Source organism: Melospiza melodia, chromosome 3 (assembly GCF_035770615.1).
Source record: "Melospiza melodia melodia isolate bMelMel2 chromosome 3, bMelMel2.pri, whole genome shotgun sequence".
Classification (NCBI taxonomy): Eukaryota; Metazoa; Chordata; class Aves; order Passeriformes; family Passerellidae; genus Melospiza; species Melospiza melodia.
Genome location: NC_086196.1, coordinates 100,429,714 through 100,573,892, shown reverse-complemented (window position 1 = coordinate 100,573,892; position 144,179 = coordinate 100,429,714). Strand labels below are relative to the sequence as shown.

The window sequence follows — 144,179 nt, the reverse complement described above, 5'->3', positions numbered from 1 at the left end:
TTGAATTATATTCTGAAATAAACAGGTAGCCAGAACAGAGCCCAAAGCTCAAGATTTATGGGCTAATAGTAGGTGACCTTCAAGAGAAAGGTTGCTGCAGGCTGTGCTCACTGAAGCTCTTTCCAAGAGCAGCCCCAAGCAATCAGTGCTAACCCTGAGGTGATGAAGGTGTGGAGCACATGCATCACTGAAAAGCCACGTCTGCTTCCAGAACAGCCATAAATGAAAGAAATAGTGCCGTGAGGATTGAAACTAGTGAAGTCTGGGGTTTTTTTTTTATTTGGTTCTTGTGGTTGATTGACTTCTGTGTCTAAGAACAGAAGAGTCTGAAGGTTTTCTGGCAGCAGAGTATTATGAGATTCCTTGCTGTGTGGATTCTCTGGTGTTAAACAACTTGTGAACACACGTTGAAGCCATGCCACTGAAACCATACATCCAATAAATGCTCTATTAGTGTGACACTTCCCTATCCAGTTTCTTCTTTTCCCCTACACTGGGGAAACTTAGCTACTTTTGAATTTAAAACTCATTTCACACAGGATTAAGAATGGACAACACTAAACTGTTATATGACATTAGGGGGAGGCACATGCACAGATATACACAGAATGCAGATAACACTGATTTTTCTTCAAAGCTAAAATGACAGCTGGCTATATGGAGCAGTTTTACTCTCAGTGGCAGTGAGGGGATTCAGTGAGGATGTTTTCTGAAGAAAGCAACAAGTTCATCTTATGACCTCTAGTAAGTGATCAAGGGACATCATAGTCTCCAGTGACAGTTTGTGGAAATATCATGAGTCAAAGGCAACACATAAAAGTTTGTTTTGCTAATAAATCTGGGGGTTGGTTGCCCATACAGAACTGACCAGCACCTGTCCAGACCAGTCTCTACAGACCCAGTAAGCAGATGCTGAAATTTTATTACTTCACACATAGCAAGAACCCATCTCAGCAAACAGGTTCAGACAAGGGCCATAAAGCAACTTCCCAACACCTTTAAAACCACAAGCTCCTCCAGATCAGTGCAAGCAGGATGGGCACAACAGAAATGACAGGTCAGAGTAAAGAACTTGGGATTTTCTATTCTGTGACAGAATATACTGCTAATTTCCAGTCCTACCAATATGACAGATTTAATAAATACTCTATACAAAAAGGAAAAAAAGAAAAATATATGGAGAATTACAGAGTAGAAAACCATTTGCCAGACCAATTATCTTTATATAACTGAGTATTATAAATCAGAGGTAGCACCTAGTCCAGCAGTGCTGGTTTTCTGTGCTGAACCACAAACCAGTTACTAACAGATTTTATGCAGAGCTGGAACACACTGCTTAGTCCCACTCTCTCTCCTCACCGAGTTAACTGTAGATATAGTGGTCCCCAAGGCCACTGCTTGAAATTCCTATCAACTTTTCTGAAAATATGAAAAGCTCAGTAACCAGCACCATCTTTTAAGAAACTGTGAGCAAAACCAGGGATTCAGGAACAGAAGTAACAGACATTGGTTAGGCAGGTGGCTGAGTTTTACTTATCCCAAACCTGTACTATGAGGAAATATGAAACCCAGACCACTCTCTGTTGCAATTAATCCCAAAGGTTAATTTTGTTGTCAGCATATTGTAAACAAAGGGGATATTTATTTCAGAGTCCAAGTCACAACAGAGGGAAGGCAAAGGGAAGGCACTTTACACTGTGGATTAAGAGAAGGTTGCAAGACTGGTGAAGCCAGTGCTGACAGATTCCCTTATTAAAAAGTGTAGCTTTGGGGAAGGCCTGCCATTGATGGCTCTGATGCAGCCCAGCTTCAGAAAAGCAGGCACAATTGGCAGACTGTGCTGTGGCAGGGACAGTGGGGCTAAGGGGCACTTCTAATTTGTCAAAGTTGTATCTAATTCCACTGAACAAAGTTCACAAAGAGAGATGAGCAGAATCCACAAATGATTGTTCATTCACCAAGCCCTGATGGAAAGATAGCCCAGCACACAGCTTGGGCTTTATAGAGTAACCTGAGCTTCTCCAATCAACTTTGGATAATTCTGCCTTGTGGGCATAACAGTTTTCCTTGTTTCTTCTTTAATAGGATTATTCCTTACAATATTAAAAAGATAACATCAATGTCTTTCAGTGTCCCCATAAACTGTTTCTAGGTATATGAATGGATGCTTCAGGAGGTTTTGTTACTATTTCTGTTACAGACTTATGAAAAGTGAAGATCTAAGGGAAGAACATTTGTTCTGTGAATAAATTAAAATCTCTAAATTCCTTTTAAAAGGGAGATACTCAAAACTGACACATTTAGAGCAAAAAATAAGAATCTTAATTATGCTGAGCATGACTGTGAACCAGTCTCGGAATTCACTGTATTGATGGGAAAATCTTGTCAAAACCAGGCAAACAATCCAGTATTTACAGTTGGAGAAGGCTTTTCATTTACAGCAATGGATGTTGGATCAGGTCCTCAAGTACCCAGTTCTTAGGCAAGAAAGATAATTAATGCATATTAAAAAAAAATTCTCCAATTTAAAAGAGAAGCTATAATATATCCTATCTTAATGGTAATTTCAGGAGACAAGAAGAAAGAGGGCAAACACCTTCTTCATTCCTTTCCTTTCCAAGGAAAAAGAGAATTTATTATTAAAAAAAGTATCATATTGTCATCTAACAATGAGCTCATTTCTGCTCTCACACATTATTTTAAATGCAGCACCCTGCACTGACACTGTATGAAGATAAGACTGATTAGAGCATGGATATCTTAATACAGCAAATTAGGCAACCAAAATCAGCATCCACTTTGAATCAAAATATGAATAAAATCAAATAAAAACTGAATGGTTTGCACATACACAACACTTTCATAAAATTAAGCACTGTACAGTTAAAGAACTTGCCTTAAAAGTTTCTCTCAGTAGTGTTTTCATTTCCAAGGTACCTTATTTGGAAAAGCTGATGCACTGCTCTTTGCTTCATTTCCAATAAAGCCACAGCAGGATGACCATTTAACATTGAATTTGTCTACACCTGGATCTCATACACAGTGCTCTAACACAAATCTGGTCATTGAAAATTACTGCGTATTGGAAGGCAGAACAATTTTTGCCTAAAATATGTTTCAGATCCCAATGCTATTAATGGGTTTTCCGCAGCCTCAGCAGACCCCGTTCTCTCCACACATCAAACAGACCACAGACTGGATTCCTGGGATGTTATCCCCATAAGGATGACATAAAAGCATTTGCTTGATGCTACAATTTTGCTTAAAGGTGGTGCCCACATTTGTAAGTGTGGCTAGTTAATTCAGGTGCATCTCAGAATTTCACTACATATCACATAACAAATCTCATTTAAGGACCATCTATTAAACAACCTACAGTTTGAAATAGCCAGAATTATCACAAATTCGGTTTTCAGACAGACAGACAGGCAGAGACATATTTACCTAAAATATATATCTTTAACATTTTTTAAAATTATCTGTGTTGTCAATAAGCCATGACTAAAGTTACAGGGATCATTCCATCTCTAAATCAGATACCCTAAAAAACCACTCAGCAATAATCTTTTTGTTAATCAGACCTCTAATAAAGGTTCCTCATTGAGCTGGTTCCCACAGCATCCTGCTCTTTGAGAGGCAAGGACAACTCTGCTCTTTCCTATGCCAAGAGAGAATAAATGTATTGTGGTGCTGAATTGCTTTTCCTCCCGGCAAGTACTTGGGTAAATGAGAATGTGCATCTGCTTCCATTTTGTTTACATTTAATAAATACATGAATTTTCAAGCCCGGCAGGACCATTTATCTCCTAAATAATCATTTGACCTTCCTTCTAATCTAGAGCAAAGAATCCACTTCAGGGATTCCTGCAACTCAGAAAGTCTTCATTTAAATATTGTATCTATCACATCTCTTGTGAAATACTTCCACTGATGATTTATGTTTATTTCTAAACATGTGCATCTCTTCTTTAGCCTAAATTTGTCCATTTTACACATCCAAATAGTGTAAAACAGCATGGATCTTGCCACGCTGTTTTCTCCTAAATCAATGACTTTTGTTTTGGAAAACAAAACCAAGAAGTCTGATAAGTTTTCTCATTAATAGGTGTGTGACAGCACCTTTCACAGGTTTGACTAAAAAAATTATTCTCTTAACTGTAAAAATATTCTAATCTTGTGCTTGACTCTTTGACCCATTACTGTTTGTGCTCTTTGAACTGTCCACACGAGGTGGCATCCTGAAAACACAGTGCAGAATTGTTTGTTATAATTCAGCACAATTTTTATTAAACTGGAGGCACATGCAGGCTCACCTCAGCTGATCATCTACAGCTCTGAGCCCACTTCAGATAGCAAGGGATTTGGGTAGAAAGTATCAAACGCCAGTCTTTTCAACCAAGTACAAAGAAATTAAGAATACCAAAGCACTGAAGATTGTGCCCTCTAACTGCAGCCTGGATATAAAAATCCAGATTTTGCTGCTGTACCCGTGCACTTGGGAACTGCTGGAGTTCTGGTTTCTCTCATAGGGGGCTGCCAGTATCTCTTCACCATTTACAGAGGCAGATAAGAGGCAGATCCATTGGGTGACACATGAAAATCCTTCTGGGAGAACCACAATTTGGAGGCTTCCCATGAAAGGAAGAAACATTTTTAGGTAGTGTCTCGCTCCAGCCAGTTTTCAGGAAAGCTTTTGCAGGCTGCTCAGAGTTTAGCAGCAGGGAGATCTGGGTGCAAACTCTGGAGCACCCCCTTTAATAAAAGGGCGAAATGAGAGGTTAGGAAGTTGAGGTCTTTACTTTGGGTTGAACTGAATATCAAGTTGTACTTAAGAGCTTAGCCAGAACCTGTCCATATATAAATATTATTTCATTTCCTCTGAAGGTCTTTCCACAGCTCCCAAAATCTTGTTAGATAGCCTTTCGTGTCCTGACCTGACACTTCCAGACAAAAGCCAAACCCCCTATGGGAAGGGCTGAATCTTGCAGCCACTCCACATTTTCTGGTGCAGAAAAGCTGCTAAAATAATGGTGTAAATGCTTTCATCTTTCTAACACCTTCCAACATTAAATCCAATAACACTGTAAAATCTGAATAACACTACAAGATGGTTTTGTTATCATTACTCACCTGGCCTTACCCTCATTAAAGCTGTATAATAAAGAAAATTGTCACATGCATTTTCTATTTATACACATGCTTTTGGCAAACTCATTTTCAAGCTTTCAACCTAATTTTTTGCTGCAGCATAACTAAGTTTTACTTCAGTTTTAATTTCTAACACTGCTTGTTGCTTGTTTAAAATGCCAGCTTTTCATTAAACATTATATTGCCTTCACATTTTTTACAGATTCCTTTTTTTTTTTTGCATTACAGCTATTTGAAAACCTGATTGCTCTTTTAATTTTATGTATGTAAACTGCCTTGACAATTAACCATGATCCTGTTTTCAAAGTTGGCAACTGTTTCTGATCATATTCACAATCTGTATAATACCGTTTGAGGAATTTTGCTGTATTATTATAACATATCTAACATGTAGGGCCATGTTAGAGTGATCTCTCAGATACTCCATGGTATGTGGGTAACAGGAGAGAAGTCTTCAATCTGATCCTGGATTCAGTGCATCAGGAAAACAACACAGGAGTAACAGGTAAACTAAACATGTATGTGGGAAAAAACAGGATGCTGTGTTATTGCTGTTAGATGAGGGAGTTAGAACTGGTGTTAGGTTTCTTTTTTTTTAGAATGTAAGTGACTTGATGATGCCCGTCTCTCCACAACTGTTACTCTTCACAAAAGCCACAAAAACTAAAATACTTTCTATATTTTCATTTCAAAATGACCACTCACTAAAATTAATCTCTTCTTGCTCTCTGTTAGAAACTGATTACTAATTTGAAGAAACACTTCACATTTTTATATACTTCAGATAATTTTTAAGCATTTTCCTGGAAGTACACTTTTCCTCCTACAAACAGTAATGCTTAAATGAAGACAAAAACAAACAAGCCTCAACAGCAGTAGGAGCAAGTGAGGGGTTTGTTTCCACTGCAGGAAGGGAGCTGCCTCTTCTGGTCCAAGAAATCTTTGTGTCTGGGCAGAAATACCACCAATGTCAGGATGTCAGCACCTAGGAAGAAGGAAGAGGGCCAGCTGCCCCCATGGCTGCCAAGTGAACGATGGCCATGTAGAGTTACTGGAGCTCCTCACTCATAGCTCAGAAGCAGCAGGGCCATGCTTGTGTGGCACCTGGCCAGGACTTGGCCATATGTCTCAGCAAAATACCACCACAGTCCTTCACAGCAGCACTACTTTTGCCTTGGAGGGGTTTGCTAGCTCAGGAGCCTGAGCTGCTTTCCATTACCCACTATGGATACACCCAGTGAGAAAATAACTCTTCCAGGCAAGGAAGATGCCTTCTACACGCTCCAAAAAGTACCGGGTACCTCCTTGGGCTCCAAAAACCAATCAAGCGTAATAAGGAATGAATCATATAAAAGAGATTGAAAATTTTACTCTGAAACACAAATCTCTGCTCTCCCTCTTTGTACCCATGCAGACTCAATCTGTACTTTAGCTCAAACCATCCACTTTAAAAAGGGGAATGAGAGATTCTGCCACTTCCTGAGGACTCAGCAGTACTAATCAAAAGGGTGAGTGTTACAGAAAGACATTTATGGAAGTCGCTGGGAGAATCACAATTTCATGGAAAACCTTGAAAAGCTCTTTTGGGCAGATGTAAAGAGCCCACTGAGTCCTTTTAAAGGATTTACACAAATAATTTATCAGTTATGTTGCATTGTTGTGAATTAGAGTCCATACTGCTGCTGCTGAAATTTCTTTATAAACAGAAGTTGCCCATTAATTTATTGGATTTTTGTAATTGACTTGGGAAATACAGGAAATACTTGGGAAATAAGAGAGCTCTCAATGAGGAAGAAGTGATACATGGCAAGCATTGTAGTTTTCACATGATGTGCAATATTTTCTTCATTTGAAGAGAATTCTGGCTTTATGAGGACTAGCTTTTCTTTTCCTTATACCAAATAAAGAATTTCAATGTAGAAAATTCTTTTTTATGATTCACCACTACTTAATATGCATTAAACAGCAGCCCTCCATGGTTTCTGATGAAATAGGAGTCAGCTTCATCTTAATATTTCACAACCAATTTCACTGCCATTGGAAAAGAGCCCAATCCTTTCACCTTTACTATCCAGAATAAGCCTCACTTCATATATTAGACACTAGGCAGAAAAGGGGGAAATAAAGCATCCTCAGCATCAACAGGATTACTCAGCAGAAAGAAGATTACTTGAAAAAAAAAACCAACTGTGAAGCATCAATTCCTACCTGACAGTGGAGTCAGTAACCAATAGAACTGGCTTTAAGAGATATTTAATCAATGCACAGTGAATTTCATCAGCTGAAAGGCAGGTGAACACTACAGCATGGTGATGATTCAGTAAGCAGATGTCTTTCTGCACAGTAGCTAAGAAGTGAGACCTAGAAATTCTTAGCTTTCGCTTCAAATAAAACAAATTGGTCCCTCAATTGCAAAAAGAAACACTTAGCTTAAGAACACCCCTGACTGATGTTGCAGCCAGGATGGGCCACCAGGGAAGGGGTGGAGCCCACTGGGAGCTGCAGAAAGGTATGAATTCATTTTGGTGGTGCATTAGCTCTGAAACCTACATCCATTTAAATCTCACCTGTATCACCTCCCCTGGCCCATCGAGTCCTGCAAGGAAGCAAAGACACAAAGATTTGCACAAGTTGCCGTTGCAGGCAGATTGTTATAGCACTGAGAGAGTAAAACTTTGAGGAAAAAACCTGCAGCCCTGGCTTTCAGCAAGTTAGTGCCTTGATCTCAGGTAGGGTGTCAAAAGACCTTGCTAACGCAAATAATAAATGAAAATATAATGTTGTAACCTGCAGTTTGGTTTGTTTTGGTTTTTTTTTTTTAATATGTAAAATGAAGATAAAGAATGAGGCTTACATTTGACAAGATAAATACATATATGAATTTGCCATTTCATCACACATCTCTACCGTAATTATAAACACAGCAGCTGTGAACATTTCCCTACTGCCTTGCAGTATTTTGCAGTAAATCAAAGTAATCTGCAGGTTCCACTGCAGTCTCAATGAATTTTTCAATTGCCTCTCTTGCATTTCAACTGAGATCATTTAGCTGAAATTATGAAACATGCATTAGTGATTAATGCTTCCAAAATTCCACATTACTGTCAAATCACTAATACATTACCTTTCATAATCTAATTTGTTCACACACTAAAGTACACAGAACATGCAGAGCTTAGCAAATCGCCTTCTAAAATGTCACAGGTTTGGTGGTTTTTTTTAATTATTCCTTTAAGGGGAAAAAACACCCTGCAAGCTTTCTTTCTGCCTTTCATGCAACGTGTTCAGGACTCAACAAAGGACACAGTCCTTGTACACACTTTGCTATTGGTGAGACACTGAGCCTTCACCAAGAAACAAAGCTCTTGCTGTGCCACAAGCATGTCCTGTGGTAAAACATGAAAAAATCTTATTGGACAGAACTGATTCACCAGTTAGAAATGACAGATCAAATCAGCCTCTTCTTTAAAATTATTTTCTGGGTTTTGTGGGTTTTTTTTAGGGAGGTGGAATAACAACAAGATTGTTTACTTTTCGCTTATCCACCAGCCAGCATTTCCAGCTAAAGCGGCAATAATTGAAAGTGTACCAAGGTCTGTGTTACTGAGCAGTTGGGGACAAGAAGGGTTGGAGAAGCAAATTTTTTACTTTATAAAAAAGCCTTATAGAATATCTGGCAACTCTTGAGACATTCATAAATACATTTATTTGAAAGTAGACAGCAGCACCACACAGTACAAAGATAAAAGAAATTAGAGGTGAAATTCAATAAGAGGCTAAAGCTTTCAGCAGGATCAGGACCTCTTCTCTGAACCCTCTAAATCAGCTTATATTTCTTCATTGACTGGCCAACGAATAAAATCAGGTTATAAAGTTGGCCCTGAAGAGGAGAGTGGGGAGGAAGGAGTGACTGACCAGTGCCTTTAGACATCCTCCTCCTCTCAGCTTTCCAGCTGTGTAGAGGTAGGCGTGTCCTGGGTACCCCTTGGAGCACAGAGGAGAAACATCTGGTAGACGCATCAGATTTTTCAGGGTAAGTGAGACTCAGAGAAATTAAGAGGGTGCTGAAACCTGTGTAAGGGACATAAGGAATAGGCAGAAGACAGAAACATGGTCACACGAAGACTATACAAGATGGAAAAGTATACACTTAAGTGAAGAATGGAACAGGGACAAAAATAAAAAAGGGGGTTTTTTTGTCCCACAACTAACCCTGGAGGAGGAAAAAGAATGCAGAGGGCCTGGCTATTCAGAAGCAGATTGATATAACAAAATGTTGACAAGAGATTATATGGAAGATGAAATGAAGAAGAGAGCTTGGGGACCAGAGATTAACAGGGTCTCATGGCTAACAAAAAGAAAATAGCATAGACAAAACATTTTCTCTTGTTCACCACAGGTTTTAGCAGACTGTTTTGCTTCCCCAGATAAGATACAATCCACAGTTGCTCTACTTGGTGTTTGAGGAAAAAAAAAAAATTTAAAGGCACATTTGTGTAAAAGCTTTGATGCCACTTGATGAAAAAGCAAACTCTCTGCTTGAAAGGCTCCAAAGGTCTCATGAATCTCAGCCTCCTCAAGATCTGCCCCCCCCCCCATCATTTCCCTGCAGAACAGCTCCCGTAAGCAGTGACTCTTCCTGGTCTCTGCCAGCTCAATCCTGTCAGCCTCTAACACATAAGGACCATCCTTCAGTTCTTCTCAGATGATGGCAGTAGAAGCTGACCACCATGCAGTCATGGTATTTAGCAGTCCAATCTGTTCTGGCTTCAGAAAATCGACAGGGGGTGGGGCATTAGCTGGAAAAATCCAACTTGCTGCCAAACAGGGCCAGCATACCCCAGGAGGGAAGTCTCTGTGCATGATTGCAGTTGACCACTATTTTTTCCAAAGCAGAGGTAAATTTTTGACTCCACAACCCACTAGTTTTTAGAGACTCCTTTCACATCTTGAATGCACCTTGTGTGCAAAGCCTGAAGAGAGCTAAGTGGCATTTCTAAATTAAAATGTGAAAAACAATGTTTGAGACAGGCTAATGCATGCAGTGCCTGCTCTACACAGCACTCAATACAAAATCTCGTGTAGGAAGTTTGTCTTCAGTATAAAATTTCACAACATAACTAAAACCAAACAAAACCAACCAACTAATCTCAAAAACTTTCGCTATGTTCCTGCCTCTGCCGCAGGCCGTTTTCACCCTGTCTTTCCCATCCCACATTTAAAATGAGGTTTGACACTGCTCTATCATTGCTGGGGCAGCCTTTTGACACTTCAGTGCTATGATGCAATGGCGTTTGGTAGGTTTTTACCAACTAGCAAAGCTGTATGTTCACATGCCACCTTTCACCCCAGTGTAAATGCCTCATCTCTGTTTCCTGCTCAGACTGATAAAAGGGATGTCTGACCTCAACCAGTCTCTCAGTCCCGGCGCTCTGAAATGTCCTCTCTCCCTGTGTATCATTCAGAGTTCTCTCACTGACAAGACTTAGCTTGGTTAGTTAAAGTAGCAAATATAAAACAAACACAAAATTAAGTCCACAACACCCCTCATCTTTGTGTCCATTCACCCTCATTCTGTAATCAAATACCAGGACTATAAATAGCTACATAAACAAGGAGAGACAGAGAGCATACACTGTGGAAAGAGACTGGCCTGGGGTTGATACAAACTAGCACACACTGAGCCAAATCTCCGTGCAGGATTGGAACCTCAAGCCTTCCCATAATGACCTCACTGAGTATCTGACCTCAGCAGTACTGAGTACAAACAAAACCTGCATTAAAGAAGGTGAAATATTGTACCAAACTACATCACTGCAGGACAGAGAGGTGCATGACAGCAAGGGATAACACAAGCCAGCCTGTGGGAAATAAGCAACTGTCAGCACTCACATGTGAGTGTTAAAGTTGTATATTTTTAAGCGTGTATTTACACAATCTCAGGTATCAGATGTTGAAGGTAGTCATATCATGCTGGCTTCACAGTCCCCGCATGGGGGAAAAAAGGCAAAATGCTCTTTCCTATGGACAGAAGGCAGCAGTGTAAAAACCCATGCAGCCTTTTATTAGCTGAATCATCCTTGCTGTAGCAGACCTAGGGTCTTTTGTACCTAATGTTTTCAGGGAGACAATTTTCACAGCATACCTCAGCTTCTTAGAATGCTCTCAGAGAGCAAAGTCAATCCTAGGTCACTCTTCCAGTGCCGTTTCCTTTGTACTAAATCCTACTTTCAAGAAAATTCTTGCCATGGTTCAATGGTATTTAACCTATCATATAATATCCAGGTTTACTGTGTTAGAAGAAGCAGAACAGTATTAAGCTTTTCCCACAAGCCTGTGATTGCATTTGACCCAGTAACCTGTATTAGATTAACATTTATTCTACAACTCCACAGCAAGCCTTGGACCTGGCTGAGCAGCAGTTTATGGAGGACACTAACCATTTTTACAAGTGGAGCAGGAAAAGGGAATTGAATCTAAGGGAGTAATTCCAAACAAGTATGTTGCTGCAGCGTTAAATTGTTTATATGAGGAGTTGGGGAATTACATCTGACTGACCTCTCTTTTTATCTGCTTAAAAGACAAAGTGCAGGTCTCCATGGCAAGTGCTAACTCCTGTGGAATGCAGCATAAAAATGCATCATGGCAATAGAACCTCAATCCCCATCAAGGAAGGGGATCTTCAAAGGAATTTAAGCAAGTTAAAATCACCAGGATTAAAAAAGGGTTTCACATGAGCCTACAAACGTGTTCCTAAGCATTCCTGCTCACAAACCAGGCACTCTCCTGCACTTGTCAAACAAGTTGGGGGACAGGAGGAAGAAGGTGGGGGTGGTGTTGCCTTTTATTTATTAATGTAATTTTGCATCAACCTTAATCTCATGTGAGTATTGCCAGAATAGGATTGCTATTATCAGCATTTAGAATAGAAGGGGCCAAATCTTGTGCTCCACTGACTGATTAAATCCTCTGAGGACTTTAGTTCATACAGTTGAAACAGCTTCTAAATACTATTGACAACAGATAAGCTTTAAAATCTGTCAGGAAAACCACTAGAGAAGGCTACTAGGGTTGGGCTTCAACAGGCAATACCTAGGTCTCTTCTATTTAAAAATTTACAGTGTCAAAAGCTAGGCAAGAGGATTATCATAATTCCATTTCATGTGATGTTTCCAACATATCTAAATTTATTCATCATCATTATTATCTTCATCATCATCATCTTATCTGCCTCTTTTCCCACCAGTATCATATAACTAGTAGATCTGTAAAGGATATATTAACAAAAACCCCAAACAAACAAACAAAAATAAACTACATTACGAAAGGAATTAAATGAACTTCTACTTCTCTCCGATTTCTCCAAGTCAAAAAGCCACTCAGCTTCCTGAAAAATGCAAGCATGCTCCCAGAAGCCAATGATGCAGCTGAGGGAATACAAACTTAATCTAGGATTTTCAAAATTCAACACTATAAAGGAGAAAAGGGAGAGAAGAGAAAAAGTCAGTATAATTTTGGATTTATTCAGTCACTCTAAGAGCCTCTTCTGAATGCAACAGGAGGAATTCATAAACTGACCTCCAATCTTCAAAACTCTTGGAGAGCAGGATAAGAGCAGGCCTCTCAAAGACAAATCTACAGTGTTTGCAGCAGATTCCAATTATGTTGCTGCTTTGCAGAGAGCAGAAATTGTGCTGAATAACATCGATAAGATCCCATAAACAGAAGAATCCAGTGGGGAGTTTTTCTGGGGTGGCACATAGAAAGGTATTGGCTTGGTGTAGTTTTGTAGGGATACAGATTGGCACTCTGATGAGGATAATTAGTACAGGGTCTGGTGAATGGAGTCCATTTTTCCCGTAGCAGCCCTCAAAGTGTGGGGTTTTGCTGTGGTGGCTAGAAGGGTGTTGATAACAGATCAGAGCTTTGGCTCCTGATGCATTGCTCTCCACAGCATCAAGGCTGTGTCTCCAACATTCCTCTCCATCATCAGTAGTTTGGGAGGGGACAAAACCTTGAGAGGGCATATGGCCAGGGCAGCTGACCCAAACTGACTAAAGGGATATTCCACACCATATAACAATGAAAAAGAAGGGGAGGGGGCACTCATTAGTAGGACATTTGCCTTTCTGAGAAACCATTGCTTCCCAGGAAATGGATGGACATCACCTGCTGATGGAAAGTAGAGAGTAAATCTGTTTTCCTTTGCTTCCATACCTGGCCCCTGCTTTTGTTTTTTTAAAATGCCTTTATTTTGATCCACAAGGGTTTCTTTCCACCTTATTTTCTCCCTCCTCATCCTGCTGAATGAGGAGGGCTTGGTAAGCACCCAGTCAAATTCAGCCCACCACAACAATCAGAAGTTAAAACAAAAAAAGTCCACATAAAAGCAGGGAAAGGTGCACAGGCTGGAATCATACACCAGTCTTGCGTCTTTTTTGTTTCTCCAACTCAGGCCAAGATTTCCAGAAAGGCCATAAATCCCAAATCACAAGAAATGCAAAAAGGATATAAATTGTGATCTGTTTATGAGACATTTACCTTTACTTGGTAAGGCTGTTTAGACTTAGCAGCACAACCCAGTTTGACTCCATCCTGTTTTGGGTCCAATTACAGGCTGATGAAATGCTCTCTTACACAAAGGCAATTAGATGCAATTCTGCAGCCCTCAGTGCTATGTGATTATGTGGTTCTGGAGGAACTGTCCCTCCTCTGAGGACAGGTGGAACCTGAAGGTTAATCCTGTGAATCTGTTAGTCCTCACCCAAAAGAAATCAAGGATTTGGCCTGAGTTTTTCAAACCATTTTATTCAGAAGAGAAGAGGAAGCGTGGGGGAAGAGGGGATTGGGAAGGAAAACAATGCTTAAGTGCACCTGGGAGATGCTTTAAAGACAGAAACGCAATAGGCCTAGGTCTTAGATGAGAGTGGAATCTGCCCTCTGGATGCCACCTACAAACAGGCTTGAGCACATTGATGAAACCATTCAGCTGAAGCAATTCTTGTCAATACAATGAGCACTGGGTAGAAAGAACAGTGTTTACAAATGCCCTACTTTAAAGCCTCTGTGCCAGGAAAAGAAAACAAAGTATTTTTAAACAACAGAATCAGACAGTAAGAGTAAACTCTACGCAGTCCCTCTCCTTCCTTCAATGTAATCTCATCTTGCTCTTCCTCTTCCCATGCTGGGCACTGAGCACAGTTCGACTTCCAGGAGCAGATATGAATGGAGGGAGCTGGTTACAACTGGCTGTGTGGGTTTTGCATCCTTATGCTTTGCCTGGACACAAGATGACTAATGGTTCACCTCTACCTTCACCTGCTTTTATTTTTTTCACTCTGCTGGCCACTGAGCAGCAATATTTGCCTGGAATTTGTAGAAAAGTAACTTTCCCAAAAAAATAGAATTAAAAAAATTGCAAGAGGAGGATGATAATAGAGAAAACACTCACCAAGAGGGAGCTCTGTCTTTTCCACAGCATTTCCTGCTGTGGAAACACTGCTTAAATGGAAAATGGGATTCTTCTTTCACTATGTGCATTCAAGGACTGATCCTGCCCCTTGTAAAGCTGATGTCAAACTTGCCATTACACCACTGGGCCCTGAATGATAAATGTATCATGGTGGTGGATGCAAATCGCCATCCTGGAAATGAGTGGAAGAAATCGGTTCTAATTTAGCCTGTTCAGCATTAGTGGGAGTCGTAAAGCATCAGGAGAATTCTCTTGTATACAGTGTGGGGGATTTAAAGTTCCTGGTAGAGAAAATGTGCTCAGGTAGAGCCATTTAGCAGTAGTCAGTAGCATTAATTACATGTGTAAGACACAATATGGCATCAATGCAGCCTTTGGATTCTGTACCCCTCATTAACTGTTTCCCCATTAACCTTGACTGGAATCATATTCTAAGCCTAAGTAGTAAGATTTTTCTTTTTATTTGTGAGCATCCCCATTTCATCCTTGAAGCTTCTCAAATTCTTATTTATTGTAAATGGTCCTGCTTGTAATAAAGTGCTAGTGGAAGTATTTACTGTTTGCTGCCTAATTTTGTCCTCATAGAAGTCAATGGATGCCAGCTCCAACAGTAGTTAATATACCTTTGAGCACATACTGTGACCTTTCTCCAACTCATGCCTGACTTCATTTTCAGATCTCATTAAACAGGAGAAATTATCCTCTGAAAGAGCAAAACCAGAAATGTGCAGATTTGCTGCAGAGCTACAGAGGACAGCTTGATTTAAAATGCAGCATGGTGAAGGGGAGGGAAAGCAGTGGGGGGAAGGCAAGATCCTTCTCATAGTCCCACTAACAGCCATATGAAAATAAACCTGAATGAGAAACAAGAAGCTTAGAGAGCCACCGTGTTGGAGCTCTTTTAGTCTTGTTTCTTGGATGTTTTTGGTGTTTGCTCTTGCTAGTGCAAGCAATCTGAATGACGAGTTCAGCTGCCAGGATGCCAGGAATTTTCTACTTGTGCTCTGGCTCAAACACTGCACTGCTTGGAGATTCCTCTTGCATGAGGGCCTAAATTCACATGTGAGCACAATGCACTACTCATATAGTTCCCCTCTTCTCCTATTGTGTACCCTGGAAGCAAACACCCAAGCAATCCTGTTTGTCTAAAACCAGTCAGGCAACTCTCCAACATTTTTCCCATTCAGTGAGTACACAGTGGTAGCAAGATACTATTTATGCATTGTCTCCCTAAAGCCTTCTAAACCAAAATTATGGCTTAGTTGCTAAAAGTCGAATGTGCCTTGGCTGAGAGACAGCTGTGGGCATTCCAACACAAAGCAAAACAAACAAAAAAAAAGCTACTCCACAATATATCAGCCTGAGAGAACCCACAGGAGGGCATCAAGAGCAAACAGAGATCCAGAACACTTGGTCTGGGGTAGGGCGGGAGAAGACCAGGGGAATGGAGGAATCAGAAAAAAAACTTAGAATACATAGGCCACAATAGATAATGGGGAGAGGCAATGGCTGCCCTGCAATATGCCATAGCCTGCTACAAAGAAGGAAATTCTTTTCTGTCTCCTCTGAGGATAAGGCAAGAAATCAATGGGTTAAGTTACAGGAAGTGAGATCCAGGCTTGTCCTTAGCAAAGCCTTTCTAGCACTAGGAAGAGTTTTCCTTTAGCAAAGATGGCCTGAGGATGGGTGTCAAATTTCTGTTGTGGGAGGTTTTTAAGAACAGATTTGCTGCATATCTGTCAAGGAGGGTTAGGTCTACTTGATCCTGCCTTGCGGAAAGAGACCAGGCTGGATAAGCTATTGTCCTTTCCAGCTCCATTGGCTAAGGTTCAGTGATACACCTTGCTGTACTAATATCAGCAAGCTAGATAGAATTAAGAAGTAAAGCTTCAGTGTCTTCACATGCAGTCTTGTAAATTCTTAACAGGTAGACATATCTAGCAGCACAGGAGCAAGAAATTTATTCTACATATCTTGACCTGGAAGTCCAGATGAGCCTTGATCCTGCAGCAGGCAGGGGCCAAGCAGGTTGTGAACCATGCTGGGTTGTGACACTTCTCTCCAAGTTCAGAACTGAGGCTCCAACATTTGCAGTAGAAAAGTAAAAAAAATGGTGCTGCCCTCAGAAAATTTCCTTTGCATGGACAAGAGTATTTGTCACTATCTTCAATTTCAATCAGAGTTATAACAAAGGGCATAAGAACAAATTATGAGAACTGGAGCATTCTAACCTACCTGAAAACATTTACCAGTGTATGGAAACAAAAGTTCTAGCAACTCTGATGAAATCCATAAACCAGCACTACTTCCAAGGTGATATGACTAAATTCAAGTTAAACATATGAGATGTATCCACTATGAGTCAGTGTTCCTGCATATTTACTGAATAAAAGGAGCTGGATCATGCTTGGTTTTCTTTGTCCTGGGTTTTTGGGTTTTTTTAAATCACTTTTGCTTCTCACCAAATAAGTGGAAAGCTCTGAAGTACTTGTAAACTGTCGCAGACATCTTTTCATTAAAATCCTTTCTTAGAATTTTTCTTGCTGAGAAGCTGAGAGGCTTCAGCAACAAAATGTAAACAATGGTTATCTGCTGCTGTGGAATGCAGCAGGTGCACCTGTGATTGGCCCATCTTGGATATTTATAGTTAATGGCCAATCCCAGCCCAGTTAGCTTGGACTCTCTGTCTGAGACACAAACCTTTGTTATTCATTCCTTTCTATTCTTAGCTAGCCTTCTGAGATGAAACTTTTCCTCCTATTCTTTTTGGTATAGTCTTAATGTAATATATATAATAAAATAATAAATCAAGCCTTCTGAACATGGAGTCAACATTCTCATCTCTTCCCTCATCTGAAAACCCCAGTGAACACCATCACAGTAAACAACTAGCACATACAAGTATAGATGTCTGAACACTTCCAGCCTACTACTTTTGACTCATGGTTTTGCAAACAGTAATGGCAAGGGATCAACATAGTAACTTTTATAGCCAACTTTCAGATGGCCCAAAAATACCCAGGTTTTGTATTTTTAAATACAGATGTGAAAATTTCATGGTGTTCCCTTTATAGATCATTCATTTTAACCTTCTATTTAAGTATGCCTCCTTGGTATTGTGGTGATTTTCTCCTTTATGATTCAGTGTGCTTCCAGTTCTCCTACAATTCTTGCCTCTCCAGAAATACCTACAAAATCATAAAATCATAGAATGATCTGGGCTAGAAGGGAACTTAAAGATCACCTGGTTTCACTCCATGTTCCATGAGTAGGGACACCTTCCAATAGACCCACTTCCTCCAAGAAGCCCCATCTAATCCAGCCTTGAACCCTTCCAGGAATGGGGCATCCACAATACCTCTGTGAGCAACCTGTGCCAGTGCTTCACCCAACCCACAGAAAATTTCTACCTAATATCTAATCTAAACCTGCCCTCCTTCAGCTTAAGGCAATTGCTCTTTATCTATGAATATCTGCCCTTCTACAAAGTCTGTTTGTAGGTTAAGTACTCTTCCACATTACCTCTGAAATATGGGACTCATATTCAACCCTGGAGAGCGGAAGGAGCTTCTGAATATATTAAGCTAAATAAAGGCTGTAATATCCAACCTGTCTTGGCATTTTTGTCAGAAAAAAAGAGCCAAGTGCAGATCTTTTGGCCCCTGCCTGCATTTGATAAACTCATTCCTCCATAACACTAGGACTTTACAGATGGAGAGTCTGGACCGTGTCAGTTTTTACTTGAAAGCGCAGGTGTGTGCAGGTACCCATGGTGTTCTTTGTATTCCTGGCACTCTCGTGGCCTCTCCAGGCTGATAAGCAGAAGAACATCCAAAAAAGCAAAACACATGGTAGGCTGGGAAGGAGGGAGGGAAGAAAGGAGGGAAGTTCCAGGAAGAGAAGTTCCGGGAAGGGAAGGGAAGTTCCGGGAAGGGAAGTTTCAGGAAGGGAAGGGAAGTTTCGGGAAGGGAAGTTTCGGGAAGGGAAGGGAAGTTTCGGGAAGGGAAGGGAAGTTTCGGGAAGGGAAGTTTCGGGAAGGGAAGTTTCGGGAAGGGAAGTTTCGGGAAGGGAAGGGAAGGGAAGGGAAGGGAAGGGAAGGGAAGGGAAGTTTCGGGAAGGGAAGTTTCGGGAAGGGAAGTTTCGGGAAGGGAAGGGAAGGGAAGGGAAGGGAAGGGAAGGGAAGGGAAGGGAAGGGAAGGGAAGGGAAGGGAAGGGAAGGGAAGGGAAGGGAAGGGAAGGGAAGGGAAGGGAAGGGAAGGGAAGGGAAGGGAAGGGAAGGGAAGGGAAGGGAAGGGAAGGGAAGGGAAGGGAAGGGAAGGGAAGGGAAGGGAAGGGAAGGGAAGGGAAGGGAAGGGAAGGGAAGGGAAGGGAAGGGAAGGGAAGGGAAGGGAAGGGAAGGGAAGGGCCATCTGTGCTATGAAAGAGGCAAAATGTGTCTGCTTGGCCATATTTCTGTGAAGCGACAGCTACATCCAGTGGTCGCTGAAGCTAATTGACACAAAACCTGAAGAGACACGGAGTCTGGGGGGGAAGGGCCAAGGTAAAGAGTTCTTTGGTTCTCAACATAATAACCACTGCTTCTCTTCTCTGCCATGTCCCCATACTGTTCTGATTTAGCTGCAGAAGACAAGCCTAACTACTAGGAACTATGACAATACTGTATTGTGTTTCTAATCACTCTTGCAAGGGAAAATCAATTCTGATTTTAGTAGTCTTTCTGTATGCCTTAAAAAAAGTTTTTTGCCTTTATTATATTTATCAATTCAGAGAAAATCTCTTGTTGCTCATTGACAATCTATTGTTCTCTTGGGAAGCTTTCTACAACCATTCAACTCTGCAACCAACACAGTCTCAAAAGCAGCATTTCCAATGCTCACAATACCTAAAAAAATCAAAAAAACCCCAGAAAAGGCTCCTTCCAGAGCATCGGGGGCAGCTTCATCTGTGCAGAGACATCGAGGTCAGAGCAGGAGTTCTTATTTCACAGTTTTTCCAGGCATTACACACGTACACGGTTCTTAGATCCAGCCTGCAGTGCCCATCAGAAAAGCATGATGTACTAAGACAGGAGTATTCACTTCTGCTTACCTATTCAAATAGACAGTGCAGGGCACAGGGATTACTCGTTTTGTCCGTTAGCTCCCATTTGGGAAATTCCTATGGCATTTAACTGAGGAGAAGTTCATTTGTACAGAATTAGTTAATCAGCTTTATTCTTCTGCCAAAATTCTTGAGCAGAATTAAAGATTAAGAGAGTAGCCTTCATCTAATCTAATGATTATTAGATTACTTTAATTTCAATTAATTAAAATTTAAGTTTGTAGAAGTTTCATCCTGCTTGCATACTGCAAAACACTCTCAAAAGAAATGGAACAAGTTTAATGGCTGCATAAAACACTGTCCACCACCCTTCCAGATGACAAAGAAAAAACTGTATTCTGTCGCATTTCTTGGACACAGCTTTTCCTCCTCCTTGCTTAGATGCACCAAGAAAGGCAAGTGGGCCTAAGGCTGCAAGATAGTTAATTAACTCTTTGAGTATCAACCTCTTTAGAGATTTGCTGAAAATGCTATGAAGTCCAGAAAGGTAGAAGGATAGGGAGAAGAAGGGAGAACGGAGAAGAAGAGTGCTGTAAGAGAAATGAAATGCATCAACTTGGTTTTAGGCCTTAAATGTGACTCACTGAATTAAAAAGAAGTCATTGGATGATTTTTAGGAGCTACATACAAATTCCTAAAATGGATCAAAAGTATTTTGGGCTATTTCTGCTCAGTCATTCATAGAAGATCACTTTTATACCATAAGGTATTAAAAAAAAGATGTTATGCAAAGATGCTCCCTCTCCTCAGCTCAAGCAGCAGCTCTATGTGATTTTCTAGTACCAAACACGTAGGTGCAGCACACTGAAAACATTTTGCCCAAGACTGCTGCCTCAACATGCTCCCACCACTTCTCCACATACATTTCCCTCCCCATTTCTGCCTCCCCACGAAACCCCAAACCAAACAAAAGAGAAATCAATGTTAAAGCAGCATGTTTCTGTGGAGTACAAATCCAAACAGCCCATAGCACAGTGAGAGAGGGAAGCAGTAAACTTCCTGAAGGTGGCAAGCAGGCTGATCCCTGGGAACTACCTTTCATGCTCAGAACTGATCACCAAAGCACAGGAATCGGCATTTAAACACAGGGTCCAAACTTCACAGCTGCACATCTCTTTTCAGCAGTGCAAACATAGCATCATCTTTGCTACTCCATCCTCCCCTAGTGAGGTGAAGAACGTGGTCCCCATTTACCAGTTGGTATTATTACTCCTTTTTATTCCTGGCCCCCCCTTCTCCCCCCCGCCCAAGGAGCCACTGACAAGCCTGAGGAACAAAGCACAGAAGGCACTGGCTTCCTAGTCCCTGTGTGTGTGTGTGTCTGCCTGCCTGGTGCTGTTAGGAATTGAAAAGGCTTCAAAAATACCCATGATACCATCAAGCCAAAACATTTAAGGAATCTAAATAAACCTCTAAGGTTCCCAAAATCAGCTTTGTAGTTGTGCCAATCACAGGCTGCCAGCAAAGCCAGTCTTCATCAAAATCAGAAGAGCTGGAATCAACATTTACTGTGAGGAGGGAGCAGAATTAAAGCCAGTATTAACTGTTAAAGTATCTGCCTTCAATAAATAAAGTCAAAAGGATGCAGTTGAGTAGTTCTAGAAAAAGAAAAGGAAGGTTGTTGTTTTGCCTATTACAGAGTACTCAAAATTACAACATAAAGAATGTTTTTGAAGAAATGAACAAATGTCAGAGTATCTGGAAAGCACAGGGACTTGAGAGCCAAGATGGCATAACTGGAGAGAGCTGCACTCACAGAACTTGAGAATCTGACTCAAAGTCACCTTTTAGGGCAGCAGGGGATGTGGAACAAAAATTAATCTTGGGGCTTAACCATACTTTGACCACTCAAATGAGACACCTGTTTTCCTTCAAAGGAGAAAAAAAAAGGGGGGAGAGTATTGCTTTAGAAGACATTAGGTGCCAGTACAGTGTCGCTACCCCTGTATGGAGTAGCTGGAGACTGAAGACTATTAAAGCTGACCAAATCAACTTGACAGAGAAGAAAGTGACTATGCCATCCCAGAATACTTATGTCTCTCTTGCTGCGTCCCTTCCCGAGAGAGAACAAAAGTCCTGATGTTACTTTGATCTGGATGCATTTATTTGATAAAAAAAGCAGGTTGTGGTTAGTTGTTTTTTGGGTTTCTTTTTTAATATTTGACTTAGTCAGACATCTGGCTGCAAAGAAAATTCAGTACTTGAAGACTGAAAGTCTCTGTGTTTATGGGGCATCACACAGACTACAAAGGTCACTCAGCTGTCAAGATTTTGACATTCCTGATTTTAGAGGACAGTTTCCCTAGAAACATACTGGTTTTCAGGCAAGTGGAGGCAATGCTACTTCATTCCTCTTAACAGAAGAGGCAATTTTGGGCAAAGAATGATATTTCATCAGGTAAAAACTTCCCTGGACAGGACTGATGGGGAAAAAAAAGAAAATCTGGATTTGTAGGGCTGCCAGTTAACAGTATTCTTATCAGGAAGGAAGTTTTCAATAATTGGCACTTTTCCTGAAGCTTTAGATCGCCAAAATGAGGTGGTTACATTACAACTTCACCTGCAATTTTAGAAGATATATTTCCAGCTGACAGCACCACAGGGACAAGTCTGAACACTGGAAGCAAAAGTGTTCTGTAAGCATAACCCGGTATTCAAAAAGAATATAAACTACCTATTCCTCTTGAATTTTTGAGCAGCCAAACTGTGGGTTTTGATTGTATGAGGCTGAGTAATACCAGCTACATTTGATTGAAAAATGCTGCAGTTTTAACATTTTCAGTTAGTCCCAAGAACAATTAAAAAAAAAAAATCCAATATTATATCTGGGAGCATCTTTGAACCATGATGGTGACATCTAGCTTCCAGCATTAAAATGCGAAATTCATTTAAAATTGAAGTCCCTGTTGAAAATTGCATCACAGTAAAAAGGAAGATGCCAAAAGTAGTTTGCTATGAAAAGCACATTTTATTCTCCCAATTGAAACACAACTGAGATCCAAAGGTGGTGGGTTTGCCTTTTGGGGTTGTTTGGTTGGTTGCTTGGTTAGTTCTGATTGATCCAGTGAGCTCTCTGGACTCTTACCAGGGCTTAGTCACTCAGCTCAGGACTGTTTACCTGCTACCTGTGCACACCTTAGCCTCTCACCTCCCCTTGCAGCAGGACACTGTAATAAGGATGAACTTCACCAGAAGGCATGTCAGGCTTTCAACCACCATCTTTCCCCTGCTTAGTCTTAACAGGATCCATTTTTCCCAGAGCAACAGCTTTCAAAATGAACTATTATTGAGCACTTCCTGAAATGTGGTGGTGCAGAATGGGGGCTGAGGCACCGAGTTCTGACAGGTTTGATCCTTATCCAGAGGTTGAAATCGAGACCTTCAGAAAATTCAAACTCAATAGGAGAGAGCAAACTTCAAATGAGGATATTTGGCACTAAAGACGGACATCTCTTTCCGTAGCATTAAGGGCAGTCACATTCTCTCATCATAGCAGAGTTAAGTGGTTCATTCAGATTCAAGTTTCTGATGATGTTGGAGTATTTAAACTGAAGAATGAAGGTTACAGCATGCAGTCATGTCAGGACAAGAAAACAGGTTGTTTCTTTCTTTCCTTGCTACTGCAGTGGCCAAGAATTTTTTTTATATTTTTTTTTAGAATGGACTCTAGCAAAAGAGAAATAAATATGTAAATTATTTTCGTCCTTAGAGTTCCTTGCAAGTATAAGGTGGATGTGATCCCATCAGTGCAAAGTTCCTTGACCTCTGCACGTATGAGGTGCAGTGATCCCATCACATATACCCCTTTCCTAAATCAGACTGCTGGAAAATCCCTCAACAACTGAGGAAGTACATTCATAGACATTGTAGCAAATATGTTTAAATAGTCATTACCCAGATTACCATGTCTTCCTTTTCACATTTTCCTGATTCTTTTTATTTCTCCAGTCTTATCCTAATCTCAGTCTTTTCATTGTGAAAGACCACAATCTTAGACTGTAGCTAAAAGCGGAAAATACCTCCTTCTTAGCCATCCATATGACTAACCTTCTATCTTTCTGGTTTTCCAGTTTAAACTTCAATAGCTGAACAACATAGGAGATTTTAAGTGACATTTCTGCTCATGAAGGGAAAGAAAAAAACATCAACACAAACACCATCGTCTTTTACCAGAACGAATTCATAAACCTACAATAAACTTGCCAGCAGCTTGGAAAGGAATACCAAGTGGCATAGTGCCACTCTGCCCAAATATACGCACAGTCTTGTCTATCAGTAGACACGATGACAAAAGAGACAAGCAGCTTGCACTGAAGTAGTTGCATGGCTGATTTATAGAGTGATGTTCCCTCTTATTTTCTTATCTAAATGAAGGGTAGATTCTAGACTTTGTCGGATGCTCTTTTTGAATGTGTTTTATCAATTGTATTAATGACTCTACATTTCTGTTTTTCACAGAATCACAAAATCATCAAGGTTAGATGAAATCGTCAAGTTCAACCATCAACTCTGCAACACCATAATCACCTTTAAACTGTATCCCCAAGTACCACATATGGATGTCTCTTCCAGAGAGAGCACTTCCAGAGACAGTGACACCACCAGCTCCCCAGACAACTTATCCCAATGTCAAATCACTCTTTCAGTGAACATTTATCTTCTAATATCTAATTTGACCCTCTCCTGGCACAACTTAAAGTCATTTCCTTTCATCCTCTCACTTGAGACATGGCAGCAGAGATGAACCCCCACCTCACTACAGCCACCTTTCAGGGAGTTGTAGGGAGCAGAGATGTCCCCCCAAGCCTCCTTTTCTCCAGGCTAAACAACCCCAGCTCACTCAGCTGCTCCTCTTAGGACTTGTTTTGCAGATCCTTCACCAGGTCCTTTGCTTTTCTCTAGACTCGTTCTAGCACCTCCATGCTCTTTTTGAAGTGAAAATCCCCAAACCAAACACAGGACTCAAAGTGCAGCCCCACCAGTGCTGAGTATATGGTGGGACAATCCCTGTTTTTAAACTACTGAATTAGTATTTTACCCCTCCAATCTTCAAAGAAAATTCAGCCCTTGCAGATAAAAGCCTTGCCACTGGCTGCAGCACAGGCAGGTGATTGCAAACGTGCAAATCCTCTTTAGGCTTTTGTATCCTGCCTTGGTATTGAGTTGCCAATGTCCAGAGCAGGTATGAATGAGGCATTACTGCTTGCACCAGAGCTTGGAATAAATATATTCTTTGTGAAATTAGTACAAAAAATGGAACATGTATCATATACTTATCATTGGTTTACATGCGTTCTGTGCCCTAAAGTAGCTTGTTTGTGTTTGCAAAGGCTTGGCTGTGTTTCCCCAGACCTGGCTCAGCTATCTGCTGTAATCAGACACCATCCTGCACTGTTAATCCTGGGCTCTGGATTCCCCACGCCTGGTCTGGCCTCTTAACCCCACCAGTTCAGGCAGTGTCAGCTTGATGTCCCTGGCACAAATGCTTATTGTTTAGGATCCTTATTTTGAGATGCTGCATCTACAGTCTCCCTGCTATAATCAAGACACATGCTGTCAATCCCCAACACTGTAAATGTGTTCCAGTGAGCAATATCCCCATCAGAGACCTCAGCTCAGGATTTAACTCTTCATTAACTAGCTGAAAAGAAATATCTTAGAAATAGAATTTGCTCAGAAACAAAGCACTAGAGTCATGAACCTGGGCAAGAAATACCAGATACTGACCTGATCCACTCCAGTGTCCAGAGTGCACACGGTGTTTTGGGCTGCACACCATGTCCTCCAAGTACCTTTGAACACCCCATTTAATTTTCTGAGTCAGGCATGAGCCTCTGGCCAAGCATCTTGGCCTGTCTTGCCCACCAGACATCATCCTAAGCAAGATGTAAAGTATAGATAACAATCAAGTATGGCAAAATCCACTGGAGCTGGCATACTGAAGTAGGCAGTACAGATACATATTAATTTATCACAGCTTGTAACGCAAGTAGTAAAAATCCAGAGACTCAAGATGTGGCCTATGTGCTCCCCTTGCGCATTATGTGGAGTATAAATTCTGAACAGTGAAATGCACCATATGTTTCAAAAAAACACCAAAAATTGATACCAGTTCTCATTCTTCTGGGAAGTGTTACAGGGCAGTGATGGCTAGACACAGGGCCTGAACTCCTTTTTAATACAGTGAGAGCTCCTTCTCACGCAGATAGCTTATATTTCCTGAAAAACTTCCAGGAGTTAATTACAAGTTCAGAGAATGGAAAGGCAGAGAAACCTTTGGTGTTTGACCTTCTTTCTTCCACATTTTTGTCTCCCACTCAAGGACCCCAAATCCTCTTATCAAAACCCAGAAAGTGCTGCATACTATTTTCACTCAGGTAAGAAAAATTTTGAAGTGACAAGCCATGTGAAGTGTAAAGTGTGGAGTTCTACCTCTGCTACTGGCATAACTGTGCTGACAGAAGTAAGAGCTCAGATTTCAGAGCCAGCAGAACCTCTTATTCTAGGTGCTTGCAAAATGAGGAGTTTACAAGAGATAGTGATGATGAACCACTTTCTGGCAGTTTGGGAAGTTTTAAAGCCATTTAAGCTACAGCAGCAGCCCTGAATCAAGGATGCTGAGTCAGCACAAGCCACATGACTTACAGACAGCATCTTGGGCAGAAAGCCTGCTGGGAAAACTTCTGCTGATTACTTCCAAAACCAGAAATCTAAAGTACAAGATGAATCTTTGGCCTTCAAAAAGGTCACTAGATATTTGCAACACACAGCAGCTGTGCCTGCCCCTTCCTGGGCTTTCTGTTTCATTATGGCGTACAGACTCCTATGGAATACAGAACATTCCCATTGTGTTACAGCCTCTTGTACAACATTTCCTGCAATAAATATGACCAAATGGTATCAACTAAATGTGGAAGAAGCTGGAAAGATGTCAGGCACAATGGAGAATCTTAAACCTCATTGCAGAGCTTGGGAAATAATTCTGTCAATTACTACTTAGCCAAACACCAGCTATTAGGCAGCATTTGATTATTATTTTCATGTTTGTAGCTCATACTGCTCAGCACTCAGCTGAGTGGATGAAAAATTACAAGAGTGGTCAACAAGCAACTTCAAGAAAATATTAAGACTTCTCCTTCCTTCAAAATAATAATAAACAAATGGTTTGATCAGGTCTGAGGCCTGCTTCCAACACTGATAAACAGCTTTTTCATCCTCAGCCTGTCAACCAGACATATTGATCTCAAACCAATCTAGAAGGACAATTCATTCAAAACTTAACAACTTTCAGAGCATGTAAAATAAATTTTATCCTGTACAGAGAAATGGGAAGAAACCAGTTTGTATCAATGACCACATGCAGCAAATGAATTTGATATTTTAAGTTTGTTCTACAGAAAGTCTGGAAAGGTTCATATTTCTGTGTGCGCATACATAACATACAGTCCTCTGTACACATTTTGGGTTTGGAATAGACCTCATTTAAAAAGTCAGCCTTTACTGCATTCCCACATTGTTGGTACAGAATAATAGCACAGAGATAGTCTGCAAAGTCCTCTCCTTTTCCCCTCCTCTTAGGCAACCAAGCACATATCCACACAAATCAGTGGCAACAATTCCAGAAGCCAAAGGAAGGGTGTCTGTATAGTGCTTCACGCTTGAATTTATTATAATCAATTCTTTATTTTTAGGAGGTAAAAACAGGTAAGATTCCTGCCCCTGTACCACCTCCTGTTCCATCAACAAGGAGTTTTCCTTACTCTACCCTACAGGCTGGGCTTGTAGTGATTTAACTAGAAGTCAGAAATGACCATGATGATCCTTTGTTGCCCAAATCTTCAATATCCTGGTAGAGTAGCCAGACTGCCAATGTCACTTCTTTGCCTCAACCTGTCGCAGACATCTTTTCATTAAAATCCTTTCTTAGGATTTTTCCTGCTGGAGCTGAGAAGTTTCAGCAACAAATGTAAACAATTGTTATCTGCTGCTGCGGAATGCAACAGTTCCACCTGTGATTGGCCCTCTTGGATGTTTACAATTAATGGCCAATCAAGGACTGAGCTCTCTCAGACAGAGTCTGGGAGAGCTCCTTTGTTATCATTCTTTCTTTCTATTCTATTCTTAGCTTAGCCAGCTTCTGAGAACTTTTCTTTCTATTCCTTTTAGTATAGTTATAATGTAGTATATACATAATAAATTAATAAATCAAGCCTTCTGATCATGGAGTCAACATTCTCGTCTCTCTCTCATCCTGAAAACCCCTGTGACCATGGTCATATCAACCAGGACCCTCTCAGATGCATCCAATTAACCAAAGGAATGGGCCATATCTCCTCCACAGGAGCAGCAGAGTCCTGAGTTGAGCAGGTGGAGTTCTGCAGGTCTAACACAAACATGACCTATTTCAGCAGTTCCTACAGAAGTTCCCAGAGATTATGGGAAGCCTGTGCCATTATAGGCAGGCAAGTCTAACCCACAAACCAAGCTGATAGTTTTTCATTTCATCTCAGCCTTACCATGCTCTGATTTATTACGATCTTTTTTTTCCTTCTTCAGCTACAGCTATAGTTGGTCATGTCAACCACAGTGATCACCTGACCATGAGGTGGGGGACAGATGGGGGGAATGGAACTGAGACAAGTCCACTTATGTCTTGAAAGGAAAAACAGCTCCATAAATTTAAAACAACATCTAGAAGGTAGAAGAAGTATGACAACACTTTTTCCATGTAAATAATGTCATACTTGTGAGGAGGGCCCTTCAGTGATATTTCATGAATAGGCTCATTATGTTGCACCGGACCCACAGACAGTTCAGTTACCTTTTTGCTTAATTATTTTTCTTATTTATTTTTGCTTGATGTGTTGTATTTAATCAAATGCTTTATGATGCAAAGTCCTGTTAAGATATTACACTGTGCAGAGGCATAATGTCAGTAAGGTTAATCAATCTGTATTTTCTGTACAGAAAAATCCTGCTGTGACATTTCATCATCATGTGATGCTCTGGGGAGGAAAGAAGGACTCTATCCACAGATATTTCCAGAGCTCTATATCAAAATCTACAGAATAACTTAAGGTTTGATTTCAGTGTCATCATCATCTTTTTACAAATAGAAAAATAAGAATTGCATTAGCAGGAGTGGGCCTGACTCCAGATGGAGGCCCTGTGGAAGAACTTGCACACAGTCCAGCTTAGCTCAGATTCATATTGGCCTCCAAGAAAAATATTCAGGAGAAACATTAAATCCTCTGAAGGCAAATATTAAGATATTCATGAATGGAAACTGACTATTAGTTATTTTTCTCTCTCTTTCTCTGCATTTCATATTTTTAATGTAAAATGTCATGTAAAGCCTGACTTTGATAAAAATGGCAGGAAATGTTCCTTGCTCTATTAAATTACCATGAAGACCAGCTTAACATCTGCTTGGCAAACCCTGCGTAAATGCATGGCATTAATATTTAATAAAAATATCTATAGCTTTGGCTGGTCCTGGAGACATTTCACACTTTGCTCACACAAATGGTGTTTCATATAATTATTCTCTAAAGGCTGTCACTTTAGTACTTTAGCAAAATAAAAGCTCCTAGTATGTTTAAATATAGTAAGCATATCTTCTGGAACAGAGTCTTCCTCCAGGAGACCATTTCTACTGACTCTTGTGTTATAAGGAAGTGCAGAAAGGAGAAAGATGAAAAAAAATTAGAGGAAAATAGAAGACCTCAGTATTGTTTGAATACAGTCAGAATTGTTATGTTAAAGTAACACTACGGAAAGCAGAGCTCATTCAGAGCAAAACTGAAGAGGGTCCCACAGAGATTCGGCCGAGTAACGACAATCACACCAACGGGGCTACATGTCGTTCTACTTTATTAAGCAACTTTGGCATATTTATCTTTCTCTATACACTGTCTCACACTACTAATGGTTAATGCTCATTGGTTAAGTAGCTAGAGTTACATGTTAATTACTGACTGGTTGTCATGCTATAAGCATTTTAGCTAAGGTGTGCTAAATTAGCAGTTCCCACAACATGCCTGGCATCTGGCCTCGTCCTGGCACAATGCTCATTTTTCCTTGTTGTATCTATTCAAGGAGAGCTCATGGTCTATCTTGTTCCAAGGACAGTACATGATCTTCAAAGTAACTGTAATCTGCAGGTCAGGGTTGTCCAATTCTCGTAGGAGAATAGCATGCCCTTGTTCTGCCAAGAATCCTTCAACACAAAACAGGTAAAAGCAATTCCTTAGCACTGTTTAGTCAAAGCATAACAGCTACTTGCAGAGAGTTACACTGAAAACCTTATCAATAAAGTTTTAATAAATAAATAATCAATAAAGTAAATCTACTCCATTTACTTGATTGATTCCCACAATAATTCTCACAAAAACCCTGCATAGCTGTGTGCAGCACCTCAAAGATACCTAAATCCTTGTTTCTACCACCTGGAGTCTGCTAAATCTCCTAATCCTAGAGACTACCCTATAGGTAGCTCAAGCTGGAGCCAGATGCTCCAAGAAGGTGAGGCTAGAAGGTTACCTGCACATCCCATCCGAGTTGGGACTGAGTGCAGAGACCAAAAAAGGCCTCACTCAGCACTACCAAACAGACCTAAACCCTTCTGAATCACACTCTGAAAAGTATCTTCGTGATTTCCACTCTTTTCCAGATACACTGATATCAGTCTCATGAAAGAAGAATAAAATCTTACTTTGAATGAGACAGACATCAGTATTGTACTGGAAGTTGTTTATATACAGAAAAAAAATTATAATTTTCTTGAGGGGAAAATGAAAAGTGAAGGAAACACAGCCCTCCAGGCTTCCCTCCATCATCTCGGAAATCTGGGACATTCCCTAAAGATCCTACACTAGAATCTAGTACTTAAAATAATCAGTGGAATGATTGTTTGTATGTGTGTGTGTGTGTGAAGCATCTCCCACTATTAACACTTCTCAACTCTTGCTAGACAGAAAGAGACAAGACAGAAATTTTCCTAAACACTGGAAATGGAGAAGCTTCATCTTGAGTCAAGCCTTGGCTTCTTCCTACCAAAGAAAAAAGTTGTTTGTATTTTCTTGTGAATCAGAAAGATTTTGTATCACCTGGCTCATGGAAGTATACCTAACTAGAAGTGATGGGATGAAACTGAGTATGGGGCAGGGGAAGAGATGACTATCTGGAAACATTTAGCAAAATGGCTAAATGTTAGCCATTAGGCTGTGGAATAGTCTCCCAAGGGAAACAGCTGAGCCCTAGTGAGTGAGTCCTTCTGAAGCTGGCTAGACAAAGGATGGGGAAAAAAATTCAGTGTAGTACAGTCCTCCATCTACAAAGAGCGGAAAATTGGTTTTCAGTAAGCCTCTTCCACTGCTAATTTTGATGCCCCCCTATTTTGCTGAGCTCTCTGTTGATGGAAAATGAGTTCTATTTGACAATTTGTGTTTGGGGGAAGGGAGCATGCCATGACCCCATGATGAAGTGCTCTGACAGTGTGGAAGACTTAAACTCTCTCCATCATGTTGCCCAGATGAGGGTACAGACAGCAAAGGAGCAAATGGGTTTCACTGAACTCTTGCTATGAGTAAAGGATCAAGAAGTTGAGGCAAACAACAATATGAAAGAATAATGTATTTAGACTGGTTTTGTTCCCTTAATTGTTTATTGATAAGTATGGACTTCACTGCCTCATGAAAAAGGCTACAGGAGAACACAGAGTTCAAAACCATTAAAAAGGTTTATGAGATGGGAGCTTACCCCAAGGATCTGTGTAATTATGAAAGCATCAACACAAAAATCAACCAAAGAGTAACAGAAAACTTAGATAAGCTTTAAAGACATAAAAGTTACAGGTTACATTCTTGACCCAAACAGATCAACATGGCTTTCTCCAGCCAGGGGAACCACCAGGATTTACATCATTAAAAATCTGACCCCAGCCCTGAAGCTGGCTCTGGCAGTACAACAGCCTTTGTGATCTGAACGTTAGCAGAGCTGCCCTGAGCACAGTACTTAGTATCACACTCTGTCAATAATTTTTTTTTTTTAAGAGATAGCTGGTCAAAATAAAGTTGTGAATTCTGTGAAGTCCAAATTGACTTTTTGTGGGATTGCCAGGTAAAAATTTATCCTTGGCTCTTATATTCCTCCATAGTTACCTGCTAATGTCTGACATTGAATGCGCAATTACATAATCTTTGTGTCTCACGCAGTATAATCATTCTTTTCTTAGTTATGTCACTTTGTGGCACTGAATAGTCCAATCTTTGGTTAGTATTTCATGTAGACTTGCAATGAAGGAAAGATGGTGACAGAGAAGAGTACTGAAAATGCACCTTAAACCCAATGTCCTTCCTCAAAAGAAGTTAAAGCAAGAAAAAAGAAGTCTCTTTTTCATGAAAAGTAGTTATGATCACAGAGTTACATTGGAGTACAGTAATTTTGTGCAAAATTTGTGTAGAGACCCCTCAATATGGAGCCAGCTTACAACAGTTACTGTTCATTAAAACAGCATTTTATAAGAGAGACCGTAGTTCAGGCTTATGGCTATTTTTCACTCATGCTTTCTGCTTCCCCAACTGCATTTCCAATGTTTTGCATATGGCTACATCGAAGCTAAGCCTAAACAAAAAGTTAACATCCAAAGAAAGAGCCATTACATCCTATAAAAGTGTGCTTGTAAAGTGCATGTAAATTAAAAGTGATCTTTTGTTTAAAGCTTATGATTTCAGCTCTGAAGCTTTAAGGATTTTTTTTTTAAATCACAATCAAATTGTGTTAAAATAGAAACTGATAGGAAGATGTTCACAGCCAGAGCTCCAAGTTGTGCTTTAAGTGACCAGTTTTCCTTGAAAGTTGCTTTAAATTTGTTGTATTCCACAAGAATGCTGTACGGAGCTGGTTTTCCAAATATTCCAGTTTGAGCAAAGCAAATGGTGACAGATCCCCCAGTTAAATGTTTTGCTAGTCAGCTTGTTCTTTCAATGCTTACCTATCCACAGCACTCATTCAAACTTTGGTCTCACCTGCTCCAAATTCATCTAAATCACTCAACACTATTTTGAAGTGTTGTCTGGCACCAACTGACAAAGTTACTGGACAGCTTCTCGCAGCTCTAGGGAGTGTAAAAGCCACAGTATTTGTGTTTTAAGCTTTTCTTTGTATTTAGTGTATCTGAAAAATTTGAATTGGTCCTTCCCTATATCACTATCAAAATACTGTATGCCATTAGCAACTTCAACTATGTTCTCACTATTATCAGATATTTAGCAGAGTCCAGGAAAACAATATGCAACATGCTCTATTGGATAATCTCCCCACAAATATGTTTCCTCCCCTCAGAATTTTTCTGCCCTCCTGAAAATACCAGTATTCTATTCAAGTTACCATTTCCCCAACTTCCTCCTCCTGCTGCTTTTTCAGCTGTTTTTCAGTGCCTACTCAGAGAGAGAAGCACACAGTATTCTCATTAAGGCAAAGAATTATCCTCCTCTTCCTGCAAGCAGAACAATAAATATCCCTTTCAAAAACTCAAGTATCACACACTTTGAACAAGTTGCAGTAAAACTGCAGCAGAGCAGCCAGACACTGCTGATGCTCTTGCTGTTTGTCCCATGCCCTTCAGCACAGAATTTGACACAAAGAACAGACTCAAGCAGCAACACAGGATATTTTGGGGGGACAGAAACCAGGGCACTTGAGAGAGGGATTGTATAAAAAAGTACTTATGTGTAATAGCACAGCATATTGAAATGGTGAAGACAGAACCATCTGGGGCATCATGCTTCTGTTTTCTTATGGTAATGGAAAGGATAATGTTTGTGCTATAGGCCCTCTCAGCAATCTTTTGCAGCCTGAAGAACTCTATTTTGATTTGTTTAACTGGTTAATGAGGTTGGGGAGAAGTCCATCTTAGGGATCATTAGTTAAGGCTTTAAGACATGGAGCCTGAAGAAATTACTGTCTGAGGAAGTAGAAAATCTTCCCACTTGTCAGCAAAACACATAATTACACCAATCACATGAACTGAACCAGCATTTTTTGGTCCTGATGTCCAGGCAGGGTGCAGGTACTTAACCTGAGGCAAGTACTTGTGACTTCTTATAGCAATTCCCCGTGCAGCTCAGAACCACAGAGCACGGACAGCACAGAGGAAACCAGCACATCTCAGTAGGCAGATGTGATGAGCATGTTGAATCTTTGAGACCCTCAAGAGAGAAAATCTCCTCACTTTTAACCATTGTGTAGGACATACGTAAGATGCCTGAAAACATGCTTGAGCATGTTTCTAAGCATAGGAAATGTTATTTTGCACTACCAGAGACAAAATTAGGTGAGAAACTTCAGATTAGTTAAGTGTAGAGTTTAGTTTTGCATAATAATACAACTAACAGAAGCAACAAAAAAATATATAATTTTTTTTTAAAGAAAAAGATATTTTCCATGTCTCCTCTCAACTTGGACCAATTTTTTCCTTATGCCAGTATAACAACATGACAGTTTTACAAAGAAGAGTGGAAGTTAGAGACAGGGAGGTAACTCCAAAACACAGGTGTATCCAAGTGTGAGGTGTACCTGAACAAATGGTTACTTATCCCTTGGATCTCAGCATAGAGTCTCTTACAGGCCAGGCTGTTTACACTTTTTACACTTATTTATTACCTTTTTACAATGTATATATGAGTAGAATTTTTATATAAAAAGCAGAACTAAACTCCCTTACAAGTACTGTTCCAGGAGACCCGTTACTGAAAGAGTTGAATATAATGTGAATCTGCAGTTTTTCAAAAGCAGCCAGTTTTAAGTCTGTACTTGACACACATAAACACATGCAACTGCTTTTCTTTTGCTACCATCAGCTAAAACCAACCAGTGTGTGCTGAATTGCCACACTTTGCTTGTAAGAACAGACATGCACAGGTAGGTCCCCTAAGCAGACACAATAGCTCAGATGCTGAAGTACAGACACCATGAGAAGCAGGAGTTAACTAAACTATGCTACTGTGAGGGCTGGGCAGGTAGCAGTGATACTCTGCCAAAAACTCCTGTGAAAAAACAATGAAGTTTAGCTGGAAACAGACTCAAGGGAAAGAAGAAGGTGATTGGGGAAGGAAAGTCCTCGCAGAGCAACTTGAAAAGCAGGTCAGGGTTGTGGCACGGCAGAAGTGCAATGAGATCTCAATACTGGCATTTCATTCAATGCCTTGCTTTCCCAAAACAGAGCTGATTGGAGAATTGGGCTTTTGTCTATGCCAGAATACAAAACTATTGCAGTGAAGGTCAAAGAAGGAACTAACAACTGCCTGTCGCCTCTGTTTTGCTAAAGTCATCTTACAGCATGCTGAAGTTTGTGTAAATGTCTATTCTTTCTTCTGGAAGCCTCATCCTTATTTGGTTACCTAACTAAACTCTAAAAGCCTCACTATGAGCATCTCCTCAAAGATTCAAAAAATCTGGCCTCAGCCCACCATTCTTCCACTCCAGCTAGGATGCACTTCACACAGAATCAAGAAAGCTTTAAACTTCTTGGGGAAAACTATGTTTCTGAAAATGATGTTAATATTAGGCTACTTTTTTGTCTCTTTGTCTCATTTCTACTCTGAGAAGTGAGGAGAATTCAAACTTATCCCAGCTTTAATATCTTCATACCTCCAGGTGTGGCCTCTGGTGTCTCTACTCCAAGTCCTAAATTTCCTTTCTGGTCCATTATGTCATTTCATATGCTACCAGTTCCCAGATACCTGCTTCCTTAATAAAGTGACTAAGGACAACACCTTCACAGTGCTGAAAAAACTCAGGGAATACAGGTGTCCAGTTTTGGTTTTTTTCTCTCTCCAGGTAACCTTTCAGGAAAATACCTCCTTGCACACTGTTAGTAGAGGAAGCAGCTAAGCAGTAAAATGCCAGGTCACTTGTGGGGATAAGGAGGTGTAACAACTGCTATATTGCAAGTAAATTTCTTAACTGTTAATGTAAGAGTAAGAAACAAAGATATTTATGGCATTTTCAACACTGCCAGAAAAATCTCTCGTTGGCATTTTCCTTAAGGTTTGGGGCACTATACCAAAATCAAGTTTACCTGCAGGCTAACTGGAAGCAAGACCCACTAGCCAAACTTCACATTCTACACACTCATAAACTACACATTTATACCAAAGTATACTTTGGTTACAGGCCTACTGAAAAAATAACCACTATCAAAAGGAGTTCTTACTCAAAATTAAAACTGGAAATAAATTCAACCCTGAAAGTGCATTTTCCATATGTGACTTTTTGGGTAGCTGCTTCATGTTCCTGTTTTTGTTCTCTGGGCCAAAATACAATAATCAGGAAGATCAGCTGGCTTAGACACAATTTCACTTTGGTTTTGATGTAACTCTGGCAAGCATCCTCAATCAAAGAGCAGTTTTTTCTGTATTTTGGCTGCTGGACATAGGTCTCTTAGGGTTTTAACTACAATAGTTGTGTTCAATGTTAAGAAATATGGTTTTAAACATACAGAAAACCAAACCAAAACCAAAAGAAGCCTTACTCTCTCCCCATATCTTACTTGTGATAAGTAAATAAATTTGATTTCCTATAACAGAAAAGTGCAGCACCTTATGTACAACTCGGTAGAAACTGAATAAACCATTTAGCTGAAAAGTTTCAGGTAGTTTATAACACAGAACCAGAAAATGCTGTTTACATTCTAACAGCATCATTATACTTTCAATGGCATTTCTGGGAATTTTGATCAGCACAGGGAGCTCATTAGGTAATCTGAGTAGATGTAACTACAGAAGAAATGTTACAGAATTTAGGATAAAACATATTAAATTACTGCAATCCTTCTACAGTTTTCATATGATTCTGAATGAAGCATTTTGTCTTCCACAAAGCAAATCACAGATCTTTTACAAAATATTTTTCAGAAGATCATTTCCCCAAAAATCTGTCAGGCAGCACTGTGGGAATAATTTTTTTTCAATTTGGCAGCTGAATTAAAACCAAGAAAAAAAGAAAAAGCCCTTCCATTCATGCTGAACCAAATTAGAATAAGTTTTGGTTTTGTCTTATTGGGCCAACAAAACCCAAGACTTCCATTTCACTTGACACAGATACTTCTATTAATAAAATTAAATCAGATATAAAGAAGACTGAAATTCATCATTTATTTCTTGGCCCAGAAAAGAACATCCAGAGAGGAAGTAGAAAGTCTCATTTCAGCTTCCCTGGTAGGCTGGGCCACTCCATAGCTCCTCCAGGCCATAGGATCCACCCTTTCACCACTGCCAGAGCCTGCTTCTGGTCCATGTGGGCAACCAGTAGCTGCAGGAGAGCACAGCCCATGAAGAAGGAGAAAATGTTGGTTGACACCATGATAGAAAATGAGGTTATGAAGTTACATAAACTAATGGTAGAATATTGTAAAAAAAAAAATTAACAAAAAACGCTTCCACTCTACAGAGATTATATTCAGCAAGTTGCCTCTCTTCAATTTGATTAGGAAGTTTAAAAGGTCATAACAGACCAGAGAACACTTGCATCCTGGAAATGAGTCAGCCTTCAGAGTACAGATGTGGAACGCCTTGCTGTAGCAGCCTGCTCTTCTTGCAGCTATAGACTGACACATGGAATTTTATGTCTGTGAAACATTTTCTGAGCTAGCATAATTATATTTGAAGCTTTAGCATGATATAAACTGCTTTTAAGCCCCATAAAAAGCTTCTGGTGGTCTGCACAACAAACCTCTCTAGAGCTATAAGCCAGATATTAGTCAAGAAAAATGTTTTGTTTTAATCTTTTCCATCAAAGACTCAGAAATTTACCCAAAATCACTCACTTGTTTCCATATGCATTTTCAGTGTTGTGGAACATCAAAAGTCACAGGAAAAATTCACTGCCACAAATTGCAACTAGCTCTGGTAAAGAGCTATTTCTCTAGGAACAAGGGCCCCAGCATTGCTGAGAAAAAAACACACCTAAATATAGCATGTGCAATAGTGAAATTTGCTCCTATTACTTCAGACTTCTGGGATCAAGACATAAATGTTATTCATGAATGTTCTATGACATTAAGTTTTCCAAAGATACCAAAACTTTGACCAGTAAACCATAAATTTATGAATGCCAGAAAACCTCAGCAGACAAAATTGAATCTTTAGGGTTAGCAGAGGTAATTCCAGAGATACAATTTTATTAGCCCCTTACTATTTCACAGCTCAGAAAGCAGTAAGCATCTAAACTAAAGCAGTATCTCCACATCAGATAGGATTTTGTAAGGAGCTCTGTGAGCAATGCAAAAGAAAGGAACATAGATTATGCAAAGCTCAGTGAAACAAACAGAACAATTCCTATCTTTTTTGCAACTTTTGTACAGTACTGCTACCTTCAAGAGTGCAGAATCTCATGACACATTTCTAAAAAGGAAAGGCTTCTCCCCATCCCAGTCTGCCCAGCCAAGCTTATACTTGCAAAGAGCCCCAGGGTTTGCCTGTGTGAGTCCTTCAACACCCTGCGACAGGTTGCCTGCCTCTTTTTTGGGAAAAACCTTCTCTGGGAAAGCTGTAGTGGGAGCTCACAGCCAGCAGCATGGATTTCACTTGCACAGATAATCACTCTCTGAAGGAACTGGACAACAGATATGGGGAAAAGGGGATTCTCACAAAGGAGATTACCTGTCCAAGGTCACACTCTCTCTCTGCCACTACTCCAATGAAGCACCCCATCCCACAGCTTCCCAGGATCAAATCCATGTCTTTGAAAGAGGGACACTAAATAAAGATACTATCTGACCAGCAGTTAACAACCAGCATGTTAGCTAATAGCCTGAGGGAATCTGAGGGCATTTTATGCTCTAATACTCTGTTCATTAACTGTAGTAACAACCAATTTCAAGGTGATTATTGCCATTATAAGCTATGATCAATTTTTTAAACATGTTTCCATTTTTATCCAGCTTAAATCTGGTGCAATAGAGCAAGGGGAGCAGCTGTGTTGAGAATTAGACTTTTCCCCAGATTAACATCTGATTTTCGATCAAAGAGAATACAGGACACATTCTGTTATGTTTCTAATTGTTTCTACCATAAAACTCCACCACACTGAAATATGATCTCTAATAATTTTTAGCTTTAACTTCCTATACATAATCCATCTGACTAGATGGTCCTCAGCAAAAGCCGTTAAAGCAATTTGTTTCACTTACCTAGAGGAATAAATCAGCACTTAATTAGCTGTGGTTTATTATTAACAGCACTGGTGAGCTGACCATATGCCATGACTTCATCCTCTCACACAGAAAAATGAGAATATACTGATTGTTTTTATTATGTCTTTCGACACTCAGCCAGAGTTCAGATGAAATGAAGATGGAGAGTTTTCAATGTTACTCAATGATAAATAATAATATCCTACAACTCTTTACCCTGTCTTTCAGGATTCACCTTTATATGCTCTTTTACTGGAAGCACTTACTAACATCTCTCACAGCAGAAGATATAAATATACCTTAGATTGTTTCCAGGAAATATATTATACGTAGCATAGTACATTTCTTTGTGGACCTTCAAATATGCTGGCTTCAAAATGTGGCATATGTTCAACTCCCAAATACTTGAGAAACAGTATGCATTTAATGTAAAGACCAGAAAGACACACCTTCCTAATTTTTTAGACTTCATTGAGTCCATCCTGCAAATCGTTATGAAGTCAGTAGAGTACCAAATAACACAGGGTTTGATCCTCTGCCAGGAGAGCCTTAAATTCTTTAGTAGACACAGCAGCAAAATAAAACTTTCTTGAAAACGTTACAGATTGATGAACAAGTTCAGCTGCACAGACTTTCTCCACTCTGGATAGACCCAAAATGATCCAAAGGTCCTTTGAGATGCAGACCTATGAACCATGGTGGCAGACACAGACACAACCTCAATTCAGCAAATAGCAAATAGTGGTTTATATTTGTCAAAACAGGAGTAGAGAGCCTTCAAATCCACAGGCAGCTGTGAAGTTGTTACCTCTTTGGATAAGGAAAAGACTGTCCTTTGAAATGAGCCATGTTCTTTGACCATGAGCCAATGAGTCTATTCCTAAGTATTTTTGACCAAAGATCTATCTGGATGGTCGTACTCAGAAAGTTTTGATCAATGATTTGGTGTCCAGGTAAACAACAGTGACAAAAGCATTCCTCCATGGTTGGTATTTGTTGGAACCTTGGTTACTAAAAATTTTAGACTTTCTGTGCTGACAAACACTGATGCCCAAGAGAACACTGCATTCAACCTGAAGCCATGAAAAGGCTTCCAAAATTGAATAATAGAATAGGGTGTGTAGTTTGAATAGAAGTGTGTAATGTTGCATGGTGGAAAACTTAGAGTTTAAAGTTTTCGAATATTGTAATATATATAAAGCAAGATAGAAGTTTGAGGGCAGAGGCTAGTCCTTCTTCTTCACCTTCTTCTTCATGGATTTGGGTAGAATTGTGTAATTCGATAAAAAAGTCACACTGCAGGCCACAGGTGGTTGGTTATTAAGTTAAAAGTAAAAATAATTTAGGTATCATTTCTTAATTAGACAGTTTATCCTTAAAAGACCTTGTAGAGAGAGATACACCTCCAGTTTTAATTTGTTAGAGTGGAGTGCTGTAGAACTCACAGTTTGTGAGACTGTAATATAGATAAGAACTAATAAACATCTGAGTCCAAGCAAGAAATACCATCTTGCGCATTTAATCCTGACCTTAGCAAAAAAGAAGCAATGAATCCACAGGTATTGTTAGTGACATGGACCCTCAGCAAGCTTGCGTTGACACCACAGTGTGGGGTGTGGTCACTTGCTGGAGGGAAGGGATGGCATCCAGAAGGACCTGGACAGGCCTGAGGGTCAGCCTGTGCAAACCTCAAGAAGGCCAAGCATAACGTCCCACACCTGGGCCACAGCAGTCCCAAGCACAAAGAGAGGCTGGGCATAGAATGGCTTGAGAGCAGCCCTGAGAGGAAGGAAGAGAGGGTGCTGCTGAATGAGAAGCAACATGAGCCCGACATGGGCACCCAAAGCCCAGAAAACCATCTTCATTCTGGGCTGCAGCAGAGCAGAGTGGGCAGCAAGTGAATGAGAGGATTCTCTCTGCTACGTTCTGGTGTGACCCCACCTGCAGTGCTGCATCCAGATTTGTGGTTTTAACCTAAGAAGTACATGGGCTGGCTAAGACAAGTGAAGAGTAGGCGACCAAGGTGATCAGAGGCACTTATTAAGACAGATCTCTCTCTTATTGAGACAGAGTTGGGGCTCTTCTGCCTGGAGAAGTCTCTGGGGAGAGCTTATAGCAGCCATCCATTACTTAAAGGGCTACAAGAGAGCTGCAGAGGGACTTTTTACAAGGGCGTGGATTGACACGACAAGGAGAAATGGCTTTATACTGAAAGAGGTCAGGTTTACCTTAGGTAGAAATTCTTTCCTGTGAGGGTGATGAGGCACTGAAATGGATTGTCCAAAGGAACTGTGGATGCCCCATCCCTGGAAGTGTTCAAGGCTAGGCTAGATGGTGCTCTGAGCAATCTGGTTCTAGTGGAAGGTTCCCTGCCCATGGCAGTGGAATGGGAACAAGATTATATTTAGGGTCCCTTCCAACCCAAACTGTCTCTTAACTCAAAGCCACATGCAGACTTCAAATGGGAATCTCAGACATGCTGAGGAGATGCACTGTGCCCATCAACCAAAAAGGTCAAGGAAATTAGCATACACTAACTCCATTGCAAGAGCCAAAATCCAGAGGAACGGGACCCGTGGTCTTTTCCACTAACAAAGTCAGGCTTCCCATCCCACAGCACAGAGATGTGCTGGCAGAAACTATGGCATCACTACTAGATCATTCCCTCTTGTTCACCCAAAAGTTTCTTAGCCTCTCTTACCTGATGTGTGTTTCATTACTAAATCTCCCTCACATCTGGAACTGTGCTGAGACCATCTGCTCTTTCCTCACAAGTGGAGGTAATGACTTTGGTCAGCCTGACTCAGCGTCCAAAGGAGTTACTCTGCTTTGGAGCATTGTAGAGAGCATGTCTATCTACATCCTGATCAGCATTGTGATCAGGATGTAGATAGACAGTCATGTGCACTGACATCCTTAATCTGCACTACCTTCAGCCTGTTTGCTGTCACAAGTCATTCATTTGAGGCTTCTATGGAGATTAAAGAACCATTTAAAACTTGCTTAATTGACTCTGGAAAAACTCTCTGCTGCCCCAGCAACTCTAGTCTTGTGGCAAGAGGAGGAAAAAGTTACAGATCACAGAAAGCTAGTCTTGTGTCTAGGCATGGCTTTATTTTCAGCAAGAAAGGGGAGAAGCCACACAAACTCACGGCCTGTGTAGCCACAGATCTGAACTTGGAGGAAACTGGGAATACATGAATCCTTTCAGTCTGCTGAAAAGACTTCACTTGAAAGAAGGCCATAATCCAACAATTGTGAAATGTAATCAGAACAGTGCTGTTTCTCCATGGACCACAAAGGACAAAGTGAATGGAAATGACACACAACACACCAAGGCATGGTCCCCTCAGGAAGCATCACAAAACACGGTGAGACTGAACAATAAAATGAAGTTGCACCATCACATGGCTTCCCTCAAGTCACTGGAGCTCCAGGAAAAGCATTGAGTTCCCTGGTCCAGCAAAGCACCTCAACACATGTGCAACTTGAAACTGAAAGCTACAGCACTGTGAGATAAGTGAGATAATATCACTTTTCATAGAATGCCACTGGAAGGAGAATATCCTATTTTTCTAAGCAGTCTGGATGAAGGCCTTAGATGTCTGGCCCTTGGTACCTGTTCTAATTACATTTCCTCTCAGTACAGGCATTATGAACCAGAGCTGGATTTGTTCAGGAAAGGGGAAAAGGATCTCTCTTTGGCACAAAGCCTCGTTAGCCAGTGTCAGGTGCATGGTTTTGGGGTTTTTAATATCAGCTGAATGGTAAGGGTTGTTCCTTCCAAATACTGTCCAACAGCCATTACTGTTAAATACTTGCTGATCTTGTAATCATCACATTCATCAGTTGCTGGATGTCATCTCATATTTTCCATGGTTTTTGGCACCTCTGTGTGATACTAATGATTAATGGCAGCAGTATGTTGATCTTTAGCTGCCAAGTGCTGCTGGCCAGCACCCTAAATTTTCAGTGGTTCTTCTCCCTGGCAGAAAGAACTGCTTCCAGTGTAATCAGGTCATCCATGAGCAAGGGGAAAAGAGACATGGGGATTTTTAACACATACCTCTATAGAAGTGATATATCAGCAGTGAAAAAGTGCCTGTGCCAGTTCGTCAGCTTGATCATCAGAGAAGCCCACAAATGCTATGTAATTCATGGCAGCCCAAGACCTGATCTTAATTTTCCTCAGCCCTGCTTCCATGATTTACATTTGTGCTGATCAATTGACACAGGGTGTCAAAGGCTATCAAGCTGATTGATACGGTAAACAAGGACTAAATGTGCACAAAATACAAAACCAGTAAAGAATCAGGCCCTGCGTGTTTGTTAAGAGCCCCCTATTTCCCATGGGATATACTGCTTGTGTGTGAAATACACTTCCCAAGAGTTGATACACTGCTCTTCACTTCCAAGTAATGGAAATGGCTCTGTGTCAACTCTGCTCCTCCTGACAGCCCCAAGGGAGTTTGAGCTTGTTGCTCCTCTTAGCTCACAAACTTCTTCATTACATCCCTGCTCACAAAACTGTATTTTACAAGGGTATCTTCCAAATCTCCCTGTAAATGAATCAGACTAAGTCCTGTCCTCACTTCAGCCTTTGCCAGTGTTTGTAACCAGATTTCACTTGCCTCTGTACAGAGAGCACACAGGTGTGAAGATGGTCTGTGGCATATCTTAGCAAAGCTGTGATTTGTGAGAGGATCTGCCAGTCCAAAGGGAAACCACATCTGTTTTTTAAAATGCTTTACCCAGTGCAATTCAGCATGCCTACAGTGAAGCCAATGAAGATGGAGACATTTACTCCAGATGTTTATCTGATCCTTGGCAATCGTGTGTCCAATGATTCCTCTCCTGTTTCCTAATTATGTTCTGATCAACTTACTTGGAGCTTTTTTCCTCATAAAGTAAAGCTTGCTGAAAGTGCCTCTGCTTCAGGGACTCTTTTGAAATATATCTTAGCTTCCAAGGGTAATGAACTCTTTTATAATAAATGCCTAGCTATAATATGAACAATACTTGGCTTCCAGGAACTGCCTTATAATTACACGGCTCAGTATTGCATGTCAGAGGTTTGCTTCATCTTTAATATTTTATGAAGAAGTTCAGATTCTGACAGTAAAAGTATTTAACCCAGAGGACCTGGAGCCCTGACTATTATTTTGCACAGTAGCCATCCAACTACACTTTTGTGCACCACCATTATCCCTGGTGCATACTCACACCCTTTGATACTCTCTAAGTAGACACAACCACATGCTGTCCAGATGGAAACCTGGCTGCATCATTACATTATATTGAAATAACCCAATACCACCTGTTTCTGCTGGGGTTTCTGCCAACATTTTCCCATAAAACATTTATTTTGCTAATATTTTAGTTGGTCACCTCTGAAGGACACTTGAAGTTAAAGATTTACCATGTGTGCAGCCATGAGGAACACCCACCCCCAAAAAAAAACAAAAAAGAAAGCAACAAAGCTTGCTTTAGCAACAATAGCTAATGCCTATTGTTTAAAAGGTGGATGTTCACCTAGGCACTAGGCATTAACACTCTGCAGAGACACAAAACAAAACACAGGTTTTTGGCAGTGTTCATCAAATGAATTATCTTAACTGTCTTGGTACTCACCTCTCACATAATTAAGAAAAACTCATGCATGGAGTGGGGCTAATATACAATAACACTAATGAAAACTCATTGGGGTTTTTTCTTGTTGTTTTTTATTAATCTGGATCTGTCATGTTATGAAACCCCCAGTCTCCTTTCTCTCCCCCTCTGCAGATAAAAAAGCTTATCCTAAGTGAGTCTGTATAAATGAGAAAAGCTTTACAATTCCTAGCCTTAAACTTGAGATGTTTAAAGTATTTATTAGATACCTTCTACAACAGCAATAGGATTTTTTAATTTCAGATTTTATATTTTTAGAGACATTTTCCTTAAAAAAAAAAAAAAAAAAAAAAAAAAAAAACTTATCAAAAGCATTTGATAAAAATTTTCCTATCATGTTGTCACTCGGGTATATACCTTATACTCTTCAGTGCTGATCTCTGTTGGTACAAAAGTCCATCTGGTGGCTGGACTTCAAACAAAGACTTTTTTATCCTACATAAATATTTTACTTGAAGGAAAGCAAAGGTTATTAACAATCCACTACCCCCATTTTTCTTGATATCAATTATTACTTTTCAATTTTAAAAGCTGCTCTTCTCCTGAGGGAGAGGTAACAATGCCATGTAAAGTGACCAACAGAACCCCACAAAGAGCCAGCAGTGTTCTTGAAATGAAGTAGATCAAACACACATTAACTCTTTGACAAATATAGACACATCAGTAGAAAAAAAGGATGTGATCCAAAAACAAAATCCAGAAACAGATAAAAATGTTTACAAACTAAAAAGGTAATCCCTAATTACAAATGAGAATATCCTCAGCTGTTAGAAAACTATCTCACAATAGGGGGAAAACAATTGAAAAAATAAAAATGTGATCTTTTTTCTGCATATTTTGTTTGAAGGTATTTAAGATACCTCCAATTCTATTAACCTACAAAATTAACCAGTAAAAATCCACCAGGAAAAAATAACAGTAATTATAAAAAATAAAAAAAAAGAAGAAAAGAATGTATAAAACAGCTTCAAGTTCATTTGCTTGGATTTGTTCTAAATATAGCCCTAGCCATTTTTATCATGTCACAGAATACTTTTATAGCTTGTAAAAAACAGTATGAGAATTGAAAGGAAAGAGAAAGGGACCAGTTGTAAGATTAGCCCTGTTTTGTTCCTGCCTCCTTTTCATCTTCATTCCACATTCCATTCCCAATAAAATCACCCATTTATAACCAAATCCCTGGCTGTTGGCATGAAAGTACTTAAAATTTTTGCCTATTTTTAAAAAGCCAACTTATAACCTGAAACCATTACAGTAATTGATTAACTATCACAAGCAAAGCAAAGTATCTGACAGATTCTATTCACGGTCACATCCCATCCCTGCAGACAGGTAGTTAGATAATTAAGCAATCCATTTCACTGCATATATGCTACACACAAAAGCAACTGACACACAATGAATCTTGCTAAGCTTTTGTTCAACATATGAAATACTGGATAATCACTCTTTTTTATGAAAGCACTTGACCTTTAAATTGATATCCCCCCCAAAAAAAGATGGTAATCGCTACTCAAAGAGATATTGAATGCTCAGCAGCTAATTCAGAAGATCATTGCCCATTAGTCATTATTACATTTTTTTTTAATCTAAAGGTGAGTATTTGATTATAATAAAAAGAAAATAGTATTTAGGTTGCTGTGAATGCCTATATTCTCCTCTTTGTAAATCACAGTGACACTCAGAGTTACAAACTACCTGCAACATGAATATCATTTCCACATTTGATCCCTACTCAGAGAGCATCTTTATAATCTTTGAATGACAGAAAGCGAAATTATCAGTGACAGTGATTTTAAATATTACATATGTTGCACGCATCACAAGTTTTTTTCTTAAGCAGCTAATGAGTATTATTTTCTTTTGTATAAATACATTGGAAATATATTTCTGTTCTTCAGTTTAGGAAAAGTGAATGAAAAATGTTTAAATGCAATGGAGAAACTGCACAGCCTTCTAAAAAAAAAAAAAAAAAAAAAAAACAGAACACAAAAAGGTATTCCTTCCTTTTGTTAAATTTTAACTATTTCCCTGTTCACTTTTCACATGGCATCATTAATCATATGCTTCATCCCAGAAATTGTACTTCAACTACAAGGACAACTATATGGTACAACACTGGCTGGATGACCCTGCTCAGAAGGAAGTGGTTATGGGCTCATACTCTACCCAGAGTCCAGCATGTGCTGGTTCACATCCTTTTCTGTGACCAGGAAGAGAGGATGGAGAGCACTCTCAGCAAGTTTGCAATGACACCAGGCTGAGGCATCTATTGATGCTCCCCCTCCTTAGGGATGCCATTCAAAGGGACACAGACAGGCCAGAGGAAAGGGCACATAGGGACTTTGTGAATTCAACTGGAACAAACACAAAGTCCTCCCTCAGGAAAGAAGCTCCAGGACACAGTACAGGCTTGGGACAGGCTGTGTCTGTAGAGAAGGTGGCCAGTACATGTTTCCCACTATATATATATAACCAAGAGCAGATCAGAAACTACCTCTTGCAGTAAAAAGCTTCTCTGAGGACAAAATTGAAAAATCTTTACAAAAAAGAAAAGCTACAGTATGCTTTTATGCTTGTTTATTCTAAGCCTTTTAAACTTCATGGCTATTTCACCAAGGTATGTGCAACAGATTATATACTGGCTTTTTGCATGAGCAGTTACTTAGTATTATTTAATACTCTTGGACTTGAAGCAAAAAATAATTAGGAAATCCTTTTCATGTAAGAAGATAATCTAGATGGCCTTAGAGATCTGGCCAACAGATTTGGTAATCTGACATTTTCAAGCAGTCCCTTTCCAGTCAAATGCTCCCGATATTCTTCATGACTGTTTAGTGACATGGATATCCAGACACATATATGCCAGTCCAGCACAATTCAGTCTGATTCTCTCCCACATTTACGTGTTAGACATGAGACCTGCATAGCTGGTATGTGTAAATTACAATGCAGAGGACACAGGACATTCAAATTTTACTTGTTTTTTGTCCAGGATGTTTTGTTCCATTCTTCCCATAAGTTGCGTTTAGGATGTATTGAAATGTTCCCAGCCAGCACTTCTCTTTGTTGGTATATTGATGCCTTTTTGAGACTACTTAAAAACAGAAGCCAGAATAAAATTAAGGGGATAAAAAGTGGTTATATTTATTGAAAGGCCTTCAGCTACATTTCAGGCAAACAAAGCCCCCCCAGGGGGTACACCCAAAAATGGACAATGGGTGATGGGTTTTCACACTTTTATAAGCTTGGTCTATTTGCATATTGGGGCTCAATCTTCCAATTACAGCTTCAGGTAATGAAGTCATTTACCCCAAGTTGCTCCTCCCCCAACTCACTTTTGTTTGCATTTCTCTAGGCCTGAGACAGTCAGGTGTCCTTGATTCCCAGGCCTAGAGAGAAATTGTTGTGTCTGACCAAAATGGGAAAGCAGTAGCTAACACTCTATATAGAGTTTGGAGTTATATGCTAAAGAAGTGCAGGATTACAAATAAATGACAAATACAAAAGCTAAAATCTGAAGGCATCAGTGGTGGGTTGACCCCAGGTGGATGCCAGACACACACTACAGCTGCTCTCTCACTTCCCCTCCACAGCTGGACAGGGGAAAGAAAATATAACAAAGGTTTCACGAGTTAAGGTAAGGGCAGAGAGAGATCACTCACTGTCTTGTTTTAAAGGACAGTCTGCTGAGGAAGGTGGGAACCTTCCTGGAATGGGAAGGCAACCCCTGCCCCCAAACTTGTATGTAAATTATGGCTCTTCCAGGCAAAAATTATGGGAAAAGGAATAACAGCTCTTTACTCGAATATATATGTGTCCCAAGACAGACAAACAACAATAAAACAATACCAGAAGTTTCCAGCCTGTGAAGGAATTTCCCCTTTCTGTGTAGCTATGACCACAACCAGCCGGGAGCACTGGAGGCTCAGGTGGGGCAGAGGGGCTGCAGTGACCTCAGGGGTGCTTGCACAGGAGCTCAGAAACTTCCCTGTGGGGAATGGGGGGGCAGTGGGGGGCTCAGGCGAGAAGATTGCTCCTTTTGTAATACTGTAATAGATGGATAATGAGATTATTGGCTCTCGCAATTTAAAGGTAACTATGGTGGGAATATTAAGAAAAGCTTTAATGATGTATAGTTATGTTATTGTAGTTTAGATGTCCTCTGTTCTCCCCACAGTTCCCCCCCCACCCCATATTGCTGCCATCAGACAGCCTGGGCTGTGTAGGACAGGTGGACAGAAGGTGTGCATATGTGCCCCTTGCATGGGGCAGTTGGGAATGGAACAGCTTGTTGCTTAGGCGGTGTGGCATGGCAACACCTGACCTTCAATCAAGTTACAAGAAAGCAGTTTCCACCGATAAATGGCAAAGAAGAGAGAAGAGCTGACTGACAGACTTTGGGAGGGGCCAAGGCTGGCTGATGCAACCCCAGGGGTATAAAAGACTGAGCATCCATCTTGAAGATGAACTGGCCACGTGGTAAGCATGAGGGGCAGTTCCCAGCACTGTAGCTTTTTCCTTATGTAGTCCTTTGTACTACTTTTGTTATGTGTGACATGTAATGTAGTTAATTCATGCTGTATAAACAGATATGTGTGGGTATAAAATATTGTAGAAATTATGTTTTAACCTCCCAGCCAGGAACAAAGCTCTATTCAAAATTGTAACTAATTCCTGGCAGTATCAAGATAGCATCAGACCTGTTTAAGGTCTGAATGGAACCTTCCTGGACCATCAGAGATTATTTCCTTGTCTCCTGCACCTGGGAGATAACATCAGGGCCTTCCTGGCCCATGATTAATTGCAGTGTCCCAGGAATTTCACAAGACTCAGACTCGCCCTGATCGCATCTGGGCACTCAGGAACCTATACCAACTTATTCAAACTTCTCCTGTGTGCTCAGACTTCTGTCTACCCGTCTTTGTCTATTTCCACATATGTATAGAAATGGATTTGCATTCAAAGAAATTAATAGAAAGATGCGGCTATCTATGCCTCAGGCGCAATAAACTGTAAATAAACTGAATGCTGGAAACACTTGGGGTGAACCTTTGAGGGGACACTGTCACTCTGTCGGTCGAACCTCTGGTCTCACCCAGCACCTGTACCCGAGACTGACGCTGTCTTGATTGTGGTGGTTGCTCGAAATTCTATTTTTTTCTAATTGACCCAATAAATTGTTGTTAAATTTTTCATAAATTTGGCTATCGATTTGATAATTTATAACATTAAGGTTTAATAAACCTCTTTAAACTTTCAAAGTGAGCAGTTGTTTCTCAGAATACTCAAGGGCAGCAGTCGGTGTCTGTTCATCAGCGCAGGTAGTCACAACGTAGCAATGTCCTGGGGGCAGCACACACCCTCCGAGCAATGGGCAGAAGGGCGAAAGCCGGCAGAGCTGGGCAGCAAGCTACAGTGCAGCATCATCCCGGGAACAGGTACATGTCCATAACACATTCACCCCTCTCTTCGATCCTGGAGCAGAAAAGCAAAGAGGTCAGCCCCCATTGTCCAGGCAAGTCTTGGGTTAGCCCCAACACCTCTCAGGGCATTACGCTCCAATTCCCGAAGAAAACCCCAGCGGGAGAGCCCACCCCACAGGCAAGAGTCCCAAAACTTAAAACTTCATTGGAATGCCAGAGCTATTAGCCACCTTTCTCTGTGTCATAGCTGCTGTCCATTCACCTGGAAAGTGGCCCCCTTCCTACCAATGTATCCCCAGTATCAATGGGAAAAAAATCACTAAGAAATCTAAACCCGCCACAATCACCAAATACTGTCACAGCAAAACGGACTCGAATTAGAGATAGCAATTGAATTTATTATTAACAAAATCAGAGCAGGATAATGAAAGTAAAACAAGACCTTAAAAATGCCTTCCCTTCCCCACTACTTCCCAGCTCTACCTCTTTACCTAGCAGCGCAGAAAGATGGGAAGGGGATTATGGTCAGTTCATCACACTGCTGTTCTGGCTGCTGCTCCTGCTGCTGCTCAGGGAAAGTAGCCCTTCCTGCTCCCGCATGGGGTCTTCCACAGCCTGCGGGTGGATCTCTGCATCCCCAGGGGTCTCCATGAGCTGCAGAGGCACAGCTGCTTCACCATCGTCCTCACTGCAGGCTGCAGGGAAATCCCAGCTCTGGTGCCTGGAGCAACTCCTGCCCCTCCTTCTCCAGTGACCTGAGTGTCTGCAGAGCTGTTCTTCTCACATGTTCTCATGTCACTCTTCTCTGGCCATAATTACATCTGTGCAATAAGTTTTTATTCTTAAGTATGTTATCACAGAAATGTGACACCATTCCAGATTGGTCCAGCCTTGGCCAGCAGTGGGTCCATCCTGGAGCCAGGTAGCAGTGACATGCAGGAAGCTTCCAGCAGCTTCTACAGAAGCCATACCAGTAGCACAATGCTGGGAGGTGTTAGGAACAAAAATTCTGTTAATTTTTTTTGTGAGAAAATGTTACAAAAAGGCAGCCAGATCACTGTCACTGCCAAAGTTCTGCGTGTTTTGTTATTGTAATCACGGGTCGTTGTGGCTAATCGCTCCTTTTGTATTAGCAGAGCCTTGCCCAAGGCTAAGTTGTACTTTTCCCAGAAGGGTGAAGAGACCTGAGAGGGTGGGGGAGGCTATGCAAAGTGACTCCAGGACCAGCATGCTGTGTGGGACCCCTATTCCAAATGCACGGAGAAAACCCCAAAAACAACGAGCCACCTAAGAGTTGAGAGACTGGAGTGATGTCTGGATGAGAGGAGCCGAGTGCTGGGCCTGCAGAGATGCTGAAAACCTTCAGAGCCCCTCTCGCCCTGACCATGGGAGTCGTCCCGAAACCGGGAGCAGGCAGGAGGGAAGAGAGGGAGCTAAGATCGGATGGGATCACCACGCCTAAAGGGTCCACGAGGACATGATTCCCCAGCTCTGCCCCTAGTGGACAGAGCTGTGCTTATCCTCCTGCTCTGAGTCACCCTGGGAGAGACAACGGGAGACTGCAGCCCCACTGAGCTGCCCAGTTCTGAGCTGATCACTTTTAATAAAGGCATTAAAAAGGAGAAGAAGTCTCCTGGCCCTGTTTATTTCAGCTGGGGCGCTCGTCCAGAATAGCCACGCCGCAAGAGGACGTCAAGACTGGCCATCTTGGACCACAAGGACAGCTGGCTACCAGGACCAGAGGGATCGGCTCAGGAGCAGCGACGCAGAGGAGCACCAGAGGAGCACCGGAGCACCGGACTGGTGAGGAATCTGGTGGCGGGAGTGGGAGACGTGCGCATGTGTGTGTGAGTGAGACGAGGGCCAGCAGCCGGACCTTCGAAGTGAGAGCGGACCCCTTAGTACTGCGTTTTCAGCCTTTCGTGAGAAAGCTGGCCGGGAACAGGGGGCGGTGCTTGGAATTAGCGTGAGTGAGTTGTCTCCTAAGGGGGAAAAAGGGGTTTCCCCCCCCCCCTCCGGGTGTGCAGAGGGAATAGTTGTATGAATGGCATGCACCCAAAGTCCTGACAGAGGGAAGTCAGGCAGATTTGTAAATCCCGAGAAGGATTCAGGTAGCATTTGTCAGTCCCGAGAAGGATACGGGTAGGATTTGTAAGTCCCGAGAAGGATACGGGTAAGATTTGTAAGTCCCGAGAAGGATTCGGGTAGCTCACAAGCCCTGCAGGCAAAGTAAGTCCTGACAAAGGAGTCAGGCACAAACCCCAGCGAAGGAGGCTATGGTTTGCTTTTAAGTCCTGATACGGTGAAGCCTAAAAATTAGCAGGTTAGGCAAACTAAAAATCAGGCAGTTGTTTTTCCTGACTGAGGGAGTCAGGCACGACCCGGATTCTTAGGCCGAGGTTTCGTGTGTTCAAGTCCCGATAGATGTAAGACCTGACGTTGGGAAAGTTGGGCAATCAAGAGATCGGGCAGTTGTTTCAGTATAAAGTCCTGAGCATCAGGCAGAAATCTGAAGTTCAGTAGAGGAGGCTGAAGCTCCTCAAACAAGGTTTTTTTTAAAATTCCCAGTCAGTAGAGGCACCTTTGGGACTTTTTTTATTGAGACCTGAAAAATGGGAGGGTGTAATAGTAAAAAGACCGGCAAGAGATTGAGGTATATACATCCCAATCGTCCCTTAGGAGAACTGTTAGAGAAATGGGATTCTGTAGAGGCCATGGAGGGATTAGATAAAGTGAAGATGATCCATTATTGTATGGAAGTGTGGCCAGAATTAGAGGTGCAAGGAGGATGGCCTTGGTGTGGGACAAAGGATAAGTGGATGTGCCAACAATTAAATAATTACCTGACAGCTTGAGGTGATACTGATCCTGAGCAATTACTGTATGTATCTTGCTGGGTAAAGATCGCTGTTGGGGATGAAGGGATGCGAATTTGTAAGATACAGAGGAAGAAAGAGGGAAATTAAGGAGGGGATGATAGGACTAGTAAAAGATGGGACCCCCTGGATTATTTGCCTCCTTCTGCCCCTCCACCTTATAATCCTCTTCTTCAAGCACCTCAAACGGCAGGTCCGGTTCTTCCCCTGGCTGCCATCTCATTACCACCTGCTCAAATTCCTCCTTCTACCTCTTCAGCTTCCACTATGATAAACCCAGTATCTCCTCCAGCAACCACTCCCTCACAACCCCCTCCAGCCCCTCCAGTTCCTTCTGCATCACCACAAGTGCCTACTCCACCTGCTGCATTCTCCACCCCTTCTCCAGCTCCACTTAATATCCACTCGGGCTCTTTTCCCCCTCCTATTGCTGTCCCTTTACCTCCTCCTAGTTGGGACACAAATGCCTCCTCACCCAATAAAACAGCTATCAGCAAATACACCTGTTGATGGGCAGAACGTTCAGGGTAACCCAGATATCCCTCAAAGTAGTTTGGCATCTGAAGATGGGCTGTACTGTAGCACCAGATCCAAGACCTCCAAGGTGGAGAGACTGTTTCCCCTCAGAGAGGTTCCTATGGGAGGAGCAGCGGGAGGTGTTGGCTTTGTGAATGCTCCCCTAACTGCTTCTGAGGTGAGAGGATTCAAGAAAGATTGGGGCATTTAGTTGAGGACCCAGTGGGCATAGCCAACCAAGTGGATCAATTTCTAGGTCCAAATATCTACACTTGGGGGGAGATGAATTCCATCCTGAGTATATTATTTTCCCCAGGAGAGGTCCAGATGATTAGGGCGGCTGGCATAAGAATTTAAGAGAAAGAGAACCATCCAGGACCCCAGGTGCCAACAGGTGAACATAAATTGCCACTAACGGATCCCAGCTGCAACCCTAACCAGGAGGAGGGGAGGAAGGCCATGAGGGAATATAGGTCTTTGATAATACGGGGGATCAAAGAGTCAGTTCCCAAAGGAACTAACACCCAATTGGCATTTGAGGGTACACAAGAGAAAGATGAAGCTCCTGCTGCCTGGTTTAACCGCCTAAAGCGGAACTTCCAGTTGTACTCTAGAATGGACCCAGACACCCTATAAGGTCAAATGCTACTTAAAGTCCAATTTGTTACCAAATCTTGGCCTGATATAAGGAGAAAATTGGAAAAGATGGAAGATTGGCAAGAGAAGGACATTAATGAGTTATTAAGAGAGGCATTGAAGGTGTATTTAAGGAGGGAGGAAGAAAAAGCAAAGGCCAAGGCTAAGATCATGGTTGCTGTAGCTAGAGAAAGTGCAGGGTGGGCGGGTCCACCACCAGGAGGAGGCAAGGATAGGCCTCTTGTACTGTCAGGGCCCTTCCAAGTGGGTGGGAGAACCTGGGGATTTTCAGAAAAGATGTATGGGAAAAGGTAGTTTTTCCCACTGTGTGTGTACTTGGAGGATTGCTCTTTTTACTATGCTTATTTATCTGTTTCAGTAAAATAGTATTTGCTGTGCAGACCAACCTGAAGAAACCAAGGAAAGTTACAAGGTTAAGTAACCATGATTACCAAAGTGCACAAGAAATTTATAGTTGATTCAAAACAAAAAAATTGTAAGTTGATGCGAGCTTAAAATTTAAGTTCGATCAAAGAAAAAGAGGGGGGACTGTTATGAACAAAAATTCTGTTAATTTTTTTTGCGAGAAAAGGTTACAAAAAGGCAGCCAGATCACTGTCACTGCCAAAGTTCTGCGTGTTTTGTTATTGTAATCACGGGTCGTTGTGGCTAATCGCTCCTTTTGTATTAGCAGAGCCTTGCCCGAGGCTAAGTTGTACTTTTCCCCAGAATAGTGAAGAGACCTGAGAGGGTGGGGGGGGGCTATGCAAAGTGACTCCAAGGACCAGCATGCTGTGTGGGACCCCTATTCCAAATGCACGGAGAAAACCCCAAAAACAACGAGCCACCTAAGAGTTGAGAGACTGGAGTGATGTCTGGATGAGGAGCAGAGTGCTGGGCCTGCAGAGATGCTGAAAACCTTCGGAGCCCCTCTTGCCCTGACCATGGGAGTCGTCTCGAAACCAGGAGCAGGCAGGAGGGAACATAAAGAACTAACATCGGATGGGATCACCACTTCCTAAAGGCTCCCACGAGGATGTGATCCCCAGCTCTGCCCCTGGTGGACAGAGCTGTGCTTATCCTCCTGCTCTGAGTCACCCTGGGAGAGACGACGGGAGACTGCAGCCCCGCTGAGCTGCCCAATCCTGAGCTGATCACTTTTAATAAAGGCATTAAAAAGGAGAAGAAGTCTCCTGGCCCTGTTTATTTCAGGAGGGCTATGTGCCCGTGGGAGGTGAATTAAACACGGGTGGGAGTCTTTTCTCCTTTTTAATGCCTTAATTAAAAGTGATCATTTCTGGGGGGGAAAACCGATGGGTCCACACTCATGCCACTGCTACTTCCAGGAGTGACTCGGAGGAGGAGGAAGAGTGCAGCTTTGTCCACTGGTCTGAGGGCAGAGCTGTGAATTCCATCCTCACGACCGCAGTGGGAAAATCTCTTGTTCACTTTTTCGGTTTGACTCCCAGGGTCCTGCCTCTAGCCGAGGTCCTTCCTTGGCTAGGGCAAGAGGCAAAAAAGGGTCTTAGCGTCTCTGCAGGCTCTGTTCCTCATGTCTAGACATCACTTTGATCTCTTAATTCTGCATTGGCTCGTTGTTTTTGGGGTCTTTTGGTAAGTTTGGTGGGGTGGCTTTCCCGTGGCATGCTGGCTCCGAGGTCATTTGCATGCCCTCTGATGCCCCTGCCCCATCCCCTCCTTTCACTCTCTGAGAAGGGTCATCCACCTGGCAGCAGGCAGGGTGGTAGTGACAAAAGAAGTAGTTAACGAAAACGACTGCTGATTACAATAACAAACAGTTAGAACTTCACCCTGGCAGCAACTGGTCCAACCTGTTCACTCTGCAACCTTTAAAAAAAAAAATTGCAGCTTTTTCTACTTATAACAGGAGGGACTCACGTTGCAGCAGTTTTGGCAGGACTGCTGCTTGTGAGATTGGAACCACGCTGGAGAAGTTCATGGAGAAGTGTCTCCCATTGGAGGGACTCTACAGCCTCACAGGGGAAGGACTCCTCTCCTGGAGCATCAGAAGAAAATCTCAGTGATGAGCTGACCATTAGCCCCATGTCCTGTCTCCCTGCGCTATTGTTGGGAAGGGGAGAGGCGTTGGGGGAAGAAAAGGTGTTTTTAAGGGCTAATTTTACTTCTGATTCTGTTATTTATAAACTCACTTTGTACCTCTAGGCTGATCCTATTTTGCCGTTGGAGTGTTTTCTCCCAGTCCTAACTCAATTCATGAACCCCTTGTTAAATTCTTCTCTCCTCTGCCCAGCTGTGGCAGGGGAGGGTAAGTGACTTTCAGGGGTGCCTGGCATTTGGCCAGTGCTTAACCATGATACCTTGTGAAAGAAAAAAGAAGAATCTTAAACAATGTAGTATATGGTAGCGATAATTCATGCTATGTATAAAATATTGTCAGATCCAAGCTATGTCTTTTGACTACTCCAGACAGGAGCAGAGTCTTATTTTTATTCATCCAATTCTCGGACAACATTAAGATAATATCAAGTTCTTTAATGTAAGAATGGAAACTTCCTGAGCAATGATCACTGACTTCCCTGGAATGCCAGGACCACTCAAGAGTGATTTCACACCTTGAAGATTGCCTCTACTATGGTGATCACCAGCGCCACTTCTCCGGAGTGCTCTGACAACATCTAGACACCTGGACTGGACTTTTGTCTAGCTCTGCACATGTATAGCCCCGGTTCTGCATGTGAAGGGATGCAAAGGAACATTCGGTCATCTCTGCCTCAGGCAGAATAAACTGTATAAAAACTTGCTGTGCAAAACGGCATGCCTGAACTCTGACATTCGGGGGTCAGGTCCGTGTGTTCATCCAGCATTGATCCCAGGCTCGGCGCTGCCCTTGGCTGGGGTGGGTTTTGCTGATCGAAATTCTGTTTCGCTGACAATTTAATAAATCACTGCTAAATTTTCTTATAAATTTGGCTCTCGATTTGATCACTTATAGCAAGCAATATTTTAATTCATTTATTCCTACAACAGATGATTTTGTATTTCCTAATTTCATCCCGAATATTTAAGTTTACACTTACTTATTTCTTTCACTCTTAAACTGCTTTTCCTTAGACCCCACCTGAACTCCCTGAAGTTCAGACCCCTTCCAGCCCATACCAACTACAAAAGGAGTTGAGTACACTGAAAACAAGAAATGGAGGTGTGCAAATAGTCACAGCAAGAAGCACTCATTAAATTATTCTGAGAGAGCTAGTCTGATGCTGAGTGCACTCAAAAACATGGGAGTCTTTTTCTATTTAAGAAAATCAGCAGTATTGGAGATAATAATGATGTTTTAAATGAGAACTACATATATCTGAATACATCTGGGATGTTTGGGGTTTTTTGTTTTTTTGCTGTACCTGTATCAACTGAAGTATCAAACTACATGTCTGTGGTAGGCAGTCATGTGAAATGCAGTCATTTCATCTTCAAAACAGTGAAAGAGTCACTGAAATTGCTGTACCATGATAATTCATCAGGTTTTTCAGATGTTTGGTTGTAGGAAAAAGAATTAATATAGCTACATTTTGATCTTAAAAAATTTTAGAAGTTAATTGACATAATTAATAGAATTAATCAAATCAAATCAAATTCTACTACAAATTCCAATATCACTGTTGCTTTGGTTTAAAATCAGATCTTCTGTGCCAAATATTTTCCTGTCTCTGCAGGACTGATGGTGATGTTAAGAGGAGGTTTGCAAATTTTAAGGAATAAAGTCTTGCACTCCAGATGTGCCAAACACTTCAATTTTCTTCCTACATCTTACTCACTATTCAATAAAAAAAACTCTTCCATAAAAACTACTCCCAAAATCTTCATACCATAAATACTTATCTTTGAATGGGATTAATTCTTTTTTGGAGTTGCTGCTACTCTTTGCACTGGCTAGAGAGAATAAAACCAAATTGCTTAGACAGGTTTTAAATGGTAAAGCTGGAGCAATTAAACCCACCCAGAATCGAAGAAAAGGTCAAATCCAACTATTGACCAAGGATAGCATCACCACTGCAAATAAACACAAATCGAAAAAATATGTATGTACAAACATGGACCGTCACTGTGCACTCTGCTTATATAGCTCCCAGGGTATTCTATTTCAGCATTTAAACCCAAAATGGATCGCTGCACGAAATCTTACTGTACTTGGACAGCAGAGAAAAAGAGCAAGGAGACATTTTCAAAGGCAAAACCAGGAGTTAAACGGGGTTTTTTCCCCACCAACTTCCAACAAGAGCAGAGCTTCTCACTGGGACTCAGAAAGGCTTGACTGGAGACATGCAACAGAGGGACTGTAGAGCTCAGTTCCCCACAACACACGCACAAAAAAGTAGCACAGATTAAGGGCATCCTTGTCCTCCACTGGGCAATAGCGAGCAAGTCATTCTTTTTAAATCCTTCTCAAAGGAGTCTGCCAAAGGGAATGTCTGAGACAGAGTGTCACAGCAACCTGAGGGGGTCGCTGGGGTGAGAGAAGAGACGAGAATCTTGTTTCTTGATCAGAAGGCTGGATTTATTGATATATGATATATAATACATTATAACTATACTAATAGGAATAAAGAGAGAAGTTGCAGAGGCTTGCTAAGCTAAGAATAGAAAAGAATCTATAACAAAGTTCTGTGTCCAGGGACTCTGTCCCCAGCTTGCTCCTGTGATTGACCCTTAACTATAAACATGGAACATGAACCAATCACAGGTGCATCCTATTGCATTTCACAGCAGTCGATAACAATTGTTTACATTCTTCTCCCGGGGCCTTTGCTTCCCAGAAGATGCACAAATCCCAAAGAAAGGGTTTCTGTAAAAAAATGTCTGCGACAACAGAGCAAGAAAATAAACTAGTTCTCCCCTGCCTTACCACAAGGTCTTGTTTACCAGATCATCCTTCATCCTTTACCTTCATCCTTCTCCACACCCTCCTAATTTTCTCATAATTATATTGCAAATATTAATACGAAACCATGGAAACTCTGAAGATATGTCTGCGTGCATATGTGCAACACTTGTACATCCAGTCCTCTACCAAAAACCCAGCCAATGCCATGTCATGATTAAGCGTCATCAAAAGGTACAAAAAGCTGCTTCAGTGGTAATTAATGCTGATAAACTCAACCCTACTTTGGTAACTCTGATGATAAAAGTAATTTCCCTGCCTCCAGGGATCCAGTCCATAACTCCCTGCAGGACAACAGCAATTAAGAAATAAATGTGAAACACATAGAAGAAGCTAAAACAGTTTTAGAGGCCTGCAGAAAACAGAAGTGGTAATCTCATGTGAGATTCACCATCAGATCAATCAAACTCAGTAAAAAAATCCAGTTACAGAAACGTTATGCCTCCATTATGCTTTTGGGATACAAACCTTCCCACAGAAGCAGCTGAATTAAGTCCAGAACAGATTATTATTATTATTGTTATTATTATTGTTATAGCTATTTTGTTTAATACTGTTTTTCTACTGCCTGTAAGAAACAGCAGCTGAGGTGACTATGTCATTGTCAAAGTCAGTGCCATTCACAGAATTTGGGGTAGGCACAGTGGGATGTAGGATTCAGTGCCCCCCTGGAACAGACGATGCTCAGGGACATTGAGTAAAGGTTAATGCAATGAACAGGAGGCCAAAGACAGTTGAGGGTAAAGAAGTTCTGTAGGAATTAGAGCAGGAAACAGAGTAATTACAGGAAATGTTCTGGATAGAATATGAAATGTTTATCTTTCTGGTTCTTCTCACGTGTCTGTGTAGCTCCCAACTAGCATCCTTTGGTTTAGATACTATCTAGAGCACAGTGATGAAAGCAGCTGGTGTAAACTCTAGCCTTAAAAAACCAGTTATCACATGTAACCAGCTGAACAACATGGCATTTAAAAAAGAAGCAGAGCAGAACTGTTAAAGGCAGAGTATAACTAGCCATGGTTTGAAAACTGTTTCATGTTTGTGATCTCACTGGAGATATTAATGCAGTAATGTTAATAAAAGAGTCATTAGGAATTGCTGACTGAAAGTACACAGCCATGTGTCCTCCTTCTCCTTCTGCCAAGGAAATCACAGCTGGAGGTCCTTTCCTGCTACACACACAGTCCCCAGCTGTAGATGGGAAAGCAGCCACACAGGACCTAATTTATGTCACCTTTTTAGAAGTATTTTACTGATAACATTTTCTAGGGCCTGATCTAGCCCCTAAATAGACAATAGGTAATCACCAAAAGATACTGGAAAATAGAGGCCCTTACATGTGTTTATAAAAGTTTTTTCATAAATCAAAGAAAAACTCTAAAAATCTTGGTCCTTTAGCAATGGTTTTGACCAAAAAGCCAAGGCTTCCCCAGGTGTCAGCATTTTCATATATGTTGAATTTGGACTGACATTACTTCATACATATGAACTGACATACATAAGAGTCCTGTTTCTGACTCTATTTTCTTTACTGCACAGGAACAAATTCTTTCCTTAGTGATGCTGGTGTAACACTGAAGTGCCTCAGTCAGCTACAATGGGCACGTACTGTTGTCATTATCAGTACATGCAGGGAAAACATATTGTGGAATGCTAGAGAATTTATTAGGTTATTTATTCATGTGCTAGCTAGGTGACCTAAGACTATCATGAGTGCTTGTGTGGAGTCAACACCTTTCCATAACAGCAGAGTGAACAAGGCAATTCCTGGTTGTTAAATAGCCTACATCTGCAATAGCAGACTGAAACAATCTTTCAAGTATATATATTCCTTGATCCAAAAATACACACTTCACATCCTAGGAATCAATTGTCTTCACTCTCCAAACACAAATGATGGTGGCCTACACTCATGTGCAGTAGTGTTAATCCAAAATAATGCCACCAAGTCAGTTGAGGTGCTCCCGATTTACACTAGTGTGAGTGAGAGACTTTGGCACCCAGTACCTATGGTTATAGATCCTCAGCTGCTGGAGATCATCACAGTTCTTTCAAGTCAATGCCTCTGAAATTAATGTAGTTTTCCTGATTTACACCAGGTGAGGATCTGCCTTGTGGTTTCTGACTTTAAATTTCTCTTCCTGTCAGCCATCTCATTTGAAAATGGTTTCAATAGACAACTCCAAGACAGAATTTCCTCTGCTATTTATAGGATTATTTCAAGAGTTTCTACAATGATCCCCATATTTCTATCTTTATATCAGAGCATTTTTCAGGATTGTATTACAGCCATACTATTCACAAATCCAGATGACACCACTCCTCCCTCTTCTTTTCCCTTCCCTATTTGGGATGATTATACAGAGGGGAAATATCTCTCACGGTCAGATCTTCAGCTGGCACAAATCAGCATAAAATTGACATGAGTGATTTACATCATTTAGCAATATAGAAGAAAAGACAAAAAGAAAAAAGAAAAAAATTAGTTTTTACCAATGCAGTTTAAAATTAGTAACAGGTCTTTAATATTGAAAGAATATTAAAATGTAACCCATATGGACACCTTTGATGTGTGTTTTATGAGCTCAGCTAGGCATCATTTACAGCTTTGAATGACAAAGCTTCTTGCTGTTTTGTTCCATAAAATCCTCAGCAATTCTGCCCCTAAATACTCCATATTTATTCAACATAGTTCACCTCAAGTGTACTTAAAACACACCACCAAGGGCTTTCCCAAACAAAACCTGTTCTGTTGATTTCACATGTTCTTTTCGTCCAGCTAAATGTTAAAATCAACCTGTTGGAATAGGTCAGGTTTAAAAGAATTTAGGTGTGCTATACAAAAGTGCCACAGGGGATCTATAGGCCTCAATTGTCATCAATGCTCCAGAAATCTTAAATAATACAATTTGCCATTGATCCATACAGACTTTTCACATTTGTAATTTCCTGGTATCTGGGTCCACTTAGAAATACTTTTATTTCTCTTTAGAAGAGCTAGATTTCCTGTTATTCTACGCCTTTGTAAACTAGCAGATACCTGCTCACCTCTGATATCCTACTCAAAAATATTAATTAATAAAACAATCCAGGTCAGAAGAGAGCTGTACTCACAGTAGAGAGAGCTGAAAAATAGAACTCCCTGTAGGGACAGACTCAAGAGTCTGCAGAACTCTTCTGCGAATCAAAGCAATCTGCATCACAAGCACATTTTCCCAGTACAGAAGCATACTTGCAGGAACTGGCAGTTTCTACAAGTATGTAAGTAAAAACAAAAGAGATAAAAGCTGACTATTGTGATTTCCACTTGTTAGTCTAGATACCTTGACACAGTCTTCTGGGGGAGATCTGATAGTCAGTGGCAGAGACTAATATGTAGGAGAAGCTGTGCATTACTGAGGGCAATAGTGAATATCCACTCTTCAATCCAGCCCTCACAGGTTGAGACAAATAAAAGTCTTTCTCCCTCCATCACCATCCACACACTTCTTTCACCCAGGGCCAAAAGGGTTGGAGTAACATTAAGCACTATTGGCTTGGAAATTAGTTGTTACATGTTTGTGGGGGTGAGGGGTTAGCAGAAGGGCAGGCCTGATTTCAAATAAATGTTTACTCCTTTCATTTTCCTTCACCTTGCACATGAGATAGCAAAAGGATATCAGTATTCTGAGTGGATGTCAAAGATTTAATTTTGTACAGTTCATACTACTTGAAATCAGGTTATTGCTTTACCTTTATGGAGAATCGAAATTGAAAACAGAGAAACTGGAGGAACCACGTGGATTCCAGATTCACAGCTGCAGACATTAAAGTGCAAATAGCATGTTTTCACACTCTTAATTTCTTATTCAGCCTAAGGAGTGGTGAGTCAGTAGGTCCAGAAGTCCAGTGAGGCTGAAGAGCAATGGCTACTAAATTCCTACAGGAAAGGTAGCCACCTTTCATCTTTCTGCTACTCCATCACAGGCCTAAATTCACTTCACTTATTGGGATAAATGTCACTCCTTCTATTGACCTGACTGGAGTTAGACCAGGATATTTCACTCTAAATAAGGAATGACACACAGTAGGGTTATTTCAGGATGTAACTTCCGGCTATGATTGCTTTTTAAAAAAATTGTAAGACTAGCCAATAACAACACTAAATTCAATCTCATTTCAGGTAAAGTAAGGACACACAACACTGTAGAAGATGTTTACAAGCAGCCACTCTTTAGATACTGTCCAGTACCTAGACCACTAATCTAGCTAATGGGATATTAAAGTTCCAATAAGGAAGATAGGCAAGAAAGAGGGTAATATTACTATGCTGCTCTCTAAAGTGTTTAAGCCAAACAGCTAGCCAGGGAAGAGATCCCCAAGAATCCGTGTGAATTATAGTAACTTTAGCTTGGTAAGTTTTCACACTCTTAATTTCACACAACTAGGCTGGAATTTGTGAAATGTAAAATGTGTAATTTTGATATAACTTCTTAAAACACTGTCTGAAAACACTGGAGGTAAAATCTTGTTCCTGCTTAAGTTAAACAGACGCTAACATCAACGGAGTGAAGACTTCATCTCATTATTAAAACCAGAGGTAAACCAGTAAGCAATTCTTTTAAAATCCCATTCATAAAGTTCAAGAATAAAGTAAAAACTTTCCTTTCTCTTAACCTAGAGCTATTCCTTGGAAATACACCTTCAAATGGCTATGACTAGGCAGTATAAGAATTCCTTTTCTATCACTGTATGCATAATTTTTAAGAAATAATAAATCTAAGTTTTAAGCTGGCTGTTTCTCCCTACTGGTGATAAAAAGCTGTCTGCAAGTGTTCAGTTCCTGCCACTTATTCTGGCAGGAGGCAACTGCAGATGAAAAGTTCATGGCATTCTTTCTGCTCTCCGACTGAATAAGCAGGTAAGCACCTTAACACAAAACCTAAACCTAAACTAGATACTCAGAACTGACCTCTCCACTCATTAAACATGGAGCCTGGGAGAATCAGGCTTTGACTTTTGGTACCACAGGATTTCTGCAGGAGCTTAAGGAAAATTTATCCTGCTAGTTTGCTGAACAGAAAAAGAGTTGTGGACAGAACAGCAGCTGAAGTGAATTGTGAAATTAATGCTCCAAATTTTAAAACTCCGTGCCCAAAAGCAGTAAGTAGAGAAACTTATTCCTCAACAGATGCACACAGAGGTAACACTGAACAGGAGTTAGATATGTTCAATAGCTTTCATACTAAAAATATTGAGAAGAATATTTGCACAATTTATTACAAGTGCACAGTAGAGATCATAGTCCCCAAGGATGAACACAATCCTGCATGACCAGACTGATCTTTGCTGTTCTCATCAAACTTAAAAATTTCAGTCCCAGTCCCTGCGCCACAGGTGTACCAGGGTTCAGCAGGATACAGCATAAATCCATCCTCCTTTTTCCTCAACTTTTCACACCTAGTAGATTTATCATTAATAAGCTCCCAAAACATCATTACTTGATTGGGGTTCTTTTGTCTCAGATGAGAGGCTTGGATTACTGAGACACAAATAGTTTGCACCCAAGCTAAGGAAATTTGTCCATGTCATGGTTTGACACTAGCACAATGCCAGTGCCCCCATGAGAGTACCCTCTCCCTGGTGTCTGCTGTGAGATGTGACCAGGAATAAGCAAAGCAGGCTCCTACTTAGAAATAAAGAAAACTTTATTAACTAAACTACAAGAAAATAACTAAACTACGAGGAAAGAAAAAAACACACAAGGAAAATGAAAACCTTACAAAAGCATTTTCCTCCTTCCCCTACCAAATTTCCCAATGCAATACATTCCCACAAAATCACCACCTCTCACTCCGGCACCACCGTTTAGAATACTCAATCTTCAGTTCATCAAGAGGAGAGGAGTCCTTCTTGCACCATAGGCTTCCCCTGGAAACACTGTTGAAACCTCGTGTGCTTCCATGTCACTCAGCACCGCCCGGAAATCCTTTGCCATCGTGACATCTTCTTTCCATGCCCAGTGCTCTCACCACTGTGCATGGACCAGAGCTGCTTTTAGGGTTGTCTTTCAAGGATGCCTTGTCTCATTCCAAAAAAAAGGCACAGTCTCTCCTTCGGGACATCTGTCCCCCCCAAATTTTTACACCCCCTGGGGCCGAGGGGTCTCAAAAACAGAGATCCTCTGTTCCACTGAAGATCGAGGGCACCAACCACCCTCCTCACCTGTTGTCTCTGTTCATGCACTCTTACACATAACATCACTGCACTCCCTTGGCTCCGAGCCATTGCCTCCCCCTAAATGCAGTCTCTGTGTCACAGGAAAAAAAATGGTTCCATCTATGGCCACACAAGAAAAGTCCAGCCAAAAGGCCACTCCATCATCTCTCCCCCCACTCAAGAGTCTTCTCCACTTCCCTCGTGGCCCATCCCCTCTTATCTCATCTCTTATCTCTCTTCTCATTCAGCTCCAGGAGGATCAGCATTTTTGCAAGGTTTCTATCATGCAGGAATAGGGTTAAAAATTTCAGTCTCTGCCTGTCCCAGAGCTCCTGCACTCCCACTCTGCTCTGGCCAGGCACCTTCTCGCCGCACTGCCCCCTTCTCCTCCTCGGCCAGCTGCTATCGCATTCTGTCGCCGGCTCTCCCTCTCTCTCTCCTGGCGGGGAGGGGTGGTTGCCTGATGTCTCTTGGTGCTCTTCCACCCTTCTGTCCTCAAGGGCCTCCTCACCCCCCACCTCTGTCCAGGCCCAGGCCTACTGCAGGGCTGCCCCTCCCCTGCCCAGCAGCAGCAGCTGAACGGGGGAGGGAGATTCAACCTCTTTCCTGCAGAAGTCCCAAGAGAGCTTCCCAGGGCCACAGCTCTGCTTTTTAACCTCTGTGTTCTCAGAGGCGTGTCCAAATGTCCCAATGGCCACATCATGTGCCAATATTAAAATCTGAACACCTACTGGTGACCATGGAATATCCCAGAAAACCCACTTCCTGTCAATGTCAAACCACAACAGTCCATTAGTTGTGCGACAAGTATTTACACCTGTCTGTGAGTATACAAAATTCTCATTAGGCAGGCTTTGACATAAGCACTGAAATTCCTTCTGACTTCAAATTGATCCACGGGAAGGATTTAGCCAAGATCACCCCATCACAGGCAGCTCCTCAGACTACTCAATTGCCTGTCCTAGTGACCAGATAATAAGTGTGATCAAATGGGCCCATAACAGCTTCCCTCAAACTTTCTTACCACTTATGTAATTGTAAATGTGCAAAAATTTTGCTAATTATGTAAATGCAAACTTTATTAACAATGTTCCTGTCAGAGAAAAGCACAATTATACCACAATAACCACTGAACCATCCAAATTAAATTGTACCAAAAGGCACTTCCATTCTAGCAAAACATTAAGAATTTCAGATTAAAATATGGAAATATCTGTAAATATGATCTGAAGAAGCAAACACGAAAATAGAAGGAATTCCTGTTACTGTACACTGGCATAGACATTAACACCAAAAGCATGCAGACACTAAGAAAACATAACCAAAATAGCAGGGTTTGGTAGGAATTAATTTAGGTTAAGGCTTCTGGAGTCTTGAAGTAAAAGTATTCCTGTACCAATATGTAAAATGCTATAAAAAATAAATACAACACCTGAAAAACTCAGTTTGGTCCCACAAAGTGCTCAGAGGAATGTAAATGTAAATGTAAATAATCCTGGCCTGACTGCTTTGTAAATAAAGAGGTTGAGGGTCTCTTACTTCCCACAGGCAGCAAAACCTGAGGAAGTGAAACAACAGCTCTACCCTGGCCAGAGGAGCAGGCTGGCTCAAACATCACCAGTTTCAAGAGAGATTATTTGTTAATGCTAATTACATCTGGATTGCCCAAGTGACTTTCTTCTGGACAGCTAAAAAAGGTATCTCTGTGAACATCCAGTGCTTGAACTTAATGTCCATGGTGTATCAGCCAGTCTGTGGCTCTCACAATGATAATTACTGTAACCTGCAAAAAAACCGCATTACAAAGAAATTCAAGTATTCCTGCAAAAAGGAATGACACTGACATTCCTTTTGCTAAGAAAAAGAATTTCTAAGTAGGACTAGTCAGGAAATATTTTTTGTTCCAGTGCACTTTTTTCTTTTTCTTTACTCCTTTTTAATTTTCCATGGAAAAGTGACAGCCCACATGTTGAATTATTTTTCATTTGAGTTTTTTGTTTTTCACCACTGATTTGATGAAAAGCCTTTTTCATTAAAGAAGACATGTCAGCTTTCTTGAAAAGAACAAGAAAAATTCAACACGGAAGAAGTAATTTTTAGCATACTGCTATCTTGTGATAATTGTAATATCTGATTACAAGTCCAAAGTAATCAAACTACCATGGCATACATCAGATAATACAAAAGAATACACAAAGTATTTTGTCTTTCACAAATATTACAGCAAATAGTATTCAATCATTCAAACGCGGGTGCAACGTGAGCACAAAAGCAGAGTTTGGGCTGCTATCAATCAGTACAATTTCAGTAAAGTTTATGGAGCTACACACATTTAGACTAGATTAAAATCTGCCCTCAAGGTTGAACACAGGCTAATCAAAATATGTGCTTTTTTAATTCAGTTACTCTGAAGAGAAAAAGTATTTCCTCCCTTTGATCCTATTAAGTAAATGTGATCCAAGAGAACAGAATATTACATTCTTCAGCAGAAAGTTTCACAGATTAAATAGTACTGGAGTCAGAGCTGAAACTCTCACTGACTTTGCAACTCCAAAGTGGTAATTTTTAACCTTTTAGAGTATCTACTTAGTTGCTGCATCAATATGCCCTTTGTTACCCATACAGAATGGAACCATAAGAGAAGAAGAAAAAATAGAGAGAGTACAGGCTGAAAAAAAAGGCAGTTAAACACTCACTCTTCAGTTCTTGGTGTTACTGGGCTGGTCAAGGTATTAAAGCATTGGTACAGGAATTAAAGGGGTGAATATACAGGGAGAGGGCTTCCTCTTCCTTGACACTGGAAAGCCAGAACAACCATGTATTACTGATCCAGCTCCAGATGCTGGGTAAGTGGCTGGTAATGGATGGAAACATAAGAGAAAATAGCATTTTCTAGCAAGAAGCTGGAGAAAATACCACAAAAACATTATTATTTTGGGTGATCCACAGATGTATTTCATAGAAAAATTTCCAAGTGAAGGAAAATTGCCTCCTCATAGCCCATTTATTTAAAGTACTCGCAATCAAACACAAGATTGGGAAACTTCAGGAAAGGTTAATGTTATAAGTCAACCACAGAAAAATTCACAAATGCACACACATACATCCATAAATAAAACATACTTAATGCCATAAAAAAATGAGAAAAAATATATCCTTATCAAGGAAGAAATTATTCTCATAAATCTGTAGGAACAAAGTCAAATCATGAAAATGACTGGAGGATGTATGAAATACATTCATGCCACATCACACACACCTGCTGACCAGAGACCCAGACACCCAAGGGTATTCACGTGTTTTAATCATTTCCCTGGCTCTGATCTTTTACAGGGACTAAGTAGAACAGACAGCTGTCAGCAGGTAAATGAGAGCTACACAGCCCAGCATGACACAGCCACCCCAGTTCCCTCTTGCTCAGACAGGAAAAGCTCTTCTTCAGTGGGTTCCCTTACAAAATTTAGCCACATCCTAACTTCTGGAGCTGCAATGAGCCTGCAACCTTTTCTGCTCCTTTCCAGTATCAGACACACAGCTGGCTTTGCAGGACACTTGTATCCTGCAAAGGACCTCAGAGCAGGGCTGGAATCCCAAGGGAGTAGGTGGTAAATAGGATGCAACATGGGGCTCTGGGACCTGCAGAAGGCAAATCCAACCATCTCACATTGGCTCCCAGTTTACTCTTTGACACCCCAATGTCATTCTTCTTGAGCCTTCCAAAACAACCTCCATTCTGGACTTCCTTCTTTTACTTTGAGTTCATCCTGGGCTCATACATCACCAGCTTTTCCTTTTCATGCTCTCTTCTTCCATTCTCTCCTTTGGGAAGACCAGGAGCAAGTCCTCTTTTCTCTCTCATCAGGTTCATCTAGCCCATCCAAAAGAGAGGAGATGATATGCTGCCTACATATCTAACACAGAGGCTTTGTGTAGCTGCCCTACAGCTGCCTGCTGTCCAAGCAGCAAGACTTATATGAAATATAGTGAAAATATGTTGATGTATACTGAAATAACATCCAGAGGATACTACATCAAATAAGAAAACTCTGTCTCTATTAACATAAACTAATATACCCCATCTTTAGAACTTGTGCATTTCTTTAGTATTAGTGTCCCACTACCCCCTCTCCTTTTTTCTGCAGAACAGCAGCAAATGTTTGTGTGGTAAAATATAGTGGAAAAGCACTTCATGGACATCACAGACCCCAGTGGAGACATCAACAGCAAAAGACTGATTTAACATTAGATCATATTTGGTCAGAGAGAGGGTTAGTTTTGAAAGGAGAAAAAAAACAATCTTGGTATAGGTGATTCAAATTGTTGTACTGCTTCAGAAAAGCAGTATCTTAACCATCCCCCATCTCAGTCACCCTGCCATTGCATGGAGCTAACAATCTCTCCCATGATCTGATCCTGGGAGATGGATGGATGATTGATGATGGACACTCCTAAATGCTGCTAAAGAAAGCAGAAAAATTGGGAAAAATCTTCAGACAGTCTGTTGTGAGTATCTTGACTCGTCTCCATATTGTAACCTACTTTCCCCCATGAGAAGCCTTGGTACTCTGGCAGACCTTGTTTTCAAAACACAAACCTGAAAAGTCATCTAGATATGAACTTCCAAACTGCAAAAGTTATTGCTTAAAAAGGGTCCTTACTACACCTTCTGGGGGTGTATATTCCCAAACAAGTTCCACTGAAAATCCCCACTGCTAGCAGCAATATGGAATTCTGTTACATGAAGATTTACTAGCTATAAAAATTTGACAAAATAAACACAGACATCTCTATAATCAGGAACTTTTTTTTTTTTTTTTCTTCCCTGCTTGTTCTGGTTTTCTATGTAAAAGCAATTATAAGCTAGAAGTCTTGGTGATGATTTCACTGATCAGCTAGAGAAATTTAGATAAATTTGGCTTTTCATGGACTGCAGCTGTTGTTCTTTTTCAGTGCCTTAATGCAATTAATCAGTCTAATGTGCTGGCTTAGGAATGTTACTCTAGTTTTCCTCTACCTTCTATCATTAATCCTAACAGTATGAATCCAATTGCAAACGTTTGTTTCTTCTATAGCATCCCACTTTTCTCCCCTCTGGTGTCTGCAGTGGTAGGGAGTTCTGATATGGAATCAGCTGCCATCTCTCTACAGCCATCACATGCTTTCTGCAACAAACTGAAGATTTTTCCCAATCTTGGCCAAAAGGTTTCTGGGATGAACAGTGCCAAGGCAGGACATCCAACTCACAGCAGACACATTGGTTACATGTTGTGAATGACCCACAATGTAAGGGAAAGACAGCAAATCCAAACCTGGCAATAAGAGTCACCCTCCCTCCCAAATTCCCCTCCCCTCTCCCCCAAAATCAGCAAAACCCAAGCAAAAAACAGCAGTGAAATTTTAAAGCTCAATTAGAAAAGAGCAGCTTGAGAGTCAAAAGCTAGCAATGAAATAGAGTTTTAATGAACTTGTTCATAATTGAGGGTATTAAGGAGAAAAAAACCTGGTAAAATGGCACTGCCTGATCCGAATTCAGCAATAATTCATTATTAAAGATGATATCTAATAACCCTCTAGACAAACCTATAAGGAATAAAAGCAAAGGTCCAACTCTTTCAAGAGAGTTTCTGATACTCTTTTATTTCCTGTTATGTGATACATTCTGGGGGGCGCTATGGGTCACTGCATGGTTTCATATCCATTTGAGAACTTCAGTTATCATTCTCAGTACTGCATTTCTTGATGCGGATGAAATGGGGTTTGTTTTCTTTTCTGCAAAACCTGATAGTTGCAGCCAGTTGTTTACAAAATCTTCAAAAATTTGCGTGTAATAACAACCCAATTGTTTGTGGCTTTTCTAAAACACTAGTCTAATATCCCCAAATCTGTAATCCCCATGCATTAGCTAGAATTTTTATCTTCTCTAAGCAAAATCTGGGTCTTTATCAAGCACAGGAATATCTTGAAGAGTGTGCTTTTAGCCTCCAAGTCCTTCCAAGTTTCCCCATGAGAGTGAGAATAAGACTTAAATGATTTTTCAAATTTCAAAATTCAAGTCTAGATTTGGACTTGGAAAGAACTTAATGTAGATTTAAAAATAACAACTTTTTTTTTTTACTCATGTGGTGGTGGTTTCAGTTCAAAAACTGGATGAAAACACCAATTAAGTGCAGTGGTTTGGGTTCAACAATCTGGGTTCAACTCACCAATTAATGTGGTGGGTCTAGTGTGGTCAATCACCAGTGCACTCAACAGAATTATTCATTTTCTGCTGTGAGATAAGGGTTAGGAGGAGAGTAAGCAGGCTCAAAGCTGTGGTATGTAATGTAGTTAATTCTTGCTGTATAAATAGATATGTGTGGGTATAAAATATTGTGGAAATAATGTTTTAACCTCCCCAGCCAGGAACAAAGCTCTATTCAAAATTGTAACTAATTCCTGGCAGTGTCGAGATAGCATCAGGCCTGTTTAATGTCTGAATGGAACCTTCCTGGACCATCAGAGATTATTTCCTTGTCTCCTGCACCTGGGAGATAACATCAGGGCCTTCCTGGCCATCATTAATTGCAGTGTCCCAAGAATTTCACAAGACTCAGACTCGCCCTGATCGCCCTGATCCCATCTGGGCACTCAGGAACTGATACCAACTTATTACATGTGAAAGCAAACTTCTCCTGTGTGCTCAGACTCCCATCTACAAACTGGGACCTGTCTTTGTCTATTTCAACACATGTATAGAAATGGATTTGCATTTGAAGAAGTGAATAGAAAGATGCGGTCATCTGTGCCTCAGAGAATAAACTGTATATAAACTGGACGCTGGAAACACTTGGGGTGAACCTTTGAGGGGACACTGTCACTCTGTCGGGCAAACCTCTGGTCTCACCCAGTGCCTGTACCCGGGACTGACGCTGTCTTGATTGTGGTGGTTGCTCGAAATTCTATTTTTTCATAATTGACCCAATAAATCATTGTTAAATTTTTCAAAATTTGGCTATCGATTCGATCCTTTATAACAAAGCTTTAAAGGGTATAAAGAAAACTTTATTAACAGAACTAAAAGAGAAATAATAAGAAATCAGAACAGACCTTCAGAACACTTCTCCTCCCCCCACTTCTTCTTTTCTTTCCCACTGATAATGTAAAAGACAAAACATGAGACTTTCAGTCAGTTTACAACCTCTAAAATAATATTTCTTCAGTTCTCTTAGGGAGAGCAATCTCTCTTGCCATGCCATGGAGACCTCTCCGTAAGAAACAGTTCTCTCATGGCATTAATGTCACAGCAAATCAGCCGCCAAGGAAAGGAAAATCTGTTGCTATGTGGAAGTCCCTTCCCTTGACTTACACAGTTTTCCCCACACTGTTTTTGAGGATTCAAATCTTTAGCTAATGGGGTACACTTTTAAGGATGAGCTGTTCAAAAGCAAAGGTTCTCTTCATCTATCTCTGAAATCATCTTAATCTCTGGAAACAGAGCTTCCTCCTCCATGGGAGCCAAGGGTCTTCATCACTTTTCTCTCCCTCTGTTCAAACTTTTCATGGGATCACAGCTGTTTCAACATCTCTTGACTTTAGCACCAGTGTCTTTGCTCATATTTATGCTTTGAATGCTCTATCCCCCTATGCTTTTTAGGAATTACAGGCAATATTTTAGTATATCACAGTCTATCACCATAGCTTTACAAAAGAATTTCAGCCCAAGACTAAGGCATCTCCTCACTCTCCTCCCATCTGGCATTTGCCTCCTTCTTCACTGACCTTACAGGTTCCACGTAATTTTCCTTCCCGTATGCGCACCCTTTCCTATTTCTCTCACTCCAGAGAGGACTGATGCCTGCAAGTTTCATCTGTGCACTGAAAGAGTTAATACCCTGCCGTGGCCTGCGGATGGTTACGCGATCTCTGCCAGGCGGCGGCCGGAGCTGTTTATGGTGGAGGCCTTTTCGGGGCTGCGCTGGGCTATGAGGGGCTTTGGCAGGACCTCAGGGGCCTGGCCACAACGGCAGCAGCCATCCTGGCCTCACGGCTGTGCTCAGCTCCAGCCACCGGGCTGCTCTCGGCACGGCCGGCAGAGCCCTTTGATTTCCCGCAGCACCAGCAGGATGGCTCGGCAGCTCACAGCCAGAGCGGAGCCCGGCGCGGCTCCACCCAAAGCCGAGCGGAGCCGGCCTGGCCCGCCGGCCGTGGTTGGAACTTGGCGGCAGCAGAATCTCAGCCGAGCTGCGGCTGAGAGGGCCCGGCCCGGCCCCGCCAGGCCGCGCAGCAGAGCGGGGTCCAGCCTGGCCAGCGCCCAGGTACCTGTTCCAAGGCTGGGAGCAGGAGTGCGCTTCCCTGCGTTTGTTTGTTTTTACATGTGGCGTTTCACAGAGGCGTGTCCAGCTTTCTACAGTGGTTTAACAGCGTGTCAATATTCAAAACTAGCCAGCTGATTGGTTCTGTTGGACCTGGAGGGAGCTGTTAGCAGTCCTCATAGAGAATCACTTCTGTGACTGGTGGATTTTCTCTTTAACTAAAAACCAAGCTGTGTTAAACCTCGACAACTTGTTATCTGAATAAACTCAAACATTAATTCCCAAGAAGAAATACAGACACACTTTAAAAAGGCTGTTCTAAGGTATTACTGGTCCAGGCAAATACAAAAGGAAAAGGAAATTTCATTGCAAAGTCTGACGTTTTTGAGCAGTTGTGAAAGCAGAAATTCAGGTTGTTTGGATCAGATTCAGATAAAAATTAATTAGGTGAGCTGGAGCACAGGAAAGAAAACTCTCTTAGTGAAAGGGAGTGATATGAAGGAAAGCTCCCCAGCATTAACAGAACCTGGCATGGGAAGTCCACCATCCTATCTATTCAATCCAGCTGAAGCTGAGCAGCAGGTGGGTGAACTTCAGAGTGCTCAACATGGAGCACTGAAGTTTTTCAGAATTCTCCTTCGCCTGCCTTCTGCCTTTGATGACCCTTGCGGGTCCCTTACAGCTCAGGATATTCTGTAATTTTATAAATCAGTCAGTTCCAGGAAGCTTAGATGCAAAATAGTTCTAAATATTCAATTCCACAGTTTCTCATAGATTTCAGTTTTAGACTTGTGCTGCTATTATCATCAGCTACTTTATTCTCATAATAATAATAATAATGATAATAAATAAATATCTGTGAGCAACAGAATGTGTGAAATCTGATTTTCTCTGGATTTGTTTATGATGGTCAGGTTCCATTGTGTTTTGAAAAACATGTGCTCTGATAAAAGATCCTTCCAGTTTGGGGTAATATTAAAGGTTCTCTCATGTGGAGCCTCTGGGATTTCACACAGAATGAGCTGAAATCACTGCTTTTTCCCCAGTGGAGACACATACCAGGTCTCTCTCCTCTACCTTGTCGCTTATCTTTCACAAGGCACATTGGAATAATGTAACTTCAAGACTTCTTTCTGCCATTTTTAACTGAAATTGCCCACTAGGCCTTTAACTGAAGGACAGAAAGAGGTGTGTATCCTATCAAAGTTAGTCTTGGATCTTCGAGCCAGGACCAAGCTGTACTCAGAGGCTGGCACATTTTAAATTGCCTTTCCTGAAGGGACACTGAGCATGACAAACTGGTTGTGGATCAGAGACCACATGGCTTCACCCACTTCACCCACTCCACTAACACTGAGACAAGCCATGGGGAAAGCATGAATCCTATGAAAACAGCCCAGAGTAAACTGTGTTTGCTCAGTCCTCCATCAACTGAAATATCTCACTCCCACCACGAAGATTGCAGCAAGTGCACACACAAAGGGTCATGGCCCAGCTCACAGCTGGCAAGTACTGCTCTCTACTTATGCTCAAAAGCCAGCCTTCCCTTTGAAAACAAAGGCTGCAGCTTCACAGAAAAACTGAAATCCATCAATGGGACTTCTGCCCAGGCAAGGATTGCAGGCTTGGTCTGTGCCCTGCAGGTAGGTGATCCTACACCAACTCCCTTCCAGCATTCCTGTTTTCAAGGCCCATGAGTATGAAATGTGAAAACAAACCCTTGCAGCTGCTTTCTTCATGTCTCCACTGCAGCTGCAGGAAGTGGCTTTTCAGCTCTGTGTTGCTCTAAAAGCACTTCACAAGGAGGTCAAAAGCAACTACATGCACTTCTGTTCATTTAAAGTATTCTCAGTGGCATTATCCAATCACCAGCTGAGGAGGTGCAGAGACTGTCAGTCACACTGTGCCTTCTAAGCCTAATCTTCAGCCTAAGTAGGATACCTTTCCCACACATGCTCCTATTCCATATGCTGTTTTTCCTTTTAATTAGCGTGAAATATTTCTAACACTTGTTATTTAAAAATCTGTACCTAGAGTTTGGGGTTAGGTTAGACGATTGTTACGTGTATAGAGGAGAGGATTGATCACTGCATGCAAGAATTCAGCAATAGAGAAAAGCTTTAGCACTAGGATTATATGTCATTTACACATTGAGACCTTTTTCTGTCACCACTGATATAAAGGGCCAAAACATACGTAAATACCAATAGAATAGGAATCAGTCACATGAAGTTCTTAAAGACAGATTCTTAAATTATGGATGGTGTCACTGGGACATTCTGGGGATAATGATTTCTCCAAGTCCTGGTGTTAGCCTTTGTATGCTCAGAATACAGAAAATCCAGCTACCAAACAATGTAGACTTTTGCAGTAATAGAGATTGTATTCAACTTTAGTCCTGAACTTACTATTTGGTTTCAGAACTCACTCAAAACATTAATTAAGAATAAAATACTGAAGAAGACAACAGAAGGAATCTCAACCTCAATCAGCACCAAAGTAAATACTAACCAAGGATCTTCACAACATTGACAAAACAAACCTTTCTGTGGCCAGAGAAGAAAGTGACCAAGCATACTTGATACATGTGATAACCTCCGCAAACAACAGCACGAAAATGCATTGCTAAGGGTATTTTTATTCACAGATTCAGGGTAATTGAAATACGCAACCTCTGTTCAGAAGCAATTGGGAAGTGATCATTCAAAGGACTGTCTAAAACTAGATAAATGCAGTAAGCTGCAATGTTTTCTTCACTAGGGCCAGTCCTTGTACTACCAACAGCCTGAGTTTATTCTTCCTGTCTAAACTAGTTCTGACCATCCAGTCAGGGTGCAGAGTAAGTACTGCATGAGCCAGACAAATGCTAACACAGGTCAAAAAAAGCTACTCATCAGAGTAGAAATATTTTGCATCCAGCTCAGGATTTATGTCCTTAAATCTTTAGATAAGTGTTTGTAAACAAGGAACACACTTGGAATTGTCAGGACCAGCTAAGAAATAGGAAGGGATTATTAAATAAAAAAATTTACTACATAAAAACAAATTTATTGAGAATAATGACAAAGATGATCTTTGCCCCTTCTCAAGTGGATTTTATTTTTAAATCCTAAATAAAGACTGCTTCAGTTTTAGCAGTTATGAAGGAGAAGCACAAAGTCTGGAAACTTAAAATAATTATTTGTTTCTGACTTGCTCCTTATTTCTAGAAAAACAGTAGACCTGTGCACATGTACCCAGCTACACAGTCAATGGAGCAATGATTATCCACCTGGGATAGGGGTGAGATTTATCTTGTTAGCATATGGAGATTGCTATGGGGAAAACTTGACTCGGTTGAGTGAAAACCACTGCAGTTCACTGCATTCAAAAAATACCTTTCAGTTGCTAAATTAATGATTAAATAGTTCAATGATGCTTTAGATGTCTCTGCCAACAACTCAGTTTGATTCTTATCATCAACTTGTCTTCACCATGCAGAATCTCCTTCTGTAAACAAAGGCAGGAAAGAGGATGAAGAAGCTATTAAGAAAACAGTTTATTGCTTTCTTGGTCATGAATAATGTGCCTGGAAAACACATTTTGTCTATTCCAAACCCTCTTAGGGTTAATGCATTGTTTGTTCCCCAAAGAAGAGATGTAAATATACCTCAGCCACCACGATGAGATGTTGTGAGATGTTCATTTGAGCATCCTCCATTCAAGAACTGTGGAAGCTCCATGCACACCACGGTCATATAGGCAAACTACATGTAGATCCTGAATGGATGACTTGATTGTGGGTTTCATGTTTAGTTTTCATTTCTGACAGAAAGGACAGCAAAGAAAGGTAGTAAAACTCTTTTTTATGTGAGAAAACCGATATTTTTTTATGAGAACAGTGAACCTGTACCTACTAAGTACAACAGAAAATGTCGAAAAACAGTGAGGAGAAAAAGGCACAACACTGTGACTTGCTCTAATGATCTTCTAGGGATTGACTAAGCGTGTAGGTCTTCAGTCGTTCTACTAAGAAACATGGACATAAAGAACACAGTTAAGCATTTTATGTTTCTGAGGACTCTAAAAGATAGTAATGCGCACAAATTAGATTCTTTCCTATTTTTTTAGATTTAAATAAACAACCAATAAATCTACCCCATTTCTATTGAAAGCCATCATGTTTCTCTCTCTCATTCATTGTCCCTTTACAAAAGCACATGGAATACACAGTTCTGATGGTGGGTTGCAAAGCCTTCTGAATTGAGAGTCTGGTTTAAAATTCTTCTTTCCACCAATGCTCGTATTTAGCAAGATGACATCAAGCAGAAGGAGATAGGCCACATCTGAGCAACACTCAAGGTTAAATGCATGTACTTCAGAAACCTACACCCAAAGGAAGAAAAAAAGGAAAACAAGGTAAAGAAAACAGGCAGGATCTCATGAGAGCTCAGAAGTAAACAGAAAGGACATACGGGTCTACAGATACTTTAATGCAGTATAGGTTGACACTGGAAAGCCACATCCTGTATCAGCACAGTCTGCCTTGATTTAAAAGCAGGCAATGTTCACATTGCCAGAGCAGAAAGTGTTCTTTTTCATGGGAAAAGTGATTGTTGATGCTGGCAATTGACTGAGGCTTACAGCCAAGGGTTTAACATGGCAGCATTCTTTTGCCTTAAGTGGATTCTTGGACTCCTACTCTGTTGCAAAAGAGGTCCGCGTGGAATATGTGCTCTACAGCCTAAAAATTGAGCTCTCCTCCCTCTTCTATCACAGACAGTACCACAGACTCTTGCTTAGCTGATCTACTAGCTGGGCAACAGCTTAGGCCCCTTTCAGAATGTGATCACCTGAAATGAAAGCGTTAACACATACTTGGAAGCAAGGCTTGTATTTTGTTATCTTTTTGCAAAGTGAATTCCTAGCTATAAACTGGATGTATTACAGAGAAGGAAAAGGCCACTTGGACTAATAAAACCCCCCTGGTGGGTTAGCTGGACCCCACCTCCATCAATCCTCCCCTTTCTGTAGAAATAAAGTGTCTCCTTTTCTCCTGAATTCATTTATAAAAGCTTGACTTAAGAACCTAACTTGGCAACATGTTCCATATGTCTGTTATTCTAGGAGCATGCAGGCAATGGGCCAAACACAGAGCTTTTGTGATGGGCACAATCCTCCCTGCCTGCTAAAGGAGTTGTACCCCTTTTGCCTGGGTTTAATTTGCTCCAGCTTGCCCATGGTTACAGAAGAGATTTGGGGATCAGGAAAGCTGAGTTGCATTCCCAGCTCTGCCAGAGATTTGTCACAAGACCTAAGGGAAAACAACTTCTTGGCTTTGTTCTGCCTCAGTTTACACATCTAAGCTACTCATCTCCTCCAAGGGAACTCTGTGAAGCTGAATTAATAATGGTAACAACTAAGCCCTCCAGATGACAGGCAAGAAATACCAAGCATACTGTAAGCAAAGGGGCAGTTTAAAAATCAGGGCAGCTGCATGAAAACCTCTGCCTTGCAGAGACTTATTAGAAAGGGAGGATATTTTAAATCAGATTAAGTTCTGGACCACGTTCTGCAGACTCAACTTTTACAAGTACAAAGTGTTTCAGTGAAATCCAGGAGAATACTAACATGTATAATATGCCTATGCATGAAGGTGCTTACAGGAGCAGGCGCTGCATGACTGCTCCTTACTACCTAGAGTGCAATTACAGAAATCAAATTGGTAAAATCACATCCTGAGAAGAAAACTGGGTAGCAGTGTGTTTGCTAGTACCTTTTTGGTCTTCTGATTAATGCAGAAAGCAGAGCAGCTAAAAACTCTACTGCCGGGAATTTCAGAATCTGACAGGACTGATCATTTCCCCCAGCTTATCAATTCAGATGACACTCTTAAAAAGTATTTCATGCAGAGAAGTGAGACTGGCTTGACACTGGAGTTATAGGAGAGCCTGCTCCTTTTTCACCAACAGTACGAGACATCTCAGATGTGCCCACCAAGAGAGGACCAACTGTGCCAAACTATTCCCATCCTGGTGACCCCACTCTTAGACAGTCCTGTGGCCACCTTTTACAGAACCATGAATGACACATGCCCTTACCTTGAGAAACACATAAAATCACCACTATGACTGAACATTACCACTTTGGACACAGCGTGAGGCCCCAACTCTCATACTTCACAGATGGTCAAAAGCATGGGGGGGAAAAAAGGCTGAGAAGTTTTGCTCAGCTACAAATTTGCTTTTTAGCCCCTCTCAATAAGAGAAAGAATGCTTGTGCAGGTCTAGCACTGCTCTGCTTTGCACTCTGTTCTGCACACTGGGACCACATCCATCATTCCTGCTTGCTTTGGCAGCACCCTGACTCAGGTGCTAGGACTTCTCTTGTCTAATTCACAGCACTGGTGAGTAGTAAAATGGTGTTTGGACAACACCGTCCTGCTCACTGTCATGTTCATTCACAGTGTGGTGAAGTCAAACCCATTATGAGCAGACTAAAAGTAATTTCAACTGTCAGAAGGAGGATTTGCACAACTTGCTTCTTTTGCTCAAAGAGTGACTGCAGGGTAAAAACAGCTGCTCAGTCAGTAGCAGCATTAGCTCTTTTCAAACAGAGCAAGATGGGGAAAAAGAGGGGTTAAAGAAAATAAGTCCTATAAAGCATTTCTTTTAGGTGACGCCAAATAGATGTTTACTGTAAATCCAGGAGACCAGCTTCCCCCTTTATTTCTTGCACTCCCGCCCTACCAGAACTCTATCCCACCAGATAGCAGATGTTGGACCCTGCACACCGCCAGCAGCTGCAGCAGCCCATCACTGGCAGTCTCAGACTGCCCTCTACAGTCTACTCAGCCATCCAGCCACACAACTGATCTTCAAGCTAAAGACCTGCCAAATCTGTCAGAGCTTGTGACATATTAAAGATAGCAGAGTGTCACATATCAGGCAGATAAGCCAGTAATACTGAGCCATCCACTCAGGCAAACGGATGGCTCAGAGAGGGTCTCTCCACTAGGACTTCTCCAGTACAAGAGATGATCTTGCCATCATTATTCATTACCATTTCTTCCACTGGTAGATTTGTCCTTCATCCTTAGAAAAGCTGGGGAAAAGAGCATAGATCACAGTTGACCTTGGCAAAGAAAAATGCCCTGAGAAGAAATGAGTCACTTCCTCACCATTCACTCCCACACATGCATCCTCTGACATGTCTTTTCCCTACCTGCCTTGGATACAAGCACAGCTCATATTTTTCAAGCAAGTGTTTCTTCTGTCCCTAATTACACACCCAGAGACCTTCAGGATAAACTTGGTGTTTAAGAGATGGTAAATGTTTGCCTTGACCTTTAACACAGATGGCTTTGAAAAGATATTACCATGTCCCCTGATATTTGTTCCCCATGCTTGCTTTCTGCAGTATCAGGTTATTGCTAGGTAGCACAGAGGGATGATGGCAGATAAGAGAGGAAAGATGCCTGATGATTTTTCATTTTTAAGAAGAAGAGGAAAAGACCACATATCTTCCAATGCAAATTTTTTGCAGGCAGCAAAATGTCCCCTAATTGACACTCATGGAAATTTAGTGAGGAGAAAATCCTGTAAAACCAAGCACAGATACCACAGGCCATAAGCAAAAGCAAAAAAAAAATTTAAAAAAGTCAACACGCATGTGTGCATTTATGTGTGTATAAATATACACACCCTGTCTTCATTAAACTCATAAAGTTTGTACACCTTCCCCATCATGGTTGGCAAGGGCTCATGTCCCAGAAGAATGACTTTAATCTCATTTCAGACTCAATAATATAGTGCCAGATGTTCTTGGAAATCTATTTTGCCCCTGTACATTGTGCAATTAACCTTTCAGTTTCCCAGAGATCAAATTAGAGCTGTGGAAATGCTTCCAAAGCCCTCTCTTAACAAGAGAAGCATGGAGTGTTTGAACCAACTACTGAGCCATTTTCCTAGCCCTCTGCTGCTTTGGACATGCCAGGAAGGAGGTCAGGTCAGCTAGACATGCCATTGTTTCACTTTCAGGGGGAAAAATATAAACAGCCAAGGCAAAAAGTATTTTATCAAGTTTCTGGGGTCAGAGCTTGATAATAAGAATTGCAACTTAAAGGATTACATTTCCTTTGACTACAGAAATTTCCTACAAATTATGGACATATTTTTCCAGAAATGGAAAACACACCATTTCACCCAGAGACAAAGATGCTGGTAAGCCCCTGGCCAAAAAATTGACAACTGATCCAACAAGCACATTTCTCTGTCTGCACAAATCTCTGCTGATACCATGCCACAGACACATGACAGTGTGGGACTGGTCCTAAGACCTGGGTGCCTAAGTTGGGACAAGTCATTTATCACATCTATGGGCCCATCTTGTGGGCAGAGATGCAGCTTCTTACCTGTCCAGTTATCTTCGTACCCATTCAGAGTCTGAGTGGACTTTGGGCTAGCTGAATTTTTGATTCAGCTTTGATTGAAGCTTTGATTTCTGTTTTACCCAGGCCTTTTTCAACTCCAAGAGTCACTTAGGTGCTTTTGCATTCTTTTTGAGCATGAAATTACAAGGAAGCTGCCTGAAATCATAAATGTAAATGGGTTCAAAATTAAGTAAAACAATTTTTCCTACAGTGCCCAGAAGCAACATTGAACCTGAGACAGGAGAGATTTAAAAGATGCCTAACAAATATTTCTTAGGCAACTCAACTCATTTAATCTCTCCATCATCTCCTTAATTCCATCCTCTCACATTTGCAGCCAGCCACAGGAAAAGCTAGAAAGCAAACAGAAAAGTAGCAGTAGCTCAAGAGCACATAAAAGGTTGTTGGGTCTCAGGGTTTTATTTACTCACAGGTACAGGCAGGATGTTATCCCTGTATCTTGAGACAAGGAAAAGTGTTTGTTTTAGCAAATATCCGTTGGTACTGAAATAGTGACATAGCAGAACCTGTTTAAATTAAAAACTTGCACTGTAGGACACATCAATAGAATATGATCTGTGCATTAAACATAAAGAGAGAACTTTAAATTTAGTTCAAACGCAAACTGAATTAGATAAAATAGTTTGAGTAGGAGAAAACTTTAACTTTTCAATTACAAGATGGCTTTCAGGCATGTGTGCTCCTGTTTATTTATAAAGCTGCTACTATTGTTTTAATGTAAAGAGGATTCAAAGTCCACTGGCAGCTAGAAGGGGCCAGTTGAAATTATTTGAAAGAAAGCTCCTTAGAAAAGTGCTGTTCTATTCATGGAAGCAGTTCCTGCATTATGACTGAAGTGCTATTGAAAAAATAAACAAATGTTTTTATTACAAGATGATAAAAGGGTTTGAATAGAAAAGCTGGCCAGATATGAAAACAAACTTTCACATATAAGGGCTTTTGATACACATGATTTACTCTGATGACAACAGGCCATGCTGAAAAGTGCCAAAAGCTTATTAATATTATACAAAAGACTTTTGTTTATCCTTTGCTGGCCTGCATGGGAGTTGCAACAAGCAAGGAGCAACATTGCTGGTGTCCTGTCTTTATAGAGCTGCCTAGTGAGGCAAGATTTAGAAAATACTGCTGGGGTGAACCATTGAAATAAATCTCTCTTTCAAAGTCAAAGGAATAATGCTGCTAATGATACAAACACAGCTCAGAGATTTGACGCTTTGAAGGTTCAGCTCATTAGCATCCAAGAGAGTCAATTTTCATTTCAACCCCAGAGAAAACATTGCATTTCCCAGTTCAGAGCCCAGCTGTATTGATTTACTGCCTAATACACCTTTTCTCCCCCTCATGTGCCTGTGGCAGAATTTAGTATCAAGTGATTCTCATTTGAGAACTCTGAGAGCTCAGTTTTAACTGAATGAGAATGGAACCACTGCAGGGAAGATATAAGATGAGCTTCTCGTGTCCAAACTGGAAACAGGATGTGTGTGCCTGCTCCACATATATCCCAACCTGATGATGTCATGAGCTAAAATCCCAAGTGGGCACAAGAAAGAATGGTGCTTTGGTGGATGCCCTCCTAGCTCTGGCTTCAGGCATGTGTTCATCCATTTTCTATAAATACAATTTGCAGGAAGAGATAACAGTTATGTTTTCATTTGGTCAAAAGTAAACACCACAACAATAATTTCTAGAATCAAGTTTGCATTTTGATTACTGAAAAATACAATTAATCATACTCTACAGTTTAGTTCCTATGGGAGAATGATACCAGCTTAGACACTGCAGTGCTAACTGCAAAACTCAAAGCCACTTGAAATTAATCTCCTTTTATATTCGATAAAGGACTCAATAGGAATAGGAAGCCTTCTGTCAGCAGAAGGCTGACATTCTAGAGCATTGGTGACAAAGTACAGCTTTACTTCCCTGCACCTTTCCCATATAGAGAGTATTTAAGAAAGCTTTGGAAATCATCAGACTGGTACCCACACTGCTTATGGTCAGACAAGTAGGAAGGATCTTTGCTGCCCCTCTTTTTTGTCTGTTAAAGAGGATCCCCAGTTTAGGGCTTTTAGAGCACTTTCCTGAGCTGAACGTCTCATGATGTTTAGTCACAGAGTATTAGTCACAGCAACAATTTAGTGACAAATTATTTCTTTTCCAGACAGATAAGGATGTGTGCAAGGCTTTAAAGGGACAGGGAAAAAATCCCAGCAAGTAAAACCGATCTTCAAAAAGTCACCGTTTTCACTGAAAGCTTTGTGTTCCATTTTTTTCAGCAAATCTTCTAAAAGTATGCCTAACACAAAACATCAGTTCTCTTGGCCAGACTTCTGGCAGGTTTGTCATCTAATTTTACCACAGGCATCAGCAGGATCACCAGCTGAAGCCAGTCCATAAAACACTTCCTAGATAAAGCACTGGTACCCTGCGTAGGTGTCTGTCTGACACACAGTACCAGCCAGTACCATATAAGCCACCATTCAGGAGCTTGGATCCACATCTGAGGAGCAGCCAAGACACCTACAGTGTGAAAACTAAGCAGTTCTTGTTCAAATAAGAGCTGAGACATGGCAAAACAGTAGCAGGCTCTCACAAACCGTTCCTGTTCACAGCCCATAAAATTATGCTGATCTGTGACTAATGGGAGATTCTTTTGCTAAATGTGATAAATATGTCAACTTTTAAGAATATTACAGCCATTTCAAAAGGAAAGATAACAAATTTTGAAAAATAAGGAAAATGGCCATATTCTGTGCAAGATTTTAAATAATGCTGTGTCTCTGGCCACTGCTACATCCTCTCATGCAAGAGGCCAAAGTGGCTCATGAAGGGGGTCTCCTACCCAAAACTGCCCTGTCAAGGAAGCCAATAAGGGGAGAAGGACATATTTAGACCCTGCCATGAAGGTGGTGGGGCTAACTAACTGAAGATGCATAGCTATGAATAACATGGGAATGATTATTCAGAAATGCTATGACACTAAGATTGGGTAGGTTGCTCAGGAGACCTAAGATACTTTCAATAAGGGTTGGACCCAAAATTTGCTGCTATTTAACAGGAAGATTCCTACTACTTCTGGCGAACACCAGGTCAGCTAAAGGAAAGTGTTCATTAGTAAATAAAATGCAGGCAAGTTTAATTACAAGATTTCCCTATCTGCTTGAGAAATACATATTTGTACAAGGATCCAAGACACCTGACTGACTCCTCCTATGCTAGGATTGTCTCAGCATATTATGGTGGTTATCAAAGCTATTAAAAAAATTGAACAAATACTGTCAAGTTGATAGACTCCTTGAACTAAGAAATTAGTTCTTTTGAGAAATCCCAGCCTGAACAGGTCAGATCCAGCACAGGCAGTGTATACAATGGAGATAATATTTGCAGATACAGTATAACAGGAGAGCCCCATGATCTTTCTCCTTACACAGGAAATTATTAAAATGTGGAACAAATTAGTTCTATGTAAATTATGTAAAACCTTAAAGAATATTCTAGAAGAGAAAAGAAGGAGGAAAAAGAACACCCATTTGCACATGCTTCTGTCCTGGGGTCACTGAAGTAACATTAAGTTTTATCCCTTTGAAAGTGATGGGTCATTCAGTGCCACAGATACTGTTGGTAGAAAAGGTTTAATGCACTGCTGCTAAATTTAAAAAGATCAGGCTTCTAGACCTATAATCTCAGAGCGGCTATCCATCCTTAATTAACAATTAAGAATTGTAGTTAACAATTTCACTCCATGAATTACACCTCCTTTATCTGTCCACAGATGGATTTCACATTGAGGCATCACTTAACATTGCAATTATTTATATCCTGGTTATTCAAACACCAGGAATATGATTATTTATATCCTGGTAATTCAAACAGTTTACATCAATATCTCTGACTGCAGCTGATTAGCAGTACATCTCTGTAAGTGTTTGACATTGGAAGTCTGACCACTTTTGACTGGATGCAAATGCTGAGATTAAAGATCTGAAGTTTTCTCCCTTTGAAGAACTTTTGATATTCCTTTAGATTTACTCATTTTGGAACTATTTGGCCAAATTAATCTCCTGGTAGGAACAATCATCTGAATTATTATAAAAGGGACACAAACTAATGCAATTTGAGAATTCAGATAATAATTTGTAGATTTTTTAATCTGAGTTTATGATATTCCTAAGAATGTTAGTATTTGTCTTTGTTTGACTAGGGAGTTCTGACACCTCAGAGCAAAAGGAAATAGGGAACAAAATATTTGCATCAACTATATTCTATAAACTAGCAGACTCAACTGGTATTTTATCAACTTTCTGATGACATTTTTGTCTTTGTTCTTTGCAATGTCATCTGAAAATAAACTGTAACTTCATAAAGAATAAACAAAAGTACAGTCCGCTCTTGGCTGTCCACAGATGAAGCCTCCAGGGAGGGGCCATGAGAGTAGAGATGCTGTAGGTTTATTCCTCAGGAGCTGAAATCAGTCTGGAAGTACTCTTAGTGCTCACTTACATAGCCAGGCTATGCAAATTTACCAGCCCAGGCCAATCACACAGGACCCTCTGCTCAATGTAACTCACAATTGCATTGTTGCCTTAAGTAAGTGTTGATAGTCAAAGCTGCAGATGTATATTGCACTGGGCAGTTTTTCTTGATGTAGGTTATTTCAGCTCTTTCCTGCCCATTACTCCCACTAACCAGGAGTTGAGCACACCTTGCTGAAAATTTCGTACACTGCTTGAATTTACAAACAAAGAAACTAACTATAAATATTTAAGCCATGCTTAAATCATCCAAAAGCATCCTAGACCAGAGCCCTGAGGACAGACCCAAAAGAAGACCATGATGCTGTTCTTGTTAATCATGGTTGGAAAATCCTGCCTAGGCTCCAGCTGTACAAGCAAGCGCAGTCTCTTCACACATGACCTGAGTGCAGTGTAAGGCCCAGAAGAAAAACAGGCTCAAACAGGAGCACGGTTGAGGTCAGCTGAGTTTTGTCTGCCATAAAAGTCATGAATCTGACCTTTCAATATTATCTGTGCTCAAAATATAAGTCTCAAAGCCCATCCTTTTACAACTTTTACTCATTTCCAAAGAACATCTTGAATGTTTGTTACTCTTCCTTTGTATTTGTCCTGGGATGTCAGTTTACCAAATTCTCATCCATTTCCTGAATAAGAGCATTTATTTCTTAATTAAGAAAAATGCAGTTTCTTACTCTTGGCAAAACATAAACAGCCACATTCAGGACAACGCAGTAATTTTTTTTTTCTTGAAGCATAAATCCTGTAGATTTTTTCTGACCTGAAACAGCACTACTCTTCCCATTGTTTCTACTTCAGCTCAATATTCACAGAAAGAAACCAGAGCCCAGATACTCACTCAGTGTAAATTTGTATAATTGCAACAATACTGCATGAGCATTGTCAATTGCAACAATACTGCACGAGCATTGTCAATTTATGGTGGCAATGGATGGCCCAGCTACTTAACTGGAAGTAGAAGAGCAACACAGCCCCTTAGAGCTGGGAGGAGGAGTCAAAGCATTGGATGATTCTTGATGCCTTCATCAAGGCAACATTACAGCACAGCTGACTAGCTTTCAGAAACTACCATGGTGCTTCTTGGCACATCTCTCTCTGGCACAGTGAGCTGCACCAACAAGGCTCCTCTTGAATATCAGGCACTTCTGGGACTCAACAGAGAATTTGGCAAAGCTTGGCCCATGCTTGGCCTATCCTCATGCCATTGACAAACACCGTACAAAGCCTCCACCTAAGCCCACTTAAAACTGGTGCCTGAAAAGTGGCCTTATGCCCAAAATATTTTGACAGTTCTGACTCAACAGAAAGTTTATGTAGAACTATGTATTCATCAAGAATTATCAGCTCTGTTAGGAAATACATAACACGAAGAGATTTGTGTTACCCCCAAACTAAAATAGTAACAGCCATTTTAACAATTAAATCTTCTTTCACTGCAAGATTATATAAATCAAAAGCAACACCCAGCCTTCCCATCAAGACCCACTGTTACTATCAGCTCATGCTTCAAGTAATGACTGCAGAACAGGAATCTCCTTTAACTTAAAAACACACAAAGTGTTGAGGACTGTTTGAAAGCTGAGGTATAGTCATTGCTGAAAACATAGGCCATTATATTTAGCAAAATGTTAGGAAAGTTCCTTATCAAAAAGGACATAACCTTATCTGTGCCTTCACAGTGGTGTAACCTTTACTCAACATTTTAACCTGGCAGTAGCCAAGTGGAACACATGAGCTTTAAGAAGCTCCATTTTTCAGAGCTTGAACAACAGACTGGACTTCTTGTAAGACTTCAGCTGCAAAGTGTTAATGATACCATCTTTGCATATGCAATTATTGGGACTGCAAAATACTCAATTAGTTCTTTTTTTTTTCCTCTTTTCTTTAATGGCATTACAGTATGATTAGTAACACAGACATCCCCACTGGCTGCATAGGTTCCACTTATGCCACACAAAAATCAGAACATTTGAAACAAAAAATATGGCATTTTGCCAGATTTCTACAGGGCATTAGTAACAAACTGGTGAAGCTCATTTAAAAAAAAAAAGAAAGAAACCTATAACCATTAAAAGACCATTAAGCAGCATGTCATTTTGTAAAGCTAAATAGCCCACAGTAATCAAAAGCATATGAACCCCAGCTGGGTTACCCAGCAAATTGTTTCAATTTAAGGGAGAGAATTCATCAAGAAAGATTGTTCCTAGCATTGGGTTGATTTTTCTCCTTCAGTTGTTGGCTTCCTGTCCCATTATAAATTACGGTGATTGATGCACCTTGCAGATAAAAGTGAAGAGTGACCAGAATAGCCAGAACATCTGCTCAATGCAAGTCAGCGCTTACAGAGAACCTCTGCAGAAAGTTGTCACTTATGGTTATCCCATTACTACCAGCCAGTTACACCACAAGCAACTTCTTTGCCATTTTCTTCATCATCTAAGTTGCACAAGGGCTATGAATTCGCTTTTCCCATCCCTGCTGGCTGAGGAAAATGAGAGAAGTCAATTTCATCCTAGTTTGTTATGAAGAAATCATTCACTAATGAGCTGTCAACCAAGGAAAACAAAACCACGCTAAACAAAACAGAGGATGAGTCTCTAGTGGTTTTAAGTAGAGACTGCACCTCCTGTTCCAGTGCAGGGATAGAGCCATCTTGTCCCTGAATATTTGAGCAATACCTGTAACTTTCTGCTTGGAGCAAGACAACAGAGAAAGCAATGGAATACCATGACCTAGACTTCCATGTTTGTCTACTCTGTACCTGATTTGCTTTGGTGCCTATGTACGTTTCAAAAACTGGTCCCAGGATCTCAATTCAGCAAGGCACCTAGACACAAGCCTATTCCAGTGAGATTGCTTATGTTTTTAATGCAATATCATCTAATAGATTGCTGAAGTGGGAGGTCTTTCTGCTTCAAACTATATATCCTTGCAACATCTTTTAAATCTCAAACTGCCCAAACCAAATGAGAAGACAGACATCAATAAAATGACATAGTTCTGACACATCTTCCATTTTCACAGGAGCAATGTGAAAAAAACCTCAAGTTTTTCTCAGCATTTTTAACACACATGATTTTTCAAAGCCATCTCATTCTACATTGTTGTGGGATACAGGGTGATTAAAAGCTTAATTGAATTGAAAACTCCAGTTGACCTGGTTGAGTGCACAAGAATCACACATGACATCTTTATATGCAAGGTCTTTCAGAGAAATGGGAATCAGACCTTTGATCTATCCCAGGAACTCACATTTCTAACTGTCCTGGAAGAGGCAGCAGTTTGGAAATTGTTCCTTTATAGAAAGTCGCCCGTCTTGGGGTGACTCATAATATTGTATCTCATATTCAGCAGTGCCCTAAAAATTGGTTTTGGATCTTAAGGTCCTGCAGCCAGGGACCTTGTGGGTGGGGTTGCTTTGCACAGACATTTTAAAAAGCACCACACACAGATTTTTTCACAGCTTTTTGCAGCACAGTATTTGTGTCAGTGGCTGCTTGGCCTTTGCTCAAGCAAGGACTTTTTTCTTTCCTTTTTGGCTTTCTTTTGTGGCTTTTTGAGGTTTTTCCCCTTGGCTCAGAAAAGCTGTGCCTTGCCATGGGGAAGCTTTTCATCTGCTGCTGGAACTGCTTCATGAGGCTCCTGCCTTCCCAGATGGATCTGACACCACCTTGCACCTCATCTTGCAAAGCCCAAAGCCGTCCCTACAGGCCCCTATCAGAACGGGTATTTCAGGTCTATCTTTCGTCTCAGTGGGGTGGTGAGGTCTAGTTCAATATCCAGCAGTTATTTATTGTTTCTTTTCCCCTGCCTGTGGGCATTCTTGTTCTTAATAAGCCGTTGGTTTTTTCACTTTCATCTATTAGCACTTGTGTCTTATTGGTGGAACCCTTAGAGGAGATGACTCATTCCAGAATGTCCTTTAAATTGTCCCAATCCGAGACATCCACAGAAAGCTTAAAGCCAAAACTCCAACCTCTCTATTTCAGAGAGTCATTGGTGACCTTGCAAATGTTTACAAGAGATTTTTTAGGGCAGTCAAAGGGCCTGCAGTTATCCAATGGCTGAAATGCATCATCTCCATCTAGAGATGAAGCTGAGGATTTGCAAACCTGTTGCCTCTTGGTAAAGAAGCATATGCAGCCCTTTGTTTAAAGTGTGTTTACTTCCACTAGAGATCTCCATCAGAGTGGACAAGTTTATTTACAGTGGAAGCCTACTGCTGAAGAAGACCTTTAGATGGTACATAGCTTAACCGACAATACTAAATCATAGCACTAAATCATTGAAGTGCTGAAAATTTTCCAATGCACTTCCAATTGCAAGTAACAGAACATAAATGGAAAAATCAGATAACATCCTCAGATGTAGAGACTTTAATAACATCTATTTCAACTGCTGGATGAGAATGTTTTAAAGCATACAGAGATAATGTTCCTCAAACGTGCTCATATTAACATTGGCTCGTGTTTTAGAATTGACCAGATACGTCACACAAGAGTTGATCACTTAATTCTTTGTGGTCTGATAAAGTATAAACAACTGAGAGAACTGAAGTTTTTACTATTGAAAAAAAAAAAAACAAAAAAACACGACAGTTCAGAGGTTGTCATTTTTGATTAGATGTTTCTAGCTGTCTATTAGAGTGGATACATGAGTGCCTACATCTGCTTTGTAAAGATGGCACAAAACTCTCTCGCCAATGCCTTGAAACATCTGTTCAATGCTTGAACAAAAACCAGTGTTAGAAACAACCCTAGCTTTGATTTTTGTTTTGCAAAATCAATCTCTGACAAAACAAATGGCCCCTTCAGCATCACTGCTGCTTTGTCTCCTGTGGATGACAGCCCTGCGCCCCAGGTCCCTCGCTGCCAAAACGGCCCCCATTTCAACTCCCCAGTAACATCCGTGGCTCCTCGGAGGCAGGCTGCCTGCCAGGCAGGGAGAACACAGTGCATGCCATGTGGCTGCTGCATTTACCTTGGCCAAGAGGGTTTCCCTTCCCTCTATCCACTCAAGCTTTCACCAAAATCCTGGAAGCCTCAATCCCACTAAGGCTTTGCCCCTGTGTCAAGTTAGTGCAGTAATATGTTCAAAAGTTATTTGTGAGGGACTTGGATGCAGACAGGACTGCTCAATTGCAAATCCTATTTCTTAATAAAACAGAGCAACAGAAGTATCCTCTATTTTGGCCTACAGAATGTGAAGCTTTACAGTCTGTTTTATTAGCTATTGAGAAAGACAGTAACTAAGATGTAAAATCTGCAATGAATGACACTGAACTGCTTAAAAGATTGTTATAGGAAGCACACACATTATGCATGTATACTTGAATAACCCAGATTTTTTGTCTCTGCCAAGCTGCAATGGGAATTTCATGACTATAGGTCCCCTTATAGTAACTTGACATGATATACTGACAAGACAAAAAAAAAAAAAGGAAATTCAATAGGACAGGCATAAGTTAAGTAGGAATAACTACCTGCAAAAATAAAGAGTGGTGGCCAACTGTTGGATAGTACATCTTCAGAGAGGCACTAGAGGACATGCTAATGCTCCCAGGAAAAAAAGGAATACTTTATATTGGGATTAAGTACACAGGAATATATATTTTAAGATACCTGAAACAATCTTTCCATATCCATAGAGATCTTATACCTATAGCTAGATCTTAGCTGCATACTGGGCCTGAACCCTGAATCTAAAGGAAGTTGTCATTCAGCTGGAGAGATGGGCACATATTTTGGGATTATTTAGTCTAAAGTGCTTTAAACTCAATGGAGATGGGAAAACATTTTAATTCCATGGCACGTTACTGTAAAGAAGAAGGAATAATTTTTGATTGTATCTTTGGAGGCCGGAAACGACCTTATACTGCAGGAAGAAAATTCCAGGCTGGTATTGACAGTAATGATTATAACAAAGTGCAAGGGCAGAAAACCCCAGAAGCTGCAGGGCAGCTGCTCCTGGAGATCTTTCAAGAAGAGGTCAGGTAGACATGCCAGATGTCACAGAGGTTTTGGCAGTCCTGCTCTGAGGTAAGGAGACACATAGACAATTTCCTGAACTGCTGCCCACCACTCCTTAACAGTTTAGTCTGCAATCATTCAGAGAAAATGAACACAGAAAATTCTTTTGAAATATTCTTTCCTCCTTCCCCACAATATATCACATGAAGTGGCTTTTAACTTTAATCTAAGTGTTGACCAGAATTTAATATTTTATTTGAACTGAACTAACTCTCGTCCTTCTTCCACAGGATGAAGCCAAGACAGTTTGTGGCATAAAACAAATGCTACAGCCAAATTAGGCCTCCAGCACATTCTAGATCTGCAAATGCGATGCAAGTCTATGCATAAATCATTCTGTTGGACTTGCAGAAAGGCATTGGTATCTTTGCAACACTGGGGACATGATTTCTGCTTCCTCTAACAGCACAGAAATGGGTTCCCCAAGCTCATTTGAATTCTGCACATAATCAGGATGTAGCCCACAGTTCCATTGATTTGTTAGTTTTATGTTCCATAGTTGAATTTGTCCCTAGGGGTTTGTCACCTAATTCATTGAACAAGCAGAGATTTTAAGATAAATCTGGAAAAAAATACAGAAGAAAATAAAACTGCTATCTTAATGAATAAGGAGAAAATTCTAGTAGTGGAAAGTGGAACAATCAAAGATAACAGATCAAAAAGATATAATATTCTCAAAAACAATATTAAAAGGAATAATCGGACAGAAATTTTATATGGTTATCTTAATACAAACAGGGCTGATGTTAAGGGATTATTTAAACAAGTCAAGAGAAGTTATCACCAGTTAATGGTGAGTTTGTTAGCTTACAGGCTGTTAACACTCAAACAAACTGGTCATTAAATATGGTTACTATTTATTTTAATGGAAATTTACTAGAACCTTTATTTAAAGCTTTAAGAGGAGGGAGAGTCGCACCATGCACATGTGGAGTCCCACAAATCCAAAGAGATTTGCCTGTATTTGAAACAAAAAAGAGAAGTAAACATTTCAATGCCTACCTCTCCTCTAGCAATGGGATATTAGGCACATGTGGATTCTCTGAAAGAACTTCATATCTAATAAGAACCACTTGAATCTTCATTACTTGGTAGTGTCATTATGGTAAGTGGTTCTGATGTGTCCTTTAGAAGCCCATTGCAAATCTCATTATTATTACACAGAAGTTTGATAAAGCTCTTAAAGTCATCTCTCATGCACCTTCATCCCCTTGGAGTTTAGTGGAATAAAAAAAAGAGGAAAAAATAAAAATAGAAATAGCAATATATTAAAAGGGAAATAGAAGTAAAAGTCCAGATTTTTTGCCTCATTATGATGGTAAGCTAAAATACAGCACATTGCTCAGGGAAAAAAAAATTGAATTGATCCCTAATGTAAGACTAAACTCTAGTACACAGTGTCAATAAGGTATGTAATCATAAGAAGAGAAAGCACAGTCCACTGAGGGGGGGGGGAAGAAAAGCACCCTGTAGTAGATCTGGAGGGACAATTATGTTCCTAACTCTGCGTAACTGTGGTCAGTAACTGATTGACCACAAATTAATTCATCCTCTGCAGCATCCTCCCCTGTCATTTTGCCTATTTAATTTGTCTTTCCCTACATAGAGGGTAGTACTGATGTGATGAAATTCTTCACACAGCTTCCTCTGTTTTCCCAGTTACAGAGAAAACACATCAGAGTAGAAGTAATCTACTGCAAAATGCAGAGAGACCAGAAAAAGATGCAAAGAGGGTTTGGAAGCCATAAAAATTATCAGAAAAATCTGTTTCACTAAATGCCCCCAAAAGTCAACAAATCAGCCTTTGGAAGAACACCCCTCCCCACCAGTCAGCAGGACCCACAGATTTGCCTTCAATGAGAAGCCTGAAATCAAAAGAGCTTTCAACATCCACTATATGCTTCCTCAGTGCGTAAAAACACAGGACCTTCAAAAGCTCAGAGAAGTTTCTAAGCAGATTATATGATGACTGTCCACCTCCTTAACACAGCTTTTTCAGCTATATAACTTACAATTTCTGCAGTATCTCTTATGGTTAACAGGAAAGAAGATAGAAGGGGAGGAAGCTTATAAGTGGGTCTGAAAGGCAAATATTTCCAATGTAGTCATACATTTATTGAGTTGGATCTGGCTTTCAGCAGAGCTGAGCATCCACAGCTCTAATTAAAGTCCTTGTTAACTCTGGGCACTCATGACTGACAAAAGCTGAGGCTGTCAGGGAGGCCAGGATCTGATTACTGCTCATGCTCAACCCCTGTGCAGCTCTTCAGAAATCTCGGGCTGGAGCTGAGAAGTGACCTGGTGTCAGAACTGAGAACCAACCCCAGGAGCCTTCACCACTTAGCCTGAAAAAAATTATTTTTCTTAACTTCCCATTTCTATGACTTGCTCTTTGTCTTTCAAATATTTCTCACTTTCAACCTCCCGGGATCTGACAGCCTCCTGTCTAAATGCTCACATGTGCCAGACCCGTTGTTAATATTATTTCACAAGATATTAGGATTTCAGATGCATCTCCCTTGCCTTGTTTGCAAGAGCTTTTCAACAAAAGACTATGGACATGTCTAAACTCCTAATATTTGCTGTGATAATACCATTTAAAGGCAAGCAGGTTGGGAATGGCAGAGAATAACTGATATTTTCATTTAGCTGCTGGTGTGACTGGGATTTAGAGAACAATCTGATTGATGTCTCGGCTTTATTTAAAATAAAATAATTAGGCTACTAAAATCAGGAAAGTATATTTTCATTTTAACTGGTCTGTGTGCTTAGCCCAGGCTCCAAGAAAGGACATGGAACGTTACAGGAATGGAAATGAGCGACTGGAGTAGGAGAAATGATATACTGTAAATTAGAGGCAGACGAGGAAAGGATATGAAAAAGGGTCTGGCAGAATTAAAATAATCAGAAACTAAGAGGAAAAACCAAGAGTTCAAAAAAAGATGTCAAGTATTCCATTAATCATCATTGTGGGAGGTAACAGAGGGTGGACAACAATACGAGAAGAGGACCGAAGAATCACAACTAAGAGACAGAAAGCTGTAGATATGAATAAAACCAGCATAAAATTCTTTTTTTTTGTTCCTGTTTCTAATAGCTCTCTGGTCACTGCCTAGTAGGAGCAATGAAAGATTGAATGAGGGAAGAGAAGGCTCCCAAGCTGCATGAAAAAGTTGTAAGATCAGACCTACTGATATATGCATGACTTAAGCATCTTAAACCCCCAAATAACTGCACTTTTAAGATATTTTGATCCTTTGCATCACTCTATCACAGGACAAAGGCAGTTTAAACACTGGACATAAAAATCAGCCCAAGGAATTTTGAATTTGATCTCTTAATTTTGTTAAAATTCAGGCATATATATCAGCTGTGTAAGAATTCAGAAATAGAATCACATACACTGGACAGTCCTAATTATACAAATACAGAGAGCCTGACAGCAAGAAGTGCAACACAATGCACTCTTTTGAGACAAAAAAAAAGCCTTTTGTTTATGTGAAGCCAAGACACAGTACTTTCCATCTGCATCCACGACACCACAGCTAAAAAGTTAATCACAGAGATCAGACATGGAGTGAGAGTGTGATAATACTGACTCCAGTGGCCAACAGCATCGAAACATAATGTAAAGCTTACAGAAGCAAGGAATCTCAGGCAATGAACTGAAAACAACTTGAAACAAAATCAAGCAATATCTCCACTGGATCTTTACAATCCCTCCCACAGTGTGAAAGCCTCCTCTGACTATGACAAGAATGGGACTAAACACTCCCTCTCCCCTGTAGTGATCACTCCATATAACTCAGATTCATGGTTATGTGGTCTTTCACACCTACATTCCTCTGGAAGCCAGTCACCCATAAAATATAGTATATGAGCTGCACTATATTAGCTGGAGAAAAATGAAGCTCTCAGAATCTGAGAGAAAGCTGGAAGAAATTTAGTCTAAGTGAATATTGCATCCCGAAGGGACAGAGGTACTTGAAAGAAAAACCTGTTAAAAACAGATTGTTTTCCCCCTCTTCAGCATCTTAACTTTTTTTTCCCTTTCTTTGGGTTTTCTTTTCCTCTAATTTAAAATAAGTTTGTCATCCCCCAGCCACCTCTTTCTCAGCACAGAGAGATTATTTTTGGAACATATTGACTTGTATAACAGCTTTTCTTTTCTCACCATCAGTGAAATATGTATTTGGGGGTACCTGGGTCTGGGTGCTATTCTACAAGAAAGGTGAAGACCAACCAGGGGGGAAAAAAAAAAAAAAACAAAAAAACCCCCAAAAAAGTAGATTAAAAAAAATAAAAACCAATCAGCAGAATTCAAAAGAATAATCCTAGATATAAACCCAGAAAATATATGCCAAAAATATAGGTAACAGTTGTTGGCCTTGTAGTTCAATCTTGTCATAGCTACCTTTCCCTGGATGCTAGCAAAGCAAGCGCTTCCAAAGGATAGGGAATCTGTGCACCTTATAGTCTGCTTTAGTTTGTTACCAACACATCTACCCTGTCCAACCTTACAACTGCACTACACACAGAATAAGAATATAAGTTTTTTCACTAAGGTCTCCAAATTTCTTCACTAATTAACCTTTTTGTGGTCTCTGCCACTAATAAAACTAGATTCATTAGCTGAAAGGAATTGGAAGTAAAACAGGGATTATGACAATGCTTCACCTTTTGCTCCTACCTGATGCCTAAATCATTAATCAATTATTGGTGTTCATGATGTATCTCTTACAATACAAATGAAAATCCACTTCCTCTCAGGCCTAATGTATTTTGACTTTTCACACTATTTACTGAAAACCAACTCTTGATGGTTAAGAAAATTGTACAGGAGGTGCATCAAAAAAATTCACAATAAAAGTAAATACTCCTCTTTTCACATTAAAGAGACAGAATTTTGCCTCCTATTGGCTAACCATTAATGGTGCATAAAAAAAAATGTCATAAGGACCTTGCAAGCTGGCATGGCTCAAATACTGTATATTGATGAACCACATTGGAATGGAAATCAGATGAAAAGTATTCTTGTAGTGGCACTTTAACCTAACTGTTGACAGATGGAGAATGGAAGCAACATAAATGCTCTCTTTTTGTGTCAGCACTATAAAAATGTCTGACTAGCCCATGAAAGATGGAGATGAAAGCTTAGGCAGCCATTAGAAACTGTGCCTCACCTCAAGCAATAACTCATTCCCATGGTATTATGAAAATGGTTTTATTGCAGAGGGTTATTTCTCCCCCTTCTGCAAAAATTGCTGCTTATCAGCAGTGCAGAAATAAAGCCAGAAACTCCCAGTCTTTTAAATTCTCCTATGCAATCTCTTTCCCAATGGTCAGGAATTTCATAAAATATAACATTTGATTAAATCAGTTTGCATGCCTTTCTGAAACTGACACCATTATCTGAAATACAGCACTTTCAAGTGTCCTGCCATTAGTTCACAGCAGCTTAGTTGCCTGTTGCATTTATTTGAGTATTAATGCTCTTCCAAACTGCCTTGATGGGAATCCAGATCTTTTGGCAGACCAGGACCAGAAGTCAAATGCAGCTAATAAGGGCAGGAAGAAATTCAGAAGCAGTGTCCAGTAAAGGGGTTGAGATTGGGATTGGTTTTGTTGGATTTTGGGTGGTATTTTTTGGAGTTGTCTTTTTATGCACAATGCATGTTGGTTACAGCTTGTTTCAAAGCAGTCAAGCTTCATTAGAGAGCAAAACAGAGCCAGGTGTATTTTAAAGTCAAACACTCCCAAAATCCAAAGTATCCATGATCTCCATCATCAACACAACTGTGCATCCTGAAAGGACTGCAGGCTCCCCAAGGCACAGGAATTTAGCCTGAGAAGTGAATGTTTACAGGCAGTGCAAAGCAGCAGAAGGTGTCCATGTTGGACCCTGCAGTCTCCTCATCATACCAGTGCCTCCTCATCATACTGCAGAATGTGCAGCTGACATACCACAGCAGCTTTATCCAAATCTTTCTTGACACTCCAAAGCCACTTTTTTTGGCAGCCAGTTTCAGGAATCCCTCTATAAAGCTATCCTGATGGACTGGCCAAACCTCATGGGGTGGCTGCAATGAAAGAATGCAGCCTCACTTGGTTAAGATACATTTTGGCTTTACTTTCTTCAATGTTCAATGTTTTAGGACTCTGCACGGCCAAATTAAAAAAAAAAAAAACCAAAAAAGAAAAATCTAGGCAAGTTTGGCTTCAAATTGTGCTGACAGCATGTTGTCTAGGCCAGTAAGGCTATTCCCTACACTTTTTTCATCAGTCATATACACGTGTGCTCATAAAAAAGAAGAGGAAACAGTGGCAGAAATAGGGTGGTACATCTCTGCCAACCAACTCTAAATCACAAAATGAATAAAAAACAAACTTGGAACAGGCCTGACAGACAGAAAGCATATTTTCTCAGACTCAAAGGAAACCCTAAATGACAATTTTACCACTGTGGTAATTTTTCAAGTGACATACTACAAGAGAGTATTATGGGCTCCCACAAAACATTTAATACAAAGGGAAGAGAATGGCTGGAATAGCTCCTCAGCCTCTGGTGGAACTCAGCCCTTTGCTGCTCAGACACTGGTGTGAATATCTGCAAGAAAATGTTAACCCTGCACCTTAGGAGGATATTTCTGAAAAGCAAATTCACTTTTCCTTCAAGATGTCTCTAGTATCACACTGAGATTTTCCAGAAAGAGGGTCTCGTTCCCCAGATTGGGCATGTTAGACAAGCCATGTGTTGCAATGGCTACTGGGAGATACTTGCATAGCAGCTTAGCTTATTTTTTTCTTAACCACTGATGTATTTACCCAGAAGAGTAGCAGTAGTTGCACTTAATGTTTGGGAGGCCTCATTCTCATCACATGCTCAGAGATAGGACCCATCCAGCCTTTTTAACTTTGATTATACAGTTCTGAGCTAGATTTTCCTCAAGCTGTATTTTGGCCAGCCAGGTGGCTTTTGAGTGCTCTGCATAGAGAAAGGGTGTTCATAATCCTGTAGTATCTGTACTCATGTCTATTTACAAAAGAGCTCAGACAACATCTCTCTATTATTCCATGTCTTAGTGAGGAACCTGCCTTGGAGCACAGTCATTTGCTCCAAAACCATATAGCTAGCTGAGCTAATCACTCAGCTGTGTATTTACTGTTGTAGAACTACTACTCAGAGACCATTTACAGAAAAATGTCACCTGCCACCATTAGAAATGCTCAAATCTCCCAGCATTTCCTTGTTAAACCACACACTATCTGCCTTTTCATCCGAGCCTTACCAATCTCAACATCCAAAGCCTCTTCTAAGGGACAAAGTTCTTCAGAAAGAGGAGAAAATATATTTTCATTTTCTATCCATCCTAGGGCAGCAGTTGGTTTGAGTTCAGCAAGATAACGTTAGTAACGTCCTATATACTGAAACATTTGTTTCAGGAGGGACTTATACATTCAGTATTTGCTGAGTCTGGTCCTTATTAGAGAGCTTTGCAGAAATATTAGTCACGCATACAGATTGTGCATTTTAAATTTAAAATGACAGACTACATCTAATGTTGAAAACTTTGCTACCTTGCTTGTACAGTTGTGTTTGTACCAAAGTTTTTTTTAAATGCACTTGATTTGCATAACACCATTATGAGTTACACTGCTGCAGACTCCTTTAATAACAATGGGCTGCTATGGATTGACATGATCACTTATTATAGCTTCAAATAATATGTAAATAACATTTAAATGGCTTCTCCCAGGGTCATTACTGTCAGTCAAATTAATACCTATATTTTGGCTTCTCATTTTTATGTCCGTAACTAACATTAAAAAATAAAAAAAGCAACTTACACACAAAATCTGTAACAACCAGCTCTTTTGCTAACAACCTGGTTTAAACAGAACTCAGTTGCAATGCCACAGCTATAATTTTGGTTACCCTGTTGCCCTCAATGCCATAAAGATTAGGATAAATTTTGTGTCAGGACAACCACTATTTATGGGCATCAGCCTAAAAGGGACGATATACAGAATTTTATCATCAAGAGAGGAATCCCACAGTATTCTCAATAATGCCTATCCTGCAAATTTTATGCGCATTTTCATCACCAGATCTCAAGGTGATTTACAAAGCTGAATGATGGACCACCAGAAGGGGCAACAACACTAGGATACAGACACCAAAGTGTTCTCAACACTCTCATTAACATCTCATGAAGGGCTCTGCACAACATTGTGGCAGAGGGAAATGCTCTCCCTGCATACTCCATGCCCACCTGCAATGCCTTTCATAGCCAAAACTGCCTGGACACTGACAACCCCCATGCTGAAGGTGGGGTAAGTGTTGTGCACAAAGCAGAGGGACTCCAGAGAGATACAAGAGTCACAAACACAGCCAAGTCTCCTGCAGGTACTCCTGCTGTGTGCATAGAATCTGTACTTGTGTGAAACACAGCAATGCAAAGTCTTGGTTGTCTGTCTCAGCCCCTGTCACAGCACACGTCACAGCTGAGATGGCCACAATACAGAATGTCACAATACAACTTCAACTACAACTTCAGAAAGCTTTAAGCATTTGTCCACACAGAGTAACCACATCAGAAGGCTTCTAGCATCTGCCCATACACAGTAACACCATGCTACTTTAGAAGCCTTCAAGCAGCTGCCCTTCTTGCTCTTTAGCCCAACCTTTTATTCCCCTCATGTTGATGCATTGCACCTGTGTGCCCTCTGTTCTCTTTGGTGGTTGATCAGTGCCCCTCAGCACTCCATGTCTCATTGCTTTCAATGCTGGTCTCCTGCCTGTCGCTTCTCACAGCTGTAGCCCATTAGGAACGAGGCTCGGCCGCAGCCCCACTCCCAATTACCGCAAACTGTGTACCTACAAGTCCCAGTCCTGTTTCATGTAAAATTGTCTTTTTGTAGCTGTGTCCCTTTCCCTGTGCCCATGCACACAGGTACATATGCAGAAGGGGACCCAGCAGCATCTCAGCACATTGTGCTGCTTTCTTCCTTCTGGCAGAAAACTGTCCTTTGCAGTACAATTATGAAGCTACAAATAGCCAATAAAGTACCAGCACCACATAGCAGAGCCTGGGCTTCACCCGGCTTGCAGGAAAACTGTTCAGTGTAGATGTGTCCAGTCGTGGATGTCTCCATGAGGGAGAGATTATTTTTGAGGTCTAGATTTTAAAATTAACACCACAATAAAAATATTCTTATGTCAGTCATCTTTACTCTGCACTATATTAATAAGCAACATTCAACCTAATACCTGTAGCTAATACCACTACAAAAAAACCAACCAACCAAACAAAAAAAAGACTTCACCACTTACTGAAGAGGAAAAAAATAATAAAAAGTAAAAAGCCCATGTCTCAGTCAGATGTTTGCCATAGAGACCCTGGTGTTTGGTTTCTCTATTTTGGGAGAACGTGCTACTTTTTCTGCTTGTGAAGTTCAATCACAGCTACAGTTTCTCAGATAGAAATTTGTCTTCTACCCTCAGAAAAGATAGTTCTACTGACAAGCCTCTTGGCATATTCCCAGCCAGGAGGGAAAAGCGGGAGTGATGGGCTCTTAACCGGCACCCGAGAGCTGCTCAATGCCCTCTCTGCCTTTGCTAACCCCTAGCAAACCACTTGACACTTTGTGTACTCCACTTCTCCACCAGCAGGGTTGTCTCCTCCGTGCAGTAAAAAGGCTGTGAGGTTGCAACACTGACCCTGAGGTGCTCAACTACCATTTCATGAGTGGCCTTATCAGTAACCAAGCTAAACAGCAACAATTAATGATGGCTAAAGCTGCCATTTGTCCTTTGCTATCCATTCCCAAAATGCTTGCTGAGGCAATGCCAACTAGGCTGACCCATCCTTTTCAGCAGAATTAGACCTAGGTATAGGGATGAGCAGGACTAGAATGAAACAATTAGAAAATGCAGCACACCTCACATATGTCCTTATGTAGGATAGCCAGAAATATTAGCATAATCACAGTGTGCTGTTTTAGCATTAGGAGAGAGGAGGCAGACAATTCATCCAGACAACAGTTGGCCTTACTAATTAGCAAAATAGTGCCACTTTAAGAGCTCTCTTTGGGTAATCCTCAGGGAATTTCAGAAATCAAGGCAGCTAATATGCTTTCCAGAAAAGCTGGCAAGAGCTAAAACCTGAACAGCCAAATACCTATGTGCAAGGAATTACTATCGTGAGAAAAGCCTGGATTCATTCACTCATTCATTCATAAAAAATATTGCCAGCCTGCAGGTTCCACTGCAGGTCTCCTAAGAGTTGTGTTTTGTTTTGTTCTGAACTCTCCTTTCAAGCTCTTGAAAGTGGATGATTATCAGAAAGTAACAGTTTTAGTGTGCATTTCTTGCCCTGTTAAGGAAGAAAACTCAGAAGTGAACTTCTTAAGCCCAAACATGAGAATAGAATTAAATAAACCTGCTTCATTCCTCTTGAGGAGCTTCAGAGAATTTTGGAAAAGAAAAGAATGTGATATTTTTTTAAAAGCCTGGAACTGGGCTTAAAAATTTATCTTGCTGGCTATCAAAACTGCGTCATTTAAGTAAATCTAACCCCTTGTTTCCATGCTTATCCAAAGGATGTCTCTGTTCTCCCACGCAGCAGCCTGGAGCCAGCCCCCACCGCAGCGTGGGGCAGCCGTGTGCTGTTCATGGCAAGTTAACATGCAAGCCAGGCTTCCAGCAGGTCCCCAGCTCTACGTACTAAGCTGGAGATAAAAGAAACAATTCTTCTGGGAAAAGCTGTGTACTTCATACTGCATTACGCTTACTTCAGCCCATATTAGGGTATTTAAGGCACTGCTGATCATTTAGCATAATGATTCAAATAAGGGCATTCATTATAAGGCTGTGTTAGAAGACATAAAGATCAGTTCTGCTGTACAGGATATTTTGGCTCTATAAAGCATATGATGGCTGCAGAGAAAGATATGCCCAAAGTATAGCATACAAAAATAATAACCCTAACTGTTGAAAGCATATTAATATTTCATATGGGGAACCAGAGAAGCTGGAAAGCACTAGGGGCCCTCTCACATGATAATTATTTGATAGGACACTACATCCAGCCACAGGGATAATTCTCAGGGTGTACAACTGCTCTATTTTCATTGGCAGGCCTGGCAGGCTGCACTGGACACACTGACAGCAGGAATTTGGTTGCGGGAGCAACTCCTGAGTAATTAATCTGGGTCAGGGCAGGATCTGGTTTCAGAGAAGTCAGGCTCCGTACTGGCACCACTCTCTAAGCTTTGTGTCCAGCCCAGTTGTCCCATTTCTTCTGTTCATGTAAGTCAAAGGATTGCTGCCTGCTACAGAACATAGTGGATTGAAATAATTTGTTCTGAATTAGGCTGCCACAACATTTTGGTTTTGTCCAGCCCACTCATAGATGAATTGTCAAATGCTAAAAATGTCCTGAGATGTAGGATAGGTGTTTGGATTTAAACACCCAAACTGACCAGTCTGAAAAGCCACCAGGTCACTCAGAAGGCTGAGTTCAAGCTTCAAGCATGAGGCTTGTACAGCAGCTTAGTGGAAAAAAAGGTAAAATCCAGTGGTTTGCATCACAGAAAATAAATCCTCAAAAGATCCTGGACTATGATTCATGCACACATCAACCCATCTCCCAGTAACAGTACTAAAAGGTGCCCAAAAAGCCTCAGAAGGTGATGCTAGAGGACATAAAATAGCAGGAAAGATACCACAAAAGCCTAATGTTGTGAAAAAACCCTGATGTTTCAGTCCTTCTAACCCAGAGTTAAGGAGACAGATTATAACATTAAAGGTGAGAAAATTCAGAAACTGAAAAATTCAAACGTGGAAAAGAGCAAATTGTTCTGAGGAACTTAGAATTGTACTAAAATCTTATTGTCATGGGACTTTTAAAAGGCCAAGACCATGGCAAGAATGAAAGCAGGGTAAGAAATGTACATGGTTAAAGAGAACCTCTGCTATTGCTGTAAGTGCTACTGCTAACTTACCTTTTGAAAGGGAGAGACTATACAGAGTGCTTCGGCATTTCACCCAAACTTAAATATTTAACACCTTTTCTCCATCTCCATTCCGGGCGCTTACAGCATGCATGTTGTGTGATATTTAAATGTCTCAATAACAGTATTTTCCTTAGTTTCTGGAGGTCCCTAGGTGAGACTAGGCTTGACCCAAAACTGAAGTTAAGACAGACTGATCTTATTTCACTACTTATCTTCTACAGTCCTGAGCATGGCATGGAATCTGTCCTTTCCACTTCTGTGCAGTGTAGCAAAGGTAAGCTTTGATACTATTTTAATGGGTTTTAATTTCTGGAGCAGAAATAACCACTCACAATGTTCTTCCTCTTAATATTTCCGTACTTATTCAACTTTGAAATGAATTAAACTGTTTAACTAGGAGCCTGGAGGTTTTCCATTGGTTCTCTCATGTATTTGTTGCATATCTCTGTTGTATTTGCTGGAAAACACATAAAAGCACGGAAGTATATGCATCATATTGTCTTACATATTGTCTTGCATCAAAACATTGCCTTTCCTTGAAACCCAGACTCAGCAGTCTTTTTTTTTTTTTTTTATATATATATGTACATGCAAATAAAAATAAAAATGCCTGTGAACAGCTTTCAGGCATCAAAATGTCTGTGGTCAAGTGTCATCAAACTTGCATCACCACAAAAGAGCCTTTTGCCTCCTCTCTTCCCCACACTACCAAAATACATTCATTAAAATTGTGTTTCCTTCTCCAGTGTGAGCTCATCCCCTCATGCCACATTCTGACCTTCAGAAAATAGTCTGCTTCTCTGCCCCAACAGCATGCTACATAAAGCCCAGATCTCCATAAAACTGTTTTCTAATTGCTCATCTGTTGCAGACAACTTCTATGAAAAATCCTTTCCTTAGGATTTTTCCTCCTGAGAAGCTGAAAGGCCTCAGGAACAAAACGCAAACATTGATTATCTGCTGCTGTGGAATGCAACAGGTGGATCTGTGATTGGTTCATGTTGAATGTTTGTAATAATTGGCCAATCACAGCCCAGCTGGCTCGGACAGAGAGCCAAGCCACAAACCTTTGTTATCATTCTCTCTTATTCTATTCTTAGCTAGTCTTCTGATGAAATCCTTTCTTCTATTCTTTTAGTATAGTTTTAATGTAATATCTGTCATAAAATAATAAATCAAGCCTTCTGAAACATGGAGTCAGATCCTCGTCTCTTCCCCAGTCCAAGAACCCCTGTGAACACCGTCACACTCATCAATGACCACATTTATCTCTCAGGCAGGCCAGGCTGCAGTGGTTAATATATATAATATATATATAGTATAAATGCTGTCTAGCAGAACAAGGATGGAGGCTCTGTTTATTTCATAGATATAAGGATGGAACTCTACATAAGCTTCAGTAATCTGAAGACATTATTCACACAAGTTTTTACGCCAGTTAACAAAATTCATTAGAATTTTGAGGCTTTGGAATAACAACCCATTGAAACAAAGCAATAAAGAGGATAGCCATTGCTGTCAAAGGGAACTTTACATATGGTTAAAGCAATTACATGATCAAGTAGAAGGTTAACATAAGGCAAAAGTTGAAAAATAACTTTAACTTAATTCCATTCCAGCAAACAAATTCTTAAAAAAGAATAAATTAAAATCTCACATTTTCCAGTAATTCCGAATCAGCAACATTTTTACAGTATATAAATAATTCTAATTATGATCTTAGAAGGTCAGCCTTCCTGCATGTTGGCATTTAGAAAACTGTTAAAATAAATTGTCTACATGCACTGGAAACATAATACAAAGAATGATCTCAAAAGGCAGGAGCAGGAGCAGGAGGCCAATATGAGCAAAGCTCTTATGTAATGTCTGACAAAGCCCAGTGGAAGTGCAGAACTAGAGCTACTAGAGCTAACATTTTCCTGGGGACCACTCTTTTTTTCAAATGAAACATGAATCTAAGTCCGTAAATAGACTCTTCATGTTGGAAGAGTGAATGGAGGACTTGAAACAGATGGATTAAGAGAAGATCATAAAAGAAATTTATCAATGTCATGGGCAATTAATTATAACTCCCCATCTACAGATGGAGGTGGCTGTGTTTGTCAGCCAGGATTCCCAGAATGCCAGGTGGCTGACAAAGAGCCAAGCAACTTCTCTGCCTGTTCACCTACCTATTTGTGACTTATCTATGTTACAAACACGTGGCCTTAACTTATTCCCACTGGGTTAAAGAAAGTAATTGCTGTCAATTCTTGTGTTTATTATTACAGAACTTGTGATATCTGCTGCTATTTTGTAAAACTCCAGGCTTGGAGGTTTTGTGATTACACCTAAAATTAAGGAAGGTCAAATGACTTCTAATCTTAAATATTTCAGAGGATTAAGTGAAAACTATTAACCAAAACATAGATGTAATATTTGTAAATATCAAATTAAAGCTTTTTGTATTTTGGGGTGTCATGGTTGGAAGGACAGGTGTCTGCAAAGAAAAGCAGGAACCTCCCTTGGAATGGAAAATATAACCCCCTTCCCTCCAAATTATTATAACTTTGAAATTAGGAAAACTTCTTTTGTCTCTCCTAAGCACCCAGCTGCTATTGTCTCTCAGCAATAAAAAATAGGAGAAAATTCTCTAGGAGAAAGAAACCAAAGGAGAACTCCTAAACCCCAACATGGAGATATGATCAAGTGTGCAACATTTTCATATAAATCTTACCAAATGTACAACACTCTGTTTGCAGACCACCTGTAGCTTTGAATATACAAATTTAGAAAGAATTCCAATCTTTTAGTATCTTTGTTATCATGCACAACATGAAATATTGAATTACATGCACAGATCTGCTCCCTAAAAATATTATCTAGGAAAACTTACTCACTTTTAAGGTGTATTAAAAAAAAAATCCCTCACAACAGGAGAGGGCATTTTTCATTATGTGAATATCTGGTTCTCTTAGCGTATAAAACATTAGTGTCTGCTGCTGGGAACCAGGACATTGGCATTTCACCTTAAGTGATACAGAGTTTCTCTCACTCTTTTAAGTGCTACCTGTGTGCAAAAAAAAAAAATAATAAAAACCATTAAGTAAAATGTTTGCTGAACTCCATGTGGGCACCTACTTGAGCTAAGTAAAGGGATACACATTGGTAAGATCAAGGTTCCACTAAACTGATTGCCATTAGGAAACTAGAATAACTTGAAATATAATCCATCAAGTGGAAGCATAATGATAACTGGAGTGCTACCCTGGTCATTCAAGTCTCAATTTAATTAGTAGATAAGGTCATTCACTGACAGTACTTTATATCTGAATTTGATTAGAGGAAAAGGAAAAAGAAAACTCTGCTCAAGAGCTTCATGTTAGAAGAGTCCTCTCTTTCTAAGAGAGGATATAACAATACACTTTAATTTCAGGTGCCAATAACTTCCAAAAATGTTTAGGTCCTTCAACTAATCTGTTAAAAATGTAATCAGCATGACACAGAAGCCTAAGAGCAAAAGGAACTCAACCAAGTGTAGTGCCACAATGATAAGAACTCACATGGAAAGATTTCAGAAACAAGATTTTGCAACTCTATTGAAAAATTAGCATCTTTCCACTCAAACTCTCCTGTTTGTTACATCTTTGGTGTATCTCAGCTGGTCAGCTCTGATCTGACATCCAAAGATCTCCAATCATCCTACAGCTAATGTCCAGTGCTTACTGATAAGCACTTTGAAATTCTACCCCAATTTCAAGCTCACCTGCCCGTGCTGCTGATGAATTGTGGTCCCTTGGCAGACCAGAGGAATGGGATGATGGGGGCACCCGAGGAGCTTCAACAAATTTGCAGATCTAAGCCCAGGCCACCTGGGTAGTTGGCTCAGCAGAACTGTTCCAGAAGCACGAAAGTCAGCCCAGGCTCTCATCTATCGGGTTTACTGGTGGGAGAACACCAAACCAGCCCTACTTAAGGAATGAAGTATGTGCCTGGGATGGTTTGAGTCTGACCCCAAGGCCAGGCTCAAAGGCACTTCTTCATAGCAGTACAAAACTAACTGCTAACACTATAAAGCTACCTGCAAACACCAAAATTAAGCATACAGTATGGAATAAGATACTAAGGAGACCAACACAGGCTGTGTAGGACCATTCTAATTTTTCTGGCAAGGTAAAAAGTATCAAAAATTGTTGCTACAACCTGCTGAACCTCACATTGCACAAGTCTGAGCCCCAGATGAGTGGCAGGGAAGCATAAATCTGACAGATTGCCTTGTTAAAGAGATGCAGAATGGCTGAGGCGGATCCATTCTGTCCACCAAAAAAAGCATACAAGGCTTTGTCTATGCCTGATAACTCACTGAATGAATAGCACCTTGACAGCTGAATCCCTCCAAAATAACTTTCAAGTCTCAGGGGTGGCCCTGGCACCCTATGGGGGCCCCTGTCCATCCTCCAACCTCCCAAAACCAGCAGGTTCCCAAACACTTTCCAATCATAACAGATAAGAGAGACCAGACTTTAACGTGAATGGACATTGAAGGAACAAATATGACAGCAAAAAAAACATTTGCCTACTCACCAGGGTTTTTTAAAATATATAAGTGAGAGGGTCCTTGGGAGTAACCGCAGAGTCAATTCTTGTGCCTAAAAAAGCTGTGGATGTTACAGATTCTGTCCTGCTTCCTCCTCCAAATCCTTCCTACCTCAAGGCCTGATCTGCACCAGTGGGAATAACTACAAGTGCTGTAAGTGTACAAGTGCAGCCCTGCCTTAAACTAACAAGGCAGTTCTAGAGAACTGGATGTCCCTCAGCTTCAGACAGTAATTTGTATGCTATTGTGTAAAGGGGTCAACTTTAGGCAAGTATTAGATTATTTATAACTTCAAGTAAGTTACTTTGCAAGCTCATTTGCCAGACTTCCATATGAGGCAGCATTTGATAGAAATATGGAAAATGGCCTGAACTTTAAATGACGAACAGACGAGAAGGTCTAATAAAAATCAAAGACTTTTGAAGGCCATGTGTTTTCACAGGAAATATAAATGGGATATTTAATTGTTACTGACTTCAGCTCATGGTAACATTTTGGGTGATCTCAATTAGTGGGGTTACAAAAAACAGTAAAGAAAGGAATTTGATTATGGCTAGCCCTGGAAAAAGGGATCTGGCAATCCTTACTTTTCTTAAATCGGGGAGTAATCTCTTTTGTAATATAACTATCCAGTTGACATATTTTGCAGTCACTGGACATAGTAGGAACTTCTTAATGCCAAAGATGTTAAGTACTGTCCTATTATATTTTAATCAGTTTTGGGTTTTGATCTCTAGTGATTTGGACAGGTCTGAGTGCAGAGGTAGCTCAGGGCTCTGAAGAAACAGGTTTAACTGGCATTTCCCATAGAGACTTGTTACTCAACTGTGTACTACTTCGCTTTTCTGAAATGTAATCCTCAACTGCACCAGTGGGGATATATCCTTTCGGAGGGGTGAGGTGAGGATAAATATAGCGAAGGACAGAAGGTACTCATGTAGTATGTTGGGCACTAAGACTACCTAGAAGTTATTTATTTCCCATCTGGCATCTGCCCATGTAGGAGTAACCAAAGTTCACTGCTTCTCATTCAGAGCTTCCCTCAAATCATCAAATTGTTTTAAACTGGGAGTTTAAAGCATTTCCACCAACAAAAATTACATATGATTTTCTGGCTCAAGATGGATGGGCCTGATTGTTTATTGCAGTTACAAAATCCTTTGGGCAGAAACAGTTTCTAAATAAAACATCTTATTCAAACAGCTTACACACAAATGCACAACCAAAATATTTTTTTGCCTGTGCCAGGAAAGCCTTTTGTATCAGATTTAACATATTTACCAGATATACATTAAGAAGCACTTTTTCTTGGTTCACAATGAACAAGAAAACTGTATATTATTGGTCAATTTTAATACCATCATTTTCTAAGAAAGCTGTAGTACCTGCACCGAGAATCTGATATGTTTACAGATTCTGTAAAGTCTGAGCTTCTTCTGTCTACTGTTCATGAACCTGTGAATATTTATCATGTCTAAAATAGTATTTATCATATCAAGGCACTGAAATCCAACAGAATCTATGACAGAATAAAACTGGTTTAGTTGGCTAAAAGAGCTAACAAAACAACAACAAAAAATCACCCAAAAATAGCAAAAAGAAACATTGGCCTCTTTTGAGGGAAGGAAAGTTCTTACAGTGAGTTTGAACATGAATGGCCTAATTTTTCCTCATCATTGTTCAACTATCCTCTTCCCAAGAGTGGCATCATTTAGTCCTTGTCTTGGGCATAAGGATTAAAAACCAGTGAGGAACAGTGAGATAAAGCACCTCCACTCTGAGCAGGAGCAAGGCTTTCACCCTTTTTTACTTGGCCAAAGCAACCTCCTGCTGATGCCACAGAAAGATTAATATATCCTTCTAGACCTACACTGTGTCTTCCCAAGAAACTGACAGAACAGTTTTATCCTTGATGCTGTCATTTTGGTGGCAGTGTCCTTGCATTTGCTCCTGTGGCTGTGCCTTTACACTTGAGGCTCCTCCCCAGTCTCACATAAGAAGGCTGTTGCTCATTTGCAGCTGTCAGATGGCAACCCCCTACCATTTGGTAACTCAACTGGCACAAGTTCAAATGTAAAAGGCACAGAGATACACTGCCATCTTCATTTCCAGACAGGCTGGAGATTTAGGGAAGGGAGGAAATAGAAATTTCTCAAGTCACACTCAGATTGTCTCCCTTTTCTACCCTTAAGTCACTCCTTACATCATAGCTATGGCAAGGTTCAAAAGAATATGGGGTATATTCACTGTTGTGCAAATCCAGCACTTATTCACAATTCAAAAAAAAAAAATGTTCCTTCCTCCTAATTCTTCCACAGATATAGCAGTCAAAAAGAATTGGAGAACCTTAAAAAATAACTCCAAAAAGGCCCCGAAACAACATTCTTTCTCCTCTCACAGAGTGGAGTATTTACCGCCTACAGAAAGTGTACAAAGAACTGAGGAGAAATCCAGAAGCAATGGAAGTGCCCTTGGGAATACAGTGTCTATTGGGAACACAGGAGTTAGACTTGCTATTCATGCAGCTAATGCTTCATCACAGCAGATCCTTTTCTTTTTTTGTTTGAATCTGAAAGCTAGGAGGTAGAATATCAGAACACCATGCTTTGGTGTTTTGAACTTATTTTTCTCACTAGGTTGTATGCTCCAGGATATAGTTCGATCCCCTAGAGATTTATCGTCTTTTGTACAACAATCAAAGGCCTTGAAAGGTGTATAAGTATTAGTTTTGAAAACACATATGGCTTAGAACAGAGAGAAATAGGCTGATCAAACAGCAGGGGCCAGGGGCAATGTACAAGAGTTAATAATACAAAATAATTCTGAGCAGCAGCCAGCTTTCACAAAGCAAATATCTCAATGTGAATGCCATATTGTCAATCAGATTCAGTAATTTTCAGATGTAATGGGAAGTGGAATACAATATCTACATCTGATATATGAACACAACTGTGAAGAATCAATACCAGCTGGCTGCAAAGCATTTGGTCATTTAGCTAGCAAAACCAGGATGTTCAGACAATAAAAAACAGTCCAGACAATATGGGAACCTCAGATTTTTCAACATATCATTTGTAGGGCAATCTTTAAAAGAGGAGACAAGGTTTCAGCAATGCTTTATCAATAAATCTGAATGTAGGCAATGACCTCAATAAGGGTCAAGGGTCGAGGTGGAATCTGTGTTCCTTCAGGAAAGGTTTATGCCTTCATATGTGTTACATTAGGGTCCAAATTCAGAGCTGCATATGAGCTGTCTAGTACCAGGTCTGGGTTTGGCCCTGCATTTTCTCATTATGCTTGTCACAAGATATCAGAAATTATCACGCCACACAGCACTATGAATGCTAATAAAACAAACCAGTGATTGATGACGAACTTTATCCTGAAGCATCAGCTGTCTTTACTTCTGTTTCATAGATACAGCAGCATTAATTGTTTCCATACTTAAATCTGTTTTGCCAGAAATTAGCATCACTGCTATTTACTGAAATTTTATTTCCATGCCAAAGCTTTCTTCTCCCTTCTTTTTCTTCTTTCTTCTGAAGTCCTGGTCACATTATTTACCTTCACTTGTGTGTTGGTTTAACACAAACTGTTTTTTTTAGTGGGGGGCCACAGGGGCAGCTTCTGTGAGAAGCTGCTGGAAGCACACCATGTCCAACAGAGCCCATCCCTGATAGCTCTGAAGCTGGACTTGCAGCTGATCCAATTAGAGAGGTTGATAATGCCTCTGTGATGACATATTTAAGAAGGAAATCAGAACAATGTGCATGGAGTATTTTTCCCAGGAGTGGCAAAGCGCTGCTGCTGCCAGGGGCCATCCCTGGCAAGACGCGCCACAATGCACGGCCACAGCCACCACCATCTCAGCGCGGCCCACAGCGAGCCTTGCCTGCCTGGCCACCCCCAGCCAGCTGCGCTGTGGGTGAAAAGGGCAGGAGTGGTGGCTTCCCCTTCCCAGCACCCTGCATGAGGAGAGGCATTAAATAGCACCAGCACCATGGCGGCCGCCACTGCCCGTGCCGTGGTGCTGGAGTCACCTGACTGGCAGGGGAAGAATGACGAGCAATTCCCCGACAAGGAACCTAGATGAGATCAACTTCTCGGCGGTGCAGGATCTTGCAAGAATCTTTGAATCAGTGGAACTTGTTGAAGATGGCTCATACAAGCAGCAGTTTTTTCTGGTCAGAGAAGAGGAGGAAGTGAGGACCTGTAAGGGAAAACAACATGGCTGCACCGAGGCTGGTGGAACAGAAAGAGAGGGAGGAGGTGCTTCAAGCGTTGGAGCCAAGATTCCTCTGGAAGCCGTGGTGAGGACTATGCTGAAACAAACTGTCCCCTTGTGCATGCAAGTCCATGGCGGATGCAAAAATCCATTCACACCCATGGAAAAAGTGTTCTCACCAGAGCACATGGATGTTAGAGAAAGCTGCAATCTAGTGGGAGACCTGAACGGAGAGGACTCCTGCTTCCAGAGATAGACAGGGCCCTTGCTTCCCAACTAGAGCAGCCTATCTTTAGAGGACTGCACCCTGTAGAAAAGTGACCCGTACCACAACAGTTTTGGGTAGACTGTTTGCCCATGGCATAGCAAAGACTCCTCTCCTAGAGCGAACAGAAAAAGATCTCCAGTGGCAAACTGACCAAGACCCCCGTGCCTGTCTCTCTGCACTTTCAGTGGGAAAGAAGGAGGGGCTGAGGGGAAAAAAGGTGTTTTAAAGGCTTCTTTTACCTCTCATTATCCGCCTCTAACTCTGTCAATAATAAATTTACTTTATACCTTTAAATTTAAACCAGTTTTGCCCTTAGAATTTTTTCTCCCAGTCCTTGTTTCAACTCATGAGCCCTTCATTAATTTTCTTTCCCTCTCCTTTGCCCAACTGTAGCAGGAAAGGGTAAGTGAATGACATTTGTGGATACCTGGCATTTGGCCAGTATCAAACCATGACAACCTGAAAAGCTGGATAAAAGAAATTTCATGTCATACTGCCTTCCCCAAGCCTTCCCACTTGCAAATTAGGCAGCACTCTTGGTGCTTTGAGAGCTAACAAGCTCTTGAAAACCTGGGAGTAGGTTTGGGTTTCTAATGAAGTGTAAATCTAGGGGATGAAGGAATTGTGTCATCAAGTAGGAGAATTTTCTACAGTGAGAAAGGAGCAGCCAGCACTACATTTTTCCTGCCTGGAATTTAAGCTGCCCTTAAGATCTGATGTGCAACTGACACCCAAGAACACATCTGGACCTTGGTTCTCAAAAAAGTCTTTAGGGACAAAGGGCAAAAATAACCACAATGGGCAGAATGCCAACTGGCTGAATTTAGGAAGGAATGTCTGAGTAACACAGGACATGCTAATACCAAGCCAAGTACTGACTTACAGTGAACTGGTTTAGCTCTAGGAAAACTCATTCAGAAGGCAAATTATACAAGCTGAGGATCTGACGAGTATAATTTTCTAGGCATTTTTGTTGGTTTTGTTGAGAAAATAATGTTTACTCATTACGTCACATTCTACTCACACAAGGTCTTAAAGGGACCTCATGTTCCCAGAAAAATACCAAATTTAGTATTTATTTATATAATAAATATGTTTGTGGTCCAACAGCATCAAGAAAGATTGCACAGCAGCTCTGTAAGATGACCTCTCAAAGAGTGGAATTCTGCAGTGCTGTCCTGTTCCACAGTCAGTACCCTCTGTGAGGATCCTCACTCACAATGTAGTAAGAAAGAAGAAAACCTCAGACATGCAGCAATACCTTTCAGATAAAGGATGAACTCAAGTCTTCCAACCTTATAATGGCTCATATTTTTTATTTGGTTTGTTTGCAATTACAAGAGAAGAGATTAATGACCATGTCTACTCTTATGGTTGCTACTATTTTGCCTGCACTTATTACTTTGTCAGCATCACAAAGTATTGAAGATTAGTCCTTCTAAGCAAAGCTTACACACCTTTATACCTCCTCATGTAAACCAGTACACACTCCAAGAAGTTTGCAGCATCTCAACTTCTCTTCTTCTTAACTTTTTCTTGACTTTCACACTGTCATATACAGACAAACTGAGAGCAAGCAGCAGTCAGACCACCTGTGTTCGCAAAAATCCTAGAGGGAAAAATTGAGTTAACTCAGCTGCCTACCCCTAGTTCAAAAAGTCTGAATACAAGCTAAATACAGTCCCTTTTACTTGATTTTCATCATATACATCCTGAGCTGTGCCAGCTTTCCCAGTGCACTGGAGCCAATGGACAGACAAATCCTGGGCTGTATCCCATCCCATTGACTCCAATGGGCCTCCACACAATCTGTCCCCTGAAACACATCTGACTACAATTTTTATTTTTAGTCATGCCTGACAAATCCTGAACTGCTGATATCAGAATTTAAAGAAATACATGAAAAACAGTCTTTTTCCTTTTAAAACACTGTTCTCCAGGGTCTCCTAGAGATAATAATTACTGCTCTGCTCAGCTAGTGCTCTCATTATATCGCTCAATAAAATGGATCATTTTAAACTCTCAGGAGCATGGGAAGTGCCACTGCTTCCTTGTGTGAAAGTATGAATCTGTCAGTTTTGTTTAGCAAATATAATATTTCATGTCTTTGCTCTTGGCATTCGGGACTAGTACTGCACCAACAGCAAGGAGGCAAAGTAGACCCTACACATTCAGACTACTTTTAAAATAAATTAAGCATGTAAAAAAATCCCCCAGGTAAAAAGCAAACCTAAAATAAAAGATTTCCCCAGGAACATGCAAAATACAAAAGTCATAGCCAAAACTACTTTAAACATTCTGATTCTCTGTTACACTGTCAGAAATTGTACCTCACCACTGAATTAGTGGTTCACATAATTTCCACTGCAGTTGCCAGAAGATATGGCTGTATCTGACTCTTTTTAACTTGTTAGGGTAATAGCCCACACCCCACAGGAAAGTGGGGGCAGTAAAACAGCCTCAACACCCCCTACTTCCAGCAGCACTCATTATTTACTCCCCAGTTTTAATGGCTTTACGGTATGACATGTAAAAAAGCCTTCTTAATGGCCCAGACTTAAAAAGTATCAATGATCTCCCAAGCCCATTGACTAGCAGTGGGGTTGAAAAAGCCATAGATCTGCAGGGATGATTCTGTGCCAGGATCAAAATCTTTGCCTGGTGCTCAGTAACACTTGAAATACTATGCTGATTTTCTTTTTCTTTTTTCAATCTAAAGCCTTAAGAACTCCGGTCCTCACAGGGAATATGCCATTCCTAAATCAAAGAATCCAGCAGACAACTCACCTCTCCAGGTGTCAAAAGAAGTCACAGTGCCCAGAGCTGGGCACTGGCATCATATGTTACTCACTATCATGGTACTTTCCCCTAGGAGTATGTATGGAACATGTCTGAGAGTACAGACTAGTCTCAGTCTCCATGATGTTGGAAGGTGAACTGGCTCCCTATGTTCTAAAAAGCTCTTGACTGACTGACAGAACCTTGTCTCTCCAATAGATATATTGCTTTGGTTACTGTTTTAAACTACATAATTTGTAGTTCATGGCCTGGCAGAAAAATCTGAGTAGGTAAAAAAAAATTCTGAACATGAAGGAAAAAAAACCAATTTGAAATAATGAAATGTGGAAGCAGCATCTATCATTCTCCTTCAAATCTTCAAGTTCCCATTCAGAGAAGAAATGTTTCCAGCATTCTGAAAAAGTCTTGGGCTCATAACTCTTCGGATTCCCTGCATCTTCATTAATATTCAGTAAGCATATGCAGAAACCTTTCTCCCCTACACTATTCCTTCTCATGCTCTCCTTTAAGTTCCCACTGACAGCCTAGTATAACTCCACTCCTCAAGACTCAGCTGACACCCAGGCCAAGTATTTGGTTTGCCCAAAAGAGATTCAACAGAGGCTCATAAGGATTCTTATGAGCCTTATGACCACAGTTCCACTTGTCCACTTGTGTGCCTTATGACCACAGTCCCACTCTTCTGAGGCTACAAAAAGAATCCTCAGGAAAACAGGGAATAAAAGTATTGAAAGAACTGAAAACCCCCTCACTTCCTTGAGGACTCCTCTTCATCTGGTCAGACTTCAGGCATACAATTCAGTCTCAACAAAATGAAACGTGGGGGGGAAAAAACAAGAAGCAGAAAACAGAGGAGAACAATGGATACCAGATACTTTACAGATCTTTCCCACTATTCACTCATATTTATTCAAAACTGGTGTGCAACACCTGAATGTAATTCTTCAGCCTGAGGATGATATAAGCAGCACATTTTTATGCCTGATCCTACCCAGCTGGGCTGGCTCCCTGACAACAGAAGCATTTCATCTTAGTGTATAACCCTACCACATCTGCAAAGACAAAGGAGCTGCCATAAAGGGGTTCCCAACCATAACAGGAGGGGAGCTGGGGGTTGAAGAAGAGAGGCAAAACAATAAAAGCAGATATGCTGTACTCATGCTTGATATGAACACATATGCACACACAAAAAAAAAAAAATCCATCAAGACAACGATGTGCTTCTCAGACAGGGAGTCTTGCTGCTAACATTACACAGCCTGAAGTGGTACCTGCTTAAAAGGTAGCCTAGCAACAGAGCTCAGAGGGGCTGAATTTGGACTGCCTGCAAAAGCATGGATCTGGCAAGCAAGCTTGGGCTCTGTGTCATGAGTCGCATTTTCAAGATTAGTGGGACCAAAAATAGGCTTGGAATCACACTACACTTCATGGAAGAGTCCTACCGATCTGCAGAGCAAAAAGGTCATACAAGCAGACTTTAAGTCCTTAAATGGGAGAGAGTTGGAGAAAAAGGTTCTGATACTTTTTGTTTATTCTTTTTGTTGTCAGGAAGAGAAAAGTTTTTCACTCTGATGTTTGTTTTGCAGCACTGAAATAAAGTGTATCCCATTTACACTGCCTGGGCAATTACCACAAAAGCTGAGGCTTTGTTTTGGTAGTTTGTAAACTTCCATCTTATTTTCAAATTATTTTCAATTTAGCACATGGCAAATAATAATTAGTAATAAGTCTCATTAATTTAATAATTAATCACAGATTTTTTTTCTTTATTTAAACAAAATAAAAATTAAAAATTGCTATTGTCCCATCTTGCTTTTTTTAGGCTGAGAATCCAAGTCCCAGAGGTCATCTAGTGAGCTCCTAGGAACCTGCTGGGGTACAAATGAGCAACTTGAAATATTAGAAAAGGTAAATAGCCCAATGTTTAGAAATGAGCAGATGTTCTTGGACATCCAAATCCCCCACTGACTTTGGAAGGAAAAAAGGCAGTAGATGAAAGGTTGCATTAGCACAGACTTTCTAAATCTTCATGTGACAGGGTCTCTGGGGTTCACTGAAGTTAATGAGAGCACTGGGTGCACAGAAAAAAGCAAGACACATCCCTCTGCAGCTGTGGGAGACTGTGGCCCACTCACCAAAGTTTCCTGTGTTCATGTGTTTATAGAATAGAGCTTAGGTTAGTTCAGGAGAGAGTTCCTTGTTTCCTCCTCCTCCTGCCCCTCTCCCTAACCAGAAGTAACAGTGTTATAACATTATTATCCTGTCAGCACTGCAGGGAGAAATATAAGTAAAATTCAGGGTGAAATGATAGTCAAAAACAGATCCAATGGAGTACTTCTGAGGTTCAATAGCCCATCTCAGGAAAACAGAAATCTTAACATCCGGACTGTGGTTTCATTTTAAATGGTCATGGGCAAATGATTACCAACAACTCTTTGAGGTCCTGTTGTATGCTATTGGTAATTCCTACTACAAGCCATAGGAGGTACCTGCAGCCAAAAGATGGGGTGTAACCTTTGGGGCTGACAAATCCCATCCCAGACTGGAAGGACCTGGCTGCGTAGGTTTCACTGTGCCAGTGTCCTTCATTTTTTCAATGTCCCTGAGAAAGGCATACCCAGACTGGAGTTGCAATGTTCAAACCACTGGCTTATAGATTTTCCCTGGCAAGTCTCCCAGAAAAGACAAGCCACCTGAGCTTTCATACAGACAGGGAAGCCAAGGAAGGATGCACAAAAGGGAATGTATCAAGCAAAAGAATCAGAGGAAGGAGACTGCTTATACGAAACACCATTAAACATTGACAATAAAAAGAAGATTCCTTTTCACTGAAAGGCTTTTGCCTCAGTTTACCATACTGGACAAATCAGAGGTATAGCATTTATAGAGCAAAATTCAAAAGCAGGACACCTCTCCCTTTCCTGCAGCCTACTGAAGAGTTATAACTGCAAAATAAACTACGACTCTCTCTGCTCACCACATGCTACAACCAAAAGCATGACAGACATTATAGATCTCCTCCAATGCTACAAAGGCAATCTACAGCTTTTCCTTCAATGGGTAAACTCAAAAATACACAGTCATTTCAGGAAAGGTTATTATGTATCTGTAGACCATTTTCTTTGACTTTTTTTCTCCTCCATCCAAAGACAGGTAAATGGGAAAAGTAAAGATTTTACAATATCCATCCTGCTTTACCCTTTGTCTTTTCACCCTGGAAATTCTCCAGACTCTGCTTTTGGCCTACTGAAGTTTCTTCTGTCAGTCCATGGGGGACCAAGATCTGCCCTCAAGTCTCTAGTAAGTATGAGAAGAGCTTCCAAAAATACTGTGTGACATACTGATGAAAAGTACAGGTTTGTTATGTGGTAAACAGCAATCTTTGAAGAGTTCCGGCCAAACATGCAGGACTTGGAGGACAGCTATACTGCTTATGGTGTGGCCACGAGAGCAGCATTATGTTCTTGCTCAGCAATGGTTTCTCCTGGCACGTAGATGGACCTGTGCTGGGGCTGGCGAGGAAGTAATTGAATTCTGAGTTCATATTCATTCAGCTCTCTGGGACTGAACAGTAATAGTTTTAAGCCTGAAGGTGGTTCACATAGCACTGTGGTTGTGTCAGCCCTTCTAAACCGTTGATTATCTTGACAGACCCATTAATCCTCAGCAAGTCTCACACTGGAAATCATCCTGTTTCCTCTCTGTAAAATAAAATGGTCCCATTTTAAGGGAAAGAGCGTTGTTGTGCAACTCTGCAGTTAAACATGATGACATCAGCAGAAGAGCTGTGTGGATTGACTGACAGAGTGTGGTTGGAAACAAGAAAGGGATCCAGGACGGCCGGCTGGGCTACTGGTTAGCAGGAGTGAGATGATAGGGTCAGCTGACCTTCTGAAAAGGAGACATTTGGTTGGACAATGTGAAAAAGCTGAACCTAAGAGGTCTTTGAAGCAGTTCCTATTTGAGCTAAGAACCACACTGGCATCAGTGTTCTACTCATTATAACTGGGACCAAGTTTCAGTGCAAAGTTTAAAATTGGCAAGACCTAAACCAAAAATGCAGTATCTATACTGGTGATAAAATAATTGGAGAACATTAGTCATGTACATGCAGAAGGCTCAACTTTTTCATTGTAGACAACTGCATTATACCTGCTTTGAACATAAGCCCCCCCAAAATTAGCAGTAAGCTCTCAATTGCTCTCAACAAGCAAGAGGACTGATTCTAGGAAAAGAGCTTGAATATTCTCTGCCCAAAAGCATATTTCTGCCAGCTGCAACATTTCTTCTCTCTTTTGTCTCAAGGAATAGGCAGTGCAGATGTCCCTCATCCTTTGTCTGGAACAAAGGCAAGTTGTTGCACTTTACAGTAATGCCAAGCTGCAATTTGATCTCATCTTCAGCAATCTCCTTTGGCTTATCTGCTTTTCAGAACTGTCCTACAATCCATGAAGCAAGCCTATGATAAGGAGGCACACAGAGGCACAGCTACCAACAATGGTCACTATTTTTGTGAGCAGCTGTCACAACCCAGTGATCTTGTGCAACGTAAAGTTTACGTTAGCAACAAGGGAGGAGGAAAAGTAATTTTCTCTAGTAGAAACCAGAAAAAAATAATAGAAATTAGTTTATTCCCAGAAAGAAAGTGTTTTGACTTTGCAAGGTGTCTATCAACCCTGTTGGAAAAGAGTTGGTCTCTACCCTACACAGACTTCCCTGTTGCAATCAACACAATTATTTCTCTGGTGTTAATACAGTGACATTCTGCTTTGCTGAAATGTCCCTGGCTGCCTTTCAAGCTCTTGAAAAGACAGCAAAGATTTTGTTTTGATTTATAACTATTTTTCAGCACTTCCATGTTGGAGTGCCCTTATAAAAGTGCCCACAGAGTCTTTTGACAGGGCTGTGTGACAGAGGCACTTAAAGGAAGGAACTAATATTAAAAGCTGACACTCAAGTAGGGACTTCTAGCCTTTAAAAAAGTTACTTCTTTTTAGCCCGCTGAATTTTCCTGAAACTTCCAACTTACTATTTTTTAGTGTATGAAAAGGCTGTCTTAACCTCAAATTTGAATTAATAGGTCACCAAGGAATCTAATACTATGGTAAAGCAATGCAAATATCACTACACATGTAGAACTAAAAGAAGTTAAATGAATTCTTGATAGTATGTGTTCATAAAATGGTCAAGCTTGCAAGATTCCCTTAAACCAGTAAAATATCACTTTTTTTAAACAAAAAAGCAAGCTGTTCTTCAGGGCCCATCATTTCAAGATTAAACAAATCCCTTCCTCCCATGTCCCTTCCATTTTAGAAGTTCTATTGAAATCAGGTATTGAAAACTTGCAGTTACACACTACAGATATGAAATTGATGTCCCATATGGCTGACAAAAATGTAACCATGAACAGTCCATCACTCCAAAAATTTACTTCTTTTGTTTTACCAACAAATGTCAGACACCTGCATAGGATGATCCTATTCCTGCCAAATCCCGCAAGGTTTCCACAAAACATTATCATTGAGATTCCAGAAAACTGTTCACAATAAATAACTCAAAGTTGACGTGATAACACAGAAAATATGGCAGGTGATTAAAGTAAGCCAGATCTTTTGATGCAACAATGAATCAAATTCACTGCAGAGCAGTGTTGGTAAAGGCAAAGACCTTACACAGCAAAGGACACAGTAGAGCTTGCAGTGCCTAATGAATAGGGAAAGGCAGGAATTGATAAAAATCAAAGTTGAAAAACTTGTGAGAAGGAACCAAGGGTGGCAGTTCAAAAGTCTAACCAGCCTCCTGTACTTAAACAAAGAAATGACTGTGGGTAACAGTTGTCTTTGCTAATGGCATTCACAGAGGGTTTTCTGAGATTTGCTTTGCAGAAGAAACTGAGTCAGAGGGACTAAGTAAAGGGCCCAAAGCCAGAGGAAAACTTCACTGCCAGGGCCAAGTTTATCAAAATTTCCCTGCAGACACCTGACTTCCAGTCAGACCTTGAGGCCTCTGTGGTCTGTTAGATCTAAATTATTTCACCCACTGTTATAAAGCAAGGAGGATTGGAGCTGTCTATTTTTTTCAAAGTATGTGTTTGTTTTGAAGCATTTACATTCTTGCAGTAAGAAGGTCTATGAAACCATCACAGAGAAGTGTTTTTTCATGCAGTCTAATATAATTTCTCCATTTTGAAATCAAATATTTTTAAATATGCATGTATGTCTGTCGCAGACATCTTTGCATGTAAAATCCTTCCCTTAGAATTTTTTCCTTCTGAGAAGCTGAGAGGCCTCAGAAACAAAACGTAAACAATGGTTATCTGCTGCTGTGGAATGCAACAGGTGGGTCTGTGATTGGTCTCCTGTGGATGTTTGGAATTAATGGCCAGTCACAGCACAGCTGGCTCTCTCTCTGTCTGAGCCACAGACCTTTGTTATTCATTTCCTTTCTATTCTTAGCTTAGCTAGCCTTCTGAGATGAGACTTTTTCTTCTATTCTTTTAGTGTAGTTTTAATGTAATATATATCTTAAAATAATAAATCAAGCCTTCTGAAATATGGAGTCAAATCCTCGTCTCTTTCCTCATCCTAAGACCTCCGTGACCACTGTCACATATGTCGTCTTTCAGCATCCAAATCCCTGAAAAATGGGACAGAATCAGAGTTTTGGCAGAAGAATCATGTTTTACCTTGCAGCTTAAAAATAGCTTAGAACTGCTGGTACCCTGCAAGGACATCAAAATCTTGCACAATCATTACACCACAGACAACAGGTTCAAGAGGTGTCACCTTACCTATCTTCTGCTTCTCTCCAGGAACTTGCCCTTTTCTTCACCACTCCTCCACCAAAATTCTTCTCCAGACTCATGACACAAGAAGCAAATCAAATACCAGCTTCCCTTCCAAAACAGGTGTAATGAAGCCCTTGAAGACCTGTTACGGCTCAGCTGTAACAGAGGAAAGACAACTTATGGGCTCCAAATGATTAGGTAAAATGTAGGACAAATTCATAGATTTCTGTTTACATAGACTCTGAAATCTATTCACTTTCTCCAGTTAGCTGAGTGGCTTTTTTATGAAGAGGGGATAAAACTCATTATCAAAATACTGAGGACAAATGCAGCTCACTGTATTTCAACGGTTAATTTCTGTTCCATGAAGAATGGGTTTGTCTGGGTTTATAATTTATCATTTTAACACTTCCTGCTAGTAGTATCTGATTTTCTTGAGTTCTCCAGATGCAATGTGGCCTTCCAAATGCAATATGCCATCTTTTCCCAAATGGAGCACAAAGGCATTAACAGCATCAGTCTCAGGATATTAATAATAAGGTTTTTTGGTGATACAATAAAATGACACAAGTTCTTATGGAGGATTCCAGTGGACATCCTCCAAAATCAAGGTTGAAGTTTTCAACACACTGTGCCGTCAAATACAAGTAAGGCAGTCAAGTATCCAGTTATCTATATTGAATCATGTAAAATAACCAGTAAAAAGAAAGATTACTCAGATAGGCACATTCATTTCCACCATGCAGAGCACAATCCAGCACATTTTCTATTTATCCAAGTACAAGTATTGCATTTCCTTGACTCTACCATAATTTTTTGCCTAACCTGGACCAAATGGACTGTGTAGTAGCTCTTTGCCTTTGTTACAATAATCTAAACTGAAATCTGGGCAGACCTGCTTAACCAATAGTTTTCTGCACATGCAATAAATCCAAAGTCTCAATGGCTGCCCCAGCTCTCCTTAACTCCTTGTTTTCTGCTCATAATTCTTTTTTCCTTTGCTGTAAGAGTAGTTTATGTGTTCATTTCTCAGCACAAGAATGACCACACCAAGTCAGAGCAAATAACCAACTCCCACCACATCCAGCAATGACCAACAGAGAAATCGTACTGGAGGATATGAATGTGAGACCAGCGCATAACTAGTTCTCTACCTAATTCTCCCAGCTTCAAGAATTTTGGTTCATGGAGGACCCAGATCTTTCCTGCTGCCGAGAGTTTACCAGAGTGGTAGTGATTAATGCTGTGTAATCTTCTCCCCTGCATTGCAACTGAATGTGACAGATGAACCTGAGCAGACTTTCAGTGCCAGCATAGCTGATAGCAGCACAGCCACATTGGTCATGCCCCATGACAACTCTCTTCTCATTCCTCCTGCTACCTCTCAGCCACATCAAGGAATGTCTCTTGGACAGACTAAGGTTAGGGAAACCTGCGTTCAAACCTTGCTTCTGTCATTGGTTTCCTGTGCAAACATCAGCGAGGCAGTTTGAGATCCCTTTTTTGGCAACATAACGATAGAGACTCCTGCACAATTTGAACAAGAGCAGTTTGGCTCCCTCTGGAATTTCTCTAGAAGAGTATGTTTTCTCCTCTGAATTACAGCTGAAATCCCTTTTGAGACCTCAGCCCGCAAAACAGCAGAAGACACTGTGCTGACTCCCCAAAGCTGCTGAGAAGGAAAGATATTAAAGCCTTCCAAAGTTCAGTTATGGTGGTGCAGAGGTGTAGGTACCCTTTGTTGCCCTTCCAAAGGCAGGTGTGTAGACTGCAAAGTTAGGCAGTGTTTGGCATTTTGTCCTGTGAAAAAGCCAGGTCATTTTCATACTTTCCCACACAGTGAGCAAATGGGCTCTTCCCTTGTTACTCTCAGGCCTATAAACAGGCCACTGAGCTACACCTGCACCTGACTCTGCGTGTGCTGACTCCTGCTGACTCCACACAACACAAAGCCCTGATTTGGTCACACTTCCACCTGTGCCTTTCCTCTTTCCTAGCTAGACACAATGTCACAGCAAATAAGCCATTTGCCATGCTGGGGTGGGAGTAGAACAGGAGGGTGCCAAGGGAACAGGGGAGAGGGACTTCCTTTAAGCTCATTTCTCCTTGTCCCTGGCCCTGATGGAATTGTATTCTGCACACACATTGAAACATTAGCATCGGCTGATTTGGAAAGAATATTGGAAATGAAGTGATGGCAGAGTAAATGTCAATGCATTCAGTGTGACACAGTGAGCACCAGATCTTAAACAGCTTCATCATTGTGGCATTTACTGTATCCTGAAATAATATTAATCCCACTGTTGTCCTTCTTGATGGAATCATCCATGAATATGGTTTATGGGACTGGCCAAAGTGCTAATAGGTTAAAAGAACAACCTATCCAGTGTTCCACTAAATTAAGGTCGCTTCATGGGATTTAATGAAACAAGTACTGTGTGGGATTTCAAAGGACGTTCCTGTAATTCATGTCTATTTAGGGCTCCTGCTAACCAGAAACCTAATTTCTTTGAGTAAAATAGGTTTTTGTGAAGCCTGGCCATGTGAAAAAAGCTTTAAAGGGCAATAATCAGAAGACCTCATCTGTAACACTTTGTTATTTCAGATGAGTGTTTTGAAAGTTTGGGGGATGGAGTTATTAAAAAAAAAAAAAGAAAAGGGACAATGAAGGAAAAAAAAAGTCTGCAAATTAATAAGAGCAAATATATTACCGCTATTTGTCTCTCAAAGATGCATGAATGGTTAAAGTGAGACCCAGACACCATTAAATTACAAATGGTGTAGACACTTAATAAGCCAGATACCATCTCAGAAAATAAATAAGTAAATCTACTCCCATATGCCCAATGAGGAATTGAAGCTCAAAAATTGTGTGCAAATGGCATCACCTAAGGCTACGGCCTCAGAAACAGACCTGTATTTCCTCCCCTTTCCTATATGTAAATGATGAATGAAATTAAGAATAGATATGCCACTAGAGACAGCAAAGGGAACAAGAGACAGATACGCTTTGTTTACTGAAACTAGAATTTGGTCAAAACATCAGAGGTGTTACCTGCTCCTGTAAAGTTGGGCCTCTAATGACCACCACAGACCAAAATTTTGATCAGAGACAAAAATTCACAATTCTCTCAAGGAAACATGAAGTGTTTTCATTCTTTGGAATGCTACAATCAGCTCAGTATTCCCTAGAAGTCCAAAACAAGCTAAGAAATCAATAGCCACACTAAATTCCTGACTCTTAGATTCAGATCTTGTGTCATGTTTTCAAGATTCTGGAAACAGACTGGCAATATCTGTACTCAAGCCGTGAACATGTACTGTCAGGAAAAGAGGAGGAGGCACACTGCTTGCATTTTGTATCTTGGTGACTCATCCCAAGGTCTTGAAAACATCTACCACTAGTGCAGGCTCTTTGAAGAAGCAAAATCAGCAACTTCAACTACATCAGACTTCTGCAAGCTGCAAAATAGCCATAGGTCTGCAGCCCATAAACTCAAGCCCAGCTGGACTCAGCTACAGAAGATGCTGCAGGGATAGCAGTTACTTATCAAAGAATCATGTGATGTTTTAGACTGGAAGGGACCTTAAAGGTCTTCTTGTTTCAACCCTCCCACCATGGGCAGGGATACCTTTCACTAGATCAATTTGCTATTGGGTCCATCCAACCTGACCTGGAACACTCAGGGATGGGGAATGACACTCCTCTTTCCAACCTCCCACATGCAGCAGGGAGGAGAAGGCTTCTTTTTGACTTTCCAAATATTTTATTTCCTGTTTCATGCCATCCCAACAGTAATCCTTCAGTCTTGATAAAGCAAAATTGTCACACTGCCAAGAAATTCCATCTCTGACTTGCCTGTAGAATGTAAGAGAACACTTTCAGCAACTTCCTGAAATATAACATACACAGTTTTTAAATCAAGCAGTTCAGTGTTACCAAAAGCAAAAGGCACCTCTAATACCTCAGTAGCAGAAATCAGTGACCATATCTGGAAAAAGTCTCTAGATCAGCTACAGATACAGCATGCTCTGCCTGCCAGCCACCACTGCCTGTCCACATACCTGCTTTGGAGATAATCTTAGTCCTGACTCGTCAGGTCTACCCAGCATGGCACATGGAGATTTCAGGCAGCTGACTGCTTCTTGCTAAAAGGAAGTTTTTCCACCTGTGCCAAAGGGACTGCCTGCATGCATATGCATTATTTGGATTTCTCACCTTTGGAAGGAATAGGGTTCCCCCAGCCTGCTGCCTTCACAGGGACTCAACTGTAACAACAGTCAGGCTTGAGGGTTAAGGGTTACAGAAATTAAATTCAGAGACAGGACAAATGGCAATAAAGGTTGTAACTTGAAAGAAGGTTACCTAAAAAAAATTTATTCCAAATTTTACTATGCCATAGATTATCTTCTTAGAATCTCTAGTATCTGCTAGACAGAATCCTCAAGGCACACTTTAACCTTTAGGGGCATGACCTAGACTTTGGGTTCATATCCTGCGAGGCAGAGACTAACTGGAAATGAGACCACCATATATCATGTCTGCCTGACAGAATGAAACACACAGCCATCACAAGAAGAATAAAACCCTCTCTTGAATGTGTCTGTGCTGGAAAAGAGAGAGAGAAAAGCTTGATTTATTTAAACGGTACTTAACTAACAATAAACACTATGAAACAAAAACAAACTAATGCTTAGCCATTAAACATCCATTCAATATCCCATCTGTCATATTGTGAAGACCTTTAGAAGTTGTTTAACAAAATGTTACATAAGATGACATTCAGCAGCAGCACAAAATGCTTGACTGGCTAATCCAACAAAAAGGGGTTGGCCTGCTGGTGTTTGATATACTGCTCTGTGCTACAGGCTGAAAGCACTGGAGCACGTGAGGGGGCTCCCAGTCTGTCAGTTTTTATCTCAGTGAGCAGTACCAGAAAAGCCCAGAATCTCCAGAAGCCAGTCTCAGCAGCATCATGCTGGAGGAAAAATATCCCAATGCAGATAGGGAAAAGGAAGAAAATAAAAAATACTTTATAAGAAGAACATAGGAAGCAGAAAGAACAAATTGGCTAATGCCAGGAAAAGGGAAGAAATCTCCAAATGATCATACTCCTGGTGGCCCATGCATGTTCCAAATCTAGTCACTTGTGGGTTTTCTCTCAACCACCTCATAACTTCTACATTCAGAAGTAAGGCTTGATGGATGTGATATGAAAATATTCCAGATTGGTCATGATAAACTATTTAGTAAATATCTAACAACTGTAAAGGTGGGTGTAGCCCATTCAAAGACATGTAAGTTTGTTTGTTACTTACATGGGAACAAATTTTTCTCTTTTGAAAATAATGACTCTCATACAATATGACTTTTTAAGAACTGATTGCATTGATGTCAGAGGCTTGTACAGCTCCAAATCTATCATCAGGCTTAAGGCAATACAACTAGGCAAGGAAGGCAGTTAGTTGGCTTCCTGCTGTCGTTGAAGAATAGATATTATTTTGCCCTGATAAAAAAGCCTCTCTCCTAAGGAAAAAATCCTTTCTTTCAGGTCTGCAGAAGGAAGAAAAGGGATAAAGTATTCAAGTTTGGACAGTTTTCACAAGGCACTACTGGACATCTCTACGGTTACAGATGATGCTCCCCAGCTCCAAATGTCACTAACAAAACCAGGAATATGTGAAAAGCAAATAGCAACATGAGAATGACTGATAAAAATAAGAGTGACTTTTTTTTTTAAATTTAAATCCTTCCTCTGGGATTACAAGTATGAAGCTTCTAGGCTGGTATCAACACAAAGATACCCCTGCTAGTCACATCAGTACAGGAGCACATTGTGAAACTCTAGAGTAGAGTATTATAGCCTGGAGAGCTTACAGATGTTTTCACTGACCCTCAGTGGTAGCCCAAGACACATCAGGATGAACTATGATTAAAAGTAACCAATGTTCCCAGGTAGCTTATTGATTTAGAAAGCACTGACTCTGAAAATATACTTTTAATCATCTGTTATTTCATGCATCAGAACTGAAAAACAGTAGAAACCGGGAATTCAGTACATGTTAGCAAGTCTAGATAAACACTGACTGACAAATGCAGAGAGTGTACCATGGCTGCTAACAGATATTAAAATTGTAAGCCCTGCTCCTGCTGTGATTGATAAACAGATTTCTTACCTGCTACGAATACACAACTAAGAATAAATGTTTAAAAAACCTAACAAAACACTGTTTTCCCAGCCTTAAGTATATTCTTAGAAAGAGAGGAGTAAAAAAGGAAGAAAAAACCCAACATGCTATGCAATGCTGGCTCTACAACCAAATCATGTGCCATAGAAGTGCTACTTTCACATGAAGGCACATTAAGTTTGAACCAGATGCAAACAAAACTTCAGCTTAACAGCAAGAGTGACAAGGGAACCACACAACCCTTTTTCCTCTTGAATGCCCTGCCCAAACCTGTTGCTTCAGTAAGACCCATTCCAGAAGAATAAGGGAAAAATGAGCAAGACCACAACAATGTTCTGTTGATGACATGAGTAAAATAACAGGGTGTATGTATATGTACATATACATGTATATATATGTATCTTATGTATCTGTGTGTGTGTGTATATATATATATATATATATATATATGTATATAATTTTTTTACTCCTTTCTCACTGAAATTATCTTGGCTGCCAGTAAAGAATACTTGTAGTAACACCCCAGAATCATTTTCCAAACTAAGAGCTCTAAAGGTCAGCCTTCAGCTGTACCAAATTCAACACAACTGTGACTGTGTCTCCACTTGGGAAAGGGGGAGGGGATTTTCAGTAAAACATATGGCAACAGCAGTTTATTTTATCACACTGCTGTATTGTTTTGAAGTGAGAGAAGGCTTGTGGAGAGAGACAGTATCTTTTATTAGACCATCTATTATCGTTTCTTCCCTGCCCTTTTAGAAGTAGTTTATTTTATGGGTTAAGGGTGACTAGAGCAGAGCAAAGAGCTCTGCTGTAGTACTCACAGACAAGAGCAGAGCAACAGAGATAAAAAGGGAAAATAAAGACGAAATAAAGACAGCCTGATCTATTCAAAAGCTGGCATGTGAGGGTTTTATTAGAAACCTACAGGCAGAGTGAGAGGAAAGAAAACAAGGAGGAAAAGACTCATCCTATACAATGAGTGTGTGACTGTACAGGCTGACTCTAAGAGCTAATCCAAAACCCCAGCCAGGTCAACAGAAGATGCCAGTCCAGCCTCTCCTGTATGCAGTTTTCAGTTACATTAATATGTCTGTGAATGTTCAAGTGAGAAAGGATTTTAAAGCCTATTTTAGACTTTATAACCCTGCAAATAATATAGAGGAATGCCAGGTAGTTGCCTGGCTAATATGCCAGCTTTTGACACAAAGGAGTAAAGAGCGCTGTGTTTGCCTTTTTGGTTTTTCCTCCATTTGGGGAAATATCTTTGCACTGCCCTGACCTCCAAGATATACACAGGAACCAAAGCTTTCTAACTCCAAGCTCACTTGAGTATCACCACATAAGGTAACAGGAGAATGCCAGCATGTGGAAGCTGCTCTGCTACAGCATCAGGGATATCCTGTCTCCTACTGCAGATTCCCTGCTTGTATGATCATTATTTAACTTCAAAGAAGCAGCTGACAACCTTCCACAGTGGCTGAAGAACACTGAAAAGATCAATTACAGAAATTATTAGTATGCAAACTATATCCAGGTTCTGCAGCCAGCTATTCCTTGGAAAGGGTATCAGGAACCAAACAAAAGGATGAATAAATAATCCTAGCCACTGTTTTCAGCAGAAACAGCAGGCAAAAAGAAACCTTTAGGGATACTAATTCTATTGGAAACACACTCCTCTTTTTCTATCAAAACACATTGCACTGAAACTTAAAGGAATCTTTAAAACTTGAAAATAAGAAAACCCATCCCATAAATGGACAAAAAAAATTGCTTCCTTGGCAAATTAGTCATCGGGCTAACCCATTTCTTTGTCTTTAAAGCACTTCTGCACTCATCCAAAGTCATCATTAACTGTACCTGTGATTTCTGTTTCAGAGACAAAGTAATACATTTTGACAATGTGTGTACCTGCACAGCATTAATATTATGGTTTTGAAGATGTTGAACAAGGTGGTATCAGCCACTTTACTGTAAATACTGTTTTCAGAGCCCTACAACATGGATGTTAAAAAACAAAATGCAAACTTTTCGATAATGGCCAATTTCCTGAACCCCTCTCAACATGCTCAGTAGTTTATCAACAGGATTGAGCCCTTTGTAGCAAGTGGTGGATCTTTGCATTTAGAGACTGTCTCATGTTACAATGTAAGATGTAACCAAAAGTATGTATTACTGTCCAGGAAAGCTGTTAAGATAAGTGGGGCAGTGCTCTTTATCTTCTCCGTGAGGCAGCTCTGATAACTCCCTCCATGGGGCTATCTTAGCTAAGGGACCACCAAGGTCTCCCCAAGTGACTCACAGAACTACATCATTGCATTGTTAGATGCTCTGCCCAGGGGGAAGAACCAAACATTCCTACATGGATAAAATCTGAGGCTCAGAAGAGCACAGGCAGCACCTGCCACTGGATTCCCAGAGTACAAGAGCTCTCGATAACCACCATTGGACCTTCAGAGAAAGACATTTCTACAGGATCTCCGCTTTGACAGAACCACATCCATCACTCCAATGGGACTGCAAACACATTTTAATCGGACTTCTACCATCACCCTGACCAGCAAACAGGGTGTCAGGTCGTATTCTGACTCTTCCAGTTTAAGCCAGTGTTTCTGTACTATTGCCTTTATTGCAATTCTCCTATTAAATTGTAGTTCTGACTTGGAATCAAGTCAGTCAATATGACTTGGCTTAGCTCTTCTCTGAATACAAGGAAGAAATCTGATTTATAAATGCATCAGACAACTACATTCAACTATTGCAGCTGCACCTTTTAACTACAGCATTACCATGGAGCTGCACCTTTTAATTACAGCAGAGGATCTAGGCTAAAATACCATGGTATTAGGGACCAGTAGGTCTCATCAGTCCTCCCTTAAGGGGAAAAAAATGAGAAAGAAAAAAGAAAAACAAAAAAGAAGAGCGATTGAAATGTTAAAAAAAACCAAACAAACAAACAAACAAAAAAACTAAAACCCAACTGCTATGCCTATATCATTTTGTTCATCCTTCATCTCTCAGGAGACACCTACAAACCACAGGGCATTCATCTATGAAACTATTTGATTCACAGCCATTTCAGATTTGGCAGGACACAGGCTGACTTGGTACATAGTCTCACCCTTAAGACTTTAAACCAGATGTGCAGCAACTGATCAAGAGTGCCTTTCCCCAAGCATGTTCTTTCTTCCTGTTGAACTACTCGTTTTAGAGATAGGTCTGCTGAAAGGCTACTGAACTACACAGTTAAGGAAAATGCACAGAGAGAGGAGCTGCATCTTTGTCAGAAGCAGAATCCCTGTCAGCCCCAGAGAAGCTGTACTGCTGTTAAACATCTGATTAGTCTATTCTGCCAAACATCTGAGAGCGTCATTAGTCACACAAATGGTTTGAATTATGATCAAATGAGCTGAGTAACCTGCTGCCGTGAAACTCCATGAGTCCTGTTTTCTCGGGTCTCAACATGTGTTACTCAGTGCGAAGCTGTGTCTCCTGGCTCTATTTGATGGCTTGTGCAGGCCAGGGTTTAGAAGTGCCCTTTTCATCCTAAGGACAACCCTTCCTACTGGATTGTTTTACCTGAAGATTGCCTCAGTACATATTTCCACTAGACAAGAAGAATTAATGCAACATTTTCAGACATCTTTTGTCACTGCACTATCACACACTCTTTTTGTTGGCAGGTATAGAGATGTGCTGCTGTCTATTTTTTGAAAACAAAATTGAAACCAAATCACATTTCCCTGATGATTTGAAGCTCAGTGGTGATGAAAAGGAATTAATGAAACCAATTTGTCATTTTGCTAAGACAGGACCAGGCTATCTCTACCATAAAAGAGCGTACCAGCACACCAGCCATGAGATTTACCTCTCTCCTTTACATTTTTCTGTAACTGAACCATTTATAGCAAAAAGCCTCTGACATAGATCAAAATACATCAGCTCAACCTAATTCCAACAAAAAAAATATTAAATGCCAGTTTTTCAGTCCTCCAGTCCTCTTTCACTTTTGAAAGCTGACACCTGCTGTGATAATTCCCAAGGGTGAGTAAATCCCTGCAGTCCAGCAGATAAGAGATTCTTGTATAAGCAAAAACATAATTTTCAACTTGGATTTCCACTACTGCATGTCTAACTATTTGCTCAGAAACTAAAGTACCCAGATAGATTCACACAGAAATGTCAGAATCCCCCATATGTATTTCCTTTTGTGCTGTGAAATAGTTTACTAAACAGGAGTTATTCTGTACAGAATCAACACAGTGGAAAAAATTTCTGCTGTTCTCAATTCAGTAACACTGAAATATTTTATCCTGAGATACAGAAGAATGTTTCTGTGCACAGTCTTCCTAAAATTATTGCATAGAAAGGTATCAAGAAATATGCAGGCATACTGATGAAAGATTTGTAAGAATATCCACAAATCAGTGCGTTCTTTCTTAATTTTACAGCTTCTGAAATTAGGAATTTTGTTCTACCCTCTGGAAATAAATTGGTTTATAAAATCTGAAGGAGAGAAATTACACAAATGCACTGCTGCAACCAGGAACAATTACACACATTTAGCCATGACTCAACCATCAGGAAGCTCCACACTCAACTGCCCTGTCAGCACTGCCAGACAAGAAATAAGCATGCATGTTATTTCGAGTTAGTGACCTGTGATTTTTTCTTCATTCCTATTTTGAAACACTTCCTGCAGAGAGCCCCTGAACTTGAGTATAGCTGAGCTAGATCTACAGCAAGCACCTGCTGAAATGCTACAGATGTTATTTTGTGTCATGTAATAAAATCACAACAAACACCGCTAGTTTCAATAACAGTGAGGGCAAGATTTAATCATAATTGCTCTCATGGGTTGGAATTTTCTAAGTGAGAAAGGTCTTCAAGTGAAACAAGTAGTTTCACAAAAACCTTTTCCATTTAAAAAATTTTCCATTAAAAAAATTCATTTCTTCCTTTTAGGAGAATAAAACCAAAACTATCCTGTTCCAAGGGACATATACTTATTTAAGTTCATGAACTACTGCAGTGCCTCATGACATTCCAGTTTTCCACTGACAGAACACATGTGTTCACGTTTCATTATTACAGCCTGACATAATGTATTAGGGGAGGAAGTATATCACAAATTAATAGTGTCTTTGTAAGTTCCAACAGTTCTTATTGTATGAATACAAGACAGAACCTCGGTGGGACTAACACCTGTAGGGTCCCAGCCCGCAGCAGTAAACCTGCACCACTCAGTGAAATCAGTTGACTCATTCTCTCCCATAACATCTTTTCCTATTGTTGATGAGGAGATGCTTCACAAAAAATAAAACCACTGATCTTCATATTCCAGATTACCACAGAAAAATAATGGTTTTCCCCACTGAGAGACAGGTAGAGCTACTCAGTAGCTCTCCTTTACACAAGCTCACTCTCTTGGATTTCTAACACTTTCATTACCCAGCTCATACAGTTCACTGCAATCGAGATATTATTGTTTTCATTAATTAGAAAAGATTAGCAAATGCTAAAGTCCTCTCCTGACAGAACTAAAGGCACAACCAACAATATTATGCCCACTTAAGTACGGAATTAGAGAGCAACAAATGCCTTGCAAATTTGTCACTAATATGTTTTCTGCTCTTGCTGATTGTTATTATATTTATGGATTTACTATGGCTTCCAAGATGATAACTGCAACTCATGTTTTTATGAAAGGACATCTGGATCAGGCACATATCCAGAATTAGTATTCTTCTTGCAGCAGAACTCCAGCATCTGTTCCATATGCTGTCATATCTTGCATATTGACTAACTTCCAATAGAACTGGATTTTGCAGTTTACCACAGCGCTGTGAGTGCTCATCAATATGTTTCTCCACTTAGAATTCAAAATCCTACTCAGCATTAAGAAATACAAGCTTACAGCTTTTTTCTCCCAAGAAACCTCTCACTATGCAGTTCTGTACACTGTCACAGTCTTTGCATTGCTGTGCTTACAGACAGCAGACATCAGTTTTTGTCTGAAATGGTCTTAGAGAAGGCTATGTTCCAAAGTTTCCAAATAGAGTCCTAAAATATGGGGGCATTTTACCATCAGTAATCTGTAACTCCTTAAGAGTGTATTTTCCCTGCATAGCATTCTTCCCTGTTCTCTTTTTGATGCATCTGAATGATCTGGAGCAAATGGCCAGTTCTAAGCAGTCTGATGAATTAGCTGGGTCTAGATAGAGAATATGATACTGAGGAGACACTGCCAACAGAAGCTCAAAGTAAATAATTTTTATAACTTCCCTTAAGTTTTTTTCTGACCTTATACCATTGTCTCATTGCATTTCCCAAACTTCATAAGTTCTTTTACAAATATATCTTTTTAATGTGGCAAATAACCAGAGCATTCCTGTCTTTTTATCTTCCATTTTCTTCAGCCTTTCTGGTTTGCCAGCATAATTTCTTTCACTTAAAAAGTTTCAAGGAGTGGAGTTGAAAGTTTTATATCAACAACACCTTTCAACATGCAGTAGTTCTACAAATTAAGATTCCCTGCAGACAGGTAAATGTACCCATGCTCTCCTTTGCACCATCTTTTCCTTCACATATTTCCCGTCTAGTAAAGTTACTCCTCAGTTTTGTTTTCTGCCTTGTATGTAAAAAAAATCGATTTTGGCTTTTGGGGACTTAGGGAAGTTATCATGTTCTAAGACTTAATGCTGTTTTCCACAAAACATTCATTATTCCACCACATATCTACACTCATCTGACACTCACCAGTCTGTCCTAAATGTGGTCTGAAACACTTTGCTCCATGAACTGTTCATCAACAGTTTATCAAACATCTCATCTTGATCTCACCCTCTGTTACACAAAACTTACAAGTAAGTACTTGTGGGCGTATTGAGGAATTCAAATGGATCACTGTCACACCTACATCTTGTCTCTCCTGCTTGAAGACAAATGAAGAAAAATGTTTCATTTACTCTTTTTTTCCTTTTTTCCCCCAAAAAAGGCTTGACACTGAAGGGAATTTTTAAAGGTGTTTTTAGCTCCACCAGGGATGTTGCTGAGCAGTGAATCATAAGACGTTTATCTTCTCACCCACATAGTGCAGTCAAAGTGCAGCTTGTCTTTTGGTCACCAGTTTCAAACTGCTCCCAAAAGATTTCTGAACTAGCTTGTCCACTGCCGCATCCCTGTCAACCAGAGCTGCCCCCCATGCCTAGAACCCTGCTGTGTTGTGACTGACACAAGGAAAACTTACCTCATTTGGGCTTTCCATCCCTTTCTCCCACATGCCACTTTTATGTAATTTTCTTCTTACCAGACCTTTGTCAAATTTATTTCCATTTGCCTCCCCCAAGTGTTTCATGCAGCCTTCCTAATGCATGCTTTAAGACTTCCTCCCCTTTTCACTGTACACTTTTCTGCCATCTTGACAGACACTCTGTAAGTGGAGCTTGTATCAAAACACAACCAGTAATCTTTTGCTACTTTCTTTTGTCCTCAGTAAAAGACATGCACTATACATCCCATACATTGATTCCTCTTACATCAAAACCTCCTGGCAAGTGTAGGAGTAGCATTACAACTCCACTTTGGGCTCTACACATTGTTAGTCTATCAGCAGCCAAAAACCCAAAATCTGTTGAAAATGTGCATTCATACACTATCATAATACCTATGGAGACCAGCCATAATTTTCAAACTAGCAAATAACTTCGGATGTCTCTATTAAGATTGCTGACATGTTGCCCTCCAGAAGCTGAAGGAAGGATGCCACTCATCTTCACATCTTCAAGTTTTCTCAGCCCCATCACCTCACCCAGTGAAGGGTGAGGGTACATGACAGCAATTCCCACCAGCAGTGATTGCGTTTCATTCTTACATTGTCAGAGAAAAGCTGAGAGTGCATGGTGTGTCTCATCAGCTTCCCAGTCACCTTCTGTATGCTGGTTTTGCTAAGGTTTGGGGCTCCGTTTTTTTTAATGTCTTTTCAAACAACTTGGTCTTTTACTTGCCTGTCACTGTCATATTTTCTGGAAAAATCCCTTCACCCAGGATTCTTCTCCTGGGAAGCTAAGAAGCCTCAGAGAAAAAGGAAAACAATATTATCTTCTCATTGCTTCTCCTGTGTTGTGCTCACATGTGGAATGTGTTGGAGATTGTTTATCCAACAGGTGATTGGTTTCATGTGAATTGTTTTGACTTCATGACCAATCACAGGCAAGCTGTGTTGGGACTCTGGAAGGAGTCATGAGTTTTCATTATTATGTTTCTAGCTTTCTGTAAGTATCCTTTGTGTATTCTTTAGTACAGTTTAGTGTAGTATTCTTTATTCTAATATAGTATCATAAAATAATAAATTAGCCTTCTAAGAATATGGAGTCATATTCATCATTCCTTCCTGCCACGGGTCACCCTGCAAATGCAAGACTTGTCATTCTATTATGATTATTACTACAAGAGGAGTAACCTGATTAATTGAACCTAGATTTCTTCCACTGCCTTCCAATGCACATTCAAAAACCCTATGTTTAAATATTGCTTGTCAAGGCGTGGGATGGCTTTGTGGAGTTCACCATGTCTTTTTGACCTTTTTTTCTTTTTTTCTTTTTTTTATTTTGCTCTGCACCTGCTGAGCTAAAAAGGCCTGCAGTGGAAGTTTTCACCTCAACAGGGTGGGTGGAAGGATTATGTAAACAATTGTCTGGAAAGAGGGTCTTTGGCAGGTCCCATGCTGTCAAACAACAATTGTGACTTCTTGCATTTAGAAAGTCATGCTCAGATGGTTTCATCTGAAACCCTGTAGGTAATAGTAGCCCTTTGAGGTTATGATATCTCTGGATGGAATTCAATAAAAGAAATTCACTTTCAATTGAAGCCCTGGAACACTGCCAGACAACCCCAACAATGAGATGCCTCTCCAAAGAAAATTGGACTGATCACCCCCCCATTTTTTCTCCTCCCCTTTCCATTTCTCTCTTTATCTTTATTTGTGCTTTTAACCTTGTTTGTGGGTTCCTTTTTTGATCTATTTCCTCTCCCAATAAGTTTGGGATCCTGAAGCTTTAAAAATAAAAAAAAAAAAAACACTTGGGACTGAAAGAGTAGAAGCCAGTAATAGAGAGACACAGACTCCCACAGTGGAAATAGCTGAGCTTTGTCGCGTATGTGAAAGGAAACAGAATAGATCCTCTGCACTGGGTGAAGGGGGGATATTATTACAACCACCATCTTCCTTGTTAAGAAGGCTTGTTAAAATACTTATGTATTTGTTTTGTTTAAGGAAGGGGAAAATCTCATAAAACCTGCCTCATTTCCAGAGGCACAAGTGTTGGCTTTTTATTTGGGTTGCCATTCATGGTGACTTGGGATTTTAGTGGGGTTTTTTTGTTGTTTTGTTTGGGGTTTTTTTTTGTTTTTGTTTTGGGGTTGTTGTTTTTTGTTTGTTTGTTTTTGTTTGGGGTTTTTTTTGCATTCTACCCATTTTTTTCCCCTGGATTTAGCAGGTGTTGCAATTGTCTGTCTTCTTTTAGTTTTAATCATCTAAGCAGATTGAAGAGTGTGCATAGTTGGGAGGCAGAATGGGAATGGAGAAAATGCATAAATCTTGTGAAAGTAATAATTTTCTCCTATATTTTCTTCAATGATTTACTTCTTGAGCTGTTACTACTACATGTGATTTTCATTTGATTTTCTGTCAAGTCAAATGGGCATAGGAAATGCATTAAAGGAAATAAATCCCCCATGCCTTGGAAACAGATCTCTTTGGCAGGTTTTGTGCTGAAGTTCCTTGTGGTTTGCACTTGATTCACATTGGGCTGTAAATCCCTTCTTTTGCCTCAGTTCTACAACAATTTATTTTTCTTACATTAGGTTAAGATTTCAAAACCAGTGAAGTAACAGCAATGTTTGAATTTAAAACATCTGACCTGCTTCCTCTCCCTATAGCATTATGCGTATTTTTATCTCTCCAAAGATCACAGTCTCCATGGGTTCACGTCTGGTCACATGTCAGCTGAGACAACAGGTATGGATGGGGTGGCTGGGGAAAGAGGGTCATTTGTTCTGCACATGGTGTTTTCTTCTGATCAGCCTGATTCAAAAGAATCGTAAGAGAGTCCAAACCAAATTCCTGGCTCACAGGGATCCTTGGGATCCTCTTGCACTTTCAAGAGAGCTGCCTGACTGTTGGCATCAAAGCTAAATCTAGAGCACAAGTTTCTGAGCAAACGAGTTTAAATCCTGCTCTAATTTCAGATTGCTACATTTTTAACTGTTCTCCCTAAACTGTTTTGTACATGCTATTAAATAGAAGTAATAGGACTCATTTATTTCATAACAGCAGTTCCAGCTAAAAATCCTTGCTAAGACTTACACAAATTCAGAGTGTCAGCATTAAACATACCCAAACCCAGTTTACTGCATACAATTCTTTAGGTGCTGCACATACAAGGAGATGGCAGCTGTGAGGAAATTTGCATGCATAAATATTAAGTAGGGATTACACACCTCCAACATACAAGATTTTCAACTAAGTTTCTCACAAGCACAAGGAAATTAAACAATTGCTCCAAGTTCACCAAACAGCTCAGTGACAGAGTGAGGAACAGAAAGAAGGTCTTTTCACCTCCCCTCTCACACCCAGTCCTGAAACTACATTACCTCCTTAGAGTGCAGGCTTGGTGTAAGAGACGGTTCCAGGGACTAAGGTATCAAGTAAGGTATCAAGGTATTTCAGGTACTGAAATATTAGGTGCATCTCATGATGCTATATTTAAAAGAAAATCCTCCTAGCTAGCAGACTATATGCTCTCCCTTTCTCTCTATGTAAATAAAACACATGCATATTCATCTGAGTGCAGTGGTGGTTCATGAAAGTATATGTTGCTACACATGTATTTGTCCTCTGCCTTTATTCTCCTGCAGTGCTAGGCTTGGCTGTAGAACCTATTTGGACTATATTTTCTTGTCATTGTATTTAGGTTGGAGAAGAAAACCAGTTCTCTTCTGAAAAGGTTTACAAAACCCACTCACTTGTTTATCTTTTATGGACCAAATGTTGCTCTCCAGATTTTTTTCCTTTTGTACGGCATACTATTTATTCACACATGAAAATATATTCTTCTGTAGTGCAGAGGAGTTTTCAAGGTACAATATTAAAAAATTACTTTAAAAAAAATACCAAGTCTAAAATCACTGCAGAATTCCTTTCTTAGCCTTTTTGGTACTTGAAAGATTTTCATATTATTATGAGGTAACAAAGTAAATTCAAAACTTTCTAGACAGAGCAGTTCACAAATATCCCATCAGCATTCTTCCTATTATTTACCAGCCTTCATCTGAAATTTTTTTTCCAAGAAAGAGCAAAACCCAAACAGTTGTAACAAACATATAAGGTAACAAATGAATTTGTGTTTTTGAAGCAATTCAGACATCTCTAGTCTAATAATCTACTTTTTCCAGTAGCAATAATAGAAAAATATTCCTTGAAGAGTACAACAAAATCTGCAAAAATTACAGGCATTCTTCATTGTATTCTTAAAAAAGCATTTTTGCTACAAAAACAACAAGAATTTTCCATTGTTTCCATAGATAAACAGGCCAGGTTCACAGCCAGTAAAATATAGATAGTGCTGGTGCATGTATATAGTTCAGAAGCAGATATAGGATAAATCCTGAAGTTTGGCAGTACACAATTAATAGGTGCAGTCCTACTTACCAATATAAGCATACTCTCTTCCATTGCCAGCATGGACTTAATTTGATTCCTTAATCATAGTTTGATATTAATGGCTCTAACATGAATACTGCTATGTGAGGATCATGGTGTCTTACTCCTATCTAATTTATTTTTTAATTTCAGCATATCTTCTTCTAGCTGACAATCCAGGGTGCACTATAAATAAAAATAAACATTTATTTACATGAAATAGTATCTATATTACTAACAATAAAAATCACAATAGCCTGTGAAGTTATAAACAGAGACCTCGAAGCCAAAGCAAGAATCTAACTTTTACGTCCTTCCTTCTGTAATTCAGGTTCTTATCAAACAAGTTCTTTTCATAGCTGGGAAAAATATAAAGCCTTGCTTGGAATGTATAACCTTTACTTTATTATCATGAACTAAGACAAATTCATTAAGAAAGTAGAGCTGTGAGTTCTAAGCTATTCAGAAGCAGAGGAGTCCAGAACAAAGTAATTTTCCTCTAGTGAAGAGAGTCCATATTGACCCAGAATCCTGGATAGCAGTGAAATTCAGTCGTAGCATACAAGAATAATCCTAAAATTTAAAAATCCCAAAAATTTGCAGTCACCAGAACTTAAGGGGATCCTAAACTAGGTGTTTTAGCTGTGGTCATAAGTAATTTCATGAGAAGAATTCCAATCCATCCCCAAAATGTCATGATTTTTTTAGAGGATTTCATGGTTTGACACTGGCACAATGCCAGTACCCCCATGAAAATACTCTTGCCCTGGTATCTGCTGTGAGATGTGACCAGGAATAAGCAAAGCAGGCTCTCACTTAGAAATAAAGAAGACTTTATTAACTAAACTACAAGAAAATAACTAAACTACAAGAGAAGGGGAAAAACAACACAAATGAAATCTTCGCAAATACATCTCCTCCTCCTCTCCCCCATCTCTCCAATACAATACATTCCCCCAAATCACCGACTCTGGGTCCAGCATCACCCTTCAAACAATCAAGCCTGTTCATCAAGAGAAGGAGTCCTTCTTGTGCCAATGGTGACCTCTTCCTTCATGTCCAGTGGTCTCACCACTGAACACAGACCAGGGCTGCTTCTAGGGTCGTCTTTTAAGGATGCCTTGTCTCATTCCAAAAAAGGCACCGTCTCTCCTTTGGGACACCTGTCCCCCCACATTTTTGCAACCCTGGGGCCAAGGGGTACCCACACTGAACCCTTCTGGTTCTGAGGCCTTGCCTCCCCCTGAAATACAGTCTCTGTATCACAAGGAAACAGTCCATGGCTATACAAAAAAGAGTCCAGCAAAAATGGCACTCCATCTTCTCCATTCCTCCAACATCTCTCTCTCTGGCCCAGACCTTCATCACTTGCCCATTTCCTTCTTCATCCTCTACTCTTACCTCTCTTCTAGGAAGGGTAGGAAGGGTTAATGTTCTGTAAAGTTTTCATTGTCCACAAAGGGTTAAAAGCTCTTACAAGCGGCCGGACACAGGACACATCACTGCCCCCTTCCCTGTCTCCCGGGGGGGAATACCTCTCAGTACTTCTTCCACCCTTCCACCCTCGGGCGCCAGGCCTACCTCTCCTGGGCCCTATGCATGGCTTTCCTCTCCCCCGCCCAGCAGTGGACAGCTGGGCAGGGGAGGTCTGACCTGCTTCCCTCGCTGGAAATCCAAAGAGAACTTCCCAGGTGGGAGCCCTGCTTTTAACCCTGTGTTCTCAGAGGTGGATCCAATGCCCCAGTGGCCAAACCAGGTGCCAATACTAATATCTGAGCACCCATTGGCCTCACCACAGCATCCCAGAAGACCCATTTTCTGTCAAACCACCACAGGGGATTTAGTTCTAATAGACTGAATTGTCACTTGGTGTTCTACTGAGTTTTCTCTTTTTTTTAAGATGGTCACTGCAGCATAGTACTAAGAAAGTAATTGATTATTTTAAGGTAGTGTAGAGAGTGCTCCAGATGACCCTGCAAAGTCATTGGGAAGATTAACCGGGATAGGCAGAATCACATGACATTCATGATAAAGAATAGTGTAAATAAAAGGCTAGATGAGAAAAGAAAGATGCGTGACCCTCCAAAAATACCTCAAAACATCTAAAAACTCAACCAAATCCAGGTACCATAAATATGTCAGACTTCTGTGAGGGAATGCTTATTTTTCTTTCAGATTTTGAGAGGAGTATGGTATACCGTTATTTTCTACTTCCTGAGCCGTGTTTAAGTCAGCCTCCCTTTCAGCACATGAAAACATGCTGCCCCAGAAATACTGAATTCAAGAACAATGTGCATTTCTATTGTCAGTCCCACACTACAAAGCTTACCATCTACTGGGAAGATATCACAAGATAGCAAAGAAACATCCAGCAAGTTAATCAAAAAGCAATCAAAAAATCACAATTTACAGGCAGAAAATACTCAAACCCCAGAAAATTTTCATTTTGTTCTAAAAACACAATCTGAAAAGAAATACTGCAAAAGAAAATCTATCCTACTTTATGAACTAATCCTACCCTGAAGAGTTTTCTGTCCTGTACTGGTGGGTTTCCCCACTCTTTTTAAATTAATTGCTCCTGCCCTATCAGGTCTCCAGTGCTGTAGGGCAGACGAGATTTCAGCTACACCTGCCCACTTTTCCCCACTGTTCTCTTCAGCCACAGACAAACTTTTGTTTATATCCAGCTGTTCTACAGGAGCCTGTCTCTAGACCCTCATTTTCCCCCTATGCTTCCACTACCAAGCCCTTTTCAGAGAACAGAGTGGCCACCAAACAGCAGTTCCAGGAATGCAAATTATTGTCTCCAAGGCAAAAAACTACTCAGCTAACAGCTCCCATGAATCACTCAAGAACTGGTGAAAGTACTCACCGCTTCTACCACCATCTTCTGCTTCTGGAAACAGATCGCATCACAGCCTGGAGTGCTCTGGGGCCAGAAGACTGAAATTACAAGTTAAAACTTCTCATAATAAGATAGAAGTAGAGCAAATTGCATTGGAAATTGTGCTTCAAAATCCCATGGCATTTTGTAATCTCTCTCCCATACGATGATTCATCTCACCACCTATACAAAATTCCATCTTCATTTTAAAATTTTATTAACCAATCTTCCCACTTAAAGATAGGAGAAAGATTCCCATACAAAAAGTCTTTTATATAATAATATTCTTTG

General features: G+C 40.5%; 1 long non-coding RNA gene across 1 annotated transcript; it reads right to left on the bottom strand.

The window, feature by feature from the left end:
* Positions 1-47,715: 47,715 nt before the first annotated feature.
* LOC134416796 (uncharacterized) lies at positions 47,716-143,948 on the bottom strand. Its single transcript, XR_010027395.1, has 3 exons — positions 143,877-143,948; positions 123,118-123,270; positions 47,716-50,063 (listed from the first exon to the last, which is right to left on the bottom strand). It is a non-coding gene; the product is annotated as an uncharacterized LOC134416796 (long non-coding RNA).
* Positions 143,949-144,179: the final 231 nt, after the last annotated feature.